The sequence below is a fragment of the Apium graveolens genome, chromosome 11 (genome assembly GCF_009905375.1).
Source record: "Apium graveolens cultivar Ventura chromosome 11, ASM990537v1, whole genome shotgun sequence".
Classification (NCBI taxonomy): domain Eukaryota; kingdom Viridiplantae; phylum Streptophyta; class Magnoliopsida; order Apiales; family Apiaceae; genus Apium; species Apium graveolens.
Window position 1 is genome coordinate 205,522,985 of NC_133657.1, and position 140,234 is coordinate 205,663,218.

General features: G+C 34.0%; 22 protein-coding genes across 37 annotated transcripts in view; 14 read left to right on the forward strand and 8 right to left on the reverse strand.

Annotated features, from left to right (window-relative positions):
* The first annotated feature begins 2,040 nt into the window (after window positions 1-2,040).
* On the forward strand, window positions 2,041-11,735 carry LOC141698137 (oxysterol-binding protein-related protein 2A). Of its 10 annotated transcripts, none has more exons than XM_074502759.1 (11): window positions 2,047-2,616; window positions 3,997-4,359; window positions 7,702-7,795; window positions 7,910-8,343; window positions 8,693-8,848; window positions 9,251-9,418; window positions 9,534-9,674; window positions 9,828-10,049; window positions 10,163-10,276; window positions 10,657-10,847; window positions 11,160-11,735. In XM_074502759.1, the coding sequence occupies exons 1-10, from the start codon at window positions 2,263-2,265 to the stop codon at window positions 10,822-10,824; spliced, it is 2,214 nt and encodes a 737-aa protein (XP_074358860.1). In that variant the 5' UTR covers window positions 2,047-2,262; the 3' UTR covers window positions 10,825-10,847; window positions 11,160-11,735. The 10 variants fall into 10 exon arrangements, 7 of the variants coding, with proteins under 7 accessions (XP_074358864.1, XP_074358863.1, XP_074358862.1 ...); XM_074502760.1 differs by having other exon boundaries at window positions 4,000-4,359; XM_074502765.1 differs by having other exon boundaries at window positions 2,397-2,616; window positions 4,089-4,359; window positions 11,160-11,734.
* Window positions 11,736-14,411: 2,676 nt separating this feature from the next.
* On the forward strand, window positions 14,412-15,163 carry LOC141697848 (14 kDa proline-rich protein DC2.15-like). Its single transcript, XM_074502402.1, has one exon. It carries the CDS (start codon window positions 14,484-14,486, stop codon window positions 14,940-14,942), a length of 459 nt encoding a protein of 152 aa, XP_074358503.1. The 5' UTR covers window positions 14,412-14,483; the 3' UTR covers window positions 14,943-15,163.
* Window positions 15,164-16,263: 1,100 nt separating this feature from the next.
* Window positions 16,264-16,950, forward strand: LOC141696726 (14 kDa proline-rich protein DC2.15-like). The gene has a single exon (XM_074500849.1). It carries the CDS (start codon window positions 16,407-16,409, stop codon window positions 16,815-16,817), a length of 411 nt encoding a protein of 136 aa, XP_074356950.1. The 5' UTR covers window positions 16,264-16,406; the 3' UTR covers window positions 16,818-16,950.
* Window positions 16,951-19,999: 3,049 nt separating this feature from the next.
* LOC141696590 (uncharacterized) lies at window positions 20,000-21,250 on the forward strand. Its single transcript, XM_074500715.1, has one exon. The coding sequence runs from the start codon at window positions 20,000-20,002 to the stop codon at window positions 21,248-21,250; it is 1,251 nt and encodes a 416-aa protein (XP_074356816.1).
* A 2,637-nt stretch (window positions 21,251-23,887) lies between these two features.
* Window positions 23,888-26,680, forward strand: LOC141696591 (uncharacterized). Its single transcript, XM_074500716.1, has 5 exons — window positions 23,888-23,945; window positions 24,250-24,306; window positions 24,586-25,266; window positions 25,600-25,819; window positions 26,473-26,680. The coding sequence occupies exons 1-5, from the start codon at window positions 23,888-23,890 to the stop codon at window positions 26,678-26,680; spliced, it is 1,224 nt and encodes a 407-aa protein (XP_074356817.1).
* Window positions 26,681-32,146: 5,466 nt separating this feature from the next.
* Window positions 32,147-32,935, forward strand: LOC141697647 (14 kDa proline-rich protein DC2.15). The gene has a single exon (XM_074502138.1). It carries the CDS (start codon window positions 32,253-32,255, stop codon window positions 32,661-32,663), a length of 411 nt encoding a protein of 136 aa, XP_074358239.1. The 5' UTR covers window positions 32,147-32,252; the 3' UTR covers window positions 32,664-32,935.
* Window positions 32,936-34,721: 1,786 nt separating this feature from the next.
* LOC141697665 (14 kDa proline-rich protein DC2.15-like) lies at window positions 34,722-35,435 on the forward strand. The gene has a single exon (XM_074502155.1). The coding sequence runs from the start codon at window positions 34,802-34,804 to the stop codon at window positions 35,228-35,230; it is 429 nt and encodes a 142-aa protein (XP_074358256.1). The 5' UTR covers window positions 34,722-34,801; the 3' UTR covers window positions 35,231-35,435.
* Window positions 35,436-40,794: 5,359 nt separating this feature from the next.
* On the forward strand, window positions 40,795-41,452 carry LOC141698475 (14 kDa proline-rich protein DC2.15-like). Its single transcript, XM_074503179.1, has one exon. It carries the CDS (start codon window positions 40,877-40,879, stop codon window positions 41,291-41,293), a length of 417 nt encoding a protein of 138 aa, XP_074359280.1. The 5' UTR covers window positions 40,795-40,876; the 3' UTR covers window positions 41,294-41,452.
* Window positions 41,453-44,485: 3,033 nt separating this feature from the next.
* LOC141698534 (uncharacterized) lies at window positions 44,486-45,773 on the reverse strand. Its single transcript, XM_074503240.1, has one exon. The coding sequence runs from the start codon at window positions 45,707-45,709 to the stop codon at window positions 44,750-44,752; it is 960 nt and encodes a 319-aa protein (XP_074359341.1). The 5' UTR covers window positions 45,710-45,773; the 3' UTR covers window positions 44,486-44,749.
* A 2,615-nt stretch (window positions 45,774-48,388) lies between these two features.
* Window positions 48,389-52,397, forward strand: LOC141698441 (cation/H(+) antiporter 15-like). The gene is made up of 3 exons (XM_074503137.1): window positions 48,389-48,648; window positions 49,314-50,312; window positions 51,030-52,397. The coding sequence occupies exons 1-3, from the start codon at window positions 48,439-48,441 to the stop codon at window positions 52,332-52,334; spliced, it is 2,514 nt and encodes an 837-aa protein (XP_074359238.1). The 5' UTR covers window positions 48,389-48,438; the 3' UTR covers window positions 52,335-52,397.
* Window positions 52,398-53,109: 712 nt separating this feature from the next.
* On the reverse strand, window positions 53,110-53,844 carry LOC141698028 (14 kDa proline-rich protein DC2.15-like). The gene has a single exon (XM_074502624.1). The coding sequence runs from the start codon at window positions 53,804-53,806 to the stop codon at window positions 53,297-53,299; it is 510 nt and encodes a 169-aa protein (XP_074358725.1). The 5' UTR covers window positions 53,807-53,844; the 3' UTR covers window positions 53,110-53,296.
* A 5,207-nt stretch (window positions 53,845-59,051) lies between these two features.
* On the reverse strand, window positions 59,052-62,176 carry LOC141697906 (uncharacterized). The gene is made up of 2 exons (XM_074502460.1): window positions 61,885-62,176; window positions 59,052-60,755 (listed from the first exon to the last, which is right to left on the reverse strand). The coding sequence occupies exon 2, from the start codon at window positions 60,158-60,160 to the stop codon at window positions 59,126-59,128; it is 1,035 nt and encodes a 344-aa protein (XP_074358561.1). The 5' UTR covers window positions 60,161-60,755; window positions 61,885-62,176; the 3' UTR covers window positions 59,052-59,125.
* A 3,308-nt stretch (window positions 62,177-65,484) lies between these two features.
* On the forward strand, window positions 65,485-71,213 carry LOC141696630 (uncharacterized). Of its 2 annotated transcripts, XM_074500746.1 has the most exons (5): window positions 65,494-65,864; window positions 68,222-68,299; window positions 68,384-68,468; window positions 69,210-69,298; window positions 70,807-71,213. In XM_074500746.1, exons 1-5 carry the CDS (start codon window positions 65,580-65,582, stop codon window positions 70,948-70,950), a joined length of 681 nt encoding a protein of 226 aa, XP_074356847.1. In that variant the 5' UTR covers window positions 65,494-65,579; the 3' UTR covers window positions 70,951-71,213. The 2 variants fall into 2 exon arrangements, with proteins under 2 accessions (XP_074356848.1, XP_074356847.1); XM_074500747.1 differs by lacking the exon at window positions 68,222-68,299 and having other exon boundaries at window positions 65,485-65,864.
* Window positions 71,214-71,619: 406 nt separating this feature from the next.
* Window positions 71,620-73,097, reverse strand: LOC141696631 (uncharacterized). Its single transcript, XM_074500748.1, has 3 exons — window positions 72,868-73,097; window positions 72,607-72,775; window positions 71,620-72,218 (listed from the first exon to the last, which is right to left on the reverse strand). Exons 1-3 carry the CDS (start codon window positions 72,982-72,984, stop codon window positions 72,040-72,042), a joined length of 465 nt encoding a protein of 154 aa, XP_074356849.1. The 5' UTR covers window positions 72,985-73,097; the 3' UTR covers window positions 71,620-72,039.
* A 7,050-nt stretch (window positions 73,098-80,147) lies between these two features.
* On the forward strand, window positions 80,148-82,473 carry LOC141697662 (14.7 kDa heat shock protein-like). Its single transcript, XM_074502153.1, has 2 exons — window positions 80,148-80,407; window positions 81,978-82,473. Exons 1-2 carry the CDS (start codon window positions 80,242-80,244, stop codon window positions 82,322-82,324), a joined length of 513 nt encoding a protein of 170 aa, XP_074358254.1. The 5' UTR covers window positions 80,148-80,241; the 3' UTR covers window positions 82,325-82,473.
* Window positions 82,474-91,704: 9,231 nt separating this feature from the next.
* On the reverse strand, window positions 91,705-94,883 carry LOC141698235 (vesicle-associated protein 1-2-like). The gene is made up of 8 exons (XM_074502906.1): window positions 94,800-94,883; window positions 94,619-94,689; window positions 94,290-94,371; window positions 93,608-93,723; window positions 93,308-93,463; window positions 93,190-93,234; window positions 92,540-92,617; window positions 91,705-92,113 (listed from the first exon to the last, which is right to left on the reverse strand). The coding sequence occupies exons 1-8, from the start codon at window positions 94,849-94,851 to the stop codon at window positions 92,000-92,002; spliced, it is 714 nt and encodes a 237-aa protein (XP_074359007.1). The 5' UTR covers window positions 94,852-94,883; the 3' UTR covers window positions 91,705-91,999.
* A 595-nt stretch (window positions 94,884-95,478) lies between these two features.
* Window positions 95,479-99,164, reverse strand: LOC141697347 (phosphatidylinositol/phosphatidylcholine transfer protein SFH11). 4 transcript variants are annotated; one of them, XM_074501655.1, is made up of 12 exons: window positions 99,026-99,164; window positions 98,753-98,916; window positions 98,570-98,669; window positions 98,231-98,497; window positions 98,016-98,093; window positions 97,413-97,514; window positions 97,257-97,306; window positions 96,985-97,093; window positions 96,778-96,858; window positions 96,079-96,213; window positions 95,957-95,998; window positions 95,479-95,883 (listed from the first exon to the last, which is right to left on the reverse strand). In XM_074501655.1, the coding sequence occupies exons 2-12, from the start codon at window positions 98,905-98,907 to the stop codon at window positions 95,830-95,832; spliced, it is 1,173 nt and encodes a 390-aa protein (XP_074357756.1). In that variant the 5' UTR covers window positions 98,908-98,916; window positions 99,026-99,164; the 3' UTR covers window positions 95,479-95,829. The 4 variants fall into 4 exon arrangements, with proteins under 4 accessions (XP_074357756.1, XP_074357755.1, XP_074357754.1 ...); XM_074501654.1 differs by having other exon boundaries at window positions 96,079-96,153; window positions 98,753-99,084; XM_074501653.1 differs by having other exon boundaries at window positions 98,753-99,084.
* Window positions 99,105-106,842, reverse strand: LOC141697346 (chaperone protein dnaJ 13-like). Of its 3 annotated transcripts, XR_012564667.1 has the most exons (14): window positions 106,640-106,842; window positions 105,830-106,027; window positions 105,634-105,748; window positions 105,300-105,386; window positions 105,092-105,180; window positions 104,129-104,213; window positions 103,293-103,346; window positions 102,771-102,851; window positions 101,821-101,898; window positions 101,008-101,247; window positions 100,163-100,270; window positions 100,004-100,082; window positions 99,343-99,428; window positions 99,193-99,237 (listed from the first exon to the last, which is right to left on the reverse strand). XR_012564667.1 is itself a non-coding variant. In XM_074501652.1 (13 exons), the coding sequence occupies exons 1-12, from the start codon at window positions 106,825-106,827 to the stop codon at window positions 100,026-100,028; spliced, it is 1,380 nt and encodes a 459-aa protein (XP_074357753.1). In that variant the 5' UTR covers window positions 106,828-106,842; the 3' UTR covers window positions 99,105-99,237; window positions 100,004-100,025. The 3 variants fall into 3 exon arrangements, 2 of the variants coding, with proteins under 2 accessions (XP_074357753.1, XP_074357751.1); XM_074501652.1 differs by lacking the exon at window positions 99,343-99,428 and having other exon boundaries at window positions 99,105-99,237; XM_074501650.1 differs by lacking the exons at window positions 99,193-99,237; window positions 99,343-99,428 and having other exon boundaries at window positions 99,662-100,082.
* Window positions 106,843-114,246: 7,404 nt separating this feature from the next.
* Window positions 114,247-119,961, forward strand: LOC141698159 (putative disease resistance protein At1g50180). The gene is made up of 2 exons (XM_074502787.1): window positions 114,247-117,849; window positions 117,957-119,961. The coding sequence occupies exons 1-2, from the start codon at window positions 116,799-116,801 to the stop codon at window positions 119,867-119,869; spliced, it is 2,964 nt and encodes a 987-aa protein (XP_074358888.1). The 5' UTR covers window positions 114,247-116,798; the 3' UTR covers window positions 119,870-119,961.
* Window positions 119,962-120,452: 491 nt separating this feature from the next.
* On the forward strand, window positions 120,453-123,788 carry LOC141698689 (putative disease resistance protein At1g50180). Its single transcript, XM_074503461.1, has 2 exons — window positions 120,453-121,578; window positions 121,689-123,788. Exons 1-2 carry the CDS (start codon window positions 120,531-120,533, stop codon window positions 123,596-123,598), a joined length of 2,958 nt encoding a protein of 985 aa, XP_074359562.1. The 5' UTR covers window positions 120,453-120,530; the 3' UTR covers window positions 123,599-123,788.
* A 1,239-nt stretch (window positions 123,789-125,027) lies between these two features.
* Window positions 125,028-136,234, reverse strand: LOC141697655 (protein transport protein SEC16B homolog). Its single transcript, XM_074502147.1, has 14 exons — window positions 136,021-136,234; window positions 133,791-135,905; window positions 133,346-133,666; window positions 130,089-130,217; window positions 129,894-130,016; window positions 129,617-129,763; window positions 129,267-129,392; window positions 129,042-129,176; window positions 128,058-128,185; window positions 127,868-127,976; window positions 127,478-127,792; window positions 127,218-127,361; window positions 126,768-127,066; window positions 125,028-126,041 (listed from the first exon to the last, which is right to left on the reverse strand). The coding sequence occupies exons 2-14, from the start codon at window positions 135,648-135,650 to the stop codon at window positions 125,531-125,533; spliced, it is 4,347 nt and encodes a 1,448-aa protein (XP_074358248.1). The 5' UTR covers window positions 135,651-135,905; window positions 136,021-136,234; the 3' UTR covers window positions 125,028-125,530.
* Window positions 136,235-139,314: 3,080 nt separating this feature from the next.
* The window catches only part of LOC141698405 (delta(12) fatty acid desaturase FAD2-like), a 1,398-nt gene continuing 478 nt past the window's right edge, over window positions 139,315-140,234 (forward strand). The window contains exon 1 of the mRNA XM_074503089.1: window positions 139,315-140,234. This exon is cut by the window's right edge and continues 478 nt beyond it. Coding sequence (XP_074359190.1) covers window positions 139,423-140,234 — 812 coding nt within the window. The 5' untranslated portion in view covers window positions 139,315-139,422.

Genomic DNA, 140,234 nt, shown 5'->3' on the forward strand with positions numbered 1-140,234 from the left:
AGCACCTATCATTGTTGTGCCCTGCCATTTCATATTGAGTGCAGAAATAAGAGTTTCCATTTTTATGATTAGCTTTCTTAGAAGCATTAAATCCTTATTTCTAGAAATTGATATAGGAGCCATAATATTGAGGTTGAAATCTTTGAGATGAAGCAATATTTTCATAAAATCTTCTCCTGTCGGCAACGAAATCCAAATTATAAGATTGACTGATTGTTTGATAACAATCATTATGAGATCTCTTTTGAGCCACCATCCGAAATACTTGAGTTAAGTCAAGAAGGGGAACCATCATGAGAATGTTTGCCCTTACCATGACAAATTGATCATTCAATTTCATCAATAATTGTAACACTCTATGAGTCTGTTGCACTTGCTTCATTCTCCCAGATAATAGACATGTACACTTCTCACAAGTGCAAAGAGTCAAAGGACTTGCATAATCCATTTAATACCAAATAGTTTTAATTTGAGTATAAAACTCTAAAACACTTTGTTGACCTTATTTCATTTTAGATAGCTTTTTCTCCAAAGAGCATGTGTTACAGATGTATATCCAAAATAATTTTCGAGATTTAACAAGATAGACCTTGTAGTCTTCAGAAATAAGACACTGCGGGCAATATTCTCATCTAAATTGAACAACCAAGAGATTACTAAATCGTTACATCTCTCCCATAACTTGTAATCCAGAGAAGTCAAATAAGGTGTGTCAACTGTTCCATTAACAAATCCTATCTTATTTTTGGTTGACGAAGCGGGCAATATACTACGTTTTCAATCACTGAAACCTTCTCCATTGAACTTGACTGAAACTAACTGAGTTGTATTTGAATCAGAAGGATGTATGAAAAAGACGCTTGAAGGATCTTGTGTAACTCGAGTACTCATATTAACAATTAAATTTTAAAACTAATCAACAAATTCTATAAGAATGAGAACTACGCCTAAAACACTTAGAAATATGCAGATCCATACAATACTGACATATTTTGACAACATCACAAACTAATAAGCAAACACGAAGAAGGATTGAGGCAATAACACCTGAAATATGTGAATTGATGTTGTTCTGAAAGTTTCTGATCTCGATTTTGCGGAATTTCTGATTGAAGTTGCTCTGATACCATGTTAATTGACAGGCTAGACTTTACTCTAATATGAGCAATATCAATTGTAAAAGAAGAGATTCAAGAATGCCATTGAACTGGTAACTATAAGCTTTAATATTTACATGTTGTTGTTGAGAGATATAGAGAGAAAAGAGAGAGGGGGAGAGAGAGTGATGGAATTAACTAACTCCAATCCCAACTGATTCTGAAATTCATATACAATGTGTGCTAGATGTGCCTGTTGGAATAAAAATGATAGAATCAAAAGTGATTCTAATGGCTTGGCTGGCGTGGATGTGGTTCCGGATCAATATTGGCCGGATCAATATTGCCAATAGACTTTAATTTATTTAGGACTCGAATCGGGACTTGACATGATTTTTAAAAAAATATTCGAAATTTGACCCGAATTGTCACTTATCAGTATATAAGTTTTCGTAAATTTTTCGACATAACTATTTTAACGTATCAATATATGTCTTAAAATAACTCTTTTCATTTATACAAATTTCACTTATATGCACTTTATCTGGGATGTTAAATAAAATTTTTAGGTTATGTGACCTTCCCACGAAAGTTAGAATATAATTTCGTGCGAATATTTTCAAACCCAAAATTTCAGATAGGTATTTATACTGTACGTCATGAATACATTTTAACTTATCAAGTTTTGACACCTAACCTATGAACACACTAAAAAAACTGCCGTATGAAATTAAACAAGATACAACTAATGGAAATGAAAAATGAAAAATGAAAAATGAAAAATGAAAACTACCTTTTAATTTTCAATTTTTCGAACTATCACAAAATGTGAATATTCCTCGCACAAAACAACAAAGGGTCGTTGTAATATACTTGACCCCAACAACTTGCCAAAATCTATCTTCCCCACTATATATACATCTCTCTCCCAATCTCTCTCTCTCTCTCTCTCTCCCTCTCTCTCTCTCTCTCTCATTTTATCTTCTTTTTCCTCTCTTCTTAAGCAACTTCACAATGCCTGTTCTACTTCACATTCATACAAACAAACATACACACTTCTCTCTCCACATTTTCCTCATTTTCTCTCTCTAGGTTTTTCTATATACTCCCTTCAATTTAACTTATATATACATACTCATTTTACTTGATTTTAGGTCACACAACAATGCGTCCAAAGCAAATGCACCCTTTATGTTGCATAACACTCGAAACCTCCACGATCGGAGACCAATCACCGGACTTAAAACTCTCCGCCGCACCGGAACCCAACTCCGACGGATCTGACTCAGCTACTTGCTTCGCCGGAGTTTTATACAAATGGACTAATTATAGTAAAGGCTGGAGATCTCGCTGGTTCATTCTCCGTAACGGCATTATTTCTTACTCCAAACTTCATCGTCTCGATAATCGAGCTCAATTACCTACTAATAACGATGTACGCATCATCGGAGACGCTTCCTCCGGCCGCTTCTCCCGTCTTAACAGCTCCGAGAAAGTCCCCGGCATTGTCCATCTCAAGGTAACATATTCATAATTACGCGTTTATATATGTCTTCCGGTAAGTATGCTGCAACAGTCGTCCGTCCAAAAAAAATATAATGTGCATAAAAATGACTTAACCCTAATTAAAAATACATAACTAAACTACCACTTGAATCATGTATGTGCATAGAAGGGACTAATAGATATCAGAAATGTTCCCTAATAAAATATATGTAAACTATCACTTGAATGATGTAAAAGGCTACATTATATAATTGTGTAAACATAATTTCTAGATATCTGAGCTTGTGGACTTTATTATAACTATTAACCACTAGATTATGTTAACATCAATTGGGTAATGTATGTAAAAAGCATGTACTAATATAATGTTTAGTAGTATTATTGTGGTGAAATTGATGTTTATCTACAGTGGGTCACATCACCAGGTGAAAATGCAACCAAGAAAATATAATGCCCTAGCTATGTATATTGTATTAGGTTTTTGGTTTTGTTTTTTTTTTAAATTTTAGGTTTTGGTGGTGACATCATGATTTCTATTTTTTGTTAGTTAATTAACTATTGAAAAGCACTGTTTTTTCTACTTTGTTGAGACAATTTGTTTTTTTGTTTGCCTGTAAACTCCATTTTTCAATCTTGTTTCTAGCTGGTTCTATCTGTCACTGCAATGAACTGAGTGCTTCAGCATCTTTTTGTATATAATATTGTTTAGGCTATGTACAAGTTTAAAAATGTTGAAGGATAATATAAAGAATTGTGTACAGTGTTCATGATCAAATGGTAGATCTGCCTTTCTTATTTTGACTTATTTGTGTCTTGGGACTATGCATCTTGGGAAAACTGGAAATATTTATGTTTTTTGGCCTGATATTTTCTAGCATATTATTGAATTATTGAGGGTTTCTGTCAAAACACCAGATTATTAAACTCGAATTCTGGGTAATTGGAGATGGGAGAGTGGTTTGAGTGTGTACAGTTTTTCTTCTGTATTTTAGATTTTTTCTAGTTGAATGTTTGGATCAATTTGGGTAATTTGAAATAACTATATTTTGACATGAACAGTAAACTGTTTAAACTAGTTCTTTGTATATTGGATATTAATTTAGCTATTTAGTTAATGGTGTAATTTTGTTTTTTTTACCAAATCAGTAAACTATCTTATTTTCTGTTGAATTTATATATGGAGCTTTATGTTTATTATATTATTTTTAAATTACCGGTCACAATTTTTTTAATAGAGGGGTAATTTACTTGTTGGCTGTTGCTTGATTGTTTACTACACATTGATTTTGTTCTATTCTCTTGTTATTGTATGTAGTTGATTATGTTGGAATTTTGAGAATTATGTATGATATGCTGGCTTTTTTTTTGAGATATTTTTCTTCGATTTTCTTAGCAGATTTCTTCGTTTAGAGAGAGTAAGTCGGACAGTAGACGGTTTTACATATTTACGGCGACTAAGACCCTTCACCTGAGAACACATTCCAGGAAAGAAAGAGTGGATTGGATAAAAGCTTTGATTTCAACCAGAAGTCTCTTTTCACTCAGACCGTTAAATGATAATTTTTCTCTTATACGAGATAATATATCTATATCCACGGCAAGGCTTAAGAAACGCTTGCTTGAAGATGGGATCAGTGAGACAATCGTCAAGGACTGTGAGCAGATTATGCTCTCAGAATTTTCAGAGATAGAAGGACAAGTTAAAGTTCTTTGTGAAGAGCGTTCCAATTTGCTGGACACATTAAGGCAATTTGAGGTAAGTTCTATTTTTGAGCTACAAGTAATAGATAGGATTCTTGAAAGTTGCGGCAATGGGGTCTAGTTGTTAATGATTATAAGCTTAGCTTAATTGTCACTGATTCAGGTACCTGAATTCCCATATTTTCTGAAGCTCTAAATAATAAACAACCATTTCAGTTTAATTGAATTCCCATTTCAGTTTGATGAAATCCCTTTAAATTTGTTATTGGATGGAACTTCCACTTCAAAGTGGCATGTTACTCAAGTTAGGTATTGAATAAGTAGGTGTTTATATACAGCAAATTAATATGGTTTTTTCCATCCTCTATACTATTTCTTACCTTGTGATCAACATGCCCAACATTTGAGAACCTAACGAAATAGCATTGGACTTCATCATATATATCCCTATTGCGAAGTAGCAGAAAGTGTTAATTTGGGTGGGCCTGCACGTGCATGCTTTCTGTTGATCAGTGTTAGTGCCTATAGAAGCTTCCTGCAACTGGAACTGTAAATTTAACATAGTCCAACTACAAATTTAACAATTATAGTCGGATGTTCAAGGTTGAAGCTTGAGCTTAAAGTTTTGATGTGAACTCCTGGATATACTTCCCATGGTGGTAGTGTTGTGTTTAACATATTCTGGGTAACAAGTTACTTAAAAGACTAAACAAACAGGCTGTATGATGTGAGGAATTGAGGGAAACATATATAAGGACTAGTCTTTAGCAACTGATGAGTTTTATATGCATGTCAATTCCTAGTGATAAGAAAATTTGATCCAACAAGTTTATTCACCTCGATCTCTACATTACCTTTCAAACTTCTTCCGTCTTCATCATCACTTCTGTACTTATCATCATCAGTTACAGTTTTTGGCTTTGCATTTGCTTACCAGTTGACAACCTCATAGTTTTTCCTCCATTTTAGTCTCTGAGTGGTGTTTGCATCTACTGTCTCGTTACCAATGATTTATTCTGTGCTCAATTCCATAATCTGTGTTGATCTCATTTTCAACTTTTTTCTCAGGACCACTTTCAGTTTTACTGTCTTTTTCAATGCCTACATTATCTCATATTTACCCTTCATAAGCTGCTATACTTTATTCTGACATCCATTGATTCTTAATTTCTGTCTGAGATGTTATTAAGAGTAGGTACCATGCTGTATCGTCCATCGCTATCAGAATTTATGTTATTCTCCTAAGTTTACTACAAATCTTTAATGTCTTCTCTCTACATCTAGATAGGAGTATAGGACCATCTTCAGTACATCTGCATGATTCTGTATTCTTACACAATCAACAACTAGAGCCAGGGCCTAAAGTACAGCCCTATTTTATATTACTTCATTATCTGAATTTATCTTCTTCAACCTACTCCAACAAGTTATAATAACCAAGTTGATCAACATCCTAATCTCTACATACTTCTACTTAGGGGTGAGCATCGGCCGGTTTGGGCAGTTTGGAGGGTCCAAACCGAACCAAACCGAAATTAGCGGTTTCTCTAAAATCCAATCCGAAACCAAACCGTTATGTGAAAAAACCAAACCAAACCAATCCGTTTAAAACGGTTCGGTTCGGTTTGGTTTTGGTTTAAACCGTTTTTTCTATAAAACAAAGTTAGAAATTAAATTAAACTTGAAATTGTAAATAAGAATCAAAATTTTGTATCATATTATACAATTATATTTTCTATTATAATCATATTCAAAAAATATATATATAAAAATAATGACTTTGAAAAATAAAAAAAGGCAATAAGACGTACGAAAAAGATGCGACCAATTCTTATGCTTTTTTAGAATAAAAATAAAAATAGTGAAAATATAACACATACATGAATATTTATATCTTAGAATAAAATATATTATGATTAGTTCTTTTATATGTTTTAGTTTACACATATGTTGAACATAATAATTTTATTATTAATTGCACTTTACTAATACATTAAAATATTCGGTTCGGTTCGGTTATATCGGTCGGTTTGGAGGTAAAAACTGAAACCAAACCGAAAAAATTCGGTTTTTAAAATGTCAATCCGTAACCGAACCAAACCGTTAGTAAACCGTAAAATTCGGTTTGGTCGGTTTGGATTGGGCGGTTTCGGTCGGTTTGGGTAATTTATGCTCAGCCCTACAGTTCTACTTTACCTCCAACATATAAGGGATGAAGGATATTGCACATATTTATTATCAAAATGTATCTCTAAATATATTTTATTAGACCTTGTACACATTATTTTATAAGTACATATAATGATTAGCCGCATTGAGAAAATCTAACACAAATTTGGCACCACATAAGAATAAATTAATACTATCATATAAATATATCTTTTTAAAAATCTATATATATCATATTGCACAAAAACCATAAAATCCATAAATATTGCCTAAATTACCTAGAAATAGAAAGCGCAATCAGTCGATAAAACGAAAAATCAAATGTACATACCTTCTGAAACCTAATATTTTAGAGGATAAATATGATGTGTAGGGATGAATTTTGTTTTTCATTAGTGTATTCTACCGCACACTGTTGAGTTTCTTTTTGTTTAACCCTCTGATAACTCACCTTTAGCTTTGTCGGGTTGTGTGTGGGGTCGATCAGTTTTAGTAAAATGGAGTGGAAGAGAGTAATGAAATAAAGTAAATCAGATTACACGTGTGTTGTCTAAACTATAATATGATTTTTATGTGCTGATTATAGGTTACAAATAGCGATATATGTCTACTAGCTTCAGGTTCATTCAATGAGTAGACGAGTCTGCACTATTTAGTTAACTGTGTTAATTCTTTTGCAATTTTCCTCATTATACTAAATTTGTTGGAACCCTGTGGAAAATAAGAAGGTACCTGGTTAAACTGAAAAAGCAAAAAGTTCAATGTTTTTTGGGCCAATAGTTATTTGTGTATGGTTAAAGCGACTGAAACTAATTTAGCAAAAAAAAAGGAATTGAAACTCATTCAACAAAAAAAAGCGATTGAAGCTAGAATACAGTTATGACTTTTGGTGATATCTAGGTTAACTACAAGAAGTGACTCTGGATTTTAGTTGGCATGTAATCGTAAATAGCTTAGTGGTCATAAATAAAGCTACAAACAAGATTAGCTATTTATTTAGTACTCAGGTCTCTCTGGAAAATTTATTAGCTATATTTACTTAATATGCTGCAAACATTAGCTAAATTCACCTTGTTCTGTTCTGAAGTGCATATACCGCAGATGAATTTTCTGTACTTGTATTCACTTTGCATATACTGTTAAATGACTTTCTTGAATTGTTTTGAATGCTCGAAGATGGAATAACATCTTTTTAACATTGCTAAGCATCTGTCTTTTGCATGTCTAGGCGGCCAATTTTGAAGCTGAAACTTCTGGTGTTCAGGATGGTGAATATCACTTGTCAAAGCATGAATATGCTGTAGGGCGTGGGAAGTATAGTGGTATGTAATATATATCTAACTCCCTCTCTTAACATAGGCACACACACACACAAAAGAAGAAAATCTGTATAAGTTCTTACTTTTATGTTATAAGAATATGATTTCGGCATGCAGAATACAGCACCACTGAATCATCTGATGATGTCGAGAAACAAGAACTTGATGAAGATTCAGATGATGAGGAAACATACTTTTTTGACACTCGGGATAATTTTCTAGAATCAACCACTAGTTCTGGGTCTACTGATCAGACAGTGAACTGCGATAAACAAGTAAGTAAAATCAGTGGTGCAAAAAACATGAATGCCAAAACTGATACTAGCAACTCTGGATTTCATCACATCGAGAGGCGTAAGAAGCTACCAGAACCTGTTGAAAAGGAGAAAGGGGTCAGTCTTTGGTCTATGATCAAGGATATGGTGGGAAAAGATCTGACTCGTGTCTGTTTGCCAGTGTATTTTAATGAGCCAATATCTTCTCTCCAAAAATGCTTTGAGGAATTGGAGTATTCATACCTTTTAGATCAGGCATATGAGCATGGGAAAGAGGTACAGCCATTAATGTTGTTTCTTTCCTATACTTTTTTATTGTCCCGAAGTCAGAGAATTTGGTACTTTTAATTTCAATCACATACTACTGATATTACCCTTTCCTATCTTGTGGAAAGGTTATTGCTGCTATAAATACTTTTTTCTTAGACTTAGCGTTCATTCTCCTGATCAGTTGCTATCTTAAAAACGTTTAAACCTGATTCCACATTTGACATGTCTATTGTGAATTTTACTGTTTCAAATAGTTTTTTCCAGGTATCTTTTGCAACTAGTTCTCATAAATCTCTATTGTGAAGTCACTTTCCTCATTTTTACACACTTTAATCTGTTTGTATCATTTTTGTAGGGAAATAGCCTCCTCAGAATATTGAATGTTGCTGCTTTTGCGGTTTCTGGCTATGCATCATCTGATGGCCGGCATTGTAAACCCTTTAATCCTATGCTAGGGGAAACTTATGAAGCTGATTATCCTGAAAAGGGACTGCGATTCTTCTCTGAAAAGGTATGCACGTAGACAAGTAAAGCACCAAGACATCATCTTCGTCTCCCTTCATTTCTGTGAAGGATATAAAGTAATTCTGAAGGGTGATCAACGTATCACTGTTCTCTCACGTTGGACAACCTTATATGACATCACACTTTCTTGCTGAATAATTTGTGCTATTTATAATTTAAACTGTGTTTGGGAACTCAAAATATAATTAACTATGAAAAAAAGGCAGTCAGTATTAATTGTGTGTTTTAAGACAGGTCAGTGTATGGTAGCATGAACTTTAAAGTATAAAAAAATGTGGATGAGTTGAAGAAAAGCCATATTTGCGGCATGCAGATTCCTGATTTAGTGTTCTTTGTGCACTATTTTGTACTCTTGTTATAATGTATATGTTTTGATTTCTGGAAACAGGTGAGTCATCATCCAACCCTCATTGCCTGTCACTGTGAAGGTAAAGGGTGGAAATTTTGGGGTGACAGCAACCTTCGATCAAAATTCTGGGGAAGGTCGATTCAACTTGATCCTGTTGGAATACTTACATTAGAGTTTGATGATGGCGAGATATTTCAGTGGAGCAAGGTTTGGAGCGCGTAAATACATAAATAGTTTTAGTTCCGTGTGTGTGTGTCTAGTTTGTCTTATTCTCTTTCTGTAGTTGAAATAGTTTTGAAATTTGTATGCATGCCTTTCTCAGGTGACAACTTCCATTTATAATCTTATCCTTGGAAAATTATACTGTGACCACCATGGAACAATGCAAATTCGTGGTAATCGCCAGTATTCATGCAACCTCAAGTTCAAAGAGCAATCTATTCTTGATCGAAATCCTCGTCAGGTAAATAGGGACATGACTTGAGATGTGTAACTATTTGTGGGAAAATTTTATTTATAAGCCCACCTAAATCTGAGATTGGAACACTTGTATTTACTTACACCATTGTGTATCTTGATGCTGCTCCACTTTTACAAAATCGTAGTTAATGCACAGGTTCATGGTTTTGTTGAAGATGTCTATGGGAAAAAAGTTGCTTCACTCTGGGGGAAGTGGGATGAGAGCATGTATTATACCAAAGGAGATGGGAGTGCAAAGGCAAAAGATATTTCTGATGCATCTATGCTATGGAAGAGGAATGAAACGCCCCCTAATCTTACTCGGTACAACTTAACGTCATTCGCCATCACATTAAATGAATTAACACCAGGACTACAGGTAGAGATGACATAATGAACAATTATTTCATATGCATCTTCTCTTTCCTCTTATATAGATCTAATTGTCTTTTATAGCTTTGTCTGATCCCGGGTATTTGATCACGGATTAAGGAGATTCTCCCCCCTACGGATTCAAGACTTAGGCCAGATCAACGGCATCTAGAGAATGGTGAATATGACAAGGCAAATGCAGAGAAGCTAAGGTTGGAAACACGGCAGAGAATGGTATGTAAGTTAATATACTTGCTATATAATCCCTTCAATGTCTGTGACTCGATGTATTTTGCCTGTGTACTGTATGTGCCCTCTGAATTCCAGTAATCTGTCATTGTACACAAAGATCTGTGTACTGAAGAACCACGTCAAAATTTGCGAATAAATTTTTTAAGTGTAGCCATGTTTGGTTTATTTGCTTACCTTGTTCAGCGAGAAAAAACTACATACATTTGATGCACTATTATTATAGACAGAACTTATACGCAAGAAGAAGTTTACATTCTCTATATCACATGTGTATGTACGTGCGCACACATACATTTTCACTTCTTTTCCCCGAGTTTTCACTTTTCAGGGTTATTAACCATGATGATCTATTTCTGTTTCAGTCGAGGAAACTACAAGAAAATGGATGGAAGGCTAGATGGTTCAAAAAAGAAAGTGAGGATTCCTCCTTCTGCTATGCTGGTGGTTATTGGGAAGCACGAGAAACGAGAAAATGGATCGACTGCCCCAATATATTTGGCGAGTTCAGTGAAGCGGTGCTTAATTCTTAGAATTTTTTTCTTTTTTCAATGAGGTATGTAACTTTTTAGTTTCCTTAAACTAAATACAGTAGCTCCATTATTAAAAATTTCTCTTGCTATATACCCCGCCAACTAACATAAGGCAGCCTCCAATACTAGTCTGATTAATATTAGAGCTTATGAACTTATAAGAACTTGTTTGTGATCGCAATGATTTAACTTGAGATTGATTGAAAAATTATATTAAAACCAGAAAAGGACCTGCGTATTTTTTGCTATATATAGGAGTTTTATTAATTTTTTTTTGGTTCACTAGCATGTTTTAAGGATGTTCACTTACCCGCTTAATCTGCACATCGTGTCAGCTGATGCAGTAGAATAAGACCTCCAAGTAGAAATTCATTGTAGCCGGAACTCTGCACATAATCTAGTCCAATCATCTTGTTGTGTCGTGGGAGTAGTATGGCCTGAGATGGACCCTGAAGATATTTTACATCAGGATCAAGATTTTCGTGACAGTTATCTGCTGTGGTATCTTTATCTCTCTTCGTCTCATTATTTGTTATAGTTCATTAGACTTCTTTTAGCCTTTGGCTAATCATTTATCTAGATAATCTCTTGTATCTACTTCCGATAAATAATTGAGATATAATGCTTTCCGGAAAGAGAAAAAATGAGAAAGAAAGAGAACCGAGGTAAAGCTTTCTTTTGGCTTCACTCACACAAAGCAAATCATGATGGTCACTAGTCACTTGTCCTGGATTATGTTGTCATATTTGTAGAATGGTTGTTCACAAAATGTCACTACTTCGTCTTAATTTACAGAAGCTTGATTTTTAAGGACTTAAAAATGCAGTACAAACGTTGCTTAGATAGATAAGCTTCTTATGTATGTGAATGAAGACAAGCTTCATGTGCTCGTATATATCCGAACATGAATAGGATCATATATCTGAGAAACAAGACTAGATTTAACATGTTCATTCAAATTTTAAATGAAACATACTTGAATTTTGAAGTGTTACAAATCGAATCTGAATACTTTAAAGTTAGGTTAGTTTATAGCTAACTCCTGTCGTGTAGGCTGAAACTGGAATTACCCTTATTTATGCCCAGTTTTCCATTTATCTATATCGGAAGCAAAGATATGCTAGTATGCTAGTAATGCTACAATGATTCATGACATCTGAGATGTCATCTTTCTTTCCGGGTTGGTCGGAAAATAAGATTGTTTCGTAAGAGTCCAAATTCATAATCTGGCACGTCATTCTTGTCTTGCTAAGATCATATTTAACAAGCTCGTTATACATACTTTTACGTCAAAAAATAAAGAATATTACTCCCTCCGTCCTGATTTATCTGTCTTGTTTGATTTTTTACTGTCAAACTGATTTAATTTTTAACTGAAAATTTCATATAGTATATAATTGAAAATATGTATAAAAATTATATCACTAGAAAGTACATTTAATATACTTTAATATGCAATTTTCAAGTTTTTAAAATAATGAAATAATGAGTTTTTATTTACGGTTAAAGTTGAGTCAATTTGACCATAAAAAGTCAAAAAGGGAGTAATAAAATTAAAGTTTCGGAAGATTATCATTGACTCTTTCTAATCTTAAGAGTCTCTTATCTCACCTATCTATTAAAAGCCTACCACTTCTATCCTATTAAAGTTTTGTTTGGTCAGTTGGTTACGACCTTCCTAAAAAGGAATGTTAACACCTTCTAAAATAAAGTTTAAACAATTATAATTTTATTGAAATAAATAAATCAAATATCTAATATAACTACAAACTCTATAAATTGTCATCCAACTTATTATCTAATTGCACTCAACTTCTTTTTTACCTTTTTTGTAGGAAACCAAACACTTTCAAAATTAATGTTAGTTTTCAAATTGTAATATAACAATAATATAATTAACAAATCAAGAATAAATAAAAAATATATTTTTTTTAAAAATAATATTAACCTATCTATCTATCTATCTATATTATATTATTATAAGTCGTTTGGTCGGTTGGTTAACACCTTCCTAAAACATTTATTTTCACCTTCCAAAATAAAGTTAAAAAATTATAAAATATTTACCTCTTTCACAGGAAACCAACCACTTCCAAACTTAATTTTAATAAATCATATTCTAATATTAGAAAATAGTTCATATTTTTAATTCTTATTTTAAATCCGTCAGTATCACAATACATACAAAAAGTTAACTTCTTTAATTTCAATAATACATAATTATTATCTTTTATAATTTATTTTTATATAATAAATAATTACAAATATTATAATTAGCCCGTGCATCGCACGGGTTATAGACTAGTATTATTAAGTTATAAATCGAACATCCTGACTGTATCTCGTTTAAAATAGGGTCCGATGAATGTAACATGTACGCAAATCATAGTTAAACTAATATCGATATCACTTGTCATTTATTTTATAATATAAGTAATACAAGCACCTAGTTTCTCTATCCATTATGTATTGTATTTCTATTTAATAAAAGTTTTACGCAAATCATAGTCAAACCAATATCGATATCACTTGTCATTTATTTTATAATATAAGTAATACAAGCACCTAGTTTCTCTATCCATTATGTATTGTATTTCTATTTAATAAAAGTTTTTTTAATATTAAAATATTATTTAAATAGTAAATATAAAGAGTATTGTCAGAAATGAATATACTGTACATTATGTTGGTAATTTTCAATTTTTTATATTAAAATTTAGTTTTGGCCCTCTAACTTTCAATTCTCGGCAAATACGCTCGAAATTAGGCCAGCCGGAACGCCTATTTCACAAAATACTCGTAAAAATGACAATTTTGGCGTCTTAGTTAACTTAAGTTATTGTCGTAAATTTCCGTGATTCGCTACCTAAAATCAAAGTCCATCATCATATTTAGCCATAGAATGCATGTTTACACTTACAACTTACAAGTTAGCACAGCTTATCTTTATGCTAGGATCGGTCTTCTTTCTTTCTTTTGTTTTTGTTTTCTTCACTTCATCTTCAACCATATATTATGTGGCCAATATTCCTATTTGAATCTAATTATGAATGTTGAATGTGATTCATGGAGATGCATTGCAGACCTACTTTGACACGAATGGGTAGTTAGGCACAAACACAATACGTTTTCAAATAGTTAAGGCTCTCTTTGAGAGTGTGGTTGAAAATTGCTCTATGAGAAAAAGTACTAGTAAAAAAATACTATCAGGAAGGAAGATTAGATGACAGTTTGATAATTTTTTTTTTAATTATGCATATTTTGAGGTATAATATATAAAAATAATGTTTTTGAGAAGATTTAATGGTGAAACTGATAGCTACTTCTTACAAAAACTGAAAACAACTTTTTTGAAAAGTACGGGAACATATTTTTATTTACCGCAGCTTTCAGACTAAAATTGCTTTTCCAGACATAAATTTTTAAAATTTACCAAATACCTTTATGACAGATTAGCCGTTTGCAACAATAATACCGAACGGGACCTAAGTTTGGTCATGGGTGTATATGCATCAAGTGCATGGGGGCAACTTGTAGTTCATCTTGCCTTGCCTTTTGTAATCTATAAATACCTTTCCTGAGCTACAAACTTTCCATCCAACTTACAATTAACAAAATTCATATAATTTAGCCTGCATAAACTGTAAGTAACTTATGAGATGGCTTCCCAATCCAATGCTACAACAGCACTGCTTCTGTCCATTAACATTCTGTTCTTTTCTCTGGTAAGTTCATCCGAAATGAGCCCTAGTCCCGAACCCGAAGTAAGCCCTAGTCCTCCAGACCCCGAAATGAGCCCTAGTCCTCCTGAACCCGAAAGAAAACCATCTCCACCTCCGCGTTCCCCCAACGCAGGAAAATGTCCCAGAAATGCCTTGAAGTTAGGTGTCTGTGCTGATATCCTCCAGATAATTAAAGGCGTTGTTATTGGAGCTCCGCCGACACAGCCATGCTGCAGCCTCCTTAAAGGCCTTATCAACCTTGAAGCGGCTGTTTGCCTTTGCACTGCCATAAAAGCCAACATTTTGGGAATTATCAAGCTCAATGTTCCTGTTGATCTCAGCTTGGTTCTTAACAATTGTGGCAAACAAGTTCCGAATGGCTACGAATGTCGCTAACATTATTAATTTGACCTGCCTCATTCTTGGTCCTTTTTCTGGTGATATTTCTACATAGTTTCCATTAGTACTGCTCAAACTGTGTGATTTCTCCTTGCAATGTCAGTTGGAATCACAAAAATAATTTGTACTATGGGTATATATATGTGTTTGTTTTTAAGTTGGGTGGTGAAATTGTTAAAAATAAATGTAAACTAAATAACCTCGCTGGCTTTATTGCAGTTTTTTAGAACGGTAAATAGACGAGCAATTCGTTAACAAAATTCGAGTCCGATTTTAGGTCGAATTGACTCTATTCGTTTATTATTCGAACCCGAACTTAAACATGAAATTTGATCAGTTTGGGTCCAGGTTTACACTGGTACGACTTGAACTTGGCTGGTTTAGGTCGGGATCGGCGGGAATTTGGCTCGAATTCATTAAATTCGGTTCGGTTATTTAACTTGATATGAAATAATAAGTTTTACGATTATTAATATTTTGATTTAAAATATGTTTGATAAAATTTATATTTAAATTCATTATTTTCATATGATCATGGTTATTGAAATGATAAATTAAATCCCCCATTTAATTAATATAGGGGATTATTGCAGTTGGTTATTAGAGGTAAAAATTGTCATTTGTGTGCGTGTGAGACTTCAAATTATAAATTATCTTTGGTTGAGTACAAAACATGCAAATATATGGTAACTAATCAACTCGACTCAAATTTGGTTTGCTTTCGGATCGATTCAAAATGTTTGTGATTAATCTCGTGTTCGGATCGTATATATATTAGCAAACAGATCAAGAATATCATTTTCGTTCAACTTGAAAATTTGGCTCGACCCTAATTTTTTTTTTTTGAAAAATAAAATTTTTAGGGTGTATTTGGTATTACTGTTGCAAACAGCAACAGCAGCTTTTCGCGGAAAAGCAATTAAAAAATTGTCTGCTAAAATTTAAAATTTAAAAGCTGTTTTTCGGAAAATTGCTTTTGACCTAAAAACTGCTGTTAGTAAAAGTAAGTCCCCATGCTTCTAGAAAAAGCTACTTTCAGCTGTTTCAGGAAGTATATGCTGATTTCACCATAAAACCTACCCAAAAACATCATTATTTTTAATTTTTTATATCAAATCATATACGTATCAAACAAAAGCCATAATTTTTCCATACGAAGATGTCTAAAGTTTTATAAACTAGACTTATATATATCCACCGATATACTTCACGGGACGTCAATTATTGCATGAGAAAGGAACATGTCAAGTTGTACATGTATTATTCAGCCACATATACCATCCAAAAGCTTCACTAAATTTAATGTGCTTGACAGCCCAATTCTACAAACTTGTCACAGAAAACTCCCTATAAATTCATCAGTATTCTTAATCCTTTTCATCACAACATAAACACTTCTAAGACTCTGATTAGCTCTTGCTATCCAACACTATTTTTTTACTTGGCTTTTCATTTGGAGAGATGGGTTCCAAGAACAGTGCTTCAATAGCTCTCTTTTTCACCCTTAACATTCTCTTCTTTGCCATGGTCAGTTCCACTAAGAATTGCCCTGATCCTAAGCCTACTCCTAGCCCCAAGCCCAAGCCAACTCCCACTCCTTATCCATCAGCAGGAAAATGCCCTAAAGATGCCCTAAAATTAGGTGTTTGTGCTGATGTCCTCAATCTGGTTCACAATGTTGTGATTGGTTCTCCACCAACACTCCCATGCTGCAGCCTTCTTGAAGGCCTTGTTAACCTTGAGGCTGCGGTATGTCTTTGCACTGCCATTAAAGCCAACATTTTGGGGATCAAGCTCCATGTTCCTGTTGCCCTCAGCTTAGTTCTAAACAACTGTGGCAAGCAAGTCCCCAATGGCTTCGAATGCACCTAAAATTTCAAGCATTAGCTGAATTCTTATTATATATGCTTTGTGTTTTTTATTCTTTGTGTTTATGATTGTTGTAAAGTGTGCTATTTCTGATTTCAGTATTGTTGGTGTAACAAAGTATTTATCTTGGTCCTTCTTTTAGGGTGTTTCTTGTACTTATTATCCATAACTGATGAAGCTGTGTTCATTGCCATATCAGTTAGAATTCGACTGCTGGCGGTTGTATTTAATTAAATGCGACCGGTTTTGAGAACAATCGTACATATGTGAGTGATATTTAGTAAGTCAGTTGAATTTAGCGTACAAATATAACGATCCAATTCATTGGCGGGAAAATTTCCTTCAATTTTTGGCAAGGCTAAATTCAATCGTATATATCGGTCATCATTACTAAATTCGACCGTACAAAAAAATCAGTCGAATTTATTGTTAATTCAACCGTACTATTTCAACCAAATTTAAATTCGACCGCTAGCGGTTGTATTTAGCCGTGTCCGGTCAAACATTCAAGTTGACTGTAAATTCAACTGAATCTGGTCGAATTAAGCCCGGTTAAATTTATTCGGTAGTATATAGCTTGTTTTCTTGTAGTGTATTAGGGGTCTTAATATTTATAATTGTAAATAATTCTCTACTATTTTGAATTTCTTTTTTGTTAGCTGTGCGTTACTAATTATTTTAAGAATAAAAAGAATTTGGTAAAACTAATTAAGTTCATAGAGTCTTACAATTACGCTATTTATATAGGAAATCTAGATCAAGAAATGATCGTCATATCTTCCAAATTTGTGCCAGATCTATACACGAGCATGAATATTTTGTCCCTTCGAGAGAAAAATATTATGAAGCGTAAGTTTGAACTGCTATTTTATAAAATTTACAAAATTTTCACGGGGTTTTAAGCCTTATGCATGAAGATAGAGTACTAAAATAATTGAAAGAGCAAGGAAGGAATTGTAGGTATATATAGGGTGTGTTTGGGATTGCTGTTACAAACAGCAACAACAGTTTTTTGCTGAAAAACAGCTAAAAAACTGTTTGGTAAAATTTAAAAGCTGCTTTTCTGAAAAGTATTTTTGGCGTAAAAGCTACTGTTAGACAAAGTAAGTTCCCCCATACTTTTCCAAAAATCTGATTTTCAGCTTTTGCGGGAAGCAGATCTTGATTTCAACATCAAACCTCATCAAAAACATTATTTTTTAAATTTTTTACATCAAAACATATACATATTAAAAATATTACCAAATAGTCATTTGATTTTTCCCACAACACTTTTTCATCAACACTTTTTCTAACAACACAACAGTTTTTAACAACAATCCCAAACGGAGCCATAGTTCAACATACTAGGTAGGTGTGTTTACTCCCTGTGCTTCTTTATTTTGTCTTGGCTCTAACTTTCATTCTATCATATAAGTTGTTTGGTGCTACAAACTCATAACTTTTTTTCAACAAACCATTGTAAAAATCTAACTTTTGCCCTATTCTCATGCTTCTATCTATAATATAAAACCTGTTGTGCTTTGACTATGTAAAAGACCATTTTACCCATTCGTTTATCCCCGTATTTACGTCTGAATGCCAATTGACTGTGTTGACTTATACTACTAAAGAATCACAACCATTCTTTTTCTAACTTTAACATCCACATGTCCGAAATCAGACCACCCAACTTTATGACCTTCATATCCAAACTTTACTTTACCAAAACAACTTTCAATTCAAATTTTTCAATTCACGAGCGCAACTCAAAATTGAAGGTGTAAATTCCCCCTGTTATTCTCCTTTTTTTGCTTTGTTATTCTTTCTTACATGTTTATTATACACCCTTATTTTGCATCTGTGTAATTGATTTTGGTAGGCTTTCACTTGAAGCTTTGTACTGTTGTTCAATCTTAATGTAGGGCACATCTCATTATACAATTTGAAATTGTGAGTATTCTATTATCTGCCAAGTTTCTATGTAACAAGATTTTTTATTATGTTTTGTTATAGCTTATTCAGACTATATATCTAAGACTTCATGTTACTGTTTTATAATTTCTTAGTTATAAACAATGAACTCTGAAGTTTCAAATCCAACATCAGAAAAAAATTTGGTAAATAACAAAGTAAGATCTCCGCTAAGGTGCCATAATTTTTGTGAGTTTCTTCCTGGACAGTTATTATTACTACTAACATTTGTGAGTTTGGATATATATATATATTATACTAATGTTACCTCTTACCTTGGTAGAGATAATCAGCCTATAAAGAAGAGAAACAAAAGTGAAGAACGGGTACCTGTGCTGTTTGACATTTGTGAGTTAATTTACCAATGATTTTTGATTAATTGTACATGAACTTATACGTCATACAAATTATTTCATTCACTTTTTCATAGTTAATTATGATCAAGAACTGATGTTGGAGAAATTCAACACATCAAAGAGCAAGAGCAATGCAGACTCAGTCGAAGATAATATTAAAATATTCCGCCAGGTACCTTATTGTTGACTTTTTAAAACCAGCCATTCATTTCAATTAGATGCCCATTTCAATTTTTTAATTCAATCTTCTGCATGTTAATTTCTCAAAGAAGCAAAGGCTGCTTCCAGAGGCGGAAAGAATAGGGGGCTGGGGGGTCCATTGCCCCTCCAAACTTGCATAGTATCTTGTTTATAGTATGTATAAATTGCTTGTAATTTATTTTGGCCCACCCAATAAAAAAGTGAGTATCATATATTTTTGGACTTAAAAGTAATTGGGCCTTAAGAAAAAAAACACTCATCCCACATGTACCACATGTAGACAACTATTACTCTATCATTATAAAAAATTAAGTGGGAAAATAGAACATCACAAATAGAAAGTTAGAGAAAAATCAAAAAGTACAAGAAAATCAAGCAGCTCTCGGGTTTTGCCTCTCGGGAAAAATAATTTAACCCTCTCGGTACAACACTCATCAAACCCATCTTCAGAAGATGATCTTCTAGCTCTTCTCAATTATGAGTGGGTTAGTTATCCGAAACTTTAAAGTTTACGTTTTTACTTCATTGTTAATTATTTAATGTATAATGTAATTGCTTAATTAGAATTTATATTTGATGAATAATGTAATTGCTTAATCAAGTATGTGCTTGTTTCAATCATCTTTTTACTAAATTGAGTTAGTGTCTTTGTTTGGTTCAAATATATGTAGGTTAATGGATAAATATGTAATTAAGAGACCGAGAAATTCGGTTGATTCTACTCCAAATACAACTCCTATTGTCTCTATTCCTACTACTACGCAAAGTGTTAATGTGCCAAACAACTCTAATTCGGCGAGTGATACAAATGAAATTGTAAGTGACCAAGGAAAGCGTAAACCAATTGAAGAATATGATGTTGGAAATAAAGATAGAATCCTAAGAGAGTATATTTCTAAAGGTGTTTGTCAACCATTTCAACACCACTTTCCAACAACTCAATTTGGGAAATCAACGAGGGCCTTTAGAGATGAATGGTTCAAAATCAAATCTTATGATTGGTTGGAGTATAGTGTATCAAAAGATGCTGATGTATTTACAGAAAAAGGATTTAAAAATTGGAAGAAAGCAATAGAAAAATTCAATGATCATATTGGTGGAACTGGTAGCCCACATAATTATGTTCGGTTACAATTTGAAGCTTTTAAAAATCAAAGACAAAGTGTGTCTCATTTGCTATCATCTACAAGCCGTGAGAAAGAAGTGGCTTATCACATTCGTTTAAAGGCAACTTTGGATGTAAGTTCAATTTTATTAAGGCAAGGTTTACCTTTTCGTGGGCATGATGAGTCCTCATCCTCTACAAATAGAGGAAATTTTCTTGAGTTTATTGAATGGTACAACACAAGGAATAAAGGGATATCAAAAGTTGTTACTCAAAATGCTCCAGGAAATAATCAAATGACTTCTCCTTTGATTCAAAAGCAAATGGCCAATGTTTGTGCCATGGAGACTACACTTGCAATCTTAAATAATATTGGTGATAGTTTGTTCACTATTTTAGTTGATGAATCTCGTGATATCTCCGTGAAAAAGCAAATGGCGGTGGTTCTTAGATATGTAAACAAGTACGGAGAAGTTATTGAACGCTTTTTAGCAATGGTTCATGTAGCGGATACATCGTCAAAATATTTGAAAGATGCCATTGATGCCTTATTTGCCAAACATGGTTTATCTTTGTCAAGATTGAGAGGTCAAGGATATGATGGTGCTTCAAATATGCGAGGACAATTTTATGGATTAAATTCACTCATCTTGAAAGAAAATTTTTCCGCTTGGTATGCTCATTGTTTTGCACATCAACTTCAATTAGTAATTATTTCCGTTGCCAAAACAAACCGAGTTGTTAGTGATTTCTTTAGTCTTATTAGCTTGATTGTAAACATGAGTGGATCTTCTTGTAAACGGGTTGACCATCTTCGATAAAGTGAACATGATCGGATAATTGAACGTCTTGAGACCGGAGAAATTAGTAGTGGTAAAGGAAAAAATCAAGAAACGAGATTGGTAGGGCCATGTGACACTAGATGGGGATCTCACTATATAACTTTATTACGTTTGCACTCATTATGGCCTTCGGTAATAAAAGTGCTTGAAAACATATTTGATGATGGTAGTAATAGTGACACACGAGGTATGTCCAAAACCTTGTTAATTCGGATGGAGAGCTATGACTCTGTGTTTATTTTTCACTTGATGAAAAATATATTAGGATACACAAATGATTTGTCAATTTTGCTACAATAAAGAGATCAAAATATTGTGCAAGCTATGCATTTGATTAAGAATGTGAAGGAGCAATTAAAAGACTTTCGAGAGAGAAAATGGGAATTCTTTCTGAAAGAAGTTGAGACTTTTTATGTGGAAAATAATGTTGAGGTTGTCAATATAGAAGAAATCATAAAGGCACGCACCCGAATGAAGCGAGATGGACAAAGCGTTACTAATTATCATCATTATCGAGTTGAAGTATTTTGTGAGGTAATTCATTCAATTTTTATTTCATTTAATCAAGTCAATTATATTATTTCACTCTTTTTGTGACTTGAATATTTGTTATTCTTTCTTCTTGAACTAGGTTATCGATTTAATATCTCAAGAGTTGGAAAATCATTTTCCAGAAATTAGCACGGATTTACTCCTTTCCGTATCATGTCTTGATCCAAGGGATTCTTATTCTAATTTTGATGCTGAGAAGTTAGTGCATCTTGCTGAACTTTATCCTAAGTATTTCTCATGGACTGAGATTTTGATGTTTCAGACACAACTTGAGATGTACATCTATGACGTCAAAAAAGATGAAGAATTTTCCAACATCGAAAATTTAGGGAGTCTTGCAAAGAAGTTGATTGTAACCAGGAAAGCAAACACTTTTCCACTAGTGTACCGGTTAACTGAATTGGCATTGCTTCTACCTGTGGCCACAATATCAGTTGAAAGAGTTTTTTCAGGAATGTATATAGTGAAGACGGATTTGAGAAATCGAATGGGAGATGAGTGGATGAATGATAGTTTGGTAGTATATATCGAGAAGGAAAAGGAATTTTTTTATAAAATTGATAGTGAAGTAATATTACGTCATTTTCAAAACATGGCGTCCCGTAGGATTCAGTTGCCAAAAACAACTATCCTTAGAGATTAGTCATACTCCCTCCGTCCCAATTTATCTGTCATGTTTGACTTTTTGTGGTCAAATTGAACCAATTTTGACCAAAAATTTCATATAGTATATAATCAAAAAAATTTATAGAAGTTATATCATTAGAAAGTACATGTAATCTATTTTAATATGTATTTTTCTGTTTTTTAAAATAATAAAAAATTGATATTTAATTTACTGTCAAAGTTGGGTCAATTTGACCACAAAAAGTCAAACAAGACAGATAAATTGGGACGGAGGGAGTATTAGTTATGTATTAAATTAGATTAATGTATTATGAGATAATGATATATTTATTTTAATGTAAGTGATGCCCCCTCAATTATGAAATCCTGGTTCCGCCACTGGCTGCTTCCCCCGCTACATATCCGCCGCGATGCCATAATGTTTGTGAGTATACTGTTGTATACGTTTGAAGTTGTGTCTTATTTTGAACACCTCCTTCATGTAACACAATTTTTTTAAAGATGATCAGCCTGTAAAGAGAAGAAATATCAGCACAGTAACGGAACCTCTGTTGTTTAATGTTTGTGAGTTTATTTACCAGTTAAATTGAGTTATTGAATTTGAATATTACAATTGACCCATCCTAATGGAATAGTTTACTTTATAATAGTCAATTGTGATCAAGGGATGATGTTGTCAAAAAATCGGTCAACAAACACATATGGAACTCCTATTGCTGGGAAGACACCTTCTGGACGTGCTGGCACTCCTCTATGTACCCATGATGACACATGTTAACATTGACCATTGATTCACCATTCAGAAAGTCATGGAAGTTTCATTGTTTAATTTTTACTATGATGCAGCTCCTTCTAATGTGGATACTTTCTTAGAGGAGGCTACTGGTAGTTCTGCAGCTTCTCATTTCAACAAACCCCCATTACATAATAATGGAGCAAAAAGAAGAATGTCTATCACACCAACACCAAAAGGACCCCATACTGAAAGAAGTCCTTTATCAAATTTGACAAGTGTTTGTAAGTACTATGTACTGTACAGTTGATAGATTTTCATTATTGTGTTGGTAACAAGCATTTTTTGTAATTAATTCCTCAATTATAAACAATGAACTTTGATGCAGCTCCTTCTAATGTGGATACTTTCTTAGAGGAGGTTACTGGTAGTTCTGCAGCTTCTCATTTCAACAAACCACCATTACATAATCATGGAGCAAAAAGAAGAATGTCTATCACACCAACACCAAAAGGACCTCATATTGGAAGAAGTCCTTTATCAAAATTGACCAGTGTTTGTAAGTATTATGTACTGTACAGTTGATAGATTTTCATTATTGTGTTGGTAACAAGCATTTTTTGTAGTTAATTCCTCCACCGACATACGATCTCCTTTGAAGAAGAATGAAAATATTAAAAAAAAGCACCATTACCACTGCCAATATGAAGACACATTTTACAGAGCCTCTTAAATCTTCAACTGCCAATAGCTCCAACAAAGGTAAATTTTTTATTTCCGGCATAATACAACTCTAAATCCAATTAGTTTGGCCTGTGTTTAAAAACAATTGCTTCCCAATTGTTGCTAATATTTTCTTTCTGTGCCTAACATAATAAGATCGTACGCATAAACAACACGATTTGGAAAAACAGTTGGGCTATACGAGTAAAAGATTAAATTTTGAATTGGTTAATGACCCCGCAACCTGTGAATTTAATTTTGGCAGTATATGTATGAACTGACAGAAAATGCCATTGACACTTTGAAAATGGATAATCTTTGATGAAAATGTTTTTTGTTGTAGAGTACTCTACTATACGGGACACTGAAATTCCAGATGCTGATTGTTATTCAGATGACGGTATAATTTAGTTTCTAGGATTATTCTGTAGTCCATGTAATTGCTACCTTTTTTATGATTCTCAATTTTATTTCATATTGCTTAGAGAATGATGATAATGTTCAGTGGGAATATGATGCAAACAATACCGCATGAAATAGAGGTATATAACATTTTTGAGACAATTATTATTTCATTCATATTTGTCTGTTTAAATTCTTGTCATGTAATAAATTAATTGTGATCAACATATTCCATAATATAATATTGTAAATTTGTGTTGATAACCTTATTTTGCAGTGACATTGAAGTATGCGTCTTTAGGTCCTCCAAGTGTCAAGTGTTCTAAATGTGAAGCTTGGATGTGGAAGGAAGAACATGTTAACAAATATTGCAGTAAAGGTATTCCAGAATTTTCCATATATTATGGTAAGGGTGAAATTCAACTACCAAAGGAAAAACCTACTTTAAGCTACATGTGGCAGCTGTTCAATGATAAAAGAACAGAAGCACATTTTCAAGATTGCATTCGTATGTATAACAACTTATTTGCCTTTGCTTCATGTGGAGGTAGGATTGATCATTCTGTCAACTGTGGTGGGGCACCATATATTTACCGTCTAAACGGTCAAAATCACCACCTTTTTGGTTCACTTATCCCAGATGAAGGTCAACCTCCCAAATTTTGTCAACTCTACATTTATGGTACTGCCAATGAGACAAATAATCGTCTAAGATGGATCAATGTGCATGATGGGAAAACAATTAAAGCTGAAATTATTAAAGGATTAACGAAGATGTTGGATGACACTAATGAACTGATGCATGAATTTATGACTCAAAGAGATCGTTTTGAGCAAGACAAAGTCATTGAACTTGAAATTACTCTTAAGATATCACGTTCTGACAGCGGTCGAGAGAATCACATTGTACCAGCTGATGATCTTGCTGGAATAATGGTTGGTGACCTTGATGAAAATTGTAGTACTAGGGATATTGTTATTCATTCTCATCAACATGGCTTGCAACGAATATCCGACATTCATCCAAAATTAATAGCATTACAGTCCATTTTTGTTCCACCATGGTGATGATGGATTTCATGTCCAACTAAAGTACGGTCATTCTATCAAGAAAAAATCACGAAAGAGACAACTCATATCAATGAAATAATACTATTCATATAAGTCACAAGTTCGACTAAATGAAGGTATAATTTTTTAATTAATTATTTTATAGTATTTGTGTGGTTTAATTATTTTCATTTGAATATTTGGAAATTTAGTCGGGTAACCTAATTTTAATAATAAACAGGTAAGACTCCCCGTCTAGGTGGACGTCTTTACCAGCAATATGTTGTAGATGCTTTTTTAACAATTGAACAGGCGCGACTTTGGTGGTTTCGGGAACATCAAACCACTCTACGTAACGAGTTATATAGGAAAATAAGTGATTCTGTGAGGAGTGGAGAGGTAGATTCATGCAATGTTGGAAAAGGCATTAAACTTCCGGCTGGCTTTGTTGGGTCCAGACGGTACATGCAACAAAACTTTTAGGATGCACTTGCTGTTTGTCGATATATTGGTCATCCAGACATTTTTCTGACAATGACAACAAATCCTCTATGGGATGAAATAATTCAGATGATTAAGCTTACACCATTATGTGCCTGCGAATTCTCCTGATATCATTGCAATAATATTCAAATTAAAACTTGATCAATTATTGGATGATATTAGGAAAAATAATGTATTCAGAAAGTGCATTGGAGGTATTATCGTCATCCAAATTATACATTCTGCTAAATATCTTTCAAAGATAAAATGATTTAACTTCTTATTCTTGCTTCCAGTGATGTATGTGGTGGAATTTCATAAACGTGGCCTTCCACATGTCCACATGTTTATTTGGTTAGATGCTGATTCAAAGAGGAATCTAATAAAGAATGAAGACAGTTTTGTTTCAGCTGAAACTCCCGATCCGAACGAAGATAAAGCCGGACATGAAGCTGTTAAATCTTTCATGATTCATGGATCATGTGGACCTCAATTTCCCAAATCTCCATGTATGAAAGATTACCAATGTATACGTCATTTCCCTAAAAAGTGAGTTCTCCCAAAACACTTATGTAGAATTTTCTATTTTCATTTATATAAACGTACTTATAGTTTCTTATTTCCTACGTAGATATTCACCCAACACCACATTTGATGATTCTGGATTTCCTATTTATAGACGTCGTAAGACTGATGTCACAGTTAATGTTCGAAAAGAAGATCTGGATAATAAGTGGGTTGTTCCCTATAACCGCAATCTATTGGTTAAATACCAATGCCACATGAACGTGGAGATTTGTTGTCATGCGAGTAGCATTAAATACCTGTTTAAGTATTGATTGAAAGGACATGATAGAGTCACAGTGGAGATCAAAAGCCAGAAAAAGAGGGATGAACAATTGGACAGAAGTCTTCCGGTAGACGAAATAAATGGATATTTTGATGGTAGATATATATGTAATATATGTAATAAATCATTCATAATTTAATTAAAATATTATAATTAACACCCGCGCATCGGGCACACATACTAGTATATATATAGTTAGAACATGTAAATGCATCTATTACAAAATTGATGTGTTGAATAGAATTTACATACAAGAAAGAAATAGGGTTTTATCAATTGCAAAGTTGATATCGATATTAATATATTGTCAGTATTAGTCAATAATGACTACTAAAATTCGGTCAGATTATTACTATAAGTTATTCACTTTTTTCTGTCGTACTTGTCATTAATTGGATGAAGACATTTTTTTATGTGTACATGACACGTGGAATAGGGGCCTTAAAGGAGGAGACCCATCTCACAACATCGTGACCCATGTATTAAGCTGGACTGTCACATACGTTTAATTGATTTTATCAACACATCAATATTGATATGTCAATAACAACAACTAATTGTGATGGACAACCGTTATAATAGTCGAATTTTAATATCAAAATTCACAGAGAACGACTTTGTTTATCAAACAAAAGCTAGAAAATTTTCATATACGAAGAGATCTTAATATCGGTCACTAATGATTACTAAAAATTGGGGCTGTTGGCCCATAATATCACAATTTCAAGCAAAATGGCCCAAAATCTCACATTTCAGAAAAATGACCTTTTTATCACACGAAAACGCATTTTAAGTTCCGTTCAAGGAAACGCATTTTTAATTTGCGTTTATATTAATTATAAAATTTAAAACTGAAAATTAAAATAAAAAATAAAAAATATTGAAAACGCATTTACAGAAGACATTACTATACAACACGCATGTTTTCCATGCGTTTTGTTTTTGCAAACACATTATTTTTATGCGTTTTTGTGCATGTTTTCCATGCGTTTTGTTTTTGCAAACACATTATTTTTATGCGTTTTTGTGCCAAGAAAATATATTTTTGCTGCAGGGTGGATTCGAACATGCAACCTCCCGTGCGCAGAGCTCTTATTTGCAAGGCAAAACCAATTCAACAACATGAGCATATGTGTATAATTATAAACTCATATTTTATGAACGTTTTTGTGTGAGAGAAAGGGCCATCTTTTTATCTAGTGATATTAAGGGCATTTTACTCCAAAATTATGAGAATTAGGGCCATTTTTCAAAAATTGGTCGAATTATTCACTTTTTTATCGTACTTATCATTAATTGGATGAAGCCGTTTTCCACGTGTACCTGACACGTGGAGTTATGAAATCATCTGACAATGTCGTGACCCATCACTACAAAAAAAACGGCTAAATACAACCGGTTTAAAATCGGTTGTATTTAGCTAAATTCGACCGTTTTCGATTGTATTTAGCTAAATACGACCGGTTTTTGGGCCGGTTGTATTCGCTCGAGTAATATTTAGTAAACCGGTTGTATTTAGTACTAAATACAACCGACTAAATACAACCGCCTAAATACAACCGCTTAAATACGACCGGCTAAATACAACCGATTCCGGTTAAATTTAATTTTTCAGATAAAATTTGAATCACCCGCCCAAATAATTAAATTTTTCGAAAATTTTTAAATTGCCGCCCAAAAATTTAAATTTTTTGAAAATTTTTAAATAGCCGCCCAAAAATTAAATTCGACCGAAAATGATCAAAAATAGGATTCTTAATTTCAACCGCATTCGGTTGTAATAACGAAAACCGGATTTTAAAAAAAACTCCCCGGAAACGAGAAAATTTCCCGAATCAAGTAAGTTTGCCCAGATCCATCTTATTTCGGAAACTCCGACGATCCAAAAATACAATTTTCAGTCCGATTTTCATATTTAAAACACTCAAAACTGACCAGGCAATCTCGTGTTTTTACGAAGTTAACCGATTCCGGCGATCTCAAAAAACTAACCATAATTCACAAAATATTTTTGTACCACTCTTTGTTCAACGATCTAATGATACATCACTTCAAAATACATGAATCAACAACCTAAAGTAAAAATCCAAATGCGAATTAAACTTAAAAAATGAAAAAATTTGGTAACAAATCGTTACCTCGGGGGGAGGGGGTGAGTGAGAGAGAGAGAGGGGCAGGAAAAAAAGATAAGAGGGGGAGGGTGGGATCTTGTGCGGCGGCGAGGGAAAATCTCCGACGGCGGCAGCGGCGTAGAGAGAGAGGGGGGGGGGAGAAAGAGAGAGAGAGGACGAAAAAAGAGACAGGAGGGAAGGAGGGGGTGAAATCTTGTGCGTCGGCGGGGAGGGGATCAGAAGAAGAAGAAGATGTGAGGAGATTTGGGTGGAAGAATGAGGAAGGAGTGATTGTGCGGGTGAAAGAAACAGAGGTGGGGGGTTGGTGGGTGGGGGAGGGGGGTTACAAAACTTTGTTTTATATTTTTTTTTTTTACTTGTAATCTAAAGATGATCGTTGGATTATACATTATAGTTAAATTTGGTACGTTGATCTTATTCACGCGGATCGCTGACATGGCGGTAAATTTTACTGTATTTGGTTGAATTTAGGAGTGTCAGTTTAATTAATTTATTATAATTAATTAATGTATCGTATGATAAATAAATTTCTCGTAATTTCAATGACATAAATAATATAATTATTTAACCTTTTTTTTAAAAAATATTATAATACTATAAGATTATTATTTATTTAAAAACTTACTATTTTAGCTAAATTTTGAATATTTATCTTTTTTAACCATTTTAAATTTTAACATCCCGTAGATCGTACATTATTTGTTTATATTTTTTTTAAAAAGTATAATGCATGCAGCATGCGGGCATGCAACTTTGAATTTTTTGTTATGTTTTTTAAATTAATTACATAATTATTCAGTTTTTTTAAATATAACAAATAAAAATTTTAATCCCATATTGATGATTCGATATTTTTAAAAATATTAATGAGTGATCCAACCGTACGGATGTCAAGATTTGTAAATTTTAGTGATATGACAAAAAATTTAGAAAAAAATAAATATATTTGGTTTGTTTTTTAACAGTCAACTAGTAATTTGACTCGTACTTCTAACTAGTGTTTAATCCCATATTGATGATTCGATAGTTTTAAAAATATTAATGAATGATCCAACCGTACGGATGTCAAGATCTGTATATTTTAGTGATATGACAAAAATTTTAGAAAAAAATAAATATATTTGGTTTGCCTTTTTAACAGTCAACTAGTAATTTGACCCGTACTTCTAACTAGTGTTTAATCCCATATTGATGATTCGATATTTTTAAAAATATTAATGAATGATCCAACCGTACGGATATCAAGATCTGTATATTTTAGTGATATGACAAAAATTTTAGAAAAAAATAAATATATTTGGTTTGCTTTTTTAACAGTCAACTAGTAATTTGACCCGTACTTTTAACTAGTGTTTAATCCCATATTATTGATTTGATATTTTTAAAAATATTAATGAATGATCCAACCGTACGGATGTCAAAATCTGTATATTTTAGTGATATGACAAAAAAATTAGAAAAAAATAAATATATTTGGTTTGCTTTTTTAACAGTCAACTAGTAATTTGACCCGTACTTCTAACTAGTGTTTAATCCCATATTGATGATTCGATATTTTTAAAAATATTAATGAATTATCCAACCGTACGGATATCAAGATCTGTATATTTTAGTGATATGACAAAAATTTTAGAAAAAAATAAATATATTTGGTTTGCTTTTTTAACAGTCAACTAGTAATTTGACCCGTACTTTTAACTAGTGTTTAATCCCATATTATTGATTTGATATTTTTAAAAATATTAATGAATGATCCAACCGTACGGATGTCAAGATCTGTATATTTTAGTGATATGACAAAAAAATTAGAAAAAAATAAATATATTTGGTTTGCTTTTTTAACAGTCAACTAGTAATTTGACCCGTACTTCTAACTAGTGTTTAATCTTATATTGATGATTCGATATTTTTAAAAATATTAATGAATGATCCAACCGTACGGATGTCAAGATCTGTATATTTTAGTGATATGACAACAATTTTAGAAAAAAATAAATATATTCGGTTTGCTTTTTTAACAGTCAACTAGTAATTTGACCCGTACTTTTAACTAGTGTTTAATCCCATATTATTGATTTGATATTTTTAAAAATATTAATGAATGATCCAACCGTACGGATGTCAAGATCCTTATATTTTAGTGATATGACAAAAAATTTAGAAAAAAATAAATATATGTGGTTTGCCTTAATAAATTTTTAAAAAAATAATTATTAATTGAACGATAAATATCCAACTACCATAATAATCTTTTTTGGAAGAACTAAAATATAAATTTCGTGTAAATTTTATTCTATATTTTTTTTCAAAAATTTTCCGCCATTTTTAAAAATAATTCGACCGAAATCTGTTGAATTTAGTACAAAATTCGTTGGCGGGAAAATTCCCTCCATTTTTTGGCAAGGCTAAATTCGACCGAATGCAGTTGAATTTAGGAGCACGCCTAAACTCAACGGTATACGGTTGTATATAAATATGGTTGTATTTATTCGGTTGTAATTAGTAAGACTAAATTCAACCGAATGCGGTTGAATTTAGGAGCACGCCTAAACTCAACCGTATACGGTTGTATATATATACAGTTGTATTTATTCGGTTGTAATTAGTACTAAATTCGACCGCGTAAATACGACCGCATTTAAATACGCCCGCATGCGGTTGTATTTAGCCGCACCCTTAATTTCAACCGAAAACGGTTGAATTTAATGTCGGTTGTATTTGTGCGGTTGTATTTAGCCTTGTTTTCTTGTAGTGCATGTACTAACGTGACTGTCACGTACGTGTAATTGATCTCACAAGTATAAGTATTGACATGTCACAACCACGCTAATTGTGACCGACGACCGTTTTATAACAGTCGAAATTGATCATTAATGACTGTTGTACGGTAGGAAAGTCATTATTAATTTTTCGACCTACTTGATCGTTATCGCTCTAGATGCCTTTTCGGGTTAAGGTAAAAAATGATCCATCACAACTAACCGATTTTAATGCATTTTGGTACGTAAGTAAAAAAAATTATAGTGATTTTTTCTTTCGTTGCAATTTATTGTAATTAGAATTTTAATATCAAAATTCACAGAGAATAACTTTGTTTATCAAACAAAAGCTAGAAAATTTTCGTATACGAAGAGATCTTAATATTTATAAACTAGATTTATATGTCTAATTTACTTCACGGGACATCAATCATTTTTTGAAAGGAACATGTCTAGTTGTACATGTATTATTCAGTCACATATCCCATCCAAAAGTTTCACTAAATGTAATGTGCTCGACAGCTCAATTCTACAAACTTGTTACAAGAAACTCCCTATAAATTCATCACTAATTTCATTCCTTTTCATCACAACAAACACATTCTAGCTAAGGCTCTCTGATCAGCACTTGCTATCCCACAATATTTTCATTAGCCTTTCATTTGAATAGATGGGTTCCAAGAACAGTGCTTCAATAGCTCTCTTTTTCACCCTTAACATTCTCTTCTTTGCCTTGGTTAGTTCCACTAAGAATTGTCCTGATCCTAAGCCTACTCCTGACCCCAAGCCCAAGCCTACTCCCACTCCTTATCCATCAGCAGGAAAATGCCCTAAAGATGCCCTAAAATTAGGTGTCTGTGCTGATGTCCTCAATCTGGTTCACAATGTTGTGATCGGTTCTCCACCAACACTCCCATGCTGCAGCCTTCTTGAAGGCCTCGTTAACCTCGAGGCTGCGGTATGTCTTTGCACTGCCATTAAAGCCAACATTTTGGGGATCAAGCTCAATGTTCCTGTTGCCCTCAGCTTAGTTTTAAACAACTGTGGCAAGCAAGTTCCCAATGGCTTCGAATGTACCTAAAATTTCAAGCATCTTCTTTGTGGGTTTTATTCTTTGTGTTTATAATTGTTGTACAAGTGTGCTTTTTAAGCCAACAAAGGGTTGGTATACATTGCTTGAGTCTGGAGGAGGTTACGGGTTCTGTGAAGGTCAATGTTCGATTCCTGTATGAGTTTACTTAGCAAAAAGAAAAGTGTGATTTTTTTTTTCAATATTTGTGGGATAACAATGTATTCATCTGTTTTATAATACGCAATTTAATGAAATTTGTTATTTATTTTGTATTAAGCAATTCCCTGATCCTTACGGGCAAGAGGAGAAAATATTTGTTTGGCTAGCAACTGGCTAATAGATTCATTTAAAATATTGTAAATTTATAGAAATAAAATGTATATATGTAACAATTTAAAATCAAAGACAATTCATAAAATTTATACATTTTGATTATTAATTGTAAATCAATAAAACACTTTGAGTAATTTAAGATATTCCCTTTTCTTTTAGTGGACTTGAGGAGTACTATTTATCCTTATAAAAAAAATTAGTTACCATCGGCACATTAAGTTGCTTCTACTTACACTGTGTTACTTTATAACGTCTTCCACGTGGCTGACTCCATCATTTTTTTTATTTAATTGATGATACTTTTAATAATAAAATAATTAAATTATGACATACATAATTTTTCGTCGTAAATAATTACGATGAAAAAGTAATTCCGTCATAGGCACGCATTTTTTTCCGTCTTAATTTGGCTGTGATAAATGACCATATTTGTTGTAGTGTTAAGTTTACACAGATAGCTCCAAATTCTCCTCTTTATTTTTGACCAATCCCTGGCTCAAAACCTAACTTTTGCCCCATCCAATTCTCTCCCAAATCTTTAAGTACAAAATTTGCATTTTTAGTGTTAAAAAAATTGATCAAAGTGTTAGTTATAACTCACAAGAACAATACTATTTCATTTACTTCTTTTCAATTACTTCCCATTTTTTTAAATTACATACGCAAGTACTAGTAGTCAAATTTATGATTCCACCAGGGAGTACAAGAACTCAACTACTGCGACAACACTTTGTTGACTTAAAAGGTCGGTTAAAATAGTATTAGGTTTTGATAAATAAATTTTAATTCTTTATTCTATTATAGTTAAATGTTTTATTATATTTTGATGTTCTCTTTTGAAAATATTATTATTCCAGTTATCTTATCGGATTCTTTTTAGGGCAGGTTTGTCCCTATCCTGACCTTGCAGTATATATAATCAAATTTATATGTGTGTATATTTTCAAAGGTGTGCCCCTAGTATTGGTTGGTGTAAATGATACCCGTGACAGTATTAGTCTAGATTCAACACAAGTTCCAATACATGAAAATTTGAAAAGTATCAGTATGTCATATATATAAAGGTTAGAAAGCTCAAAAATAACCTATCATTGCTTCTGTAGAAAACCTTATGAGGTATAAGAATAGGTCACTTGTACACACAGTCACACACTCATTGATTGTTGAAAAATCATAGGTTTGCAGAATATTTCGGTTGATAGAAAGAATCTGGGAACCAAAAAATTAAGCACTAGAGAGAAACGCGATTCATTTACATCACTTTTTCATGTTAAACCTGTCAGCAGAGATTTTTCGCGGATAGTGTTGGGGATCGAGACTCGTTAAGAATATATAAATAAAATGTTGAAATGATTATAATTTAACCAAGTCTTTGATCCTATATATAGGTTAATCTAAACCTATTTGAGTAACATTTATAAACAAGGATGATGTATATAAGCTTAGCCTGATATAAAAAATTGACTTGAGAAAACGATTATAAATTATTTCAAGTTCGGTTACTAATATCGTAAATTTTACATCAGATTATCACTTAACATCTTATGCGGTGCATGAGCTGGTCCAATCTTGTTAGCAGAGACATTAGATTTAGATTTATGTGAAATAGAACATGACTATTTGTATATTATACCCCCACCATGTATTTCACTCAAAAGATCCAGATAATTTTAATGTGTTAGCCAGCTCAGTTTCTGAAATCATGTCGAAAAATTTACCCTATAAATTCATCTCTTTCACAACAAACTTCTCCATCAGAACAAGAACACAGACTTCTAAAGCTCTGATCAATACTTGCAATCCATTTGGAAAAGATGGGTTCTACAAACACTGCTTCAGTAGCTCTATTTTTCGCACTTAACATTCTCTTCTTTTCGCTAGTGAGTTCATGTGACACTTGCCCTGGTCCTTATAAGCCTAAGCCCAAGCCTACTCCATATCCAGCAAATCCGACACCACTTCCATATCCTACACCATCAGCAGGAAAATGCCCTAGAGATGCCCTAAAATTAGGTGTCTGTGCTGACGTTCTCAATTTGGTTCACAATGTTGTGATTGGATCTCCACCAACACTCCCATGCTGCAGCCTTCTTGAAGGCCTTGTCAACCTTGAGGCCGCGTTATGCCTTTGCACTGCCATTAAAGCCAACATTTTGGGGATCAAGCTCAATCTCCCTATTGCTCTCAGCTTAGTTTTGAACAACTGCGGCAAACAAGTCCCAAATGGCTTTGAATGTACCTAAAGTTACTCTTGGCCTGGCTCTGGATCCTAAAATAATGCTTCATTGTTGAAGCATTGTTAAAGTGTGCTATTGTTATTTGCATTGTTAAATTACTTTAACTGCTATTGTTAAAGTGTGCTGTTTCTACTTGCAATGTTGGCAAACAATTCATTTGCAAATTTTATGAAAATTAGAGCGGAAATTAATACCATTATTGTTTTTATTCTGTCTTTTGGATTCTAACTTTATAGTTGGTTGCATGAGTATCATTTAATGCTGGTTCACTGAAAAGTGGACTCCAGTTTGAGCCTGTTTGGATGCTCTGAAGGTAGGGGTGAGCATCGGTCGGTTTGGACGGTTTGGAGGGTCCAAACCGAACCAAACCGAAATTAGCGGTTTTCCTAAAATCCAATCCGAAACCAAACCGTTATATGAAAAAACCAAACCAAACCAATCCGTTTAAAACGGTTCGGTTCGGTTCGGTTCGGTTTGGTTTCGGTTTAAACCGTTTTTCCTATAAAACAAAGTTAGAAATTAAATTAAACTTGAAATTATAAATAAGAATCGAAATTTTGTACCATATTATAGAATTATATTTTCTATTATAATCATATTCAAAAAGAATATATATAAAAATAATGACTTTGAAAAATAAAAAACGACAAGAAGACGTACGAAAAAAATGCGACCAATTCTTATGCTTTTATTGAATAAAAACAAAAATAGTGAAATTATAACACATACATGAATATTTATATCTTAGAATAAAATATATTATGTTTAGTTCTTTTGTATGTTTTAGTTTACAGATATGTTGTACATAATAATTTTATTATTAATTGCACTTTACTAATATATTTAAATATTCGGTTCGGTTCGGTTATATCGGTCGGTTTGGAGGTAAAAACCGAAACCAAACCGAAAAAATTCGGTTTTTAAAATGACAATCCGTAACCGAACCAAACCGTTAGTAAACCGTAAAATTCGGTTTGGTCGGTTTGGATTGGGCGGTTTCGGTCGGTTTGGGTAATTTATGCTCAGCCCTATCTGAAGGTGTTTATATCTATTAAGTTAAAAAAGTTGGGGTTTGTAAGAAAGTTAAAATCTTTCTTAAAGATAGTTGAGTCGAGTCGAGTTTATTTTTTTTCTTAATAAACTGAGAACAACCGAACTTTTGTTATTGCACAAAAATGTGCTCGAACTTGTTAAGAAACCGAGCCGCACTCGAGTTTTAATCGACCAATAATAAGATGAGCCGCACTTGAACCCTTAACGAACAACTCATGAACAGTAATACTTAACATTAAAAAAGGTTAAAATCCACTTGGATCAAGTTATTATCGTTTTCGACAATAGAAGCTCAAACAGTAATCTATTATACCCTCAAGGGATTAAAGGATTCGTGAATTTAATATATTGGGTTAATTTTAAATCACTACAGCAAATCAAGAATCTTATGATATGTAATTAGATTTTTTTCGAGTTTTAAGGAACTAAGTTTGAGCCAGATGATTTTTAGCCGATATCGGGCTGAGTATTTGCTAAAACTGGTTAGCTTAATACACATATTTTTGTGTTTAAGCTCAAGTTCTTAATAATGACAAACAGTTCTTTTCATTTACAACTGTACATAGTGTTACAAAATTTAAGATCATCTAAAGTAATAAGTTCACAAAGAAAATTTAAAATTTGATAACTTATTTTGATTTACCCTTTATCATGGTAGAGAATTTAGAGAGTAAATTAAAGGGTTTCTTAATTGACACTTGTCAATTAACCCATAATGTCAATTTAGAGAGTAAATTAAAGGGTTTAAAAATACATCATTCATGAAATACGTTTTAGTATCAGAACATTAAGAGAATTTATTTATTAATTTTAAAAAATATTTCTACAAAAAATAATACCCCGAAACTGATTTACATATACGATCAATACCTCTAAAAACATAATTTAAAGAATAACTCAGATTGCTAAAATTCGAGGGAGATCCATAATCTGAACTCGTTAGAACTCTTTCTTATATATGGTCTCAGTACTGTTGCTTATTTAATTAGTCCCAATTTTCATGTCCTTAATAATTATATATTGGTCACCCGTGAAGCAAGTTATAAGGGACTGTAGACCTGTTTGTTTTACAGAAGTTTTAAATTCTTTTCTGTGATATTTTTTGTTCAAATTGACAATTAATTTGAACTGTTATGTACTACTCACTACTCACTAAGTCCCTTTCAATTGTTTATATTTCTGAGAAAGTGTTCGGCACGCATTTTAAGGTGCATAAAAAATATAGTTATGTAACTTATTTTTACAATTTTCTTTTTTTTAAATAAAAGTTGAATGTTTTAATTTTTATTTAGAAAAACAAAATTGTAAAATTTTTTACAGAAGTGTACTTTATATGCACCTTAAAATGTGTATCGGACACTCTCTAAAAAATCTAAATAATTGAAAGGGACGGAGGGAGTAATTGTTAGTGTCTACCCATCTGTTACAAAACTGTTCCCCTAATCTCGCGCATCAAATTGCAACATCTGAATGTATAAATTGGTGAAGCGTACACACCTTCTAATTGGAGACTGTTCTCGAATACTAATTTGTCATCGTGTTATTAACTACTTTCTCGGCCTCAGGCCTCGTGAATTAATCTGAATAAAAAAATGACACATGTTATATTCGGAAAAAAATTGGGATTCTTTCCGGTTAGTTAACATTGCTCAATTTTTTATCCTCAAACGAAATTATCAAATTAGCCAAGTAAAAACCCCCGCAATTTACCGAACATATATAACTAAGTTTTATGTAATTTTAAATTCAGTACAATCGACAACTGATAATGCACTCCAAGAGAAAAGGTCAATTGTGATTGTGAATATATTAGCTTAAATATTAGCTAACTTTTGCAACTTGATGACAACTTATGCCTATTTTTAGATAGTAATTGACTAATTAAATTAGGCTGAATTATGTTTTGTTTTGCAAATATAACCGTGCGATGCATGTTTGTCAAATTTGTTATTGCATGATGTATTGTAATATTTTGTATGGGCTATTAGTTTGTATATATGTTACAGAACCTAAAAATAAATCATAGGTTTAATTATACAATTTATGGAGGGCGGTACTAATAACAAAATTATATTATGTACTTGTCACGAAATCTATCATAATTATGTACTTAGAAGGACAAATTATGTCGTACTTAGCTTGTGTGAGCATTTTAGAACGGAATTCTTCACCACCCTAGGTATTTTGTCATATTTTTTGGGTATTTTTATGACAAATTCTGTCGCAATGGAAATTATGCGACGGATTATATCATAGTTCTGGGATTAGTTATGACGAATTATATCACAAATTAGAAACTATTTAGTATTTACAATTGATTTTTCGTCGTATTTTGTGTTTTTTTAATGATCCTTGTCATATAGTACGCGACTCACAAATAATTTGTGACATAATAATACATTGCAACGCAATAAAAATTTACGATACAAGAATTTGTGACTTTTTTTCCTTCACGAGGTTAGTCAATTACGACATATTTTTATATATTTATTATCATAACAACCCTTTTTCCTCATGTACTGATGCATCTTTTAAGTAAGATCAGATACACAAGTTGAAGTACTTGATTGACATATCTAATAATACATGTCTTCCTTCTTTTTTACTTGTGCGAAAGTGTTTTATTTCTAGTTGGAACTGCCCCTTTGGCAACATTGTTATTTCAGTAAGCTATATTATTCTTTCTAGGTCAGGCTTTGTCCATATCCTGAATAACTCACAGAATTATATCATATTTTTATATAATATTGTTTGTGTTTGGTGTTATAGATGCCCGTGACTGGAGTGGAGAACTCAATTATAACTTACGAGATAACTACATAATCTTTGGAAAATCCCATAATTTATGGTCTCTTTTATTTAAAAAGATTTGTCATCCCCTAATTCACACACATATAATGATATATTAGTTATATAATTTATGACTGAAGTAGGGTAGTGATTATAAAAATCACAACATGAATAAATCTCTAGCACCATAAACATAACTACAAAAATTTTGGCTAAATTATATTCGATAAAAAAAGTCAGCAAATTTTACTTAATTCAAATATTTTCGATCGAATTTAGGTGCGATCGAAATATTTTAATGGTATTAATAGGAAATTTCAAGTAGGGCATGGATGAACAACAACATATATCGCACAGAGACCACAATCAAATCAACAAATTAATAAGCTAATTTATTAATAAGTGAGACTTTTTTTCAAGTGCTAACTCGGTTTTACCACTTTTTGGTTTCACCGTATTTTGATTTCACTCTTTTTCATTTCTGTTATAACTTTAAGTATATATTTTTTATCCTTTTTAATTTCTCTATTACTTATAATTCTATATATATTAATTTTAACTTTTTTTTATTCTTATAAGCCATATATTTTTATTATTTTTATAGGTTGAAATCCTATTTATAATTATGTTTTAAAATAATAGGTTCATAAATTGAACCAACTAAATAGGTTCCGAAAAATATAAATCACGGCTAAGTAAATATGTCATGTGTTTTTTTTTTTTTTTAATTCAGAATTTTTAAGTTAGTTGGTGGAAATCCATTTTAATATAATATTATGAATATTATAAACATTATATTTTGATTTCACCCCTATATGATAATAAATTTGTTCAAACCGTATTATTATTACAATTCTATTTTTCCGTAAATTATTCTTGGAATGGGTACTTGACTTTATCTTAGTATGGTGACGCCGTATATTACTTTTACTAGAATCATATTTCATGTAGAGTTCTCTCTTACTTTTTTAATGAAATATAAAATTGTTGGAATTATTTTATATAATTACGATATTTCTATTTTCTGTAATATTCTTTATCATTTTTTAGTAATATATAATAAAATTGTTCGGATCATATTATGATTACAATACTTCTATTTTATGTAGAGCTCTTTGTTATTTTTTAACGATACAGTACCTGGTTTCACCGTATTTTCGTTTCAATCTAACCCTTTAATGATACTTGATTTTAATGTGTTTTGATTTACCTTTTTTTGGTTCCATCCCTAAATTTTTATTTTACGAAAAGTAATAAATTTGTTGAATTATAATATAATTACAATACTTCTACTTCCTATATAATTCAATATTATTTTTGTTAAAATAATAAATTTGTTCAGATCGTGTTATATTTACAATATTTTGTTTTTAGAACCATATATGTATTACTTTTTTAACGACACATTACTTGATTTACCATATTTTGGTTGTACGATAACCTCTCTCTCTATATATAAATAAATTAAATAAAAATTTTTTGATGCCGTACTTCGCACGAGTTATCTTGTAGTTACGAGGCAAAACGCAAATTTACCAAGAGAAAAGACAATCTTCTACCATGCAAGATATTATCTTCAAGAACGGAAGGTGTAAACATGACAATTCAGATGTCATATCCTGCGGCCCACCACATGTATTTCACCCCTCACTGTAATGTGCTTGCCAGCTAAAATTCCAAAGGCATGTCGTACTCTTCCCCTATATATTCATCCTCACTACAACAAACTTTTCCATCACAACAAAAACAAACTTCTTAACTCTTAAGGCCTGATCAGCACCTGCAATATCAATTTAATACTTCTGAGAAATGGCATACAAAAACAGTGCTTCAGTAGCCCTATTTCTAGCGCTAAACATTCTCTTCTTTTCGCTAGTTAGTTCATGTGGAACTTGCCCCGGCCCTAAGCCTAAGCCTAAGCCGAAGCCAACTCCAACTCCGTATCCATATCCGAATCCGTCAGCAGGAAAATGCCCTAGAGATGCCCTAAAATTAGGTGTTTGTGCTGATGTTCTTAATTTGGTTAACAATGTTGTGATCGGATCTCCGCCGACACTACCATGCTGCAGTCTTCTTGAAGGCCTTGTCAACCTTGAAGCTGCCCTCTGCCTTTGCACCGCCATTAAAGCCAATATTCTCGGGATCAACCTCAATCTTCCTATTTCCCTCAGTTTGGTTCTTAACAACTGCGGCAAGCAAGTCCCGAATGGCTTTGAATGCCCATAAAGACCAGTATCTTTCGTATAGTTCTTGATTTAATGTTCTATTTGTTGCATGTGTGGTGTTATTGCTGTTCAAAGTTGTATTTTCTAGTATGATATCGAATAAATCTGTTTATGTCTTTAGTGATTAATGTAATAGCAAATTTTAGTCTTAAATTTTCGATGATCTGCAGTCCAATTCTTATGTTCTTTCAACATTCAATGTTAAGACTTGACCTTCCGTATTTTACAGTACTGATTATGCAATACTGTTCTGCTGCACTGCTTAATAACTTGGGAGGCGTTTGGATACACCATGGGAAAGTCAATCGGGAATGAGAAAGGAGTGTATGAGAATGGGGGTTAATGGGAATGAGAATGAAATGGAAACCCACGAGGTACGGTGTGTTTGATTTATCCACCAAGTGGGAATGAAGTTCCCATTTCCACCACTAAATTAGTAATCAACATTGTCATTTGGGTTTAAGGTTCCGATTCCCGTTAACCGGGCACATTAACCATCAACCAAACACGCCTAGCTTGATTATCTACTGAACTGTCTTCCTTCTTCAGAGAAAAAAGTTAGAGAAGATAGAGAATGTTCAAGCATTGGGAAAAGACTCATTAGTCTCCATTTTATATCACACACAATTGATGATGTTGTAAAAACACAATTTTATTTTTGAATAATTAATAATATATGCAAATAACTATATGTTATGAATGGACAATATATTCAAAAGAATATTGGTGAGCACTTTCCCAATATGAAAATGCATGTGTATGATATCTTAAATATTGCTATCCCCAAACGGAATTGCAAATAATTAAATTTTCAACTCACAATATCTACTTTGTAATATTTCTACAAAAATCACCTCACAACTTGCAAAGAATGTAATCTGATCTGATCACTGATCCGTTAGGCTATTGTTAGCAAATAACCGCCGTGAATATAACGAAATTTCTTATATTAAATATAATTAAATCAGTTGTCATCTTTCAGCAATTTCTTTATCTATCTCTTTGGGAGTCTTTACACAAGTACATATTTTTTTTTATTAATATGACTTATATGCCTTATAATTGAGTATATGTTCTAACAAATCTCGGGGGTGAGCGAGAATCGAACCCAGAAATTGGTACGACAAAAGATAAGCCCTTAACCACTTGAGCTATCTCGTACATATGTTAATTACTAGTTTATTTAATATTTAATTTATTTATTTGGAATAATATTGTCAACCCGCCAAAAAATTAGTTAATAATAAAAAATATGATAGTTATATTAAATAGTTTCAAAAGGTTCGCATGTTGATCTGTCGGCCACTACACTAAAAATGCACATTTCTTCGTCCTAACCAATATATTGATTTTTTGCGATATATATTCCCTTAGTCCCGACATATATCCATCCTCTAGATCGTTAAACTTTTTCTTTTTGACAATTTTTAAAAATATCAAAAAAAAAATCAACTACTTTCAGTACATACAAGTTATACTATAAGAAAACAGGACAAAACCGATCACACATAACCAATCACAGGGTTGGTCGATTATATAAGCAACAAAATGATATAATTTTGATGATGTGACACAGCTAAAACCGACCACAGCTGGTGGTTTTTATTTTTTGATACCCATCCAAATACTATTAACAAGTGGCTGAACCAAAAAGGGATTCAATCACTAGCGCACCCTCGTTCATTTTTAGGTCATTTGCTGTGCGACAACCAGCACATGATTTGCCTCGGTCTATTATTATTTATTTTTAACAATATCTCTTGTAATCTCTATATAATCGATTAGCATTAACATTATCCCTTAATTAGTTGGACCTACTTAGCAGTAATATTACAAAGCCATGAATAAGTTTTCGACCTTAAAATTATTATTATTATTATTTTCAGGTTTAGGTTTAGGAGACCACACTTTTGTTTTAACATTAAACGGTTGTATAAGAATTCAGCTATTTTTCAATCTAACGGCCGATATCAAATCTCATATCAATGAAAGGCTCTCATTTCGCCACCTCAGCAATCCTTATGAATGATTTACCACCTATCACGTGCTGCCACCTCAATACGTGGTACCCATTAAAATTCCTCAGAGACAACGGTTTAATTTCGTTGTTTGATAATTTAGAGGACAACCTTTCTAACAAACCGTTGTCACAATTACACAATGTAATGTCAAAACCGTTGTCTTATATCCCTATACGTTAACATAGTAACAACGATTTGTAATCGTTGTGTTAAAGATCTATAACAACACTATATTTAAAAAACTGTTGTCTGACTCGATGAGAGGATACAACTTGTACAACAGTTTAAAAAAGATGAATATCCGTTGTTTGTTCTGGAGCTCACACAACTGTTTTTTCTATAAAATCAATTCACCGTTGTATGATTTTTTAGGACGACGGTTTTTTTTAACCGTTGTATGTCAACCGTTGTCTGATTGCAAATTTCTTGTAGTGTTTATCCATGCTACGCACATCACCCTTGTTTTCTGGCTTTGGCTTTGTATTTTTTTAAAATAATCACCAATCTCTAATTACAATATTAACCTGACTATCAAATCATACTATTTTATCAGCTTTACTCCAATTATATATAGGATATAATTTTTAACAATATCTCTTGTAATCTCTATATAATCGATTAATATTATCCCTTAGTTGGACCTACTTAGCAGTAATATTACAGTTCCCTGATTAAGTTTTCAGCCTTGATAATTACAATATAATATGTTGCACATGGTGTTCAATTTATATAAAGATATACGATAATGTACCAACATTGATATTTAGATTGACATTTGACAGCTACTACTTATACAATTTGCTTCAAATAATTCATGCATGTGAAATATAATCCGGGATGATAAGAAAATCATGTCTTTCGTATGTAATCTGTACTTGAAAACCGCTTTCAAGACTCATTGTTTCGAAATTTCGTTTTGTTTCGAAATTTCGTTTGCAACTTTTTCCTTTATATATCTTCTTGAATTACATTCAAAAATCAAAATTGCAATTTTTGTTTGAGGGAACATAATCTGGACCCCACCTGGAGTGTCGATAGATAATGATAGAACAATTCCAAATTTTTCTGGTGTGATTTAACGAAAAGACTGTTTTTTTTGTAATGTATATTTTTAAAAAAGTTAGACTTTAGCTTAATATATGAGGTATTCATAACATCGAAGATTTTGCTAGTGGTGCCTCAAAAGCTTGTTTAATATATATGAGGTATTTATTATATTAAAGACGAAACACGAACAAAAAATTCTGAATCGATACTCAACAAATGTATGGCATCAAGTAGATACCAATGAAGTTTGATGATCAGTTCTTGCATCAAGATATACTTAAACCGTAAAACACACAATTACCTACATTTGCGTTGAATCAACAAAATGAAACTTACAAGATAGATAAAATGAAGGGCAGTACACATATATATATGTACTAGCTTGTTATTTAGGAGAGCGGTGGGCATATAAAACCAGGTGGCGGAGTTTTGCCACAAGTTAATAGTAGGGAAAGTGCAAGTGGGAGATATATGTTTATGTTAAGAAGCTTAAGTCTAATTGTAGTACACAGACAAACAGCAGCTTCTAGTTCAAGTAATCCTCCGAGAATTGGACAACAGACATTTTGAACTGGATCTCCTAACCCTACATGCACTAGCCCTCCAAGTACATCCACACAAAGCCCTAGTTTTAGGGCATTAATTGGACAAGTTGGCATAGAGGGTGGTGGTGGGTTAAGACCCGGGACTCCACCGCCTCCGCCTCCGCCACCCTGTGGCGGAGGAGGGCAAGGAGGATCGGTTGGTGTGGAAGGCGGTGAGATTACAACTGGAGGGTTAATTATCGGAGGTGTAATGATAGGTGGATTGACAATAGGAGGATTGACTATAACTGGTGGAGGCGTGACAATTGGTGGGAGGACAACCGGTGGCTTATGTATTGGTGGTGGCTTATGCGAAGGCGGCTTATGTGTTGGTGGCTTATATGAAGGTGGTTTTGGTGTTGGTGGCTTATATGAAGGTGGTTTATGTGTTGGTGGCTTATATGATGGCGGATTTGGTGTGGGTGGCTTATATGTAGGCGGCTTATGTGTAGGTGGCTTATGATAAGGGGGCTTATGTGTTGGTGGCTTATACGATGGCGGATTTGGTGTGGGTGGCTTATATGTAGGCGGCTTATGTGAAGGCGGCTTATTGTGTGTTGGTGGCTTATGTGAAGGTGGCTTGTGAGAAGGTGGTGAGCCTCCTTTGCCATGGTGAGGTGGATGTGGCCGGGGAGTATTCGGAGGATTCGGGCGGTGATACGGTGGGTAAGGTGGTGGACAGTAACCACTAGCATAGATTGGTGGCAATGCAACTAACATGCAAATAATGCAAATGAAGAACATGGCTAAAAATTTGGAACCCATGATTAATTTTTAGGGTTCCGAACTGTTTTCTTTTTGTAGAATGATGAAGTAATAACATTGACAGTAAGAATTATTTATAGCTGAATTTTATGGTTTACTTGTGATAGATTAAATTCTAAGGATGATGATTGTTTTCTTTAATTACTAGGAAAATTCCAAGAGATTTATGAATGAAAGTGCGAAGTTTTGGAGGTTTGTTGCTACTTTACGAAGCTCAATGCCCAGTCCGTGATAGTTTGGCTCATCCGTGAGTTCGCACTGAGTGTGATGACTTTTTCACAGTGTTAGTTGCAAGTTGCAATGTAGCTGATAAGTAGCAAAACTAGAACTACTCTAGCTAGTACATCTATAAATCTTTCTATATTTTTTTTTAAACTTACAGACCCGTTACTGATACCTTCGATACACATCGAGTAAACCTTACGAGCTCACGCAATAGTCTGCAAAACACGTTTTAATCTTAGAAACTTGCGGCCGATATCCTTCGGTACACATCGGGTAAACCTTACGGGCTCACAAAATATCCTGCAAAACACGTGAATCAAGATAAACCGTATTTAAGCGATAGACTCTATTCGATCTTCGATCCGGCTCAAATTTTTTTTTACTACGGCGTTTTCTTTTACATATCCATTTTCATAATAATTTTTGCTCATACTTTCATAACAAATTTAGAGAATTATTTTTCAAAATAATCTCTTCAGTTCCTATTTCCAAGATTAATTATCTTTTTTTTCCAAAATTTAGTGAATTCTCCATTTCTAAGATATTAAGTAGGGATATTCAAGAGAATTTTTTTATCTAACTAACAATTACTTACTATGCGCAATTTTTAAAAAATGTAAATTAGTCTTTAAAAAAGTTCTTATTTTTTGTTTTCTTTCGGTGAATAGATTTTTCTCATCACTGATGTACAATTATTTATGCCTAAAAGTGAGCATATGGCTCTGACATGCATGAGGTTTCTTATCTGGTTTTGATGTGTTTTCTGTGGGCTGAAGTTTACAGAAAGATGGTATTCTCTTTATAATTGGTTAAGGTATGATTAAAAGCCTAACACAATTATATTATAGGTAGGGCTTCCAGTTGCAGGACTAACACTTAGACACTGTACCAATATCTTTAAGTAAAATATAATTTCCTTAGGAGATCATGTGAACTTTGACCTCCCGTGGTGGGCCCTGGCAGAACATGTTGCCTCTTTAGGGTTTGTAATTGCTTAATTGCTCGGTTACAGAAATCGGTTGATTTTTTAAATATCGCCGATAAATCGCTTAAAAATCGGTCAAAAATATTTGTGTGATTTGACCAATTTCCGATAAATCGCCGATTAATCATCCGATTTTTTAAAAATCGTCCGATAAATTGTAAATCAGTATCTCAACTGAATAGTTCCGATTTCCAAAATCTGTAACACTGCTTAATTGACATTATTTTGTTATGCAGTGTAGTTGATTAATCCAAATGTATATATATATAGACGCTTGAATCTTGATTATAATCTGAACTGAACATTACATTCAACTACTATTTTTTTTTAAAATTTTAATTAATAATTTGATTAAATTAGAGAATAATTAGCCTTGATATTAGGCCTGACACGCATTCTGGATTTACGTAATAGAAGCTGATACATATTTCGAACATGCGTATTAACACTTGATGCGCATGAACATGCGTATCATCATATTTTTTTAAAAAATGTGTTGCCTAATTTAACGTATTATATGGACATGTTGGGCCATACCCCTTGAAAAAGTGATATTTTGATATTTATTACCTTAGAAAACAAATTACAATTATTAAAAATTCTAAAATATTAAATTTACTGTAAAGGAAATAACATTATGACGACCCTCACTAAAACAGAAATGTATATCAGGTAAAAGAATTTCTTACAAATATTTAAAGCTTAAAGTACGGTAGCTAAACTTAGCAAACAAAATAGTAAGAAAAACAATTTCTCCTGGTATAAACTACTTTTGTGAAAATCACAATAACCTTTGGTAAATAGCTACTTTAAAAAAGCTTATAACACGTATATGGAAGCACTAGTTATTTACAAATATAAATACTTTTTAGAAAATTGTATATGCATGTACAAACATTTACTCCCTCCGTCCCAATTTATCTGTCTTATTTGACTTTTTGTGGTCAAATTGACCGAACTTTAACAAAAAATATCAAATAGTACCTTATCGAAAATATTTATAAAAATTATATTATTAGAAAGTATGTTTAATCTACTTTAATATGTTTTTCAGTTTATCAAAATAATAAAAAAATAAATTTTTATTTACGGTCAAAATCGAGGATCATCAAAAGTCAAACAAGACAGATAAATCGGGAAGTTTAGTTCTTTGGTGAACTAGAGACCATAGCTCTTCCTAACAAAATGGACAACCAACAAATGTAGCCTAGCTTTTCTCAGTCTATTCTCACTCCCTTTCTCTCACTGTAAACTAATTATAATGGAACTAGAAAAAAATAGGGAAAAGATTCAGTTTGATTAATCTCTCTGTGTTTTGTTTTACCTATCAGATTTTATACCTGCATTACAGTTACAGATCCTTGTATACTAAAGTTTTGTACACGAAAACAGGCCCCGGGTATTGGCACGAAGTTATAAGCATCAGTGATCTATGAATAACTGGCCAGTTGTGTTGATATCGTGGAGTAGCAGAACACGTTGATAAATTAAGCTGTTTCGGTTGATCAGGAATAAAGCAATGGGGGGCGTGTTACAAAATGACACAGGAAACTTTGTTTGTTATTCACCGACGATGATTACAACGAATGGAATCTGGCAGGGTGATAACCCATTGGATTATTCTTTACCTCTTTTTATTTTGCAAGTCACATTGGTGGTCTCCATAACTCGTCTCCTTGTGTTCATCTTGAAACCCTTTCGTCAGCCTCGTGTTATCTCTGAAATTCTCGTAAGTACATCGATTTAGCACAAAAAAATTTGAACAAAATAAATAAAATGGTGGCTATTGTTTCTTGTCTCATGATCATGATCATTGACAATATATAGTTGTAATCGTCTCTACAAATAGGTTTAACACGGTAAATTAATGCGAATAGAGGGGGTCATCTCAATTTATCCGTGGAAATATTTATTTGATGTTGTTGAGCGCCCGTATGTTTTTTGTCGTTATTGCTTGAGTATTAATGATTTGTAAAATGATGCCTAAAAGTTATCGAGTTTACAAGTGGGATCATGTAAATATTTTTCGAAAAAATTATACATGAGTTTTAAACCTAGGGTGTGTTTGGCAGCAACATCAGCTTTTCGCTGAAAAACAGTTAAAAAACTGTTTGGTAAAATTTAAAAGCTACTTTTCGGAAAAATGCTTTTAGCCTAAAAGTTGCTTAGAGAACGTAAGTCCCCCATGCTTCCTCAAAAAACTGTTTTTCAGCTGTGGCGGGAAGCAGATGTTGATTTCACAATCAAATCTTACCAAAAGCATTATTATTTTTACTTTTTTGTATCAAAACATATACGTATCAAAAAAATTAACAAACAGTCATCTGATTTTTACACAGCACTTCGTTCAGCAGCACTCCCAGAGCCTTAATTAGTCTTGTGTTCTGTCAACAGGGAGGAATTATATTAGGTCCATCGGTATTGGGAAAAAGTGCCAAATTTGCAGATGCATTGTTTCCACGAAGAAGTGTAATGGTTCTTGAAACAATGGCTAATATTGGTCTTCTTTACTTTCTTTTCATTGTTGGAGTAGAAATGGACATTACTTCGATCAAACGAACGGGTAAAAAGGCGATACTTATCGCGATTGCTGGTATGATCTTGCCTTTCTTGTTAGGTGTTTCGTTTTCATTTTTTCTACGCCAAAAAACGCAGATGGTAAAACAAGGGACTTTTATACTTTTTCTTGGAGTTGCACTCTCTGTCACTGCCTTCCCTGTGTTAGCTCGAATTCTAGCAGAACTCAAACTACTCAACAAAGAAATCGGGCAAATAGCAATGTCTTCAGCTCTGGTGAATGATATTGTGGCATGGACTGTTCTAGCCTTTGCGATTGCAATGTCTGAGAATAATAATAACTTGACATTAGCTTCCTTGTGGGTGATCATTTCAAGTGTAGTGTTTGTTATGTTCTGTATATTTGTAGTCCGTCCGACAATAACTTGGATGATCAGAAGAACCCCAGAAGGCGAAACCATTAGCGAGTTCAACTTATGTGTAATTCTCACTGGAGTGATGATTTCTGGCTTTATAACGGATGCTATTGGAACACATTCTGTATTTGGAGCTTTTGTTTTTGGATTGGTTATTCCTAATGGTCCTCTAGTAGTTACACTTATCGAAAGGCTTGAAGATTTTGTTTCAGGGCTTTTACTGCCAATCTTCTTTGCTATCAGTGGTCTAAAGACCGAGTTCTCAACAATTCAAGGAGCAGGAACTTGGGGAGCCTTGATTATTGTGATAGTTCTTGCTTGCTTAGGAAAAGTTGCAGGAACTGCTCTTGTTGCTGTTTATTATCGAATGCCAGTTTCTGAAGGCATCACTCTTGGCTTGCTCATGAACACCAAAGGCCTCGTGGAGATGATCGTTCTCAATGTTGGCAAGGACCAAAAGGTGCGTAGCAAAATGCATCCCTCTGTTTTGGCCCAAATACATTTTTTACATATAAACTGCATTTTGCATTTTTTTATTATTTCGGCGCGACAAATTGCACTTTTTTTGTTAAATTTATTAAAATTATCAGGGGTATTTTAGGAAATTGAAATATTTAATTATAATTATATTATTATTTAAGATGTTTGACCCTCTAAATGATACTTTTCGAAAGATTTAAAGAACGGAAGTTGTAGAGAACGAAAAAATCTTTTCAAAACAGTAACATTAAAAATTTATGAAAAATTTTACGAAGCCAAAATTAAATTAAATCTATACTTAATGAATTTATTAAAAATATTTTAATTTTGAACCTTTTTATTTTGAGAAGATCTTTTCATTTCCTACAACTATCGTTCTTTACATTTTTTCATGATGTATCATTTTGACGGTCAAAAACCGTAAATAATGATCTAAAAATAATTTAATATTTTAGTTTCCTAAAATACCCCTGAAACTTTTAACAAAATTCACAAAAATAGTGCAATTTATCACGCCAAAAATAGTAAAGGGATGCAAACCGCAGGTACATAAAGTACAGCTAAAAATTGGATTCAGGTCAAAGCACAGGGATACATTTTGCAAATAACTCAAAATTACTTTATCTTTTCATAGATCTATTAACATGCTAAACTGAGGATCAAGAATGTATAATTTGTTGGTAGATACAATATGCAGGTACTAGATGAGAAGTCATTTGCAATCATGGTGATCGTAGCTGTGGTAATGACCGGAAGTGTTACCCCAATTGTGACGACAATTTACAGGCCAGCGAGAAAGTTTTCCCCTTACAAAATAAGGACAATACAGAGAACCAAACAAGATGGTGAGTTCAGAATTTTAGCGTGCATTCACACTCCAAGAAATGCACCAACAATCATCAATCTAATAGAAGCGTCTCATCCCTGCAAAAAATCTCCGATATGCATCTATGTACTCCATCTAGTCGAATTAACAGGCCGAGCCTCTGCAATGTTAATCGTCCACAACGCGAAGAAGTCAGGCCCTGCTGCTAATCGGACCCAAGCTCAGTCAGATAATATCATTAGTGCATTTAAAAGTTATGAACATCATGCAACTGGTATTACAGTACAGCCTCTGACAGCCGTTTCACCCTACTCCACTATGCACGAAGATATATGTAATGTTGCAGAAGATAAGCGTGTGGCCTTGATCATCGTTCCGTTTCACAAGCAACAAACGGTTGATGGAGGAATGGAAAACCTGAACCCATCATTTCGAACAATAAACCAAAATGTATTGATAAATGCACCATGCTCCGTTGGGATCCTAGTCGATAGAGGCCTTTCGGGATCAACTAGAATATCGACAAATCAAATAACTCATCACATTGCTTTATTATTCTTTGGTGGACCAGACGACAGGGAGGCCTTAGCATATGCATGGAGAATGTCAACACATCCTGGAATAAACCTAACCGTGATGCGTTTCATTTCTGCAAATGAAGCTGTAGACGACACATCTAGAGCTTCATTCGAAGAAAATGACCCTAGAGTCTTAACAATTTTAACCGATAACGACAAAGAAAAACAACTGAACGAGGAATGCCTAAACTCATTCAAGTCAAGAATGCCAAACGATGGTTCAATTATTTATATAGAAAAAACAGTTAATAATGGTCAAGAAACCGTGGCAGCAATTAGGTCAATCGACAACATTCACGATCTGTTTATCGTCGGAAGAGGACGAGGATCAGTTTCGCCACTAACCGCAGGTTTAACAGATTGGAGCGAATGCCCTGAACTAGGGGTAATAGGGGACTTATTGGCTTCTTCGGATTTTGCAGCTACTGTATCTGTGCTGGTTATTCAACAATATGTCGGCATGGCCTCAGCTAACACTGCAGCCGATACGCTTACACCAGATACTCCACAACAAGTAACTGAATTTAGCAACTCTACTGTAACTCAACGAACACCGCCAACGGCAGCTAGTGCTCTAGTTTCGCATCCGGAGATCTAGCTGATATATTTTTGTACATTTATATGAAATATTTTTTAAAGAGTCGGTTGCTTATTGAAAATCTTAGAAATATAGTTATATTTTATTTTAGATAACTGTTTTTAAGTACTGCTATTACTGTAACGACTTACGAACTTACGATAAATCTTATTCTAAATCCATAGACAAAATAAGCCAACTTTTTTGATGTGAAGTTTTAGTTCTCTAAGAATGTGTGCAAATAATTATCATCTCATTCATCAATCAAATTCGGTTAATTTTGGTAATATTTACAACTGATTCATTGATTGATTTTTGTTGGTTGAAAAAGAAAAGAAAAACTCACTAACCAAGTATTGGTATGATTATGTATATAATTACGATCAATTATATTGGTTGATTATATTTGGTTGTAATGTAAATTAAAATTAAACAATATGTTACGGTCACATGAAAGTTACATATGATTTTGTAACTGAAATCGTATCGATATAAATCGAGTCGAGCTTTTCAAAATCAAAAATGATAGTTCCATTGCAATTTTCGATTTTAATAAAAATCGCGTCGAACCGGCCAATATTTTGCCCCCAGTGAATATCATAGTTGTTTTCGTATTTTAAAAGTGGAACCCATCAACTCTATAACTGTTCGCCGCAAACTACCGGTTTTATAAAAATAGTAGTATATAATCGTGACTGTATTTTATATTTATTAATTATTATCAAAAAAATGACCGGCTTTTTCGAGAATGTGTAAATAGAATAGTTGTGAACTTTTGAAACCGGTAAAAAAACAGTAGAGCAAAATCAGGGGAGCTTGATTATTACAAGAAAACATAAAAGAAGGCTAGGTACCTTCTTTAACAAAAATATTTATTACAGTATTATAACACAAGTGAAATACAAGAAAATGAAGTAGCAAAGAGTACCTTAACAACAAAGGTAAATTCATGGAAAATTTTCGAGAAAAAATAAAACAGTAGTTTACACGCACTTGAATCCCTTGGGGACTTTCTTGCCACAGTAGTTAAGCAACAAGCTCAAATCAACAGGAACATTCAGGTTAATACCCAGAATATTAGCTTTTATGGCGGTGCAGAGACAGATAGCAGCTTCAATGTCAACAAGCCCTTCAAGGAGACTACAACATGGCTGTTTAGGCGGAGCTCCAATGACAGCCCCGATCAAACCACCGAGAACCTTAGCGCAGACTCCTAGCTTTAGGGCATCTCTAGGGCAAGTTGCAGGTGGAGTGACAGGGTGGTGGTGATGTGGTGGTGGTGGGCACAGAGGCTTCTTCGGGGTTGGTGGTGGTGGTGGCGGGCTTTTCGGTTTAGGTGGTGGGGGGCATTTAGGTTTAGGCATTGGTGGAGGTGGGCATTTAGGTTTAGGGGGTGGTGGGCATGGAGTGTGATGAGTTGAAGTGACTAGGGTGAGGAAAAGAAGGTTAAGGACTAGGAAAAATGAGGTGGATGCTAAAGCCTTTGATGCCATGTTGGGAGAAGTTGATTTGTGATGAAATTAGTGAAGTAGATTATGCAATTTATAGATGTAGAGATTGAAGTTTTAGTTATTATTTTAGCTTTTAAGATAAGAGATATTTAAGAAAGTTTTGAAAACCATGTGAAGTTATGAATTGGATGTGCAACTTGAAGGTTATTGCCTAAACATGTATAAACATATGTTATCCTTTTAGGTCCCCTTAATTGGCTGTCACTCCGCACACTGTATTTTATAAAAAAAAATGGTCAAATTTTCGATGCGAATGTTATAGGGTTTGTCTTGTGTAAATAGACACATCCTAAGCACTAAAACTTATAAAATTTGGAGTGTTTTGATTGTTGTATTTGTTGTAAATGCGGGGATCTACCATCATTAAGAAGTATTGGTCAATCAAAACAAGGTAAAATTATAAAAGTTTGTGTTTAATGTGTGCTCATGGGCACACAGCAGAAAAACCGTATGTTATATAATATTAATAAATAGTTACAAAACTCTTAAATCGGTTCTACGTTTTATCTTCAAAATTCGAGTAATTAGATGATTTTCCAAGAACTCGTATTCGCTCAGTTGAATTAGCTGAAATCTAATCTTCGATATCTAAGTAATCGTCCGAGGACACGTGTCCTTAAATTTAAATTTTATATTTTTTTATCAATATTTTTTTTAAAATATACGAGAGTATCCTCTCAAAATTTAAAAAATTTACGAAGATATTCTCAAAATTTATACGGTGTCGCCCTAACCTAAAATTCATGGATCCGTCCTTGACGATATATATAACTTTTTTTCTCGAATCAGTTTTTATATTCTTTTCATTTTTCTGTAAGAAACATTTATATATATTTACTTTTATATGGACTCTAAAAATCAGAAAATAGTTGACCACTTCATGTCCACAAATTCGTACTTGTGAATCAAGTTGTAAATCAGAATTCGTACAGTCAGAATTCAAAACTATGGCCAGTGTTTAAGTTGGAGGCTAGCAAGCTAGCTATTCTAGTTACTTGCTTATATATTGCTTCAATGCATCCACGAAGACAAAGAAACAAGATAAATAGAAGACATTCTTCCACACGAATCATATCAAGTTCAATGTTTGTATAAAACTAAAGTTAAATCACAAGTTGATGTACTGTGAGTACCAGATGTGACCCTTTCCAAAAACCAGTACTCGCCCAGGAAGATAATTTAAATATATTGAAACATCGTTGTACTCAGGGTCCCACGGGTGACAATTTCGGGTTTCAGGTCGTATTTGTATTTGTAAACGTGTTAATTTCGGGTCAGGTTAAAATTACCAGAAATTAAATGAATATAAACTTTAAAGTGGAAAGGGATAAAATTCTTAATAACGGGTCATTTCGGGACGTACGTACGTGCCGTATTCAGTTCACTTTCGGGTTTTTTTTTGATAAATCGGGTTCTGACTCGAGTCGGGTTCGGGTCGTGTCCGATATTACCGCTCCCAGTTGTACTGCAGTGATGGAACCAAGACAAGACTATACAAATGCTTAAACTTTTTCACCGAAAATCATTCACAAGTATCAAATTAATAATGAAGCTATTGAATTTTTTAAAATATGTCTTAGTCTGTGATCTGGTTCCAGAAATTCACATGATCACCGGAACACTGATTGAGAACATTACAAAAATTTTAAAAGTATTTTAAAAACCGATTAGTTTCAGGCTAAACAACAAATGCCAACCAGCAAAATATCACTAGCAAAATCACATTTGAAGACTTCTTGGTAGATGAGGAATAAAAAATATTTGTGGTAATGACTGATAGAATTTAAACACTATTTGAACTTTGACTCCTCAGATATATTATTTGTACACAAAATTAAAAAATAATCCAAATATGACATGAATGACTAAAATTCAATTTCTTTAAAGGGGAGTTTCAAAATAACATGAACCCTAACCTCAAAATTACACTACAAGAAACAAAGTAATAATCGACCGAAAAAATCCAGCCTACGTAAATCGACCGCTTCTATGTTTCGGTCGATAATAATTGACCGAAATTACAATTAACAAACATATATAAAAGCAACGTAACGAGAAATACCCCTGTATTTAGGTGAGTTATATGAGTACGTAGTCTATTTCAGTAATATAATTAATAAATTTTTAATCAAATCATTTAATTACTCGTATATTTACTAGAGATGCACAAAAACCCCGGACCCGAAAATTTGGTCCGGCCCGATCCGGTCAAAGCCCGGTCAAGCCCGGCCCGGGCTTCGGGCCTCGACGGGCCCTATATTTTTAGGCAAAGCCCGGCCCGGCCCGGCCCGGTTAAAAGGCCGGGCTTCGGCCCGACCCGGCCCGATTAAAAGCTTGAAAAAGTCCGGTTATAATCTGATTATTCTAATATATTTTATTATGTATTTATAAATTCACATTTACTATAAATATAAATAATACTCTAAACACATATATATTTACATATTTGTGATTAATAATATTATTTATATACTTCGTTGCATAAATAATAAAAAAAGATATAATAAGTACACTATATATATTTGGATATCATTGTTATGAATATTTGGATATCATTGTTATCATAACAATGATAAAATATATTATATAAACATGTTTTTTTTTGCCGAACTTAAATGTTTTCAACGAAATAATGTTTTCATAATATATTCCATGTAAACTAATACATTTTTACGATGATTTAGTTGCTAACACATGTATTATTCAGAATCTCTAATAATACTCGATCCGATTTAAATTAGAAAAAAACCCGGCCCGATCCGATCCCGCCCGGAAAAAAAAAGCCCGGTTAGGCCCGCCTCGAGGGCCCAAACGGGCTTTGACATTTCCGGAAAGTCCGGCCCGACCCGGCCCGGTCAAAGTCAAAGCCCGAAAATCCCGGCCCGGTTAAAACCCGAGTTTTTTAAGGCCGGACTTTGGGCCTTTTGTGCATCTTTAGTATTTACATTTAAAAAATTTTGTGCTCACTTAACTCAGGTTGGTACGTACTTGCTATTTCTTTTTCATTTAAAAACAGCTAAGTTTTGGATGTCGGTAAACACATTCATTCATGTAACATTAACTAAAAATGGGAAATATGTAAATATATGCGAGGATCATGAAGAAACAAAAGAACGCTTCCAAGAACGTCTTAATCATTCTGTTCTGGAAAGAAGACTCGATTCACTAGTCTTGACATTTATGCTAATACAAACACCACAAGATACAAAAGGATGCCCAAAAGTCCTACTCTGGTAATGTCTGCAAACATGTTGCAGATACAGAGAAACCTGTGTTTCCTGTGTTCTCTCGTTCCATTTTATAAAAACCACTTTTCTTATTTGAACTTATAACAATCGGTATTTTAAAAAATCTCAATTTAATCGATTAATCTCCGATTAATCCCTTATAAAGTACCTGATTGATCTGGTTTTTGAAATCCGATTAATATTTACAAGTTTTTCTTCATCGTAGTATATATAATTATTTATTAAATTTAAAATACTATATTTATTGAAATATAAAGAATTATAGAAATTATGATAATAAATATATATTTGTTAATAAATTACTAATATAATCATAATATTCTATTAAATATAATTTAATATTATAATATATCCAATTTTTACTCTGATCGTCCTTCCGATTAATCCCCGATTTTTTATTAATATAAATCGGCAGCTGAACCGATCTTCAGCGATTCCCGATTTTTACAATAATGCTCAAAACATGAAACTTTTATTTAAGATGTTCGAGTACTGTACTTATTTATCCTCCACAACCTCATTTTATCTAATCGAAAAGCATCAAATATTATTTTAGTGTAATATTTGACGACTCATATATAAAATGGGAGAGTAGTCGGATGCAGTATGTTTTTCAGTTGATCTTTAATAAATGGCATTTCCCATCTCAATAAATTGTTAACACTTTACTTTCTGTATTATACATAATATTACGTTCGTATAATTATTAATATAGAAATAAAAGGGTTGGCAATTTCATAATCAAGCTTTACCCTACCAAGCAGAAAATTTCAGTAGTGAAAATATAAACAAATAATAATAACTGTTTATAAACAAGGTGAAGGAACACCGGCAGTAGAAGATGATTTTACTTTATAACAAGGTTTTACTTTATAACAAGTGGTGACGGTAAAAATCAAAATAGTTCATTTATTGAATTTTCATTCTGGGAATTCTATAAATAAATAAATGGGACACCTCTCAAACAATGAGAGAAATAAAAACAATTAAAGCCGTGTTTTTCGGCACCCGATTGTGCAGAATTCAGAGCCGGGATATACTGAGTATGTTTAGTTTGGTTTATGCGAGATTCTGGTTCAGGCAAGCTACTAGTTCTTTGGTTTGTAGCTCAGCTACTAGTTCTTTGGTTTGTAGTCTTTAGATGATTTTATTTCCAACAAGTTGTGTTTACGTGACACCAGCCTGTAATTCGGAATTATTCCAAACTCTCGGGACTCGGGCTATAATTCATACCCCAACACCTCCGGTTTTAAGTTGGGTCGACAAACACTTATTCTGTTTTTAACTGGACTGAAACTTCATGTTACTCACCAGCTCTCAACAAGGACAGGCTACCAAAAGAATATATTCAAGATGTTATTATCAGTCCTATGGCCATTGGTATAACAAATTCTTGGTACAGTAAACCCGTGACTACTTGTATATACTAGTTGGTGACTTGGTGTCCACTACTGTAATGGTTTCAACCAAAGAACTCTGTTCTGGTGATCCTCAGCTTTCGGTTTCAATACTCACCACTAAAGATAAAATGTAGAAGTTTATTTTTTAGGTTTCTTTGTTTATACGTGGTTGTGGTTCATTGGTCTACCTCTAGAGGAAAGTATGCAGGTTTGTGGTCATAAAAACCCCTTAATAGGTGTAGCTAATGGTGCGAGAATTGTTAGAATATAATATATGATCCAGTCGGTGTCTTCTTCTATCAGTTTAACGTTTTAGATGAGTTAGTTACTTAACAGGAATGGCCCTTATAGTAGTGTGGTTCGTGGTTCGTCGTTAGTGGGATGGCTAGATATCATTCTGAACACAATGGGGGGTTTTATGATACTTTGCTTAAGAGAAGGATGGGTATTTTGATAGTCTGTCTATGACTATAAGAGCCTATGCAGGTCTATAGTTAACATAATACGATTGGTCTTAGATTAGGTGAAACTCTGTTAGCCTGGTAGACGCACTATACTTCTGGGTACAATCACTAAGAATTCACATAAAGTCGCGTAAGATTAAGAACACAAGTGGAGAATAAATATGTGATACACTGAAATGAAATTTACATTTAGTTACGGAACTTCCTCTGAAACAAAGCAATGGAAACTGCTAGCTTGTTGAAAACAAGTTCAAGATTGTGAAAGTAAAAATACCTCCAAGACTTGATAAAATGCAAAGAACCGCAGAATCCTAAAAAGCCAACCAAGAGACCAGGTCCTATCCCAGCGTACAACCACATGTGCTCATCATCTGAAAAAATATCAGCTTTACTATTGTCTCGAAAACCATTTGAATCCGTGCCTTTAGGGAAGGGCTCCAGGATAGGTCCACCATAGAGATGCTTGTTGCCAACATAAACGGAGGGATCGTTGAGGGTTTGGAGTTGGTTTCCGTCTGGAATTCTCCCTGTTAAATCATTGAAGGAGAGATTTAAATGACTTAAAAAGTTCAAATATGAAAGACTCTGTGGAATAGCACCATAAAGCTCGTTTCTTGAGAGATCAAGAAATTCTAGTTTCTCTAGTTTACCAATCTTGCCCGGGATCCTTCCAGATAGATGATTACCAGCTAAGTTTAAACTCAACAACCAATGGAGGTCCATTAGTTCTTCTGGAATCTCTCCGCTAATGTTGTTATTGGATAAATTAATGGAAAACAGAAGCTCGGATGTAGTGGTATATGCTAGCTCAGACCCTTTCGCATCAACTAATATTACATTATTATCCACATTCACATGTGGGTTATGCTCACTGGGGTTAATACTTGTAACTATAAAGGTAAAATTGCTGAAACAACGAGGAATGTTTCCTGTGATGTGATTCATTGCCAAGTCCAAAACTTGGCCACAGTGGCAAAGTTCTGTGGGAATTTTACCATAGAAATGGTTGGACCGTAGTATTAAATACCTGAGTGCAAATAATTCCCAAGAGGGTAGAACATCACTCAAATTATTCTTCCCTACATCAAGTCCAACTAAGTTAAACAAATTTCCGAAAGATAAAGGGAGCTGGCCATGAAACTTGTTATTGCGCAAGTTTAAATATCTGAGAAAACCCAGAGAACCCAAAGAAGTAGGAATATTACCAGAGAAGTCGTTATTCATCACATCAAAAATCTCCAAAATTAGACTTTGAAGAAATTAGCAAGGAATTAAGGCTAGTGAGGTTAACAAAGTGATGTTCTGATACAATACCGTCCCATGAATTAGAAGCAAGATCCAATGATCCTAGATTTGATAGTTCCCCAATGCATTCAGGAATGCTTCCGCTCAGTTGATTATTACTGACATCAAAATCTGTTAACTTTGTTAATTGGCAAAATGATTCTGGTAGCCAGCCATAAAAACTGATTCCTATTAAGATTGAGGTCTAAGAGTTCTGTGAGATTGCCAATCTCAGCCGGAACTGAACCATCAAATTTGTTGCCTGCGAGACTAAGCTGAGAGAGTGATGTCAAGTTGGCAATAAATTCAGGGATCAAACCTCCAATTTCATTTGCGGTTAGATCAAGATAAGTCAAAGATTTCAAGTTTCCAAAAGATTGAGGAATGAAACCTTGGAGATTATTGGAAAAAAGATCAATTTCAGTGAGAGCAGTCAGATTCCCGATGGATTCAGGTATAACACCTTCGAGCATATTACCTATTAGATTAATTACAGTAAGAGCAGTCAAATTCCCGATGGATTCAGAAATCGAACCTGGAAATAATCGAATAAAATAGTTAAGCCCAATATTTAAAACTTAACTAAAATCATTGCCTTTGCAAATTCATTACTTCAGCTCATCCAGTGAGTAAAATAGTAAGACTGCATTTTGAACAAATACTTGATCCAAAAATAAACCGCTAATCCAAAACAGCTAGTAACTTTTTTATAACTTGAAATTTACTCTTTTTCTTATCTCGACTTTAAATCCCGTTTGACATCGTTGTTGTAAACAGCAAGAGCACCTCAGGTGAAAAAAACTATTTGGTAAAATTTAAAATCAGTTTTTCCTCTTGTCCCTAAAAGCTGTTTTTAGAAGAAAAAAGAAACAGGTCCCCGTGCTTTTGAAATAAGTTGTTTTACAGTTTTTGCGGAAGCAATTGCCAACGGACGACTACGTGACATTCAATCACAGAATCCATTGACAGCTGCATTTTAATATCAAATCTCACCAAAAATATTATAATTTTATATCTGACAAAAAATAAACGCAAATCGAAAACATTGCCTAAGAGCATCAGCAATGCAGAGGCCCGTCTTCTTATTTATCTGACCCCACTAACATGCCAACTCAGAAAAAAATGGGTTCGGGTTGAAATGCTCCAGCGTTCAAGTGTTATAAATGATTAATGTGGTCCCACCATTACTTATATTTCTTCTTCTTTTTGATGAACACAGTGAATGACAAACGTAAGAAAATAATAAACTATATGAAACAGTAAAACAGGTCTGAGCCCGGGAAAGAGGGTCTGGACAATTTTTCTCATCTGCTCCAATGCAAAATTTCGAGGACAAGTCTTTTTCGCGTGTCCCAACGCAGCACTTGGGCTTGCGTTGGGCATGCTCTAATACTTCTTACAGCACAACAAACATAATCAATTTAATCAATGTGGAGTACTTACAAATATTGTGTTTCGTTGGGGAGAATGATATGAGTAAAATTAATGGACAACAATGAAGTTTGGTGAGAAGATTTGAAAAAAATGAGTGAGTGCAATTTTATTATGATAGAAATTCTGAATAAACTAGAAACCAGTTCAAATTTCATTTTTTGCCTTCCATTTTCATTCATCCCAACCAAAAACAACAAAAGCGAGACACTTAAAACCGAAAGAATGATCACCTTGGAGCATACAGTAGGAAACCTTGGTTCCAAACAAGACTTTCTCTAAAGAGCATCAAAGCTTGCTTCTCATTTCCTATGCAGCTTATGTCCCCCCTACCAAACTTCAAATATGTCAGAACACATAAGCCATACACAAAAAGTAGTAAACTACTATGTTTTTGTATCTCCATAGCTAAAAATAATTAGTAATCAGAGAATGTATCTTGTATGATATGTTGATATCTGATTAACTATACGTTTTTGAAAATAAATATATAAGGATCTTGCTAGTCCTTTGTCCGCTCTGGTCTGACTTAAACTAAGGTTTGATTCCCAGCCACCCCCAATATTCTCACAATTTAATGTGGATACTAAAGGCAATTAATACCCCAAAGATGGGTGCCGGTGTTCCACTCTTCGACCCATAAATGGGCTTTCGAGTGAGGGGGAGTGTTAAATATATGATCCTATTGGGGCCTTCCTCTAACACCTTAAGGTTTTAGATGAGCTGGTTACTCAACATGGTATCAGAGCTTAGGCTGGCGGGAGAAATAAGGTTCGATTCCCAGTCACCCCTAATATTCTCACAATTTAATGTGGACACTAAAGGCAATTAATACCCCAAAGATGGGTGCCGGTGTTCCACTCTTCGACCCATAAATGGGCTTTCGAGTGAGGGGGAGTGTTAAATATATGATCCTATTGGAGTCTTCCTCTAACACCTTAAGGTTTTAGATGAGCTGGTTACTCAACAGATTCAGCTCTATTTACAATCATAAATAAAATATATCAATGGGTGTGGATACATGAATTGAAGTTAGTCATGAACAACTAACAAATATTTCATCGACGACGATGAAGTTGGTCTCCCACCCAATTGTTGCCGGCACTCCCGGCTATCTCTTTCACCATCCAGTCTCCCACTCAACGAAGACTTGCTTAATCGATGAAGTTGGTCTCCCACCCAATTGTTGCCGGCACTCCCGGCTATCTCTTTCACCATCCAGTCTCCCACTCAATGAAGACTTGCTTAATTGCTCTCTTTATGACTAAATAAATTCACCTCCATCCCACCAGGATTATTACTCTCTATTTTTCATTATCACAGGACACTTTAACTTTTTCATACATTTTATGTGCTCTGACCAGGTAATTAAAAATATTATTTTAAATTTTCTTTTTTGTGAAACAGAAAGTTGGGCAAGTCATTTTTCAGTCAAATGTTCATCTCATATGTAAGGCTTGCATGACGAATATAATTTTATAAGGAATTAAGGATCTAATCATAAACTCTGCAATTGCAGTATTAAAAAGTATGAGATATTACACCTTTGCAGAAAGGCGCAGCAAGGGACAAAGCACTTCTGATCCAGCTAATTCAACAAATATCGCTCAGAATAAGGCATATATATATGCATTAATTCCTAAATATTCAAACAGAAAACGAACAAGAGCACATACATCCAAGAACAATTACTGCACTCGGTTGTAAAACGATGTCTTATGGTTCTCCACCAAGCTCCACTCTTAGATTATCATATGGGTAAATCTTGGGTGTCTGGTTAAAACAGAAAGGAAAACAATAATCAATTCTTTGCTCTTGATAGTGAAAACAATAAAGAATAATGCCAGTAACCTACGGTTGTATTGATGCACTAATGTAAATTTGGGAATAAATCTATGTTACTCGGACTCGGCTTGAAGTGTCCGACATGGATACGTGTCTAAGTATCTGACTCGGTAACATTTTCAAAAATAAACATGTTTTTGCCTTAAAATAAGTGTCCCAGTCCGAGTGTTCATGTCCGGGTGTCAAGTGTCCGACACGGGTACTCGATGATAAAATGAAGAGTCTGAGTAACATAGGAATAAATTAATAAGTATGAATGATCACGCGCTAGCATGAACATCCTTTTGCTCTTCCTTAACCCAAAGTAGCATTCAGATGCTTACCTTATCAATATTACAAGTCCAGGTACTTCTACTGTATATGCATATCTAAGGTGAGAACATTTTCTTGTAAATTAGGATAAGATCCTATATTTGTTATAAGCACAAGTTAATTCTGCATTGACTAAATTAAATAAAGGCATTGACACCAAAAAAAGACCAGGTTTACATCCCCAAACAAATGTATGGGCCTATGGGGAATTGTATTGCCTGAACTGACTTAGAACTCCATGGTAGTAGGGATCGTTCAGTAAATTTACTAATGAGTGCCACTCGATGTATCAAAATAATATATAGGATAGAACTGAAAAAGATATCACTGAACAAATAACTTAGTTTCTTCTGGCTATGCTCGATCTGAGGCTCTATTGCCCACTAAGTATACGATAACTATCAGATGATCTACTGTGCTACAGATAGCAGTAACACCGTAACACACATCAAAACCCTGCCGTACCCGTGTCCACAGGACGCGACACTGACACCGACACCGGAACCAAGTGACATTTGGAAATTGGACACTTCATCTCAGACATTTGATAGCCTATCTCTAATATTTTGTTATATTTAACCCTTTAACTTTTGATATTGTACTATTATAAAATTACATTTATAATAAATATTATTTTACCCTTGTTTTCCAAAAATTTATATATTATTTTATATAAAATGATAGGTATTTGTGTATAAAAATTATCATAATATACCAAATATACTAAATACCGTGTCAAAATCCAAGTGTCGGATGGTCTTCGATTTCAGAGTTCAAAGAATCGGATATTCTGATTCGTGTCTGTGTCCGATCCTTCGATCCTTCTAAAAGAGTCTGAGTATCATAGCATGCAGAGGATGCATCACTGGTGTATACAAGTACCTTTAGAAGAATTGGATGAGCGACAATACTTGATGACTCAAACATGATAACAATGCTTTATATCAGGATGATCAAGCTAAAAACTATACATTCCATCCATCTTTATCCTGATGCAAGGACAAGGTCAAAAAAGTGAGGAAATAAGAAACAAAATCTATAAAAACAAAATATATCCGCAAATTGGTTCTGCAACTCGTGAATTCTTATTATTTAAGCATCATGGCAAAAAAACACACCCGAACTGAAACGGATATCTGATAAATGAGTTCAAGTTCATCTATTGTTAGTCGAGTCGCTTATTTAACATAAACAACATTTGACTGAACACGACTCGCTTGATTGTGGTGGATCGAGTTGAATTTGCTCGCGAGCTAATTGAGCGATACGAGATCATCAATTTAATAACGATTGAATGTAATTATAAAACGAGTTCGAACTTGAGTCGAGGGATAATTTTTGAGTTACTAGCAGAATTTAGCCTACTTCCACATTTATCTGACTCGACTTATTTAATTAAACGAGTTTGAATTTATATTGAAATACTCCCTCCGCCCCCCACAATTCTTTATATTAGGGGACGGAGACTCATCACGTACTTTAATGCTATTATTAAATGTAGTTGCATACCTTTTTTCTAATTTTTTCTTCTTTAATTAATAATATAATGTTCAAATTTTTAAAATGAAAAAACCCGTAAAGAAACGAGGGGAACGGAGATAATACATGATAGAGCCGAGTCCAAGTAAACGAGTTCGAATCTCTAAATTGATGCGTTTTTACCTTTCTCTCCCTAAACCTTCGACTAAACCCCAATAAAGTAATCCAAAACTAAACCCCCAAAACAACTTTTTTTTTACCGCACCAGAGAACTCAAACCCCCAAACACACAATGACGGAAGAGGAGACGGCGTTAACGGAGCTGGAGCAGCTCCAAACCCGGATCCTCCAACGCATAACCCACCTCGAACTCCGCGCTGGTCTCCCCTTACCCTACACTCAAAACGACGACGTTTCGGCCACGGAGCACCGTCTGTCTAGTATTTTATTAAGTAACGGCGTTAAATACTTCGCGTTTAAAAAAGCTGGTTTCGAATTTTACGATTTGAGCTTGGAGTTGAGACGCGATGCTCTTTGTGCTGCCTCGGTTCATCATCTTTGTAAGAGCATTGTTATGGTACGTGCTTTTTTTGTTATTTGTAGGCTCGAGTTTCGGTGAGAACGTGAGAATAATTGCTCCGCACATTTTAAATATTTAAGTACAGGTTCGGTTTTTAGAAAATTAGTCATACTTGTACATAGGGCTGCCAAAAAAATTCGAAATATCCGATATTCGTCCGAAAAATCGGCATCCGTATCCGAAATAAAGCGGATATTATACGTATATGACACAAAGCGGATATTATCCGTATTCGAATCCGACGATTGCGGATATGGATATGGATATGGGCATATTCGTATTCGATAATATCTGAATCCGAATAAATATATTTAAATAATTTAAAAATATATTATATTAAATTTATAGTGTGTTTATGTGTATACGCATATATATATATTAAATATTATGTTTATACAAATTTTATAGACATATAGGAAAAAATCATTTGAGTTCAACAATTTAAAGATAACGATTATATTGAAAAGAAAAATAAAATTAATTTTTGAAAAATTAAAATATAATTAAATCACTTTATCACTTATTTTAATTTTTAAAAATGAATTTTTATTTTTAACTATATTTTTTTCAATTTTTTTCAATTTTTTTTAATTTTTAATATAAAATAAAAAAATCTAATTGAAAATCGGATTCGGATCCGGATATTATCCGTATCCGGATAGTATCCGTCGGATCCGGATTCGGATATTATTCTTTAAATATTTCCGGATTCGGATACGAATACGAATACGGATTTTCGGATTCGGATCCGGATCCGGATATAGACATATACGTATCTGAATTATCCGTTTGACAGCTCTAATTGTACAAATTATTGTAGGGTAATGTGACATAAATTTTTAGTCATCGTTATACAAATTATTCTAAAGTGCAAACTCTCGAAACGTTACATTAATTTTTAGTCGTCGTTTTACAAATTACGTGCGGTAATAATTGAAATTAGGAATGATACCGTGTGGTAAGGGAATAATTGATATTACGAGTGGTAGTGGTTTAAATGACCTTGTAATACTTGTGATTTCGATTATTATTATACGGTAATAGTAATTCATCCGTGGCTAATTATTTATATTACGACGAATCACTTTTGTCATTGGATAATATATGGTAGATAGTGGTGATCGGGAACGGATTCAGGAATTTTATTTAATGTTATGGGGCTACCAAATTATTTTTGATGAAAGAACTTCGCAAGTTTTGATTTTTACAGGACACTTCTCTTTTTTACATTAATTTTAAAGGTAAAAAATTGTCATGTTTGTAGTGATGAGTTTGTAGTTATTATTTGGGAGAAGTTGTAGATATAAAAGATATTAGTACTTGAAGTTGCAGCAAGTAGTAATGTCTTGCAATGGGCATGTTTGAATTTCGGATATGGATACGGATATATAGTAGAATTATATGGAGGAAACTACATGTTAGTAGATTTTTCTTAGAATTACGGTCAATAGGTTGTATTTGTGTTGGAGAAAATTAAATCCATAGTATTTGATAAAGTTTATCAAATTCGGATGGTTTGAGAATAGGTGTTGGATTTTTCGCCGGGTTAATGCTTATATGCTGCCCTGAAAATCTTCCAGTGATATATATCCGATTGGAGAAAATACATTAAAAGATTTGTGTAATTGATCTTTAACACAACTGGAATTGCAGCTGACTGTAGATCGATTTTTAAGATATTAATATACCATCCATTTATTATTGGTCTTATATTTAGTTATCGGATGAGTTTTGGACCAGATTGGATATATGTTATGTCAATGTCTTTCCACATGAAAAGTATGAATGGGAGTGGATCAAATCTGAGCTCCTAGGCAGCTTAATTACATGTAAATGAGCTCTTTCTGCTATTTTTTAGACTTTATAAAGTTTTGAGAGATGATTTTTCAGCTTGAACTGCTAATACTATTTCCCCCCTCTGATTCTCTTATATAATTAGAAAATTGCAATACCAGTAACTAATTGCAATACCAGTAACTGCTAAAATATATGCCCTTTTAGTAAGGCTGTTCACACTTTGTGTGGTCTCAGTCCTGCTAACTGTTATAGTATATGTTACACAAAGGCCAAAGCCATCGACACATTTTGTTTACTTCCTAAAGCTATACCAGTTCTGGTCTTTTAATTTTTCGTCCTCACACTATCGGGATACAAGGTTTTGTAAAACAAAAGTGGTTTGATACTAAAGTTGATAATTACACATTATGCAAATAAATGCCTTCAATAAATGAGAAGTAATCTAGTATTAAGATAATAAGTTTCTTAATAGTGATTTACTTGTCGAAGCTGCACAGATCATCTTTCTCCAACTCCCACATACTATAGAATTTTTCATTGATACTGTTTTCATGCAGGTAAATACTCGAGCCCCATCAACTGTCACTGATTGTAGTAATCGTAACTTGTCAAAGTATTATATTATTATTGTTCAGGTCTGACATGTCTTCCGTATCATTTCTGTTGTCAGTCATTATTTGGTTATTTATTTTAGCACTAAATATAGTGTTTTCTTGCAGTATACTGCTCGATGTAATATGAAAAATGTGAAGAATTTTTTGTATTCTCTCAACAATGGCAAGATACCCAGAATGAAATTTAATTGTAAGTTGGAACTTTGAATCTACTGTAACAGAGAAATAAAGACTTGCCAAATTTATTGTAGGCAAGTAAAAGTTTCTATATTTGGTATACTATTTGGCTGGATTAGTTTCTGTAAGGCGCTTCTACAAGTTTTAGAACCTGCATGACTTTTCAACTTTAAGTGCGTGTAACATTCAGAAACACATATATCTAAATAATCGTAAATTATTTTTGTTAGACTTGGCAATTTCGAAATAGACTGCACTAAGATAGTTTGGCAATCCAAATTAGCAGATCAGACTTATACTTTTCTCAAGAAACTTATGCGAGCTATAACTGGCCATGAAGTTAAATTAAAAAATTTACTATAGAATATACGGATATTGAGGGTGAGTTGACAGTTCAAAATGATATACTATTATGAATTAGCCATATGTATGCTTTCAATTTTTTTACTCTTTATGAATTATCTGATATCTCATAAGGAAAATCAAGATTATGGCCGTCCATGCATCCATTTTAAACAACCCCAACATTGCTGATATGATATTTCTTGGGGGTTGAGCTCAAATGGTTTATGTGGTGTGAAATACTACATCCATCTGATATATTGTGCTAAATTTGCTTGTATAACTTTTTTTTTTCTCATATATCTAAGGATCTATTTGTGAAAATGCTAGAATATACAATTTACATGTAAGCTCTGGTTCATATATATTTCTTTCTAATAAACATGGGTTTCTAATAAACATGTTTCTGCAGTATTGCTTGCTCCGGAGGAGGTATCAGAGATGTTGACCGGGTATGTACGCAATGGAGTGACATGTATCGGCATGAAAACTGACATTCCGGTAAAATTTATTGATTTTTTAATCTCTGTAATCCATTCCTAGCACTCAACAAGTATGTAATTTATGTTAAGTAAAAAAAACAAGTATGTAATTTATACATGCCCGTTTCTTATGACACTTTACTGGATAAAAAAGTTTGGTTACTGAATATCTTAATTATAACTTAGTATTTAGAAGTACTATACATATTTTAGTCCCATCGTTGACGATAGTTTAATTTTTCAACTCCTGGGGCTTCCTCTCTGTTTTTCCCTATGCATTGTTTCTTACATACACCCATATTTATCTTAGTCTTTGTTAATAATGATGGAGAGATTAATTCTACATGACCTGTATTGAGTTGAACTTCTTCTCTTTTTCATATCCCTTTCATTATCGATGCTTACAGAAAGTCTTCTAGCAACTAACATGTTATGGTTGGACACAACTATGAATTTGCTGACAAGCTCCCTTATAATTCTAGTATCTTGTTTGAAAAAACATTGGCAGCACATATGGACCTTGAGCTTTATATTCTGTCATTATAGTTTTCTCTTTCATAAACTCTGTTTCTCTCTGATACACAAAAAGATGTAAAAAATGTCATTATCTTCCCTCGCGTTCATATATGTATATGTTTCAACTGCTGATGTTTAGTGTATAATAAATGAAGATAGTCATAATGTGTATACACTTGTAATTCTTATCTATCACTTAGCATGGATTTCTTCAGAGATTTGTAGGTTATAGGAACTGTTGGATTTGACACTGAATTTAATTATTGATAAGAAGTGTTTAGCCTTTTGTTTACAGTTAAATGGTAGCATATATTTTGTACATAAATTCCTGAAACTTTATACTGAACAGGCCAGCCCTCCCTGGCCTAAAGGGCGGTCCACTGACATTTATGTTAGATACCCAAAATAGGTCGAAGGTTTGAGGGTTGGTGATGTATTCTATAGTAACTCTTCTATTTCAAAAAAAAGTTAATGCAGAACATTAAGGAATTTTTGTCAAAAAGTGATGAAATCAGCATGTGTCATGGATTGGTTAATAGTGCATCTAATGATGACCAGTCAGAATCAGCCAAAACCTGGTTTCCTTGTGCCTGGAAGTGCACAGACACGTTACTGATTTAATATATTTGTTTCAAGTTTAAGATTTTTTAACCAGTGGATTTTATTATTTACAACTTCTTTGCCTATGTCAAAGACTAAACTGGTAGTGGCAATTGAACTGTTGGATGCATGTTTAAGTCGTAGTTGAACAGATACACCTCATTTCATGACCAGATTGTTTGTATGTAATGACCTCTTATATTAACATATGTTGAATAGAAATACGAACTTTGAATCCATCTTAGTAACACCAGGTCAACTCTTGCATGAAAAGCTTCCTTTTCAGCATGCATGTTGTGCATGAACAAAATAATAGCAAGAGGAAGGTATCATTTTACGGTTACATTGTTCTATGCATGTTTATATATAATAGTGCAATTGTCCAACATGTCACTTGTATATTGATAACAGATTATTTTGGACGAAGCAATTCTAAAGCTTGATCCAGACTTCTTTTGGTTGGGAGGTGGAGAGATAGATTTGAAACTGGGAATCAGAACATCAGAATTCGTCAACTATCTCAACCCTTTTATTGTGGACTGCAGCAGTTCTTAACTTGCCAGTCATCATGAATGAAATTTTAGCAACAGGATGTGGTGAAAGTATAGAAGAGACTGCAATCGAATGGTAAATTGTCTTCCTGAAAATCCCAACTACCATTATTTTTGAGATCTGCAACATTGTGGCTGCAGCTTTAGTTGCTGTACATTTTTTGTATCTTCCTTTCTACATCCAGGGAAACAAGATGAACATTTTGTATACAGTTTCCTTTGTTGTCCATCCCAATACCCTAGCTTAAAAGTTGCTGACTTTCGTAAGGTAGCCCTCTCCTATGACCAAGATCATAAGTTCAGTTCCATGCTCCCCTTCCCCTTTATAATTTATATATATGTATATAAGGCAACTGCAACTGGTCCACAATAGACGTATGTTGCAGCATACTTACCACGCGTATTAATCCCGGTAAGACAAAATATATCATATCCTATCTTAATAGCAAACAAAATGATAAGTATGCTGCAGCATACACTTGTCGGGGACCGGGACCCATACGGTTTATATACTGCCCATTGTTCAAACTCATGGGAAAAGAAGAATAAAACTTGACAGTTGGGAATGCAACTGAAAGTGTAGAAAAGTTTAGTATAACCGTCTCTATTTAATAGGAATCAACCAACACCGTTGCATCATGTCTATGCATAAGAAGAAACGACAAGACATCCATTTTGTATAGGCTTTTATTCATATCGTATTAAATACAAAGAAAGCAGACATTACATGGGACCATCTCCACTATATTCCTGTCAGCTTTACATTTGTATTACTACTACATTTATCTTCCACTATAATTTCAAACGTATTCAAAGCCATAGATAGCTTTGCTGTAAAAATTAGAATAAATTCTCTACTTCAGTAACAGTTCTCCCATGTAGAAGGTATCCTTACACATATAGTGTTCTGTTACAGTGTATATTTATGTAGTCTTCTGTTACAGTATATACTTTACTTGAGATATTGTTACACAAGTAAAAAATCGAGATAGTAATTGTTTGCTATGCTTTATATCTTGTGTTTCAGATGTGAATGATTGGTGTTTGCAGTTAGGTTTATACGGCCTATAACTGCTATGTATATGAATGAGATCTATAGTTTTCTGTTGTGGATAGGTGGTTTGCGATGGGGTTTAGCATAGTCCATAGCTACCACATCGTCTATGGTATCGTTATCTTCAGAGTTTGCAGTTTCTTCGACTTCATTTGGAGTAGATTCTAAGGTTGATCTTCGGGTTGTCTCCCCTGAGTATGATATTACAACCTCTCTTCCTGCAAGTCAATACATAAATATAAATTACATGGTAAAAAACTACCAGTTCGATCGAGCCATCTTTAGAAGCTTAAAAAAGATTGGTGCTAGCTGCGAGGCTCCTTGGACCTTTAAGACCTTGTATATATACTTATTGAATAGTGAAGTCTGAGTAAAGTTTAGATGCACAATTCTTGAGCATAATATGTGTTTTACTAGGCTTGCTTATGAAGAAGTAATTATTGTTATGACAAGATGATAGACAACAAAATACAAAAAGATGCAACAGGATACGGTAGCTTAAAGTCTTAAATAGGTTGGGTAGATGTAATTAAGTTTATGGCTGCATGGCCTGCATAGCTATCTACACACACACACACAATAGATCGTCGATTCAATAAGAAATACCTGTCGTCTCATCTTTCTTAAGGACGACGGTCTCCAATTCCTTTCCCACCACTGTATCTGCGAGGTCATCAGCTCCAGTACTAGTACTGTGTTCTTGTGCTTGGAGTACTAGTGTAGGCTCAGAGTGTGACAGAATGAAGGAACTTCCGAGTTTTCTGCTATGTACATCCTGCATACAGATACATTAAGCAAGTTAGAAATTTTCTTAGTCTCGCATGTTAGACGTATCAAAACTGTTTAAGTACGTACTAGTGATCTTACCTTGTCCAATACACGAGATTTTCTTTCATTCCTTCTGTGAGTTAAGCTTAGATGGCGAGCGCTGCATGCATGCAGAGAAACCAGGAATACCAGAAGAACACAGGCAAGTTTCGACATGTTACGCGAGAGAGATGATTCTTAGCTATGGATACGAATAATATTATGTGCGACGACTGCAAGAGTTGCGTTTTTAGCTGTGTGATGAGTTATGCTGTGTGATGAGTTTATGAGTTTGATCAGGGTTTGGGGTTCCTATAAGTAGTGCAGTGGGAATGGAATGGCATTAAATGCAGGCAAGATAGGGTTGTTATAGAGAACATGCAAGTGTTTTGCGAGATGAGGCTAGAAAACGAAATCTTAGATTTTTGGTGTCGACTATATATGTCCCCTCGTTTTCTCACTTTTTAATCAATTGAATGGCCCTTCGAGTAAACCAATATTATAGAGCAAGTACGTAGATGCATGAAATGAATAATTTTTGTAGGGATGCATAAAGAGATTATATTTACGAGGCCTTACTCCTGAGTTTTTAAAAGTAAAAGAAGTGATAAAGAGGTAAAGTAGTTTATCTCATTTTTAGAGTGAAAGTATGTCATGTTTTCGTTTATTACAACTTGCTTTAGTTACTTTAAAAAACTCCCGAGCACACTTACAAGTGAAAGTGAAACTACTTTACTTAATTTTAATTTTCACTTGCTTTCCTTTCTTTTAAAACTCAGGAGTAGAGCTGTTCACGAACCAAGTTAAACCGAGTTTTGATCGAATATAGTCGAGTTTTAATTTTTTTCTGATGAACCGAGCCGAGCCGAGCTTTCTTATCGAACAAAAATCGTGTCAGGATCAAGGAGCAAGGGGTAAGGGGTGAGTTTTGACGGTATGGAAGCTGATTGAGATGAAAGTATTGATTAATATTGATTTAAGTATATCAAGGAGTTCGGATCAACTTGCACTCATCTAACTAATCTCTCGGAATGTGACTAACACATCAGTCTACCGTCGTTTCCTACAACACTTGCAAAAAATCAAACTCGTTTCGTAGCTAACCACATATTCTTAATTTCTTCCATTTTTGCCATTTTGTGGGGGAAAGTTTTAGTTTTCATTTTCGTTAGTCACCGTCATTTCTTTGATGAAACAAGAGACAAATGAATCAAGAGCACATAGATCACTATTAATCTCGCTATCTAAATATTAAACAGAATCAAATTATGTTTAATATAGATTTGATTTGGTTATCACTATAATGATGTGTATAGGGCTGTTATTCGGGCCGAGCGAGCCGAGTTTCGATCCGGGCGTAATTCGAGCCGAGATTAATCGAGCCGAGCCGGCTCGTTTAGTTAAACGAGCCTAAACCTCTATCCGAACTCGACTCATTTAATTTCACGAGTCGAGTCGGCTTGTATAATTTTACAGTTAATCGAGCCTAAATCTCTACCCGAACTCGGATCGTTTAATTTCACGAGTGGAGCCGAGCTGGCTCGAGTAATTAAATGAGCCGGAACCTCTGCCCAAACTCGGCTCGTTTAACTAAACGAGCCGAGTCGAGCCCATTTAAACGAGTTCGCGCGAGCATGAGCCGCCCGACTCGAATTACAGTGTGGCACTGGCAACTTCACTCTGTTGTTGTCTAATCTCTCTCATTTGGTCATTGAAAACGAACATCGACTCAATTAGCAGTTTAAGTGGTGCATCTTAATCATTTAAGTGCGTATTATTTAAATGATCCAGTAGTTATACAATCAATTTTTAAGCAGGGCTTTAGTCATAAAGTTTTGATAATGGTACCAAAAGATTATGTGGTTATAAAACAGTTGCAAGTACCTAACTATTAAGTTACTATTTATTTGAACGCGATGAGATAACTCAAGTGATTAAGGGCTTATCTCTTGTCGTCTCAGATTATGGGTTCGATTCTCGCTCACCCCGAGATTTGTTAGAACATATACTTAATTGTAAAGGATATAAGTCATATTAGTCAAAAAAAAGTTCCTATCTATTTCTTATTATATATTTTTAGCCTCTTTTCTCGATTAAGTTTGTAATATCGAACATCCTTTTTTAAAGAAATGCTTGATTTTCGAAAAATATTTGTAAAATTATTTTCGAATACTTAAGTAATATTTGTTCACATAATAAGTTCAGCTCTTCGTCAGAAAATCAAATTTCGTCGTAAGTTAATGAGCATGGGCTCGTTTATTTCCTTTTAGCATGAGACTCCATCTCCATGTAACCATTTTCTTGTGCAATGATTAACAAGGGAATTAATTATATATGAACCAAGTGTTGACAATGAAGCAATTGTCCAAAATACGTTTCATGATACGTGAGCTGGTGTTTTGCAATTGTGGTGTAAAGGTACATGCGACTGACTATTCCTCGTTGTGTCCTGTTAATTTTTTAATATCATTCAAATTTTCTCTCGTATAATATGAACAATGTTAACAATTTAATGAATGGAACCAGTATAATTGTAAAGATATCAACCTATTAACGTTTCAAAGTTTAAATTTCCGATCCATAAACTAGATACACATATTTTCCGGGCTTAATTATAATATCACCCTTAAAGTATAATACGTTGTACACATGAATCCATAAACAAAAAAATTGTCTATTTTAATTTCTTAACTATAAATTTTGTACATTTTAACTCTTTTCCTAAAATATTTTTCAATATTACTCTAGAAGTTGTATATTTTTACTCCTTAACTACGAATTTTGTATATTTTTACCCCTTTAACTATGAGTTTTACAAATTTTAACCCTTTAATAATTTTTATATACTTGTATTAATTTTCAAATAAATGGTTTGAATTTACTTAATATATTAAAATATTATAATTATTTATCATATTAATTAGTTTACATAATAAAACTAATTTAAATAATCTATCATATTCTAATTTTAAAATTAGTATTATAAGTAGTAATTTAAATAAAAAATGACAAGAATATAATTTACGAACAATATTACCCTTAAAATATACGATTGCGAACATTATAACCCTCTAGGGTGATTTCGGTAAAAAAATTAATAAAAGGATTAAAATGAACAAATTTAATAATTAAAAGATTAAAATATACAACTTTTTTGTTCAGGATTTATAACTTTCAGATTACAGTTAAACCTCGATAAATTAATACTCGATAAATTAATAACCTTGCTAAATTAATAATTTTTTGTAACCCCGAGCCGGTCCTTTATGCTAAATTAATAATTCGCTAAATTTATAAGATAATATTTTTTTTATTAATACATATAAGTCCCATATAATATATAAATTAATAATTACAGATTACATCAAAATTATAGATTTCTATGATTCACTTTTATAATAAGCCTCAATTGTAACCTGATTATTTTTAAAATTGATGTCGCTTTGTACTTAATCTTGAATCTTTCTTAATACATTATGGAGTTCTGGCGTACTATGTTCATATTACAAGAGAAAATTACGTAATGTAATTGTTTATTTAAGAACATCTTTTTCGTGAGACTGACTCCAACTCTGTACTTAGTTAAATAGGGTCCTTTTTATTGTTGTGGTATATAGGACCAAAGCTGATCTAGAAAAAATAGGATCGTGCCTTTAACCATTTTGAGAACTTCAGGATATTACGTAATTTAATTAAATAAGTGAATTATTTCAATTTACTTAAATTCATAAATATTTCTTAATATTATTTTAAATATTCAATAAATGAAAATAAATTATTATTCTGAGAATTGTATATGTTATAAAATTTTAAATAATATATCTCGATAAATTATTAATTTATCGATATATAAATATTTCGATTAATTAATAATTTTTCATGGTTCCAAAGGTTTTAATTTATCAAGGTTTTACTGTAGGCGAACTTTCTGATCTTACAAGTGTACGTAAACAACCCTAACACTATAAAAATGTGACAAAAATGCTGAATACCTTTATTACTCCATCTTCCAAACTGAGAACTTTCTACCAGACCATAAAGTATATCGTGGAAATTGCGAGTGATTCGATGGACCACAAACATTCGATGGCATCATTCTATGTGAAATCCGCGTAGAGCTCGACTCGATTATTGCCGAGTTTACGATATACTACACATATCATTAGACAAGGGGCCGGGTGTTAGGAATTGAAACATGAAGGACCTACAAGGAGTGGCATGCAAGTAGGGACTAAACTTCCTCGGGGAACATTGTTTGATGGTCAAACCGTCTTGTAAAGACATATGGGGTCTTCGTATTATAGCCCCACCGTCCCGTGTTAATTAGTGGCTCGGTATCATGTGATGGTGCTATTGCCATGTGAACTTGGCTAGTAATTCATTGCTCAATTCAACATCCTTTTATAGGATGAAAAAACAAAGAAATTTCTGGTAGAGATTTCCCGGTCAGCGATCGAGATCTTAGGTTTTTCGCAGGGATGATAGAGAAGGGGGCTCGGGAGCTTGTGCCCCCGCTCATGTAACTTGCGCGCCTATCTTTGAGGCATTAATTTGCATTTTGTGTTTATGATAAATTGTGAGAAATATTAAGGGTGAGAGAGATCGAATCCAGTCTGAGCTCTCATACCATGTCGAGTAACCGACTCATCTAAAATCTTAAAAATTTTAAGATAGGACCGAACTGGATCTGATATGTATCGTTTATGAATTTGAATATTATAAGAGAAATCGACAAAACGTTGGTCCTATAAGAAAAAGTGTTTTAAGCATTCAATATCGATAATAGTAAGAGTATTTGAGGTATTTATAGATATAAGTTAACAAGTAATGTATACAAAATTGTTACTCCCTCTGTTTTTTATTATACGACGTTTGACTTTTCTGCACACATTTCTAAGTGCCTTGATCGCATAGTTAAAATAATAATTTTTAAAATTTTATTTTTGTAAATTAAAGTTTTAGTTATATATTTTTATTCAAAAAAATAAAATTTTAAAAATTATTATTTTAACTATGCGGTCAAGACATTAGAAATGTGTGCAGAAAAGTCAAATATCATCTAATAAAAAACAGAGGGAATAGTTTTTTTGAACTAACTATGTGATGAGTTATTTGCATCAATTGTGGATTTGGACTTTGATATTGGAGATTTCTCTTAAATTCAACCCTTGAACTCTACGATCATGTAACCAACCCTTTAAATTTAAGATTAATTATTAAATTTTTAGCTCACTACTGAAATTTCAGGCTCCAGATATTTGAGAAGCACGAGATGTTTATAATTTTTTGTTATAAATAAATGATTTCTTTTTTGTTAAATTTCTGGATCCGCCGGTGATTGAACTTCGTCGTTACTTCGGCAGTCGAATCCAGTTAGAGCATTGATTGCTTTATAATCCCGTATGTCTACGGAACATTTGGCAAGAGATTTTAGTGCTGCGTTTGAACAGTCGTGTAAAATTTAAAAGGCTTATGTCTACCGAGGGCATGACCATGCCCTCGACGGCCGGTGGCCATTAACTTCTCCACGATCTTATCATTTACCCTCTTTACACGTGTCGTTCACCTAAGTATCTTGTCACTCTTTTCACCCATTCTCAGTCTTTTCACGAACTTTGAATATTGCAAATTTAGTGTCGTTTTCATATCGGTTAATACGTGCAACACGATGAAACATGTTTAAATAGACTGATGAAGAAGCAGGTAAATAGACATTAGATACTACGGTAACATGCATATCGTTGACTTTGCTCTTCTGGGCTAATAAGATTTACATGTGGTAATTAGATACTCCCTCCATCATCCCAGCGGGTTGTTTATATTGGGAGACGGTGATCGGCATGCATTTTAAAACTCTCATAAAACATGTTTCCCTAAATAATTTTAAATATATCTTTTTTAAAATAAAAATATAATATTTAAACTTTTATACAGAAAAAAAAATTCTAAAAAAAAATATAGAACTATATTTTATAGTAGCCTTAAAGTACATGCCAAGATTGAGGCAAAAGTTTATAAAGAATCCAGGGGACACTGAGACACGGAGGGAGTAATTACTTAAACCAGTACTTTCTCTGTTTTCTTTTATACGTCGTTTGATAAAATTCTTTGACCGTATAGATAAAATATTTTTTTTAATTTTCTTTTTCTAAATTAAAATTTTACTTATATATTTTTATTCATAAAAAAAGAAGAAATTAAAAATTATTACTCTAATTTTGCGGTCAAAACACTTAGAAGTGTGTGAACAAAAGTTAAACGTCATATAATAAAAAATAGAGAGAGTACTAAAACTAGTAAGAGGTATTATTACTGTATCGTACAATATAGTATTATCGATTTTACGTAATTTTTCTATTATATGCGGTTGAATTTGCAAATAGAGGTCTCCAAGGCCTAAAAAAATAGAGGGAGTACTAAAACTAGTAAGAGGTCTCCACGGCCTAAAAAAAGGTGATCTCCGTAAAACTTAACTCTTTACTTATAACATCGATATTATATAAAAATAAGTTTATTATAAATTATGTCACAACATGTAAACCTTAAATTAATGTGTGTATAAAAATTAAAGATTATAATATTACATGGATACATTTAATTATATTTTATTCAGATAAAAGTGTTGCAAACGAAGTACTAATAATTTCATATTACAATACCCTAACTATGATTTGTTCCTGGACGGATGTCCGGTTATATTATAATTATTTAAAAAAAAAATTGAAATAGCTTCATTTGAATATATATTTATATAATATTTTTAATACATAATAATGAGAGTAAAATAAAATTATAAATACATAAACTCAAAAAATAATATTACACAAATTACAAATATTGATTATTAACTTTTTATTAAATATTAAAATATAATAATGAATATTGGTGTAAATAAAATTAATTTTGAATAAGATAAAATTAGTGAAGAAAATAAAATTATTAAAAATTATTAATTTAAGAATATAAAAATGAAGAAGAAAAAGATGAGAAATAGGTAAGAGATAAATGAGAAATGGGAAGAGAGAGAGAGAGGTAATAAATGAAAGAGAGAAGTTGAAAGTAAATTAAATGAGGAGGGGATTGTTACTGGAATATGACATTGACGAAAATTGATGAAAGTTTGACACATAAATTTGATGATGTAAGTTCAGAATTTGGCATATAAGATATGATAATGTAAGGTGTAATTTGTTTCAGTATAATATATATGTGGCCGTATGAGTTATATCTAGACTAGACTTGGGCTATGTTATTGGGCTTTTCATACTAAGGCCCAAACTAATATCAGGGCCTGTCTGTTTAGTTTCCATGATCAATCTTAAAATACTATTTTACAAATTACACACAATACATACAATCTCTTCCTCTCTTTACCGACAAAACCCCAGTAAATAGGGTTTATAATTTCTTTTATCATTTTTTTATTAATTATCAATGGCTCTGTTAAGAAGAATTATTAGTTCTCCCAAGATTTTAAGCTCTAATATAAAGTATCAATTATCAACTATCAATTTTTCTCGTTCTTTTGTCTCTACGATCAAAACTAAACCCACCCTAAAGAAGAAGCCTGATAACACCGCCTCTGATGACCCACTACCAGGTATTATTATTACTATGTTTGTACTTGTTTTTACTTTTTCAGTTTCGATAAGTAGGGTCACGTTTTATGGAGAACATTTAGTATGAAAATAATGTAATTAGTAGTTGTTTGACCTTTTCAAGTAGAGTTTTGACTTGCAGTTGGAATTAAGTTTTACGTTTTAATTTGAGTTGGATTAAATTGCATATAAAAATGGTTATAAAATGACGTGGCATTGTTTACGGCAGCGTTATTAGAGCTCTCCAATAGGGTTGATAGGGTTGCTTGCCAAGCTTATGTGACATGGCACCTTTGGTTGCCTACCTATTGGAGTTGGGAGGTTGCCAAAAGGTTGCCTAACAAGGTTGTCAAAACTTTGCAACCCCTTGGCAACTTTCTAAATTAGCAAAAATTCATAAAAAAAAAAATCTAAGATGTATATTACTCAACCCACTTTTATATTGAACTAAATATAAAATTAATATAGAGGGACCACATGGGCAACCTTTAAAGTTGCTTACCTATTGGAGCAAAATTTTAATAAATGTTGCCAAGAGTGACATGGATGTGAGAAAAAATTAAAAAATAATATATTTAATGATTTGTATTGGTTTGACAACTTTGTTAACAACCTCTATTGGAGATGCTCTTATGAAATATTTTTAGGGGTAATGCTGAGATATTCTATATCAGCATTAGCATAATAGATTAGGATACATTTGTAAACAAGGGCGAAACCAAGAATATAGTTTAGGGAGAGCGGGACTGAGTAATGTTCGGGGGCGGAACCAAGAATATAGTTTAGGGAGGGACCGAACCAAATTATTTCATATTTTTCCAAAATCTTACACTAAATTTCGGTTAATTTTGATAGTTGGCGGAGACCGGGCTCACTTCTGTATTCGAATCCCTTCTAGTTCCTCCCCTATGTTCGGGGGCGGAACCAAGAATATAGTTTAGGGAGGGACCGAGTAATGTTCAAGGGACCGAACCAAATTATTTCATATTTTTCCAAAATCTTACACTAAATTTCGGTTAATTTTGATAGTTGGCGGAGACCGGGGCTCACTTCTGTATTCCAATCCCCCCTAGTTCCTCCACTATTTGTAAATAAACAAGTTAGTATTGATATAGCTGTGATAGGAGAGTTAGTTAGACAGTTAGTTATCATTGTTCTTCTCTTTCTTTGAGATCGAAATGATCATAACTCTGTAAATACATTTTAGCTTAATATGTTTAACAATGGCGTTCATAACAATTTGATGTTTTATGCTTGATTACAAGTTATAACAGGTAAATATAGGTGCATTGTCCATTAAGATATAATCAATTAAAATATTACATGTGTTATTTCGTAATTTCTTCTCATCTAATTTGGGACCTCTAGTATTTTTGTTGTACTTGACAAAATGTAAAATGGAAAAATAGTAATTCTAATTGTGGACAAAGGAAATAATAATTCTAATAATGTGATCAAAGTACGTAGAGAAAGGCAACATATAATTATTTGAAAACAGAGTTTTACGAGCCCAGAATAAATTTTTTAAGCTGAAATTTGTTTTCATTGTTGTGAATTTGGTTGTGTTTGTAGTTACCGTGACAGGTGCACCACAGAAGTTTCAAATGATGAATCCGTTTCAATCAGCTGGACCAAATAATGTGATCGAAGTTAATGAAATTAAGAATAATGGTGGCACGCTTGTGAGGGTTACTATGCCGGGTGTTGCTGAAGATGGTTTTAAAGTGTGGACGGAGAAGAGTACTGTTTTCTTTATGGGGAGCGGTGAAGTGGAGTTTGAGGAGGATGGTTGTGGTCGAAAATATGGGGGGAGTCTAGAATTTAGTCCTGAGATGTATAAGCCTGATGAGGTTAAGGCGGAGATGAAGAATGGGATATTGAGGTTGCTAGTTCCTAATGTAGAAGAACAGGGCAAATGATTTGGTGAGTGTTTTCAAGTAATAGCATCAGTGTTTGCTTTGTTTATTTACGGGGAATTGTTATGTTTATAATGTCTTAGGGTGTCTTTAAACTTTTGAATTCTAATATGATGTTTTAAATCAAATTGTAATTTCGGAAGTACTACAAAGGTGTGTTGATTTCTGCTAATCTGATAGTGTTGACAGTTAACCAATATATGTGCATAAGATTATCTGGGGGGGTTCAACCATTCTTACGTTCAAAATATATCTGAACTATTCTACCAATGTTTCAGGCCTTGGTAAAATTAATCGAAATGTTTATATATTGGTAAAGTTTAGATACCAATCTATCTTCGGATAAATCCCATATCCAATGACACATTTTTCAATGTGTAACTAGCTTACTAGCATGATTTATGAGAAAATTGTTTTTTTTTTGCGGAAAAGAGTATCTAGTCATATCGGATTTTGGGAATGATACATTGGTAACCTCATTGAGGTATATTTGTAATTCCCTGCCATCGAGGTAAAAAGCAGCCCAAACATTTCATGCAACTCCTGGAAAAATCTCTGTACACCAAGGAGCTCAGGGGGTTCAATGAGTTTGACAGAAAACAGGTACCTTCTCATGATTGAAAGACCCTCCTAATTCCAGGGCTCTTCCAGTTGTTAAAAGTTGCCTTTCCAAATATTAGTCATGAAGTAGTTATAAAGTTTTAGTGTACATTTACATAAAGGCCTGGTGTACATAAGAGTGATAGAAAACAACCTGGTGGATAGTACAAAAAAGTTAAAGAATTCAGCGAAGCAGCAGAGATTTTTTGGTCAGGTATTGATCTTCATCACAAGTGTCTATATATGTTGGTCTTGCGATGGCACCCAAAGGATCTCAAATTTTGTGGTCAGGTATTGATTTTCATCACAAGTGTTTATATATGTTGGTCTTGCGATGACACCCAAAGGATCTCAAATTTTGTGGTCAGGTATTGATCTTCATCACAAGTGTTTATATATGTTGGTCTTGCGATGGCACCCAAAGGATCTCAAATTTTGTGGTCAAGTATTGATCTTCATCACAAGTGTTTATATGTTGGTCTTGCGATGGCACCCAGAGTATCTCAAAAGACCATACTCGCGAAATCATCCATATAGTAGCAGAGGAAACGGTGAATAAATGTTTGAGGTCTGTCATGATCTCTGACCATATCAGTGCTTGTCTAACTAGCTTGTGCCATATGGCATTCTTCTACTAGGCCAAAACCAAAAAAATAGTCGCTCGTTCATTGATCCGCCGAGCAGGGGTGGGAAAATTCTCAACTATTACCATCCCCTGGTTTAACTCAATATGACAGCAACTGGCATTGCTTGAGCATGTCTACGGGTGTTTTAGATAACTTTTTTGCTAGTACAGATTCAGCGAAGCGGAGAGTACGTTGTGTGAGCCGCCTCCGAAAATATAGGGTCCTGAATTTCATTTTGATAGTTCATTTTATTTGTACAAATGTATCTATTTTTAGATTTATATTAAAATAAAAATTAAGACCCAATTTTGCGATATCCAACATGGCCCTGATTATTTTTCCCGGCCTTGCAGTTAGGGCCGAGCAAAATCGAACCGAAACCGAAAAACCGAACCAAACCATGCTAATTCGTTTCGATTCGGTCCTAATTTTTCAGAAATTCGGTCTATTCGGTACCGAAATTAAATTCGGTTCGGTCCGGTTCTTGTAAAAAATATTTCGTTCCGGACCTAATAGATCGAATAGACCAAATCATAAATACTATAATTTTATATATATTACATATATCTTAAAAATTATAATCATAATATTTAATTTGTAATTTATTTATATCACTCTTAGAACTCTGGATCACATTACTTTAATTATAATTTAGATTTTATAATTTTTGGTTTAAAATTTTAATGCATTTTTTTTTAAATTCGGTCCGTTCGGTCAAAAACCGAACTGAATTATTTTGGTTCGGTTCGGTCCGGTCCATAATATAATTTCGGTCTGGTTCGGTCAAAGGAAAAATGATAATTCGATTTTCGGCGGTCCGAATACTCAGCCCTACTTGCAATATATGTATACCGATAAGAGTGTAAATAGGCCAAGTGATAAGCGCTTAAGAGGGCTTATGACTTATCTCTGTCCCGATATATTTTAGTCATTGTATAAAAAAAGAACAGAAAAACGATAAGAAGAAGGGATTTTACCTGCAACATCAAAACAAATTTTAGAATCATCGGGGAATATGGATAAGCTGCCTGAAGATATGATCTTTGATATATTTGCACGATTACCAGTCAAATTTTTTCTTCGTTGCAAATCCGTATGCAAGTCTTGGAGATCCTATATCTTAAACTCGTGCTTCGTAGAACACCACATGGTTCGCACCTCGACTAATCCTGAAAATCGTTCTGTCATCATTCACGGTGTTGTTATCCTGAACATAAACTTCGTCTCATTAACAAAAAATTTCTCAATATTGCTAATGACTTCAAGTTCCCTCAGAAAATAAACAAACTTTATAGACGTGAGTACGACGGGTTGGATATTGTTGGATCGTGAACGGATTGCTCTGTGTTGCTAACAAGCGCACGGAAAAAAAATTGAGAGGGAGACTATATCTTTGGAACCCTGCTACCAGACAGCTGAAGGACATTAATTGCAATTATCCCCTCAATATCAACGAAGACAATTGTTATATTTACGATGTTTCTTTTGGTTTTGGTTTTGATCTTGCCAACAGTGATTACAAGGTTGTGAGAATTGTAACAAACACGGTGACCTTTGTAACTCGAGCTCAGGTGTATTCTCAGAATAAGAATAAGAATATGAACAAGAATAAGAAAAGGAAGTTTTGGAAGGATGTTTGGAGAGAAATTGAGGTGGAGTTAAAGTTTAAAGTTCATGAGTCCCTTTGTCCAACAATTGTGAAGGGATTGCCTTATTGGCTAATGAAACATAATCGTGATGACGAACAGTTTGCTATAGTTTCATTCAATATGCAAAGTGAGAAATTTAGCAAAATTTCATTGCCTGATGGTATGTGCCATAAACTTCCATCAGAGTTTAGCATATTTGAGTATGAGGAATCTCTTGCTGTTGCTGCACGGCCCCTTGATCAAGATATCAGCATCTGGACACCAGATGATTACGGTTGTTGGATTAAAAAGTTCACTATCACCAATCCGAAGCTCAGATGTATATTTGGATGTCTGAAGACTGGTGAATTTGTTGGACATATTCTTCGTGAACTAGTCTTATATGATCCCGTGAACAAAGTGGCCAAACCTACTCAACTTTCAATGCGCAGACTAAAAATTTACAATTACAGCGAGAGTCTGGTAAATTTGAATTAGCCGAGAAGGAGTTAGCTGAAGAAAGGGTAAAAACTGCAGGTATCCTTTGCATATGACCTTTTTGTCCAATCTTTTTGATACTTTTTTAACTGTTGAATTCTCTAAAAATCTGTATGTAATCTTTTGTCCTAATTTGCTTAAGGTTTTAGCCTAAAAACTAGTATCTACAGAATTATATATTTGCTTTCGAAGCCTAAATTATAGAAGTCACTATGCATTGCCTGGAATATTGTTGCATTGGTCTGTGGTGCCCTAGATTTGCTAGTTATCAGATATTCAAGCGCAAACACTGCTTTCTTGTTAAGTATTCCTTTTGTAAAAAAATCGTCAAATTGCATTTGATTAAATACGAAAGAAGTAAAATCATGTGAATGAGAAAGAATCGCCTAATTGGATAATTGAACACAATCCTGTATACCAGTAGTTCGCTATTGTTTTATTTACTGCACAAAGTGAGAAATTTAGCGCAATTTGATTGCCTGATAGTATGGGCTATGAGCTTCCATCAAATTACACTCCCTCCGTCCCTCCCATTTGTTATTGTTTCTAAGAGAGTGTCCGATACGCATTTTGAGTGCACGGATTCTGTTGCTATCACTGCATGGCCCGGTGATCAAGACATCTGAATCTGGACATTAGATGTACTGTTTTGGCTCAATTAGCTTAATCCTGTTGGCTTAAGTAGCTAGTACTGGAGTAGTATTTACTGGACCAATGTTTATGGCCATTGGATGAAATTAACTATTTTTCTTATTTATCTTGTCTTTCCTATATATTTTAAAAATCAGAGTTTTGGTTACATATGATTTGCGAGTTTTGTTTCTCAATTGTAGACTATTACGCGTGTTTATCAAAACTTACGAATTTTAGCCCAATGTTTTTAATTGTCACTCTGTTGATAGTTGATAGTTGACTGTTGACTGAATTTGTATAATTTTATTTAACCGAACTGAATTTTTTAAAATTCACGCCACCTGAATTTTATTAACAACATTCCAATGTAACATGTAATTGATATAATCAAAATAAAGAATCTCGTAAAAAGGAAACAAAATCAAGATAAGAAACAAATCACGACTCTGATTAAAAAGAAACAAAATCAATAAACAAAATCAAGACTATGATAAAAAAGAATCAAAATCAAGGCTCTGTGATACCAATTGGTATATATTCGTGCGTATTTGATTCTTTGCAACGTCCCGATATATATTTGTGCGTATTTGGTTCTCTCCAACGTCCCAATATGAAACATGTTCCTCTCTATATCTGTCACATGAGATTTTAAATATTTGTTTTATTATTTATGTTAGGAACATCAAATACAAAATAACCTGCAACTTTTTTTCCCCTAATCCAGTAGACTAACATAAACACACACTAAAATAAATTAATGAGATGCAACTAACAACATATATATTACTTATTAAGAAACGTCATACATAAACTCAGGATCTTCATGAGTCATGACAATGGAGCCCAAGAAATCACACAATTAACACAAATTATTTTTACCATAACTACATTCATCTGATATATATGCTTATTGCGGTACTTAAAAAATAAAACAAAAAACTAGCCCTTATTGTCGGACTACAGGGGCGGATCCAGGAATTATATTCCGGGGGGACACCGACCATATTTTGTGAATACATCCTTATATTTTTGAATTTTCGGGGAGCACTTTCAAATAATTTCAAAAAATTTAATGATAAAAAAGATAAAAATTTGTTTTAGGGGGTACACGTGTCCCCGTGGCCTTACCAGATGAAGAACAATGTGAAATTCTTATAGAAGTACAAGAAAATGACTAGAACAGATAACACTGTTGAGATTCTAAATGAAAAAAAATGGTTTCTAGTTGATTTATGTATGTAGAGTTTATTTGAAGGCTTCTGACGGTTGCCATTCTATTTGATAGGGGGAAATATCGTGACAAGTAGATTGATCTTGGTTCCTTTATAATTTATCTGTTAGACTGGTTGCTCAAAAACCGCATCACTTCTTTAAGCAATGATCTGGAGCCAGAAGCACAGCTCAGTTCAATTATGCATCGCCGCCTTATGTTGTGCATCTTCAAGAAGAGGAAGTATTAATACATCTGATTGTGCGGACCTGTGATGCTACCAATCATTGGTCTGAGAAGGGCGTAAAAATATAGCCAAAACATCTAATACCGCGATTTCTCCAGGAGCTCAAAGGAGTCAACGAGTTTGATATTATCAGTGCTTGTCTTATTAATTTGAAACATGTGATAGGCAAACATTGCAATTGAAGCTCAATTGAAAATCGAGAAGAAAATGTTCGATATGGTGTTCTTCTACTAAATAGAAAAAAAATGTTGAACTGATACCAGCCTCAGGTTTAACTCTAGATCAGACATCACATATCGATAAATGGTGTTCTTTGAGCAAGTGTACAAGCGGCCTAGACAACTGTTCTACGAGTACAGAGATCACCGGAGGATCTTTTAAATTCATCCGATATGCAAATATTCGTCGAGTAAAAAGGGAAAATATCATTTTCTCTGTAGTAATGATGTTTAGAATGAATTTAACATCTACTATAAATTCTTTCCTTATTACTTTTCTTTTGACAAATATATCTATTATAAGAAATTCTCGGGGTGAACAAGGATCAAACCAAGACTTTGTCTCATCAACAAAAATTTCCTCGATATTGCTAATGATTTCAAGCTCCCTCTCAAACTCAATAAACCTGTTGCTTATAAATCTGAGGGATTCAATATTGTTGGATCCTGTAACGGTTTGCTTTGCCTTTCTTACAAGCGCAAAAAACAAAAAATTAGAAGAAGACTATACCTTTGGAACCCTGGCTACCAGACAAATGAAGGACATTACTAATTATCCCCTCGTTGTCAACGAAGACAATCATCGTGAATGTTTCATTTGGTTTTGGTTTTTATTTTTCCAGCAATGACTACAAGGTTGTGAGGATTGTGACAAACACTAGCTCATTTGTAAATCGAGTGCAGCTATATTCACTGAATAAGAACAAGATTTCTTGGAAGAATGGTTGGAAAGAAATTAAGGTGGAGTTGAAGTTTAGGGTTTGCAAGTTCACCGATGATCATGAGTACCTTCTTCCCGAGATTGTGAAGGGATCAGTTTACTGGAGAATTAAACAAAATCCTGCTGACCAACAGTTTGCTATGGTTTTGTTTGATATGCAGAGTGAGAAATTTGGCACAATTTCATTGCCTGATAGTATCTGCCATTATAAATTTCCGTCAAAATTTAACATATTTTAGTTTAAGGAATCTATTGCTGTTGCTGCACGGTCCCTTGACCAAGACATCAGCATCTGGACACTGGACGATGACAATTGTTGGATTAAGATGTTCACTATCATGAATCCAAAGTTCGAAAGTATACTGGGATGTCTGAAGACTGGTGAATTTGTTGGAAATATTTTTAATAAAATAGTCGTATATGACTCTGTGAATGAAGTTGTCAAACCTACTCAACTTTTTATGGTCTGGCCAAAAATTTACAATTACAGCGAGAGTCTGGTAAATTTGAACTGGCCTTGCAGGAGTTAGCTAGCTGAAGAAAGGGTAAAAACTGCAGGTATTGCGCTATACTTTTTTAACTGTTGAATTCCCTTAAAACTTGTATGTGCTCTTCTGTCCTAATTTTCTTAAGCTGTTGGCATAAAAACTAGTATTTACAGGATAATATATTGGCTTTCGAATCCTAAATTAGAAGAGTCATCATGCATTGCAGAGTATATATTGTTGCATCAGTCTTCGGTGCCCTATGATTTGCTGCTAGGTATCAGATATTCAAGCACAAAACTGCTCTTGTTATAATCTGTCAGTAAAAAGAAACTGAAATTGCACTTGATTCAATATGAATGAATTAAAATCCTGCGATGGTAAAGGGATCACTGTATTGGATCATAAAACACAATCCTGTAGACCAACAGTTCCCTATTGTTTCGTTTAATGCAGAAAGTAAAGAAATTTAGCACCATTTCATCGCCTGACGGTATGTGCCATGAACTTCCATCAAATTTTAATGTATTTGAGTGTAAGAAAACTGTTGCTGTCACTACATGGCCCTGTGATCAAGACTTCTGCATCTGGACACTAGATGATGACAGTTGTTGGATTATAGAAGTAAAAAACACGGCAAGAACAGATAACACTGTTGAGATTCTAGGAAAAAAATGGTTTCTAGTTGATTAATCTATGTAGAGTTAATCGAAAGGCTTCTGACTGTTGCCATTCTATTTGAGAGGGGGAAATATCTTAACAAGTACATTTGATCTTGGTTCCTCATTAATTCTAATTTGTTTATTTAAAAATTTTATCGATTAGTTCATAGTCCAACGAGTATGTGTGTTACAGAGGAACTACAGAGAACATCGACTCTGTATAAAGTACCACTCAAGATAAAATGCATGAAGTAAATTGTGATTCAGTTAGCTAGTTAGTTAGTAAACTTGGAGATGGTACAAAGGCAAGATTTTCTTGATCTGATACATAAGGTCTCCGGCCTTTAAAGATGTAGTTCAAAACTATGTTATTCGGACTCGGCCGGAAGTGTCCGACATGTATACTGTAATGAGAGAAAAAGAAGGTATACTGTAATGAGAGAAAAAGAAGGTGAAGGGATTAAAATGACTCCAAAGGCAAAGGGATTAGAAACACTTTGGAACATTTAACTGATTACGTGTTTATATCAGTGGAAAATATGTTTAATTTAATTTAATGCAATCAGTTTTTCAAATAATAAAAGAATGAGTTTTTATTTATAATCAAAGTTAGATAATTTGATCATTAAAAATCAAACAACAGACGTAAATTGGGACGGAAGGAGTATTTTAAAATGTTACTCCCTCTGTCCCGTTAAATTCTCTACATCACTTTTTTGGCACGTTTTTCAATTCTCCTTTAAAGTGTAACTCCATTATATTTTTTTAAATTTTTTTTATGTATAAAAGGTTTATATATGTTTAAACTTTCATTCAAAAAAAAAACTAAAAAAAAACATTACGAAACTATATTTTATACAAGTCTCGAAATGTATGCAAATAGTAAACGTATCGAAATTAACGGGACAGAGGGAGTAACATTTTAATATGATAAATAGCTCATCAATATGATTAGTTTAATTCTTATCATGTGATTTTTTGCAGCTTATTAACTTGTATGACTGACCAAAGATAATAGTAGTTTCATGATGTTTAAAGATGTGTGAGTTGCCGAATTTGTTTATAAAATGTAGCCTTATTCGCGCAGTTTGTTCTATCTTTTTAAATTTTTAGGTTTATGTCAATTTTATTTGCGAATTTTGCACTAATGTGTCATTGTTACTTATTACTTTTTTTTAACAGGAAGATTGAAAAATTGGAAGAAACTAATAAATCACAAGTACAATGTTGTAGTGGGAGAAAAAGGACGCATTAGTTAGGATAATATCATCACAGTAAATTTTGAATTTTTTTATAAAAAAGTTTAGTTTACGTATTACTTCTTGTTGAGAAAAAAAAAACACCTTAGTTAGGATAATATCGTCATAGTAAATTTAATTTTTTTATAAAAGAATCTAAGGGGTGTATTGAACTCTGATTTTAATGTATTATATATATTTGATTTTAATTTTACGCGGATTTTAGATAAAATCAGATTTATCATATATATCTGATTTTGTTTTTAATGTATTATATATATCTGATTTTGGCAACTGTAATCAACTGCATGCAACCTTTGACGAGTTTTTACAATTACATGCAAACTCAAATCAACCAAAAAAACTTTATTCAACTAGTTGCGTATCTAGTTGATTTTGGTTTATTCCGTATTTTTGCAAAAAAAATCAGAAAATAGTAAAATCGCAAAAATACTTAAAAAAGTTAGTTTTTTGGTAAATTCTCTTTAAAGGATTCTACTTTTATTCAGATTTTTTTTTAAAAAAAAATATACATAAACTATGACAATTGGTTGAGACTGAGAGAGTACATTTTACCGGTAATGAAACAATTCTGCAGATGTATAGTAATTTAGACATCCACGGCAAACGAAATGCTCCTAATATTCGAAGTGATTCCCTTATTAAGTTTTACAGAATGCCATCAGAATTCACTGATGTTAACAATACAACAATACTTGAGGTGCCACCAGGCACCAGCTACAAGTCACTGAACCTGCAGGCTCAAACCTAAACATATTTTTCCAAATCTGGTTGCGAGATTTAAAATATATCTATCACCGACTCTTTTCGGTTCTACATCAAAAGTTTATGGTTTGTAAAACAATCAGACTCCAAAATTTGAAATGTACTTGATGAATGTTGCATACATGGTTATGTTCTCTTCATCAGATAGCCAACTAGTACACTGATCAAACCAACAATGGCCACAAACTTGACAGAGACGCCGCCTTGGCTTCTGTTTCCAGAACCGCGAATCAGTAACTCCTGCACCAATGCAATTGCAGAGGGTTACATTTGATAGATCAATGCAACACATCAGTTTATGTCAATTCAGTATACACTCCTCAATGATAAGGGCAGTTCAATAGGTGACGTGTTGTTGTTTGTTACTTAAGTTCATCTTTACACTCTGGACTAACATTAATCAAAGTTTTCGGCATAGATCTACACAGTAAGGCTCTATCCAGCAATTAATATGTCTTGTGCATTGTTAAGTATTAAATGGTGGGAGAAACTTCAGGGAGGACAGAGTTTATGCTGTGGAGCGTTCAAAAGTAAAGCACATGTTAAGTAACCAGTCGCGCTAAAACCTTAAGGTGGTAGAGAAAGACCCGAACATGATCTTATACTCTTCAACAATATGAACAGGAGATATAGATCATACAACAATTAGAGAATCATTACTCTTACCAGCTCCTGACGAAGCTTGTTACCCTGTTGAATTGCAGCCGTTTTTTCCTCATTCAGTTTTGACATAAGAGCTTGTACCTAAAATTCATATTAAAGGTAACTAAGTTCAGTTTATGTTACTCGTGGATCACAGTCATAACATTTAGCAGCACAAGACATTGCAACATATAGATAACTGATTTGCTGGAAAATTAGCCACAACTCAGGATTTTTCAGCTAACGAAAATGCAGGACATCTAAAATCTTAAGATGTTAAAGGAAGGCCCAACCGGATCTATATTCTAACACATCTAAACACACTAAACGGATTTTTTTTTCTTTTTCAGTCTATCTAAAGATTAGCCCACCCTACAAATTCATTTTAAAGGTTGAAGGCACTGCTAAACATTACTAATATTCAAGAATAAACTGTAACAAAAGGTCTGAAACCAAGCAAGATAACTCAACAGTCTATTTACCCAAAAAGAGTTTTCATGTTAAATGAAATCTTCACTTTCTCCAGAAAATTGTGTTCAACAAAGATTATGCGAAACTTGCAGAAGTAAAAAGGGGAAGTGATCAACTAGACACCTTAACAGAGTTCTGGTTGCTTAGATCAACCGAGGAAGTCCTAGCTGAGCGAAAGTAATTGGGAGAAGAACTTATTTTACCTCTGAAGATTTGTCATGAGAATCAGGAAAAGATCGCTGTGATCCCTACACAAGACAATTGAAAAAATCAATAGACAATGGGCAGGAAGAAAAGTGATAGGGAGAAAACAAGACCTACTTCAGAACTGTTTCTACTCCCAAAATCCAAGTGTGAAGCCCTTGGTGAAGATCCTTCTTCTGACCCCTCTGTCACATAGGACGGTGGCTGGGAAGAAGAAACATATACCACTTTCAATTTGCAGTCCTCGACAACGTGCCCAGCCTCCTTTGAGAACTATAAACACAAGACACGACCTTTACTACCAACGTAGAACCATAATGGATGATGGGCTATATGTTGCAAACAAACTTGCATTCATGGTGGAGCTAAATAGAGTAAAAGCTAACCAAAGTTATTCGGAAAATGCTATTAGCATACCATTTCAGGTGTAATGTCTTTTGCAGTTGCTTCACTGCTTGTAACAACACTTTGAAGGAGAAATTTGTCCTTGCATTGCATGTCAGGAGGAGCCTCCTTTTGTGCTTGCATTGTAACTGTAAAATGGCACTATAAATATTGTAATATACAAATTGATAACTTTTCCACAAAAATCAATTGTTGACAATTCATCTGTCCGGAAAACCCTAAAACTGAACAATTAGGCGCTTGATATAGTGACCTGGTCGGGCCCTATATTCACATCAATTTCTCGTGTTAAACCTGTCCGCGGACAGATGATTACAACAATCACTTGTCAAGGATCAGGATCCTAACTTAACATGACAATTATCTGCTGCCTGGGATTAGACCTATAAATCCTTATTAAGAAACAGCATTCGAGGTAGCTCTAATTAGCCGAAAAATGCTTGTTTAAGACCATTTTTTAGCTAATTTTGCCATTGGCATTACAGGCCTGAACACTTTCTGAAGCATTTTAGTAGTTTACACTAGATGCAGAAAGATCATCTCTACCTCCTTCAGCCTATGCAGGATTAATTTCTTCCAAATTTACGCAAATTTATGATTTTAACAACATTACCAAATCATTCTTTGTCCTTTTTTCAGAAACAAACATACAGAAAAATGAAAATGTCATCAACAAGAATTTCGCAATAAGCACCTGTAACATCACATGTTGATCCAGGCTGAACAACACCAGTATTGGGACGTACACAGTACTTTTTCGGGTTTGTAGTCTTTACCTGCGATAAAAAAAATTACCGAATATGTGAAATTTTCAACACCTAGGTAAAATCACATGCAAATACGCAAATTAGAAAAAAAATTATACCGGAGGTCCCAAAATATTTACCAATAATCACTTTTCTATCATTGAATTTCGCATAATTTATCCTTACGTCTTTTTCAATAAACGTAAATATTTTGAAACCACTAACATTACTCTTGCATCAAGAAACCTATATACATTTCGCGTGTAATGATTTTTACCTTAAACGCGACATGATTATCTGTCTTGTTTAACAACGTAAGCGAAGAAGAGATTTGTTTCCTGAGCTCGACTGAAAACAAAAAACAGAATTAAATATAAATGACATATATATTAAATTAAAAACATATATATTGTACATTATGTAATAAATGCATGTAAAATTAAATCGGAGGGACTTACATGCGAATTTGAGCTCTCGGGGTTCGATGTTAAGAAGTTCTCCGGTGCTCATTTTCCGATAACTGAATTGATCGGCCGGAAAATCAAATTATGAAGATGGTATGTCTTCTAGAAAAATAAATATGGACACACAGTTCATACACACCGTCCCGATTTTTTTGTCCACGTGGCATATTTTATTACTCAGAGATTTTATTGCTATTTTTCGTGTTAGAGGAAAATATGTCATAATTATTAATATAATATAATTAAAAAGTTTATAAATGTGGATTGGAGCCATAAAAAATGAAATGTGAATATTATATCAAACTTTCGATAAATCTTTTTTCCGGTAATATTAGTAATTTTCGTAACGTATAACAAAAATATGTTTGTGAAAAGATTGTAATAGTGTTCATGTTTTTGATGTTATGAAACAAAAAAATACTAGTATTATAATTTTACAACAATCTAATTTGCAGTGTGTTACATCCTCACTTCTATTTTGCTATTTCTTTGAAAATTTTACTTTTATTAAAAAAATTAAATGACAAATAAATGGGGAAATTTGTGTTGGATAAAGAGATCTGACAATTAATTTTGACATTTTTTTTAAAGATAACTAAGTAGGAATAACATTCTACTACTCCATATATCCAACTTATTTGTTGTATTAACTTTTTATGATCAAATTGACTCGTAAATAAAAATTTATTCTTTCATTATTTTGAAAAACTGAAAAAATACAAATTAAAGTACATTAAACATCCTTTCTGATGAAATTTTCGGTCAAAGTTAGTTCAATTTGACCGTAAAAAATCAAATAAGACAGATAAATTGGGTGAAAGAATGTGCCAATGTTGGTATAATGTATGGACAAGTCTCAAAGCATCTTCTTAGCTTCAATTGCACTTCATTTTTCTGGTAATGAATAACACCACTCCATAAGGAGCACAACCAACTAGTATTCTAATGTGTGCCATCCTTGAAGATTTTGATCAGATAAAAGGAAACAGCATTGCAGGCCAAGAGACTGGTTGATCTTAAACTTTTAGATGTTCTTGCCAAGTAGCTCTTCCATGTGCTGGCCTAGTCCTTTCAAGACCTGCAACAAAATCAGAGTTTCTATTTCTCTTTTCTTTTTTAAATCAACTACCAATTTAGCTACTTCTACTCACCATTTTGGTTCCCTCAATCGACGTTTCAAGCATCTGGATTTGCTGTCACCCCGAAAAACAAATGTTACTAAAATGAGCTTAAATGTTTTTGATATTATGCAGAGGTTTTGATATTTGCTCACCTTTTTGGCATCTTTGAGTGCAGCTTCCAGTGCTTGGAGTTTAAGATGTAATGGCTTATCAATAACATTAACGCCCTGCAAACGTGTGTATTCTGCTGGGCTTACATCGTATACATCTTTAATACAAATATTATTCTGCATTGAGTGAAACCAGCAGGCTTAAGAAGTACCATTTGTCCATGTGTGAATCATGACTAACTGTGGCATGCATATATGCTCTATGGCTGTTAGCAAAATAATATGGCATTTGCAAGGTACTTTTCTCAAGAAAGTCAGAAGCAGTGTTTTAGTTTAGAACTTTTGTTTCCAATAAAAATATATACTCTGAAAGTGCATGAAAGGTTCAAAACCTTAATCACATTCTATCAGAAAGATCACTACAACTTGTGCCTATGGTGATTGCAATTACGCTTTAAGCATGCTACTATCAATATGGTTTCATCTTAATCCTATCGTTGAAATGATATTTGTCCGATTCACAATCTTAAGATAACTAAGGGACTGTCTGTCTACTGGTCTCAGCCTAACAGTGAACATACTTGTGGTTTTTTGTAGTAGTGTAATAAATTTAAAGCCTTTGCTGCGGCTTTTGGAACTGGGGAGAAAAGCGCCTGTTATGATAATTATTGTATCACTCATCACTTTCACTGATGTCTTTCCCTACAATCTGAGAGTAATCTTATGAAGTCTGTTTCTTACCATATCAGAACGCGTATTCTCATTGGTAGTTGCAGCACTACTTTCTCCATCATGTATATGTTCCTTAGCATCGATCATTTCCTGGAACAGAAGATATCTATTATTACTGAATCATTTTAGGCAGCAAATACACTTTGTGTGAAGTTCACTAGTGCTACATATTCTTTGTCAAGTACAGAAGATTCATCAAGATTTTAAAAAGACCACCTGAAGCAATCTCATGATATCTGGATCATTCCAAGGTCCTTTGTCGCTAAAATGGCATCCCCCATATTCACTGCATGTGCAGTTTCCACCCAAAAAGGCTGGCAAATTGCTGAGGAATTGATTCATGATCAGTAGTCACACAACAAGAACTGGTAATAGTAATTATCATAATTATACAGCACATTAAAAAGTTATATATAGACCAAATAAAAAATATCAAGTCCATCATGCATATTAATCTGTTGCATAAAAGGTTATACAGTAGAAGTGACCTTGGATCAATAACTTCAAGCAGCTTATTCGTGTAGTTGCTCCCAAGTACCTGCACTTGTTATTAAAACCTCAGGATTACTAGTCAAAAATTGAGTATATGCACAATACTGTAATAGTGGTGGAAGTTATTTGTTCATAATGTAGAATATGTTTACTTGAATTTTTGCTAGTGTCCGGGCATCAAGAAAAGCTTTGAGCACTTTCCAAAGGGCTCTAAATCCAGAGCCAGCATTCACAACAAAGACTTGATGCAGAGTCTACAAATACATAAAGTGGCTAATAGATATAGTAAATTGTAAAAGAGAGATAGATAAACACCATGCTAAAGAGCACAGAAGCCATCAAAAACTCGTTGCTGCCTAGGTATGAGCACTACTGGTCCTAAAACTTCGAAAGTAGGAAGCTTAGTGAGAAAATATACTGGAGATCAGAAGCGCTCTGTTCTATATTCTACTGAATAATCAGCCTAAAGATTCAAATATCATTTATCATTAACAGAATATAATATATCGTGATATGTTCCGAGCAGCAATATGCCAATATCGAATTCCAGTTTCTATTTATCAAAACCATGATAGTCATACTAGCTATCATTATTCTGATGATATAGCAGGCAGTTCAAATATGAATTCCAACTATATATCTGAACCTCTGCATTGTTTGTTTATGAGACTTGGTCATGCTGAAAATTTTCACATCTTCAATTTACAACAAAGAAAAGCAAAAAAATAGTTAAAAAATGCCTGTATTCCACATACTCCAGGATAATAATTGCTGTCGATCTTTTGAAGTTCCATGAAGAGAGTTCTTGCAGGTTTTGTGAAGTTGGACATACCCTATACATTCGAAGTTAGATTGTATAAGAGTTCAGCGATCCTTTAATAAAAACTAGTGCATAGAAGATAAATGTTTTTAGGTCTTCACTTGACCTATATGGTTCTGCTAAAGTACTTGAAAGACAGTATATGTTTACCACGCCTTTGACATCTAAGATAGTTGTAGATGAAGCTATATGCCTCTTCGCTGCAATGGAACATGAGGGGAACCTCCAACTCAATGTTTTCTCTTGTTCACTTACGTGATACTTCAAGAATCTTTCAATTGTAGTTATTTGCAGGAGGGCGTTAAGATCTACTGATCCCGTCCGTTCTATATATATAGGCCTACCACATCTATCAACTCCATGATATCCATGAGGATAACATATCTTTAACTCCCTGTACTCTTCAAATTTAAATTCCTGAAAAGATTATGTGAGATATAAACATCGGTTAATATGTTCAAAGAAAACTAAAATATATGATATATTCACCTTGCAAATTGCATCAACATCATATTCTCTCCTCCATTTGAGATAATTTAGAAACGCTTCTTTTGCTTTTATCAGATCAAAATTCTTCATACGTAAAAATCTGAATATGTTAAAGAACACTGTCAGAATGCATTGTGCTTATAGATAAACCGTTTCATGGTTCAGAACTTATCAAAAACATACCTTAAGAGAGTGTGATAATCATTGTGCTTTTGCAGAACCAGCCCGTCAAGAGAAAGCATTTTGCGCAAAGATTCAACTAAAACTTCCTCTTTCGAATCATGGGGTGCTTCAAAACCATGTAGCACACTTTGGTTCTTTACTGTGCCCTTCATCATTCTATGAAACTTCAATGAATAAAATTTTATCACTTTAAATATCGTAACCCAGGACAACCTCCTACACTTTTCTTCAGAGTTAAATGGCCTAATAGCCTGAGGGGGAGAGCAAATAAACCTGCTTGATTCTTTACCACTCCTATCCTTCAACCTGAAAAACTGCCTGATCTTTTCCATCCAACATCTTTGGGTTTACACGTATATATGGTTAATGAAGTTACCATGCAACCAGCATTTAGCTATGTATAACAGTCGTACACACTGTACAAGACTCCAGACTACAACAACAACGGAGTCTAGAAATGTCCCGGCTGCAAAGAAGAAATGAACCTGGAATCAAAATATATATAGTATCAGCTGTGAAGTGTAACATGATTGGATTTCAGAATATAAGGAAATTATAAAAGTTAAAAATCTAAATTCTAAAGCACCAACCATAGTGTGAATAGGAAGGCTAGGCAAAGAATTTAAGCACGAGATACCATGCTTTATTTGATAAGGAATCTGGAATTTTAGTATATCTGAATGTAAAGAAAGCACCAGAAGTCAATTTACTATGACATGAAACATGTTTCTTGCTATTAACGATTAAAACTAACATAATTTCTGTATTACTATTTGAAGATTAACAGGAAGGTCCATTTCTCAAATTATTGACCCCTGTTTTAATATTATTTTTTAAATAGATGTGCTAAGTTTTTTTCTCTCCATCTCTACAATAAAACGCACACACTTCTACATTCTGAACCATCAATTTCTCACAAAAAATTAAAATTTATGGAAATGTCTTACAATGATCGAAATTAAAATGTAGCAACGCGATCTTCAAAATCTTCCAGACAGCCGTATTAGACAGAGGATCAAATATTAAGACTGTTTGACAGACGAACTGCAATGTGCTGTTAACAGCAGCCTTTTACAGTTTTACTAGGTAACTTTGACCCAGCAAAACGACTGTAATAAGATATTAGATTTTGCAATGACATCCCAGAGGCACCTGAGCATTCTAAACTTAACAAAACTGCAGAGACACCCAGAGTTCTTACTACTTCTACATCTTGACATTAATAACTGCTGTGTAAATAGAATCTTTTACGTATTTTGGAGAGGTAGACGCTTCATCTTCTGTGTGCTTCCTGAGGTATGATTAACTCCTCATAATCATCAACTTCAACCTGGTTTATTATAGAGCTTAGTTTTCGGTCATTGAGGTATTGTATTCTTTACAAATATGACAAATTGAACAATTGGGTACCTCGTATATGTTGCCATGATAAGTGTACTCTACAAGTAAATGCTTAGCCTCACCTGGACAAGGATCACAAAAGCCCATGATGCCTGACTTCTTTACATCCTCATGAAGCTGTTGTGCACACATCAGAAGCACATGTTATACAATATTTTCATTACATTATAGCCAGAATAAAAAATCCGCCATTATATACACTAAAACACTTGCAGGCAGTAGCAACCAACAGTCATGTGTTTGCCCAATATTCCTTGGATATGTTGAGCGTGTAAAAAATGAAAGAGTTTAGCAACCTAACTAACTTATTTGGAGAAGCCTCCAAAAAGAAAATGTAAACAATTTAAATCAAGGGAATATTAAACAATTATGTAAAAGCTTTGCTGGAATGGCTGATTAGGAGCCATTTTTTCCAATTACACACAAAGACCCGGAGGGAACACTAGTATTTGTTTTTGTGTTTGTTTAAACTACTTTCAAGTCCCAACTCCAATTCCTTTATGCGACAGAAAAGATTTATAGTGGTTTTGCAGAACATATCAACAGATTACATCCAGCAGTACAAACATTATTGGCATTAGAATCTTAATTAACGATTAATAGGAGATAAGATAAATGACAAAAAGGTTAATAAACTGAATTATGTGTAGTCATTAGTAACCCAAGCTCAGTTTTAATAGTCTTACATGGAAGATAAGGTACAGAATAAGCAGCATTAATAATATACAACATCAATATTGTAGACATACAAAAAAAACTACAAACAAGAGAAAGCACAACATAAAAAATTACGAGTAACCAGATTTAGGGTTAGAATTATTGAATCAACAAAAGTGGTCGGGTGATATAGATACCTTAAGTTGTAGAGAATCATTGACCAAAAAATTTAGAGGCAGCGTGACATCGAAAACTTGTGAAGCCAACTCTTCCTTCTGTTCTTCTGGATGAAATCTTTTCTTCATATATTTAGGGTTTCCATAGATTGCTTCTGTAATCACCAATCCACCTGTTTCTACTTGCTGACTCCTTTTCCTATTTGCGACGTTTTCAAGCAATCGCTGAGCTTTCTGGGCCGCTACTCTCCCCTGCTGAACCTATTTAAAAAAAAAGGATTACTGAAATGTCTGCAATGTCTTCTAAGAGGCTATGAAAAGAGTTGAAGTAGCCACTGACAACTTTCAAATTATATAAAAGAAAAAAGAAAAGAAAATATGACAACCAATGTCCTGACTCTTTGCCATTTGTATGTCGGCCAAAGTACAATCATTTAGCATTCGAATCATCCAATTTAGTTAGCAACTCAATATCCTACTCATTAGCAGTCAAACTTGTAAAACACTGTCCACTATAAAGGTCTTAATAGTATGTGAAATGCAAAAATCAGAGCTTGCATTATCTTTTGTTAGGGCAAGTACTTCGTCCAACAACCAACCCTTTGGAGGAAAGATTTAAAGTTGCTTTGCAGCAGTACAATAGTTGTATTTGTTTCAGAACAATGGAACCAGTGAATTAACCAAATTTGTTATTAGCTTTATCAGTGTGCGTATAAGGTCACTTAAATATGATTCTGCCACAACACATGACTCCGAGGCTTTTATGTTCGGAACAAGCATGACTAAGACATTTACAAACAAGAAAATAGTAACTAAAATCCAGAAATTCCATACCTCGGCCTGAGTTCTATCAACAACCTCCATTGCTTTCTGCTTTTCCCGTTTCAGATAATAAGGCTTAAAAACAAATGACTGCAAGCATAAACAAGTAGACCAATCAGACAAGGTAAAATGTAAGAAATTTAAATATATTCATCGGCTATACTAAAGCTTTTGTGTCTAACATTCAGATATTCAGTAAAGATGTAGCATGACAAAAGCACGGCTTCGACTGTGGAAGGACCAAACCATATTTTATGATTACTACAGAAAGAGAGACAAAACCGAACAGCATTTTTTTACAAGGTAAAGTGTTATTTTAATATATAGCTCAAGCCATTGCTAGTAGTGGAGTGGTAAACTTAATACATTTCTGGAACAAAGATACAAAACTAAACAGCCTCCACTTTCTTCATTCTTCTTCTGTTATCCCCATCAGAAACACTGACATAAGTTAAATGGCAGATATAGAGGCGACTCCCTTTCCCTGTTAGTGTGCCATATGGAAGTACCATATTATATCCAACTCTTTAGGCGACACAACCCTTTAGCTACATATTGTATGATATGAGCCTTATGATACATTTGCTGCTTCTAATAACCGTTTAGGCATATTTAACAAACATTTTCAACTGCAAAGAATTTATAAAAAAATTTAAGTTTCAACATAATGTGTGATTATGAAGCAGCGAAGGTTAAATTTTTTGAAATGTACAAAGATTTAAATACGATGCAAATGAGTGGAAGTTACATTAAGAAAGTAATGCTGGTAAACGGATGGAAATGCAATCGAGACATTTTGTCTTCATAAGGTCATGGACCACCCTAAGAAGTATTGGCAGGTATATATATTCTTTACCAGAAAAATAATTCAGTGGGTTTTACTGTTGGTATCATGGTTCTGCAAATATTTAAAGTGACAACAATGTTAAAAAAAAGAAGAAGAGTTTAGTATTTGCAACAACCTCGAGCAAGAAATAAAGTGTTGCTGGAATAATCAATGCTCCAGCAGCAGTTGCTACATTCAGATGGCTAGAGAGCAAAATCTGCACAGAATGGCTCAATAACAAAGCAGAAGTCAATAGTTATTAGAACAATGATTATAACACATTTACATATCTATGTTCATGAATCTTTCAGAAATACATTATTATATTAGCATCGTTTGCAGTAAAAGTTTTTTACTGCATCACGCGTATTAATTTTGACCAACTATTTTAGAAACATGATTCATCTACAAAGCAAAGAAGGAGGTCTTTGGCTGAACTACATGTCATGAACCAAATTGTTCCAATTTTTGATTCAAGTAACTTTTAGTTAATATAAGAGCATTAGAGCATCGAAGGTGGTTTAGGGTGTACAAAAGGCATGTAGGCGAAATAATGAATTCTGTTATATAAGTTGTTAAAATGGAACACTCTGTTGATGGCTCTTTTACATATATTGTTGAGTTGGGGTGGATTCTAAAACATTGGAATTGAACTTACAGGAATTATCAGCTTCTGCCCGCCTCTGTGTAACTCCAATTTCCAAAAGATACCCTTGATATAGGAGATATAAGTTCAAAATATCGAATGAAAATGAAAATTTATACCAATTATTGACCTTTAACATAGGTTTCACATAATCAGCACTATATAGAATGCACTCAAGACCCTGAAAGTTCAACAAGGACCTGGAACGCGTAAGTTTATCCTTCTCCTTCTTTTAGACCAGACACATTCGCAAACGTGATCCCAAACTCTTTGCAGCTTATAATGTAATATTTTAACCATTTCAGAATCGTGAATACAAGTAAAAGGAATCTGAGACTTCTTTCAACATTTAACGACGGACTTGCAAATTACCTACATGTTCAGTACTTTAGAAAGATTACAGTGTGCCTTTCCAAAATTTTATTGCTGACCTTCACCCCTAAGATAAGGAATATTGATTCACTACTACACTTGAGGTAATTGTATTATAGAATTTCACAATCTAATGGAAACCTAAAATATTGTCATGACTCGGGGAGATTCAACTTTTTACTCATATGTGGGTTGTCTCTTGGATTCTTATCTGATGGAAGATTTGAATTTCTTGTATGCATGATAAAACTCTTCAAATGTTTTAAATATCAAATTGAATCCTCAAATTTAGTAGAGAAATTTAGGTAGCAGGAGCTTAAGTTTCTTATATACCAGCTCCTAGCTACTGTGGAGTTCATAAGTGACTATCTTGAACTATCTTAATAATAAGATGTCCAATTAGATATAACAAACACAGAGAAACAATCACATATATGGTAAAAGCAATTTACCATCTACTTGGAAAGCGAAAGTACCCGAATTCCTATTGCATATGACATGCAGACAGTGCTGAACTTGGAAATTTTTCTTCCACCTCCTACTTGAAGTTCAAGAGCACGGCTGATAGTTTAAAAAAAGAATATTTACAAGTGAGTAATATAACATGTATCAGTAAAAAATATTAATGTAAAAATTAATTTGATTCCTTTTTAAAGACACAGTTCAAAGCATAATTTGATAGGCGACATATTTTCGTATTGGATACTGAGATATTTTTCAACCAGCTCAAATTCAACATAAGTTTTGTATACTAGATATTATTCATTATTTCATTTTCAGCACTTCATGTGAATACAAAGACTGACTATATTCTTCGTCTTTTGCAATGCTGGGAGTTTTAAGGGTAACAGTGCTTAGTCTGAAGAGCTTCATCTCATGTCCCTCTCTCCACTATCTCCACGATGAGGACACCATAATATCAATTACATACAAACTAATCACCTAATATCAAGTTTCAACATTTGCATTGAATAAGCTTAATTTCAATATGAACAAACTAACAGAGAATACAAAAGGTTCAGGTGACATCACTACGAAAATGTATTTGTGTGCTGAAGTGCTTACGGATTTTAGTCAATAACTCATTGTTTCAGTTTTGTATTCTTTTTTTTTAATTTTACCAAATTCATTGTCAGCCTACACCAGGTAGCTAGTTCGTGATAAAAGCAGCCCAAACTTGCAGTCACACACGATGCGATACTCACACTTAATAAATAATTCACTCAAACTAAAATTTGGTGTGGTTGTGACTACAATCACCCCAAACCAGTTGTAATATAAAGATAGAATCAGCACAGAGAATGGTAGGAGTACCATTGTCCACATTGATGGGGCAGGAAAAAAACAGCAGATAAAGCTAGACAAAGGGAAAACATATTACATAGAGAACTTTCAAGTGCATTAGAAATCTCAAGAAAAATCAAATTTAAAAAGAGCACCTTCCTACTTTGGCAGCAACACATCCATGAGAGTTCGAGGAAAGTTGTCGAGTATACTGTACAGATGCTTCAACAGCTCTTGGGCCAATCTGTAGTAAGTTAAGAATAAATGAATATGGTTCTGAATGCTTATCTTTCTCCATAAGAACTTTGACTGGGTGTGTCGTTGTATTTATTGTTACAGTGCAAGGAAGAACATGTAATATACCTTTATCGCTCCATCTGCAGACATTTTGTCGTCTTCCTTTCTCCATCCAACAGTGATTAGTGACTCTGAACCTAAAGAGAGCTCAATCTGGATGAAAGGAAAACATAACAAACAATCACCTTCTTAAAAGGAAATATGTAAGTTCCCTTGTACATTACACAATTCTAGGGTAGCAACTTCAGTAAACAAAAGATAATTTTTCTTAAAAAACAAATCTTCTTTTAATTCCCTAGACTTTTTAAGACACAATTTTTTCCTGATTTCTATCTAATGTAATTTTTACATCCTAACATCCTTTAAAACTAAAAAATTATGGCCGATACAGAGAGCATACATTTCCATCAGTAGACTCAGATAGGTGACGAGTCCAGGAATTGGTAAGATTGATTGAACCGTCTTTTAAAGACATGGAAAGGCCCAAGGTTGCCCCGGTGTTGGCAGTTAGTACTCTGAAGAAGATGTAGGGAATAATTGAGTAAAAGCAACATAAAAGGTAGAGCCAAGATACTTAATTATATGAATTAACCTACCGAGATGTTTGTAACCCAATGAGTGACTGTAGACCGGCAGAAGCCATGAATTCTATGCTAGAAGCAGAAGATATCTCATGCCTAAGCACAACAGTGGTTTCCCCGCCACCAGATTCTCCAGTGACTGCTAGATTACCTCCAACAGCAATGAGATTCCTTTTCGATAGTTGAGATTGAACTTCACTACTCATGGACATCCTGTAGATTTTTATACAACTAAAGTTATCTACATGAAACACTTTGTATTAACACAGTCCTATGCATGCATCATATTATGTGACTTCGTCACCTAAATAGATAAGAATTGTCGCACTTGGAAATTGGAACACTAGAATCTTAACCAAATTCTCGTGTCCTGCACAATATTTTACTCTGCACATAATTAAAAACCCTTGGAGGTTTTAGAAAGTGAGGAGATATACACAGACGTCAAGCTGATAACAATGGAGATTCTCTACAGAAAAACAAGGATCTACATTGGCTAGTCCCCTCAGATATATGATCTATCACATCAAATTCACTAGACCAACCAAGATAACAGAAGTTGTACACAGACTACAAAGAGAACATGTCTTTCATATCTGACAAAGGTTCTAGACCTATGGAATGTAATAAACTGGTTTCAAATTGGCTCAACCGAAAATTAAAATAAAAGCAGGACACGCTCGACTCGAGTATTCTGTACAGAAGCAGTCTGTTGCATAATTCACATAGGATGAAACCTTCAAGTCAGATACATAATTACAAGTAATCTAACAATGTCCTAATTGGCTGGCTAACTCATATAACTTAAGAAATATATAGGTTTACCCTTTCAGGATTCCATTGCCATGTAGCAAATCCGGAAGCGACAAATTTGCAAGAATCGTGCCAGATGGTAGGAGGGGTAAGACCTGCATATCTTGTTCTTGTTGCCTTAATTTTTCAAGTTCTTGCTTAATCTCTTCTACTTGATCCAATTCCGGACCAAGTTCTAAACCTGAATTTATCCCTTCCATACCATATATATCATATATCTGCCTCTTATTACCATCAGATAGAGGAATCTACTTTATGAAAAGCAGAAGGCATCTACTTTATGGAAAACAGAAGGCATCTATTTTATGAATTATTAGAAGACGACTAGTCTTGTAATAGAATCTCTTCCTTACTCTATAAAAGTGAGCTAAGTTTTAGGAAAGATCATCTTGTAATTTACAAGGAAGACACTTTCATAAATCCAGAGAGAACCTGTAATGTATTGTGAGTAGTAACCCTAACGGGGTTTTAAGCTAAGTATTATGTAAGGGTTTGAGAAAATTTTCAGTTGCAATATCCTTCAGCTGGAAAAAAGGGTGAAACATATTTATCAGTATGCTTCTGGCCAATTAAAAGATTTAAGAACGTAAGCAGGCAAGAGATTAACTAATAAGAAAAGAAAGCCAGAATAATTCCCAGTAAATACCAAACAATGCAGACACGAGAACCGTTCCAACATGATTGAGTGTTGCGAGACACAACTTAAGTGAGCATTTAGGCCAGGGTATTAGTAATGAATCACTACAGTTCAGGACCATTTTAGTACTTTAACTTGAAGTTCCAATTTTAAGGAGCACATCAACAACATACCTATCTCGATGTTCTAACAAGAAAGCCTGTAAGTTAATCGGCTCCTTTAAGGACGCGAACTCAAGCAGTCCCTTGAAACCGAGGTAATCAAACACAACATGATACTAAGCTAAAATAAAGCTCACAATGCCATCTCATAGCACGAAAAATACACTGTGACCATTACTAATATCTTAAAGCCACCAATGCCCTTTCTAGTTTAACTTCATTTTCTAATTAATTTGATGAAATTTTTACATAATTTTTTAGTACATTTGATCGTATTTCTTTCATCGTAGGACAACAATACCTAAAAATTTCGCGAAAGATATGCTTAAAATGCTCGTATAATCAACACTATACATAAAGATTAGATAATTAATATTCTGTCTCCACTCTCCAAACGACAAAGCCTATTAGAGGCTAATAGTAACACACATTACATCAAATCATCAGCCTAAATAACAAACTATTTCACTTATAAAAATCCAAAATATATCATGCTCAAAAATACCCGAAATATATCGTGCTAAAAAATACCAAATTATACGGTGCTCAAAAATAAATATATCTAGCCGAAATCGAAATCAAATTTCCACTACCTAACATGCATATACCTCACATATAAAAAAAGAATTACATAATTTCGGGGGTCCTAATACACATATAAGCTGCATATAAAAAAAGGATTTAATAATATGTGCGCGGGCCCTAAACGAAAGTCTTGCCCGCATATAATCAAAAGCACGGGTTACGAAATGGGGGTAATAATGTAATGTACCTGAGGAGAGTGTTTGTCAGGGTGATAAGATTGAGCCCAGTTACGATAAGCTTTTCGAATATCATCATCTGAAGCTTGGGGAAATACATTTAGTATTGCATATAATTCTGTGTTTAGAGCTTTATTTTCTTCATTATTATTGTAACTTACACAGGGGGTTTATGTTTTCAAACTGGGGTTTATGAAGAGTGACGACTTACAATATTTTATATTTGTTGCCTCTTAAAGGTTTCTTGTCAAAAAAGAAAGGATATTCGTCTCTCACAATCGTGTGTTAGAAACCGTTTAAATAACACATTATTCCAAGGAGGATCTATATTTCAACGGTCTGGATTGAAGATTTTTTTTTTACCTTCCGCTATAAATATCCGCGGAAATGACTTTTAATCATTTAATCTGAACTCTTGAAATAAAGATCTAAGGATTGTGAAGCAGTGTGTTAGATAAAGTTTATTTAACACATTATTATTAAAGATTAAAACCCAAAAAAAATGGGTTGTTCCCAAACTGAAAGCAACCATTGAACGTTAGATACCATCGAAACTCGAAATCCGATCTTAATTCTTTTAATTTGAAAATTTTAATTTAATTCTAATTTTTGGGACCGGCGAGGAATAATTAAAAAAGAATTTAATCGGCAATTTTTTTTTACAGATTAAATTTTAATATGCATTGAAATTGAGTATATGTTTTAAAACAAAATTCTTATTTGATTTGCTTGATAGAGGTTGAACTCGAATTATTAAATTTGATTTATTTTTTCGGGATTGAAAATTGTGGTATTTAACCGAGATTTGAGTTATGGGCCAAAGTTAGTATGAGAATTTGATAAAAACATGAAATAAAAGAAATGCATAAATCTGGGCTAATGGGGCCTTATGCAATAAACTACTTGAGAGAGCCCAATTTACAATTTGATTAAGCCCAATAATTAAGATGTACAGAGCGGTGGCCAGTTGGACTTGCATGTATCATGTATGTTACTACTTAGAACATCTCCAACGGTGTTAGCTATAATTGTTTGGTTAAACTGGATCTGTAAGACAATATGTAAAATTTGTTGAATTTGTAAGATATTGTACTTCGATGGTATTGGCTATATTGGTTAGTTATATTTTAAAAATAGGATGTTATTAAAATTTTATGTTGTTATAAATAGAATATATTACTTCAATATGTTAATAAATGATTAGAATTTTTTTTACAGATTTCTTACAGGTTTGTATTGCTTCAACAAATATAACCAACATCAAGAGATTGACTATATTTATAGATAAGGGGAATGTACCATTAGAGATGAATTTTTACTACTACTACTCTACTAGCCATGTATTTTATTTTATTTTATTTTACCTTAATTTACTTTTCATGTATTTTTGATTTTTTTTACCAATTAGACTTGTATATTTTATGATTGAGGGATGAGTAAGAGTCGAATATATAATTTTGAATGATAAAAAATAAATCCTTGACCACTTAAGCTATTTAATTGCGCTAATATATTTTTGAATTTAGAACGGTGGTTTGTTTAAAGAAAGAACAAAAATGGTTTCTCTAACTTTATTTACAATAGTCTATTTTACTTGTTAACGGTACCTCACCTTTAAAATCGGACCGGACCGAATTGGATTAACCTGGAGCGAATCAAAGATCGAATTTTTTCAAAATCACAGACTGAGGGCCGGACCGGTTCCTATCTGATCTTGGGACCGGACCAGACCTAAAAAATCCGGATTGGACCGGGATCGGACCGGTTTGGACTGATTTAATTAATATTTATATAAGATTTTAATTTTTATAATTTTATTTGAATTTTCCTTAAAATTTATGTACATAAAAAAGGTCTGTTACTTCTTACGAAAACAAATATTTAAAAATAAGTACATAATTATTATTTTAAAATTAATTTTTAAATATCTGAATATCAATGCACGTGAAGTTCGAAGTTTAGTAATTTATAATGTAGTCGATCTATTTTATTATTACATTAGTTTATCACCTGTTAATTTGAAACATTAAAATATTATATAATTGAATATTGAATATTTATATACCACTATTTAAGACTTGAGATTAAGATAGAATATTTGTATATATGAATCCAGGTCCACTAATGTGTGGATTGTATATTTTTTCGGGTATTGAGCCGGACCGGATCAGATCGAAAACCGGATTTTTTCAATTTTATGGATCAGGGACCGGACCGTCTATGCCGGTTTCCGGGTTACAGGTCCGGACCAGAAGTCGGTGTTGTCAAAGACATGCTTGTACTTTAACAAGACTAAAACATTTTGTCAACCCTAAGTAAGTTGTATTGTTATCTTAATTTGTATTTTGTACTTGTAACATTTAAAATCTGTAAAAATGACAAAAGAGCAGACTGGGGCCTTTTTCTATAAACAGTGTCAAGCCTAAGAATTCTATCTGGAAGAAGATTAAGAAGATCATGTTTCAGAAGAATTATGAAGAAGCTTGAAGTTGAATAATTTTGTTTTAAGAAAAATACTCTAAGTCAAGATCTTTACAAGTCACAGATTTAATGTTATAGAGAAGTCATTCGAGAACTCCAGAATGACTTATAGAGAACTCAGAAAGCTTATAAACAACTCAGAGATATCGATAAGTCAAAATTCACTAGAGAACTCAGAGATATCGATAAGTTAAAATTCACTAGATAACTATGAGATATCGACAAGTTAAATTTGACTAGAGAACTCTGAGATATCGACAAGTCAATAAGCCACTAGAGAACTAAGAGTTATCGATAAGTCAAAGTGAAGATGTGAAGACTAGAGATCTCGACAAGCCTAAATTCTCTTATAGAGAACTGAAGATCTCTACAAGCCAAACTAAATATAGAGTACTAGAGATCTCGATAAGCCAATATACTTATCGAGATGTCAAGTTTAAACATGAGATCTCGAGGTAAAATCTCAAAGTACAAAGTTGCATATCAGTTCAATATCCAAGATTAACAATCAATAAACAATCCAAACAGCTGGATTGACAAGTCTACAAAAAGCAGTTTGAAGAATGTGCAAGATCAATGGTGAAGATTAACTGACAAAGGAAGATCAAAGTGAACACGGGGTGCCAAGATATACTAAGCCAGAAATTGAAGATATACTTTTATATAAATAGAAATGACAAGTGACAGTTTAGAAAAACTAATAACATGTTTTATTGTACATTGTGAAACCAACAGTTAACTAAGTTATAAAGTTAACACTGGTCCTTTAGTCAATTATAACTCTCTCATGAATAAGCTAAGCTCTTTATCAACAAATAGCCTAGAAATTTTGTAGCAAAACATTCTTAATTTTAATATAAAATTAAGTGAGTTTTGAAGATTTGTGTTTTTTATTTTCTGCAAGCTTAATTTCTGCATGAACACACTTTACTACAAGATTTAATTTACTTTGTTCAATCAAAAACATTCAAGAAAGCTCAAAAACAGAAAAACACATTCAACCCCTCTGTGTGTTATTCATTTCCTTCATTTCCTAACAAGCCGGTTAGGTACGGGTTACAGGTTTAGACCGTAATTGTGTGTAGACCTAACAGTACGCTCCCAAATTGGATTATTACGGTGAATAAGAAAAAAGAAGAGAAGAAATGGTGAAATAAAAGAAATAAAAAAAATATTTTCTCCTCTGTTTCCGAAATTTTGTGAAAATAAGAAAACAAATTTGAAAATAAGTATATGGCGATAATTATTTGAATAATTTCATTAGAGCTTCTCCGGATCATCCTATTTTTGTGAAAAAAAGTTATGAAGAGGAAATTGTTAAAAAAAATCTGAATCATTTCTCTTTTTTTTCGGATAAAACTCGAGAGCACAATTTGAAAATGAAATTTTGAAATTTTCTATTCACTTCTTTTCTATTCTCTCGTTAATCTACTCTCCACGAATTCTATAACCGGCCTTATTTATAGATTTTCAAGTCCTATTTTTTGAATTTTAAAACTCAGTCTACATTCAAATCCAACAAATACTCTTCCCATAATTGAATCTCAAAAACTCTTGTCCTGTATTCAAATTTATCTGCATTATTATTTATTATTATTATCAACATATGTATCTCATCTCATGCAAAAAAATCAAAGAGGGAAGGGCAAAATGAAACTTCTGGGAAGCTTCATTAACCAGAATCAAACCCCACTACTAGCTCGTCTTCTTTCTCACTATGATTGTGATGCCTCGTCTGTATCCGATCAAGATTATACACACCCATAATCTATACATTTTGCACCTAAAATTCAATGTTAAAGAAAACTCGACCCACATTTTCGTACATTCGATGTGTTAAGTAACCGGTCCACTAAAATTTTAAGATGGCAGAGAAAAATCTGAATATGATCTTATATTTTTTAACACTCTTCATCAATCGTACGATACATTTCGTTATGATTGACAATGATAAATAAAACCGACACTAATACCAATATCAACAACAAATATTTAAATTAAATAACTGGGGTCGGAAGGACTCGGTTCGAGTTCTTCCCTAAACCGAACCCTGATATTATGTTAAGTAACCGATCACAATAAAAATTTTAAGATAGTAGAGGAAGGTCCGAATAAGATCTTATACTATTTACCACGATGATTCAACATCAAGTAATTATCAGATTCTTAATCTCGAAGTACAAACACATTTCATATTTATAACTCGAGCCAGCTACCTAGAATCTTAACGTATATATAATTTACGACTAGTTTTCTAATTATCGTCTCGTTGTAGTAAACATATTTGGAGTTTATAAATCGAGACGATAAATTTTAAATTTATGATGATAAATGTCCGTTATGTGTCCGAAAAGCATTAAAGGGTTATATTCTTTCGTGTTGTTTTTGAGTGCACTCGCAACCAAAATACAGAACACGCCCGTAAGGGTTGACTCAGTTGGTTAAAGAGAGGAAAACTAATCTCTTGGTCACAAGTTCGAATCCCACGGGAGGAGAATTTATGATTATGCCTCCTGAGTCAGAATCCATCACTTAAATGTGATTTATCTTGGTTCACGTTTTACGTTCCTCTTATCCCAAAGTATTACTGCTGCCATGCGGCGCTAGAGTAACAACATTAGAGTTTTCATGGTTAATTAATAGCGGTATATAACCCGTACGATGCATGGTTGTTTTTAATTATATATTAAAGAATGTTAATTTATTTTATAATTTTAATATATTACCGGCAGGATTCGAACCTTATACCTCTTAAATAATACTAATTTTTAAGAATAAATCTAATGGTCAACAACGATCGACAACCAAATTTTCAACGTTTCGTCTTTAATATAATAATATAGATAGAAATATAATATAAGTGTCATAATTTAAATATAATAAAATTGAAAGGTAATTAATTTTAGGTGTCCTGTTTTAAATATAATATGAAGTGTTATAATATAAATGTCCTATTTGAAATATAATAGAATTGATAGACGCGTAATTTTAGGTGTCTAATATAAGTGTCGTATTTTAAATATAATAGAACGACCAACAACGAACAACCATACTTTTAATATTTCGTTTTTAATATAATAGTATAGATTAATAGGGGTTTCTATACGAGACCGTACGTTCAAATTCCCATCATCTCTTTATAATTTATACCGTTATTGAGACTGATTTGCAAAATAAAAACAATTTCAATAGATTTATCAGTCCCATGTCAATCTTTTATTTTTAATGACAAATTTGTTGTTTTTATTTTTTATAAACAGCACAATTTTTGAGCGAAAAATCAGTTTAGCCTATTTTTTATAAAAAATAATAAAATAACAATTTTTTGAAATTTGATCGGCTAACCTATGAAAAATTCATTATGAGATACACAACTGTTAACTTGAGTATCTCATACGTAAAATACTCAACTACAAGTGAAGTATCTTATATAAATTGAGATATCTAACTGATAGTGCAATATTCAATCAGCTTATTATTTTTATTATTACTAGAAAAGTTATCATTTATAAAATACTTGAAAAAAAATTGTAAAAATATTTGGGGTTCTAACAGCTTCCTTATTTATGTTTATATTTATGCTTGCTGTCATTAGCATTTATCTACAATGACTCGTAACAGTTTATACCTAAATCTACCTCCTTTATCTCCATTCATAAAATCAACACAATGTTTGTTCTTTACTTCCCCAACACCTAAAGAACATCATTCTAAACCTCAATCTACTCCAATTTTTCAGTGTCTTCATGGGCTTACCATTGTTAGCTCTTCTGAAACTCAAAATCTTAGCCTCAACTTCTCAAACACTATCTTTTACTCCATTTCTCACCTGTTTAGTAGGTCCATTTGTGCTAAAAGTGTTGCTGAAGCTCAGAACTCTTCCTTCTGTTTACGATGATGCATCGCATGCCTCGAGGCTTTTCGTGTTTCAGATCAACCAGATTGTCTTCCATATAAGGCATGATGATGTCGGAGATCGAAGCAGATGGGAGAGAGCTGTTCGGGTGTTGTCTGAAATGATTATGAATAGTCGAAGATCTGCACAGTCTGATGATGCTCGTAGCCTGCATGATCTTTCCATGATTACGCTGTAATCTTCACATTGTAGCCATAATTGTGCAGTTAGCTGAAATATTTGTTGTTTTCGTGTTTATTTGTGGTGCAAGTTGGCCTTTCGATTGCGAGTTCATGATTTCATGTTCGTCTGATGATACTGCAGGTTTGGTTCGGTTCGGTTCGGTTTTCAAACTTGTTTGTTTTTCTGTTCATCTTAAGTTTGTAATGAAAAGGTATAAGTAAATCATTGAAAATTTTGTTTCGATTCCATTACTTTATATAATTCCGCATAGATTCATATTTTTCCTTTCTTGCCAATAACATAAGATACCAAGAATTTGAACATCGGTAAATTAAGTTACTCAAATCTTTTCGTACTAATCAAGGACGGATAATGTCTATTAGGCTAATTATAAGTATTTTGTAAGTAAGAACATATAATTCCGCAGAAATTTATATGTTCTTTTCTTCTTACGGAGAACATAGGATAACCAAGAATTCGAACATCCACATATTATAATTAAGTTTACTCAAATCTTTTCATACTAATCGAGGACGGAAAATATCTACTAGGCTAGCTATAGGTATTTTGTAAGCAAGAACATATAATTCCGCAAACATTTATATATTCTTTTCTTCTTACGGAAAACATAGGATAGCCAGGAATTTGAACATCCACACACATACCTCTACTCAAATTTTTTCATCGAGGACGGAAGATATCTGCTAGGCTAGCTTATCAGCATAAATTAACCAAAGATAGAGATGTTTTTGATTCCATTGAAACAGATCTATGTGAAGTGAAAGCTTACATACATTAGATTTCATAAGTTCAAGCAGTATTGTGTCTGAATTGACAAAATATATGTGCTGCATGTTGCTATATATACAAGAATAAGAATTTGATGCAAGCTCATAACATCAGCAGTTCAGCACTAGGCACAACACAAGTCTGGGATATGTGTCATTCTGAAATCTTAACACGGTTATTAGTTCAACCCCCGACTGTTTTACGATTCGTTTATAAAATACGGTCATTAGTTCACCCCAATTATTCTACGATTCGTTTATAAGATTTGTTTGATGTCGAATTGTGGAAAACAGTTTGGACTTCTCGAAATTGCTATATAGGGGATGGATAGCTAATTTTTCGATTGATTTATATATACTTCGTTGAAAAATTAAGCATCAACATATTTGTTCATGAACCACAGAGTTCTTTGAATATCACGATATTTCTCTTGCTACTTTTTAGAATGACCGGTTCTTTAACGATATATATATATCCCCTGATGATCTCCAATTCGTTTTGGACTAAAAGTATTAAAATGTATATCAATTTAAATACCAATATGGGGAGCAACAAATAGTGGAAGTATTGTGTAAAATGAAATCTTGATTTGTTGTAGTGAGTAATAACCGGAAAGGAATAGTTGAATTATCATGATGTAGGTTTGATAATCAATGGCCCATAATTTGGGTTGGGCCCGAAGCCCAAATTTATATGGGCCGGTATCATGTGGGCTTGAAATGTAGGTTATGTAGTAAAATTTCTAATTTTTTTGGGAAAAGTTGTATGAAATTTAAATAGAAATTTAAATAATACCGGTCATATCTCATCCCGAATGCGTTTCTTAACATATACTTGTAATCTAAAATTAAAACTGGTGCAGATATCTTGAGACAATTGTTGTCTAATCCCTTACAACCTGTAGATGTAACTAATAGGATTTTATACTGGTTAAATAACCAGTAACACTAAAATCTTACGTTGATAGAGCAGACCCGAACAGGATCTTATACTCTTTACCGGAAGAAGTGAGAACTAATCAAATCATCAACATGCACGCTTGAAAAAGAGGTTACATTAATCTTTATCTGTAGAATAAGGCAGCATGTTGTCAATTGTTTAATCACAAACTTTATCATGTGAAGAAAGCCACATGGGAATGTTACTTATCATGAGACAATGGCACATATATCATGGGAATCTAAACTAGTGTACTGGCTCTCCACATTTCGGATTTTAACTCTGCTGGTTTTTGTAAAACAAGAAGAAAAAAAAAGAATTTCAAATGGCTGAAGCAATTGTGTCAATGGTAGTGGGAAGGTTGACTGATTTATTGAATGAAGAAGCTCATCTTCTTCAAGGAGTGAGAGCTGAGATTGAACAGGTGGTTGACAAGCTCAAGTGGATGAAGACATTCTTGCATGGTGCTGATTCGAGGATTGATGAACAAAGAGTTAGAGTTTTGGTTGCAGAAGTACGAGATCTTGTGTATGATGCTGAAAATGTAGTTGAAAGCTTTCTGCTAAAAGCTTCATCTACTGAAAGACACAGAACAAATGGAGGACTAAGAAATGTGGTTAAGAGAGGTGTTGATGCTTTTGATGCTTATCTGTATCATCATAAGTTTAGCAGGGAGATCAAAAATTTACTGGCAGGGATGGATAACCTCTTGAATTGCTTTCGTGATTACAAAATCTTATCGACATTAGAAGGACAGGCAGCATCCTCAAGTGACACAACACCGGGTAAGTTAAAGCGATTTTACTCATATGCTGTTGTTGAACCAGATTTTTTTGTTGGATTTCAGAAGAATCTTGCAACCTTGCTGCCACTTCTGGTTGATAGAGGTGAGGACTGCTACCCGGTTATCTTCATTTGTGGAATGGGAGGACTGGGAAAGACAACTCTCGCGAACAAAATGTACAATCATTCATCCATTAAGAGCCACTTTGAGGCAGTGGCTTGGGTTACCATTTCCCAAAAATGGCAGCCTAGAGCTGTGCTGCAGCGGATTCTTGTTAGTCTTGTCCCCGAGAAAAAAGAAGAAACCCTTCAACTGGAAGTTGACAAGCTAGTCGAGAATCTTTTAGAAATTCAGCAACAGAAAAATTGTTTGATAGTTCTTGATGACATGTGGACTAATGATGCCTGGGATTCAATTAAAGCGGCCTTCCCAACTGAGAGTTCTGGAAGTAAACTACTACTTACAAGTCGTAATGTGGATCTTGCTGCCCATGTTAACTCAAAATGCTTCATTCATAAACCGCAACTTCTTGATGCAGAACAAAGTTGGGAACTACTCCGCTTGAAAGCACTTCCTAAAGCAGACCATCTAGGTAAAGGTCTTCTCTTCATTTCATTCCAATTTTAATGTTATGAACATAGAATTTTGTTATCTTACATGGACTTTTTCTTTCATTTCTGCTTGTTACTTTGATTATAGGCAGCAGAGATCTTAAAGAGATGGAGAAATTGGGAAGAGAAATGGTTAATTACTGCAAGGGCCTTCCATTAGCTATCGTTGTTTTGGGGGGAGTCCTTGTAACAAAACCAACCTTTATAGAATGGGAGAAGGTATATTACGATAGTCAATCTTCTCTAAAGCGAGGCAAAGGACTTGGAGAAGATTATCAAAGAGAAGTAATGGACATTCTAGTTTGGAGTTACAATGTTCTGCCTGCGCAACTGAAACTGTGCTTTCTATATCTGGGCAAATTTAGAGAAGATGAAGAGATAAAAGCAGAGACACTATATCAGTTATGGATAGCAGAAGGCTTGGTATTGTCAAGTGACAAAAGCGGAGAAGAAACAATGATGGAAGTTGCTGAATCGTATATGGGTGAACTGGTCCACAAGAGTATGGTTCAAGTAAAATTAGAAAATACTCCGTTCTCACAAAGAAAATTTGAATCTTGTCGGCTTCATGACCTTATGAGAGATCTATCTTTGTATATTGCTAAGCGGGAAGATTATTTTGAAGTTATTAATCTTCAAAAACTAAATGATTTTCATGCTGATCCCGTGGTGGACTTGGCTTATACAAGACAGGTTGTAATCCACAGTCAAGTAGGAGAATACGAGAGTATCAACGATAATCCCTTCCATGTCAGCAAAGCCAATAAACGACGTTTAAGATCACTTCTACTTTTTCCTTGTGAGTCAACAACAAGGTGGTCTTCATGGAACTATACAGAAACTTTGAGATGGAATGTTGCACATTTTAGGTTCCTAAGAGTTTTTGCTCTAGAAGATGTTGATATTCCTATAACAAGTGTTTCCAGTTTTCTTTTCCGTATTAATCCTGGAATAGCAGTAGGTAGCTTGGTTTACTTGCGATATCTGAGTATAAAGACTAGTTTTCTGTGGTTTCCATCCATACAAAATCTGGAATTGCTGCAAACTCTCAAATTGGAGGCTGACAGTGGGGCTCATGAATTGTATTTTCCACCATGGATGTCAACAAATATTCTGGGGAAGATGGGACGGTTGAGGCATTTATATTTACCATTGGAACTCAATGGAATGAAGGGAAAAAAGTTAAGGTTTGATGCATTGAGCAAGTTAGAGACACTTGAGGATTTCAATACTTGTTGGTGTGAGGTGAAGGATCTGGTCAAGTTAACTAATCTTCGGAAACTAACAGTACATGTGTATTCCTATAGTGCTCTGCAAGTGATGATGAAGTACTTACAAGCCATAAGCTCATCCTCAGCTTCATCTTCTGGTAGTAGTACTTTAAGTGTCCCGTACGTGTCCCTTCGTGTAAATATTTACAACCTATGTTCACGAAAAGGTCCAGATTTCTTGAGAAAACTGTTAACTAGTCCCTCTAACCTTTATGATTTACGGGTAGAAGGGTACATTCCAGAGTTATTGCCATTGTTTGAACAGAAACAGCAACAGCAAGACATTCATAATTATATTGATGCTCTCTCTTCAAGCTGTATCACCACCCTGACTCTATCTAGGTCTGGACTAGTAGATGATCCAATGCCAGTACTGGAGAAGCTTCCTGTTTTGCGTACACTTGAATTGTGTGTTAGATCCTTTTCTGGAAAGAAAATGACATGCTCGGCCACAGGCTTCCTCCAGCTCACCAATCTTCAATTGCATCAACTCGTTGAACTTAGAGAATGGAGGGTGGAGGAAGGAAGCATGCCTAATCTTTCTTGCTTGAAAATTAGTCAGGTGATGAAGTTGGAGGAGCTTCCAGAAGGATTAAAATTTCTCAAGAACCTTCAAAATGTATGCTTGCAGGATCTGTCCAGAGACTTGTGTGACAAGGTTAGAAGAGCGAATGGTGAGCAAGGACCCGACTTTTACAAAGTTGCTCATGTCGCTTCCCTTGATTTATAAATTTCATTATATTCTGTACTCCAAAAACACATTCTCAGAAATCCGCAGTGTCCATGTAATAGTTTTGAATTTCTTATTAAATGATGCATTTTACGTACATCGCAAACAATCATTTTTATCGTAATCTTGACTGATCATAGTCACTCTAAATTGTATAAAAAGTACTTAAATTTATGTAAACAGGGCAATCACATTGCAACAATCAAATTTATCATAGGATCAGTGAATGAAACAGAATCACTGATGAAACTTAATGACCTGTAGTCTTTTGGTTTCATAAGGGGTCGTTTGATTACAACATTCAACCAAACTTATGATATCAGATATGATAACTGATCCGTATACCACTCTAACCCGATTCCTGATTTCAACCGGAATGAAACGACTCCTAATAGTCTGGCAGAAATACTATGAAGTCAAATATGTTCTGTTGGAAGCCCAGATCAATCTATTAGGGCCTAGAATAAAATGTCAAATATGTTGAGCCATAAGCCCAGATCAATATGACATGGGCCTAGAATAAACCATTTAAATAAGTTAAAACTTTAACATATTTTTGATTGAGTCCAATGAAATGAGTAGGTCTAGCTTGCTAATGTGAGTTCTATAAATAAGTTAAGAAGCATGTTTGTGTTTTTCTACCTTGAAAAAACAAATCCAAATGGCTGAAGCAATTGTGTTAACTGTTGTGGGAAGACTCACTGATCTATTGGCTGAAGAAGCTCATCTTCTGAATGAAGTGCGCGATGAGATAGAACAAGTGGTGACCGAGCTGAAGCTATTGCAGACATTTTTACGAGATGCAGATTCAAGAATCAATGAGGAAAGAGTCAGAACTGGAGTTTCTCAAGTACGTGAGCTTGTGTATGATGCTGAAGATGTAGTTGAAACATTTCTCCTCAAAGCTTCATCACATGAAACAAACGGAGGACTTAAAAACAAAGTTAGACGAGGTCTTTGTGGTGTTGATGAGTTTGTGTATCATCATAGGTTTAGTAAAGAGATTAAACATGTACAGACAGGGTTACAGAATCTCTCGAGTTGGTTTCGTAGTTTGAATGTTGTATCGACACTAGATCAAGGCCGAGAATCATCATCATCAAGTGACACAGCACCGTGCAAGCTAAAGAGATTTTACTCGTACGCTGTTGTTGAGCCAGATTTATTTGTTGGATTTGAAAACGATGTTGTTAGCTTGGTTGGCCATTTGGTTAATGAACGCGATGATTGCTATCCAGTTATCTTTATTTGCGGAATGGGTGGACTAGGAAAGACAACTCTCGCTACTAAAATATACAATCATGTTTCTGTTAAGAGGCACTTTGAGGGAATGGCTTGGGTCACAATTTTGCAGAAGTGGCAACCGAAAGCTGTGTTGCAGCGGATTCTTATAAGTCTTAACCCGAAGAAAATTGAAGAAATTCTTGAAATGGAAGTTGAGAAGCTAGTAGAGAGTCTTTTACAAGTACAACAAAGGAAAAATTGTTTGATAGTTCTTGATGACATTTGGACAACTGATGTTTGGGATTCTATAAAAGCGGCCTTTCCAACTGAGAGTTGCAGAAGCAAACTATTGCTAACAAGCCGTAATGTGGATGTTGCTGCCTGTGTCAACTCGAAATGCTTTCTTCATGAACCGCGACTTCTTACTGCAGAACAAAGTTGGGAACTACTCCGCTTGAAAGCACTTCCTAAATCAGACCATCTTGGTAAATTTCAACTTTTTATCGCAGTTCAGTGTTGAGATTTACATGCTTCACTTTGGTTAAAGTTACTTGATTGCGTTTTTCTAATAATTAAGTTGTGCCTATGTTTATAGACACCAAAGACCTTAAAGAGATGGAGAAATGGGGAAGAGAAATGGTTCAGAATTGCGCGGGTCTTCCACTAGCTATAGTTGTTTTTGGGGGAGTCCTTGTGACAAAGCCGACCTTCATAGAGAAGGTGTACTATGATAGTCTATCGTCCCTAAAGAGAGGCGCGGGTCTTGAAGAAAATTATCAAAGACAAGTACTTGACATACTAGTTTGGAGTTACAATGCTCTGCCTACTCAACTGAAACTGTGCTTTCTATATCTGGGGAAGTTTAAAGAAGATGAAGATATAGAAGTGGAGACACTTTATCAGTTATGGATAGCGGAAGGCATGGTGCTATCAAGTGACAAAAGCAGAGGAGAAACAATGATGGAAGTTGCTGAATCGTATATGGGGGAACTGGTTCATAAGAGTATGGTTCAGGTGAAATTCGGAGAAGATGCAGGCTCACAAGGAAAATTCAAATCTTGTAGGCTTCATGATCTTATGAGAGACCTATCTCTGTCCATAGCTAAAGAGGAAGATTTTTTCAAAACTATTAATCTTCAAAAGTTGAATGATAATCCTTTTGATCCATCGCTGGAGCTGACATTGACAAGACAAGTTGTAGTTTACAGTGATGCAGAGATGCATAAAAGTATCAAAGACAACCCCATCCATGTCAACATAGCCAATAAACGACGTTTGAGATCACTTTCATATGTTCATGAGTCATTTACGCGCACTACTTCCAGAGAACTAGGATGGAATGTTGCAAATTTCAGGTTATTGCGAGTTTTTTCCATGGAGGGAGTTGTATTTGATATAAAAGCTGTGTCCTGTTGTCTTGTCCATATTAATCCTGGAAGTGCATTGGATAACTTGGTTCACTTGCGATATCTGAGTCTAACGACTGATTTTGAGGTGTTTCCTTGCATACAAAACTTGAAGTTACTACAAACTCTCAAATTGCAGGCTGATATATTCACTGATCATTTAAATTCTCCAGCATGGATGTCAACAAATATTCTGGCAAAGTTGAAACGCCTGCAGCATTTATATTTACCATGGGCATTTTACGCAGGACTGCCTAGAGAAAAGTTAAGATTTGAAGGATTGAGCAAGCTGGAGACACTGGAGGGCTTTAATACTAGTTGGTGTGAGGTGAAGGATCTGATCAAGTTAACCAATCTTCGGAAACTAACAGTACATGTAAGAGATAGTCATGAAGATGTGCAAGAGATATTGACATACTTAAAAGCCATAGCCACAAACTCATCTTCAACCTCTGGTAGTACTACTTCATGTCCTCCATATGTGTCACTTCACATTGACAAATGTCGTCTACAATGGCAAAGTGGTCGCGATATCTTGAGACAGTTACTGAGAAATCAGTTAAACCTATGTGCATTATCAATCAACGGGGCGATCCCAGAGTTACTGTCACTATTTGAGCAGAAGCCACAACAGCAAGACCTTCATGATCACATTGATTGTCTCTCTTCAAGCCTTATCAGCACCATGACTTTATCTAGGTCTAGGCTAAATCACGACCCAATGCCTGTACTGGAGAAGCTGCCTATGTTGCGGATACTGAAATTAAAGATTGCGTCCTTTGTGGGAAAGAAAATGAAATGCTCAGCCACAGGTTTTCCCCAGCTCACTCATCTTGAACTATGTCAACTTGATGAGCTTGAAAAATGGGAGGTGGAGGAAGGAAGCATTCCTAATCTCTCGTACTTACTCATCCATCAGAGCCGGAGGTTACAGGAGCTTCCAGAAGGATTGAAATTCCTCAAGCACCTTCAGAAAGTTCACTTGCAGTACATGTCTAAAGATTTGTCTGATAGGGTTAGGGTAGTGAATGGTGATCAAGGACTCGACTTCTACAAAGTTGCTCACGTCCCTTCCCTCGTGGTAGATGTTGATGTATAAATTCCATTCTGTATTGTACTGAAAAACAAACCATTTTCTCTGATTTGAATTGATTAGTGGCTTCATGTTTACTAGAATGTCATAGCTAATGGTTTTTAGCTGAGGCCTTGCAAGGGCTGATCCCTTTGATTTTATACTAAATTAGTTCTTTAATTTTGTATTTCTTCTGTTTTTCTCCTTTAGAATGTGATGAAAAATAGTTCATATGATTTTCACAGTATTTAATTTCATGACATAGTTTATTCCATCTATATAGTAAGTAAGTTTTTATCAGATTGGAGTCTGGAGTTGATATAGTCATTAACTACTACAGTATAAACCACTTCACTGAAAAAATTTCCTGTCATTTCTCCGTTTATTCACACGGTCCACGGTATGATCAGAAACTGTGATTGTAGATTGCAATTCAAGAACAGAGTTGCAGTAAGACTGAAGCTGTAAGGAACCGGTGATTATAGATCATTAGAGGTTTTCTAAACGAACCGAGCTGTTCTCGAGTTCGAGCTCGATAAGCTCGTCCGATAAGCTTATCGAACTCGAGTTCGAACAACATTTCTTGTCCGATAATATTAACGAACCGAACCGAACTTTTAAGGTGTTCGACTCGAGTTCGGTTCGTTCGTTAAGCTCGAGTTCGGTTCGAAAAAAATAGTATATTTATAATATTATATTATATGTATAAATAATACATGTATTATGAATAATATATATTAATTATAGTTTATAATTATTCCTAATAAATATTTTATTTGTGAAAATATATATAATTAATAGTTTGGTACAATTTTTTACTTAAAATAATATTTAAAAGTATTTTTTAAAAAAAATACAAGTGATGTTCGCGAACAGTTCGTGTTCGTTCGTGTTCGGTTCGATATGTTCGCGAACAATTCGTGTTTGGTTCGAATATTACCAAACTCGAGTTCGGACAAGAAATTTCGTCTGCTAAGTATTAATTAAGATTTTGTTCGAGTTCGTTAAAAATTCGTCCGAGTTCGGTTCATTTACAGCTCTATCCCTCACTCAAGAGGTCGATAGTTTGAGTGAGTGAGTATTTAAATTTTTTGTGACGAACTTACTCAAAAACAGAAAAAAGGACATTAAGATTGTCTATGGAGATTCATCTATCATCTTACAAGAAGACATGACCAGTAAATGAAACATATCACTGATGTAACTCAAGTTCTGCACTAGCCTTCCTTAAATGAACTGTAATTTTTTGGCTGCATAATAGTTTAAGAATATCACAAGTCAATTATGTTGGGCGGTTGGCCCAGATTAATCTAACATGGGCAAAAATAATTCTTTTTATAAGAACAGAAAATATTTAAACAGTTAATATTCTTTTTATAACAGTTAATAGCTAATGTACATTGTGTGAAAACATTGCAGATTGAAGATAATGTACATTATGTGAAAACATTGTAAATGAAGGAAACTAAAGGCAACTATTATTTTTTATATATCATTGCAGATTGAAGACATAATGTACCTGATGTGAAAACATTGTAAATGAAGAAAACTCAAGGCATCTTGTTTTTCTATTATAGTACACTTTTTTATCCCTTGTCAAGTTCTTTTCATAGTAGTGCTGCACAACTTCAAGGAATCATCCTCACCTTTAATGAATGAAATAATGTACTGTACAGCAGAGGACTAACACTCCTTTGCTTTAGTGTAAAACCATCAGGCTCTGAGAGCCCGATGATGTTCGTATTCTGACAAATAACAGAACCAGTTTTCTGAACATACAGGACGGAAGTAAGCCATCTGAAGTTGTGTATTGCACCAGGGTGAAACAAGAACGAAATATTCTTCGTCTGCTACTCTTTGCAATTTCAGGGCCTTTTAACCATCTGCATTGTGCGATATCAAAGCTGACATTTGTGGATTAGTTGCCAGGAGCAATACAAAATATATACATCCTCGTGTTTAAAGTTCAACTTCATGAAGATCATCCCCGTAGCTACCACCATTTGTTGACGAGTGTACTAAGGCAGGACTAGTAGGCATGAACAGTGATGGTGGCATTCCTAATACCTCTCCTTGAGGTTTCATTTCAGTGTCACTCGGAGGACTAAAAGACTCAGCAATGCTGCCACTCCATGATGCTGTTCGTCGGGTGTGGGGAGGAAGAAACCCATTGCCAATGCCAGGAGTTGATGTCCTCTTGTTTGAGATGTCATCCATACTTGCAAATCTTTGCATGTTCATAGATGGTGATGGTGATGGAGCGAAGGACTGAACCGGTCCGCTGAAGGATGATATATTACCAGAGGCGATTGGTTGACTTCCATCTGCAGCAAAATCTGGCATCTGTCCGGATACTGGTGCAGGAACGAAGAAATTTGGGCTGGCATTGCTTTTGGCCTTAACTGAAGGCACAGATGGCGACTGGAACGTGTTTGTCTGGTTTCCACCTTTGTTAAATGTGTCAACATACCTGATAAACTCCAAAATGTATTATGAACATCAGAAGGTAAACAGAAACTGAAAGAAAACAAAAATGCTGCTGCTTCAAGTCACTCCATAAAAAAATCTTAATGTGATACTTTCAAGAAAAGAAAAATTAGGCATTTATCTTTCTCAAAAATAAATTTCATTAAACATGAATGCAATCCAAATGTTCAACAGAAGTTCTCAACGCACTCTGCAGGCATCAGCAACTCTCAACAATCCACCATGTTTGCCAGGACTAATAGTGATTCCTTGTGCTCATTAAAGAACAATGATAGGCTGTTATAGCAGTGCTCAAGTTACAAAGAGATCATATAAAGACACCAATCCCTGACTCTAAGCTAATCTTACGGAAAAAAACCTATGATCTAATTATTATCTTAGACTCCTACGCAAAAAAAAAGTCCACAATTACTAGTACTCCAGACTTATTTGAGCCCACCTGAAGAGATAGGTATTTGATATTGTTACTTGTGATACTAATTATTAGTCAAGACTGCGAATTCATTCAGGTCAAAAGATTCAAAAGGCAGATGATAAAACTTGACTTAAACCTATTACACTGACAAAGTTAAGAATCATACTCAGGTCAAAGCTACATGAAAGATATATCTTTTATAAAACATTTAATGTCTGCCACTCAACAATAATATATTTGATAGGAAACTTATAAAGCACATAACACAAACAGTTAAACTGAATTTTAAGTTACCTTGATCTAACTCCCATCCGTCCACGAGCTGAGAATTGGTTTGAGGTGGGTGGCATTGGTGGGATTCCTGAACTATTTACCAAGGAAGTTGGGTTCCGTTGTTCTGGGCTTCCACTACTACGGGGTCCTTCATTTTTTAATGCACTACTCAGGTTGTAATCTGATGTTCCATTTGAAAAGGCTGCAGCAGTAGGTGGAGGTGGTAGTGCTGCTTCCTCTGCTGGCGGGTCAACGCCTTCCTCTACCCATCTCTTAAGTTTCTCATCATAATAGAACTTATTTGTATCACCCAATTTCGCCTATATATGAATAGTTAAAGTGAAAATAAAGAAACAATGATTAAAATCCAACAAAAAGCCCAACGAAATATAGAAAAACAAAACTTACTAACTCTAATATAAAGAAAATCACAATAACATTCCACGAATCATCAGAACTGCATGATTATACCTGTTTCTCTTGCCGGGGTTTCAGTATTTTTTGTATAAACTGGGAGCCAAAGCCAAAGCGACCAAATCGAGATGTTTCTCCAGAAACTGATGCTTTGCCTCGTGTATTAGTAGAAGATGGGTCTTTTGACGAATCAGTCCGGTCCTATATTAAGGCAAGTAACTTAGAATCTTTATCCCAGATAAAAGGAACAGAAATATATAGCTATTTGATGATTACTGTCCTTTTCTCTTTGCTTTTTACAGCTATATATCACGAACCTGTCTAGGAGTTCTACTGAAGTCTGGCTCTGAAGCGCTTCTGTTGTGAATTGTCATTCTATTGCCATCAGCAGTCCATTCATTAATAGGCTCCATAGAATCTGAAGGAATTAAGGATGACATTGCCATTGTTGATTGACTTGTCGATACCCTAGGACCCAAGGATTGATTATAATGTCCATTGCCTTGAATGCTACCAGCTGTTGTTGAGGTTGCAGATGGTAGGCTCCCAACAACACGAGAAGCCGTACTATCAAATAAATTAAGCAATTTCCCTACTAGTTTTGCAGGAGCCAGGTTTGTTGAGAAACCACCCTGCACGAAGAAAATCAGTTACTAGGATATGTAGATGTAATAAACACAGAAAAATTGACAAGATAAAAGAGTTGCCTGTTGGTGAGTTCTTATCCTCTCATCAAGAGATGATGCTAAGTATCTCCAAGTTTCTACTTCAGGTGCTCGACCAGTTTTCAGAGATTTCAGTACTGCTTGACAGTACCTGTATTGATACATCTATAAGCTTAGAAACCAAAGGACAGTTTGAAGAACAGAATAAAATTTTAAAATTTTGAGCATGTACTTCAATGAATCTGATACTCTTCCCACTTCAGCCAACATGTGTGCATATAAAAGCTTATAAGGTTGAAATGGTAGCAGTGTAAATTGGGAGTTCCCGAGCAACTTTGAGTATTCGTATATCTCTGTCCTCTGTCCATATACATAAAAAAAACAACTTTAGTAAGATGTCTTTGGAACAGTTATAACCATACAGAACTTAAAAGTTTGTTCAAACATTTCAGGTTAGAAATCATGGCAATGGGATCTGAATTTGCAAGTTAGGTTCTAGTGGTTATTTTACCTTGCAGAAAAGTTATGTGATACAATGGCTCCTTGTGGAAATTTTCTCACACTTTTCTTTTTAAGCCTCTTTATTGACTATTCTTATGATTTGAGCAGAATGCCCAAAAATACTTTAAACTTAGATTGCACAAGGAACCTACCATGATCCTTAACATTTAGTAGGAAAAGTATTCAAAAAACCAAGTAGCCCAAGTCAGACCTAAAAATGCTTTGAATATGTACTATTATTTTGATTGGTCATTTAAGCGGTTTAGCAGCCTATTGAGAGTCTTAAGTGGTCAAAGAGAACAAAATCAGTGTCGACTGCTGGTTTTTTTCTTCTTTTTATTTCACCTACGAAACGATAATAGCAATAAAATAAAAATTGAAAAAATCTTGTTTTCTTAAGAAAACTGTCTGTTCAGAAGGTTGTTACTTTATTTTCATTTAATTCTACTCTTGCATAGATAATTTTAAAAAACCAGATAAATAGATATTTACATAGATGATCAGCTTAGAAATCCGCTTAAGCACTGAAAGGTCTCTCCACGGCTAAGAGCTTTTTAGAATAGCGGGTAGGACAAGTCAAATTAGAAAGGCATGTTTAGAAACAGTTCTTGAGAAAAATATCAATTTCGACTAAGGAAAAAAAGAAGCTACATACAAAAAACTGATGAAAACTAATGACAATAAGGAGGATGTCCTGACTCAAAGAATTGATAACCTGAATAGCTTCTGGACTAGCATATGTTCGTGGGAATTTGAAATGATCTGCACCAACAAGACAAAGTCTGGCACTGTCTGAATATGGCTCAAAGTTCGCTTCTGCAACTAGGTAACATATATGGGCAGCGACTATCTAGCCCATAGTATTCAGGGAAACCAATGTCAGGACGATAAAATATTAGGAATATGAAACACCTTACAAAGATTAAAGTGCTACACATACTTCGCTTCTTTCTTTCCACAAGCAATCTCCAAGGTGAATAAGGACAAGTTCGTCGTCTTTTGTTCTATTTGCAGTTATCACTGCCAGATTCTCTTCCCAGTCATCAAGCATTCCATTAGCACCAAGCTGAAGATAATAACATGAAAAAAAACTCTGAGTAACTAGGGAAACTTCGTTAAACTAGAAGTTGCCAGTATTAAGTCTGAGCATAATTTTATGTTATTCACTTGTATGATTGGTGAAATTTGGACATGCCCTGCCATTTAATTAAGGGCACAAAAACAATCTCATATGTCATAAGTGACTGGGAAAGTAGGATTCCCACAGCATAAAGAAAATTAAGAGAGTACCTGAGCATTGGAGATATTGCCATTAGTGCCACTGTCTGCAGAAAATACCTCTGCTGGTTGACCAGCAATGAGCAGGCACAATGTTCGTAAAGGTGATCCCGGTACTAGCTGGTGGAGAGCCATTTGCTTCACTGTATCAACATAAAACTGCAGCAGATAGCAAGTATCACCATAAAGTAATTAACAAGCAATATGAAAGTCGAGTGTGTGATATGTTTTCTAACGGAAGCACCCATTGCAGTTTGCATCAATAGGTGTTGGGTATAAAACTAATAACCTGATCGCCAAGTTGGGCAGCAAGTACAAGTGCAGGCCCCCACATATGACCCTCTTGTGCAGAAATCAAAGCCTCTTTTTTTCTTCCACAAACAAGAAGAGTTTGAACCTCTGCGGCTGTTGCCTGAAAATTTTGTTAGTATTAGGAAAATAAGGATTTTAATTTTATAAAGAAAAAGTTTCTGATGATGAATACCTGCATATTTGCTTCAGAAGGCAACTTCTGCAGGCAGTGGGGGGGAACACAGTACTTACTTCTTTCAGAACCATTCCCCTTGGCGGATGCAAAAAGTCTAGCAACTGCTGATTCTGGTGTGTCGGTTTCCTATTAAAAACACAGAACAAACATAATTTATCAAATAAACATGGGACAACCATGTATCAAATAGCTAGAAATACTTTCGAATATGAATATTAGATCATCACACAACCATTCTACTGCATGTAATCCCAACAAAGGAAGTCATATGTTTTGCATAATCTGACCATGCTCTGTAAGCAAATAGATGTAAAAGTTACATACACTACTACAGATATTTAAAAGTAACTTACTTTTAAGTCAAGGACAAGAATGTATGTGGAATACTCCAAAATTATATTATATAGACCTTAGCACCTCTTTAATCGCCAGAAAAACTCCTGCTTAACTTGAACAACGCAAGGGATAAAAACGAGATTTCATCATAAGAGTGGCCATGCCAACTAGGTTAATTGATTGTTCGAAATATTCTCATTTTTTAGATATTGCACTATAAGTATGGTTATATAAAGGGTGTAGGATAAAACCATGTAAATTTTAGGTAGCAATGTTTATGACTCATCAGTATCAGTAGACTGAATATGCTTAGTTATCAAGTCCATGTAATATATTATTAATAAATAGAAATTACATCATAGGAGCCTCACATATCCGAATACGCAAACTCAATAAAGCCTAACTTAGATACACATTCGTGTCGGAAATACTATATAATGTTCACATTTTTAACCACAGCAGAAAAGAAATAATCCTAAACTTTCCCTCAAACTAAAAGTTTATTTATTTTGATACACAACATGGTACAAATACAGTTCAAAAATTAAGAAAGGTACTAAGCTAAACATTAAAAACTATATAATTTAATTTGATTGCCATAAACCTCGCCTTAAATTTACATCCATAGGCCGTAGGCCCATGGCTAATCTCCTCACTTCCTGCAAAAGTTCAATCATCCATCTTCTGGGAGTATCATTTCAAAGCAACCACTTTAAACACTCAATTCCAATAATAAACTTTAAAGGACTGATGCTTTTCTCAACAAGTATCCCGAACTTATACACCAAAAGATTTCTACTCTCTGATCAAACATCCCCTACGTGTTGCAACTTTAATTAAGCTCAATATGATTTCCTTCAGTGTCTTCCCTTTGTTTTCTTTATATAAAATGATACTTTCGTTTGTTTTAAACAATAAATCCATATTTCATATTTATCATATGTACCAGAAATAAGAAACTAAAATAAATTTAAAGTTAGTATCACTATGTGCAATAGTGCAGGTCACTGTAATAGCCCAAATATATATCCTCTCTTCTTTACCCAACCTTTGCATTACAAGTACCTGGATAAAATCACAAGCAAAAATTCTCCTCTTCCCCTTTTCTAAATAATTATATTTTAAAAGAAATAAACACAGTCAATCACGCAAGTCATACTGTTACCAACTAATTAGTCAGGCATTACATTAAGAATTAAAAAGCACAAATCAATTACAAAATAGAATGGCTGATAACATATAACTGACATAGGAACACAAGGCCACGCAACAAAAATCAGGTTCAAATAGGCAGCGAAGCTTAGCAAAGTAACGCGATTTCTTGGTGATTGAGCCAAAGCGAGTCATGTGAATGTAAATCTTAGACAATAGCCTCTGTCTAGTTTAAAATACATGTGTGTACACACACATGTACATTCTTCAATGTTAAAACACATGTATTTTAAACTAGACAGAGGCTATTGACATATTGATGGATCTGATACCCCGCAAAGTGATACTATAGTTTTACGGAAGCTATATCTACGAGGCTTACACATGCAAACACCTTGGAATAATATAAAAAACACAAGTGGAGCAGAAGTTAATAAATCTTATAGTTTCTAGGAGATATCAATCCTAATTATTAACCTCCAGGAAAAATAGCTTGGCAAGGGTAATACATTAGCTTCATTGGCCAATAAAAAGACATATCTCAGATATCGAGTCTGTCATTTCTCTTATAAACAGATTAAACATGCGTCTGTTTTTTTTATACTGCTATAGACCAAAACCACCACTACAATTGCTAATGCTAAAATCATAAGAGCTATTTCTAATTTTGGCACCAAAAGTGGTTTTTAGAGATAAAATAAAAAATTCTACTTCAATGATAATACTAAAATGCCTATAGTTATTGTTATAGTTAGTTACAAATCATGTACCAAAAAAATCTGCCTTCTCTTTTCTATTAGAAAAAGATGTGGCAGGGATAGCTATACCCATCTTTGGTTCTATATTTAGAACAAACCATCCGTTTCATTCAATTAAAGCTATACATTGGAGTGATTGTTCTGTAAATCTATTAGTTATGCATTCAATTATAGCTATGAATTGGAATTGCTCTTACAAGTTACGTAACACCTTTATATTTAGCTGATTCCTAAAGCTTGTTGACGTGGTTTCAACTTTCAATAACTAGGATGTTCAAACTACCAATAGACCAAAATAACCTCATCATAAATTAGAAATCTTATATAATGTATTATCATTTATTAACAGTCCTTCCTTGGGTATACATCCTCCCCAATTCATTGCTACCTCCTGCCAGATATCCCTCTCTAAAACCAATTCCTTATTCTTAAAATATCAACTGTATGGTCCATATTATCCTTATTGAGTAATCCAGACTTGCATTAGGTTGTAGTTTTTCTTCCAGTCACTTTCGCATATTAGATTAACCTTGTCTATTTTCTTTAATGAGATAACAATTCACTGAATTGGCATAACTCTCAAGCTGGGGTGATTCCTCTAATTAGGAAACAATTACCTGGGCTTATTTCATGTCTTTTTCTGTCATGTGTTCACTTTTCTAGTTTATAAGCTCTTTTTTCACCAAACATTTATAGATAATTATACACTTATAAGCAAATTTAACAATTAAGTAAATGCTTATTTTTCTATTTTCTTATCTATTTAATGACTTATAAGCTCCAGAAGCACATCAAAGAAGTAAGCAGGGCTCCCTCTACATATCATATCAAAATATAACTGAGTATAATGTTTGATTCCTCCAAGTACACTGCCACAAATGCTTAAATCATTGTAGAAATTACAGTAAATCATGTCACTGTTATATAACTAGAAAAGGTTCGGCAATATAGTCAAGATACAATGATCTTTATTTTAGGTGTGACCGAAATACGTGGAAGACGAGTTACCTTCAACACCTTGTCCGTGCCGAAAGGTGAGCGGAGCTTTCCATAGTGCTGAAGAGCTATTTTGAGCAATGAAAGAAGCAACCTTAAAGCTTCTCCTCTCCTATAATCAATATCAGGAGATTCACAGTTGGCAATTCTCTCATCAGTCCATCTATACAACTCTTTAGCACTCACATTTCCACTGGTCAGTGGACCAGGAATTGATCGTCTGCAAAGGTTATTAAAGTAATCACAAACGCCTTGTCTGGTGTGTATATCAGGCTTTCCACTCACAACTTCCATCAAATTGAGAACAGATATTGATCCTCCTCCTACAGGAACCTGCATACATGATGAACAAGTCCTCGATATTAGAGAAGTGTGACTATGATATTTAAGAGATAAAAAGAAATAGTAAAGACATAAGTTCAAATTAAATGCTAACTATCTGAAGCCAAAGATATACCTGTCCTCCATATGTTGAAGTTCCAAGTGGACTGTTGCTATCTTTCATCATAATAAGTTTCCCTCCAAAACCAAAAGAAACTAAAGCATGCGGGGGACGTCCATCTGATGATCTCCCTGCAGCTGAAGCATAAGAGAACTGATTTCCACTCTGAAATTGTTGCTGAGAGTAGCTTGATATATTATGATTGTCGTAGTAATTATCTGAAGTATGCGTATGTTCAGTTTTCTTGATTTGTGGCTGATTATATTGTGGAGTAAAGTTTCCACTAGAAACGAAACTTTGTTGCTCAGAAATAGTTGAAAACCCATTAAGACTCTGACTTGCTTTCTCATTGCCTGGAACTGATTCTTCATAACTATATGAATTTTGCTGACTAACCTGGTTGTTTAATGAATGTGTTTGGTCATACTGATTTTCTACTCTTTGATTTCCTTGTAAACCTGAAACTGCAGAAGTAGGTTGCCACGTGTTTGAATCCTGCTGGTTGTAATTAGTGAACGACCCAGACCTGTTATAATCTTGACTTTGATGATTATATCCCCCTGCTACATGATTACCAACTTGTCCATATACGCCCATGGTTTTATCATCTACATGGGATGTACCAATTGAAGAAAAACCATTTTGATTTAGATGGTTCTTAGACTGAACTGCTGCTTGAGTGGATGGTGTGTAGGTGTCCAAAGAACGCCATTCTTCAGCAACAGTGTCATAATACCAACCAGGATATTGAGGATCAAAATACATATGTGAAGGATACTCAGTATTACTTGACGGATCCTGGTTCCAATTTGACACACTCTCATTGGTCTCAGTTGTTTGAGATACCTGATTCCAGTTAGAGGCTATTTCAGTAGCCTCTCCTACATGAGAAGTCTGATTCCAGTTAGTAACACTCTGAGTTGTACCTCCTTGCAGCACTGTCCCTACAGCAGACTGAGAGGTTTGTTGCAAGTAAGAGACCTCCGCTGTTTCATTATGAACGGTAGTGTCAAAGCTCCCTTCTACACTGGTAGTTGCAGCATAACCATCAACTTGATACCACTGCCCTGTATTCTGGTCATACTTCCACCCCGGATATAAACTTTCCCAGTACTCGGTACTATTCATATCCTGCCCATCTGCACTATATACAGCTTCAGCACCATTAACCTGACCCTCTTGATACTGCCCGTAACTCTGAGTACCATCCAAATACGAAGATTTATGTTCATCCCTACCGTATATAACATTCGTCTCACATGCCAAGTTCTCATCAACTTTCTCCCCATCTCCAAATTCACCAAAGATATCCGAATCACTAACACCATTTTGCAGCACATTATTACTAAACGCACTCCATTGCACCTCCTTAATACCGGAATTCCCCAATCCAACACCCTTCCTTTCCGTCAAATCCGCCTCCATCACTCTCCCTTTATCACCATTATCCAATATACCAACATCATCACTAATCTTCGCTGCCATTTCTATCAACTCCTCAGACCCTATCACCCCTTTATTTAACCCAACCACATTATCCGATCCATCCCAACACGACGACACTAGTCCACTACTATCCGCCTTTTTACAGTCTTCCTCCACCGGAGACACTTCAGACGCAGTTTTCACAACTCCCTCGTCTCCTAAACTTAAATTACCAAACGCTTTCAATTTAACCTCATCTAAATCACTCTCATTCTCATCCTCGACTTTCAAACCTAATCCCGAAACCGACTTCGACGACGAAACACCTAATCCCGGAACCGACTTCGACGATGAAACGACATTAAAATCATCATCATCGTCATCAACTAACTTATCGAAAAAATCCTCATCAGTCTGATCCTCCATTCCAAATGGAGGACTCGACGCCATCTAAACAAACCGTAAACACTCAAATTCACCACCAAACCACTCCAATTCCCCTAAACTCAAAATTTCAACAATCACACCACCAAATCAAGCTAAAACTTCACTAAAACTCTCGAAAACTATCATAAACACTCAAACCCAATCAAATTCACCGCCAAACCAAAATTTCAACAATCACACCACCAAAATCAAGCTAAAACATCGCAAAAACTCTCGAAAAATCTTGAAAACTCGAGATCCGAATATAAAACCAGCTAACTACCTCGTTCAATGCACGAATCATACAAAAACACAAGCAACACAGAGATAAACACAAGATCTAGGGTTTCACACAATTCAATTACATAAAAACATAATTAAACAAAAAAATTACCTCAAAATAGCAATGTATGCATTGAATCATGGAGAAAAAATCATGAACAACGACCAAAAATGAAGATCAAAGCAACAATTTGGTGAGGAATTAGAGAATCTATAGATACAGGTTTTTGTGTGTATACATTGTATGAATATGTGAATGTAAGAGAGAGATAGAAACAGAGCTCTGAAGAAATGTATCACAAGCTTCAAGTTTTGCTAATTTTTATTAACCTTATTTAATTATTCAAAAAATCTTATTTAAAATTCATGATTTCCAATAGCCAATTTTATAAAAATCATCGATAAATGTTAGTGCAGCGTTTAAGCACGTGTTCCATTGCGCGAAGTCACGGATTCGAAATAAAAATGATTTCAAATATATATATAATTGTTAAATTATGATAAATTGTAAGTTTTTTAAAAACTACCCTATTATCTCAACTGATTAATTTCGATTATCGATTGATTTCGATTCTTGAAATGATATCAATCATTAGTTGGTTTTATTGGAAAAGAGACCAATGTGTTTTCGATTTTATTTAGATATTAACAAATGAATATTTTTGAGAAAGTGGAGTTTATTTACTAAGATTGTTTATTTGTAAAAGTTAAAAATATATTATTTTTGAGATGTAGGCCAATCTTTTAGAGACAATCTTCTCTCTTACATAGTGCGTGAACAACCCTTTATTATATTATTATATTATTGTATCTTGTCATAAATTATAAAATTTTATTTTACAAAAATATGAATTCGATATTAATATAAAATAATAATTATATTTAAATAAAATAAAAAGTTTGATAACATCCTTAAAAATTAGAGTACAAATAAAGAACAAATTAGAGTAAACATCATATTCACCAAACTTGATAACCACCTGATAGGATTCGGAGAAAAATACAACATTCAGCTCACAACGCCGGAGCTTTATCGAATTGTGTAAGCAAATTATCAAAAAAATCACAATTTTTTTATCGTAAATAACCTGCAGCCAACCTGCAGCCGCTATCCTCATGCGCGTACGGGATAAAACATACAACATACGGAATCACTTATCACATTCTTTTGTCATTGCCCTCTGAATGTCGCATACTTCGGCAAGATGCTCTATAGATATATTTTTGAAATTTTTCAGTATTTTTTCTCCTAATTTTCCTGTTAAAAAAGTTTCATTAATTTTCTTCATTTTCTTATCACGTTTATTACTTATGAATTTTTTGCACATTGATAATACAAGTGCATTCTATTTTCGTTTATTATTAATTATTTTCGAGTACTCCGAAAGTTGTGACGATTGGACTATCCGAAACGTGAACAATGTCCGAAAAAACTTGTGAAATCTGAAGACTTTGAAAAATGTTGCAAAAACTGCCGAATAGTACCATCCTCTAAAAGCTTCAGCCTCGTTTGTTAGGCACTCCTCATGCACAATCTCACCTAAATTAAAAGGTACAAATTCATGTGTAAAAATATGACAAAGTACAAGTTACATACATATTGTTAACAAAGAAATTTAGTTAACAAAAATTTGAGATTCACGGCCGGAATCAACATCTGTAACTATGACTAGTGATCTGAAAAATCGTCTAAGTATGGTGTTTTGTGCTTAATAAGTGGCCGAAATTGTTAGGGTTTACATTTGCTTTATCAAAACTTTTAAACACTTATCTCAATAATGTGCCTACGTACCCCCTTATGTACCCCCTTATATAGGGGATATGCCGATCGTAGTTGGAGAATAAGAAATCAATATAAACTTGGTTTCTCATTCTGAGTCCTAATATGATTTTTCGAACAGATTTTTTAGTTTAACTTGAAGATCTATTCGCCTAATTACGAAGGCTTCGCAGACATCTATTTTCATTGGCCGTGATCTCGCAAACGCTTAAGCGCTTCCTCGGCCCTCGGATGAGAATGATTTACCAGTATACAAGTGAAAAGTGTGATATAACTCCAAAAGTCATGACTTACCACAAACGCTAAAGTGAGTACTTCTCGGAGGCTTTTCTCCATCGCTTGTTTGATTACTTGAGTTCAATTCTCTATTCGTTAAGTCGTGGGAACAACGTTCCTTTCAATCTGCTCATCGTTATCCATTTCGCGTCACAAAACGGCCACCCCTTGTGACTAAAGCCTCGGGGCACGCCCAGAGGTCCGAAGATATGTTCACCGGAGCCCGGGCCACTTCTTATTCTCCGGCAATTGCATTTGTCCTTCTCAAGCCCTCTTTTTCCGGGGACTTTTGTCAATGTTCATCTTTTCACCATCGTAAACACTCATCGTCAACGGTCATCGTCAACGGTCGTCGTAAAAGATCATAATAAACACTCGTCGTAAAAGTTCGTCATAAACTATTATCGTAAAAAATGTTGTAAAAGGTCTCCCCGTTGCTAGCACCGATTAGGGCGCACCCAGAGTTTCAGAGACATGTTTTCCGGAGCTCGGTTTACTTCTTCCTTGTTAATTGCTTCACCATTTCATAAAAAACTCGATAAACTATTCATGCCGATTTTATGCCGTAACACATATAATTGCAGGTTATTGTGTTGACAAATAACAATTTTAAAACCATAACATTGTTTCATTAAAGTGTTAGTAGAGCAACTTTATATGCCATTCGTAAAATGTTCACGTTACGTAACTGTGAGCACGGTGTATTTAAATGTAAAACGAGATTGTTCTATCCGCAGCGTGTAAACGAGAATTTTAAAATAACTTTAAAATGTTCCTACTTTAAAATTTCCACTATCTAGTACTAGTTTTTGTACGTATTCCTACTCGTTAGCTCAAACCTTAAATGTTCACATTTTGTAAAAATAACAACTTCTCCACCCTAAAATTTTCTGTTAAAATACAAACTTTATTTACGTTATTCAGACATCGGCTATAATTTTTAATCGAAAATTAATTTCTGTTATAGATATAAGGTTATAACTTTAAATAACAAATAATTTTTATCAAGTTTGTTAATAAAATTACGCAGACATGCAAACGTAACTCGTAACTTTTAACTTATAAGTAATTTATAAGTCAGCGGATTACTCGTACAACCGCCAAGAAAGACCCTAAGAAGTGGACATTTTGGTCCTCCCTCTGAAAGCACCCTAAATTTATCAGCACACCAAGCAGATCTTTCACTTTCCTACTCTTTTATTCTAACACACAAATGATTCAAAGTAGCGCTACTTGTTTATTCAAACTCCAATGGCGTGCTGGCTGGCGGGCGTTGTAACTTTACCTTATTTGATTATTATAAACATAATAATAATTTCATTTGCAGCCTTCTATTTATAGCCAAGTTCGAATGCAAGTAACATCAGTGCAATAACATTTCTAAACACACAACAAAGGCCAAGGGAGGGTTAAAGAACAGCTAAATTTAGCGAAATTTCTTGTTTTTTGTGATAAAAAATGGGTGCAGGTGGGCGTATGTCTGCTCCCTCCAATGCCAAGAAAACTGCAGCTGAGGCGCTTCGACGTGCTCCTCACGAGAAGCCTCCGTTCACCATTGGTGACCTTAAGAAAGCCATTCCTGCACATTGTTTCGAGAAATCACTGGTTACTTCTTTTAGGTACCTCATTCAAGATCTCGTCATGGCCTATGCCTTGTACTATGTCGCTACTAATTACATAGACCGATATCTTCCCCATCCGGTTAATTACTTAGGATGGGCGTGTTATGTTGCTGTGCAAGGGTGTGTGCTAACCGGGGCTTGGGTTGTTGGTCATGAATGTGATCACGACGCGTTTAGTAATTATGGTTGGATTAATGACCTTGTTGGTCTTGTTGTCCACTCTTCTCTCTTGGTACCTTATTTTTCTTGGAAAATTAGTCACAGGCGTCATCATGCTAACACTCAATCACTTGAGAACGACGAGGTTTATGTCCCTAGATTTAAGTCCAACATCCGAAACTACTACAAAATCTTCAATAATCCACCAGGACGTGTCCTAGTGTGGCTTACTACACTCCTTATTGGTTTCCCTTTATACTTGATGTTCAATGTTTCAGGCCACAAGTATGAGAGGTGGACTTCACACTATGATCCCCATAGCCCCCTTTACTCTGAACGTGAGCGCAAGGAGATCATCGTTTCTGATGTTGCAATTCTAGCTGTCATCTATGGCCTATATCGTTTAGTATTACTCAAAGGATTTGCCTGGGTTTTCTGTGTTTACGGAGGTCCATTGCTAGTTGTTAACGGATGGTTCACATTGATCAC

Bases quoted from the DNA above. Each gene is read 5' to 3' on its own strand.
- LOC141698137 (XM_074502759.1), top strand. From the start codon at position 2,263: ATGCGTCCAAAGCAAATGCACCCTTTATGTTGCATAACACTCGAAACC. The intron at 9,675-9,827 runs GTAAATAGGGAC...GTTAATGCACAG, and splicing joins TTGATCGAAATCCTCGTCAG to GTTCATGGTTTTGTTGAAGA. The intron at 10,050-10,162 runs GTAGAGATGACA...TCACGGATTAAG, and splicing joins AATTAACACCAGGACTACAG to GAGATTCTCCCCCCTACGGA.
- LOC141697848 (XM_074502402.1), top strand. From the start codon at position 14,484: ATGGCTTCCCAATCCAATGCTACAACAGCACTGCTTCTGTCCATTAAC.
- LOC141696726 (XM_074500849.1), top strand. From the start codon at position 16,407: ATGGGTTCCAAGAACAGTGCTTCAATAGCTCTCTTTTTCACCCTTAAC.
- LOC141696590 (XM_074500715.1), top strand. From the start codon at position 20,000: ATGGATAAATATGTAATTAAGAGACCGAGAAATTCGGTTGATTCTACT.
- LOC141696591 (XM_074500716.1), top strand. From the start codon at position 23,888: ATGAAGACACATTTTACAGAGCCTCTTAAATCTTCAACTGCCAATAGC. The intron at 23,946-24,249 runs GTAAATTTTTTA...TTTTTGTTGTAG, and splicing joins TGCCAATAGCTCCAACAAAG to AGTACTCTACTATACGGGAC. The intron at 25,820-26,472 runs GTACATGCAACA...TTTCCTACGTAG, and splicing joins GGCTTTGTTGGGTCCAGACG to ATATTCACCCAACACCACAT.
- LOC141697647 (XM_074502138.1), top strand. From the start codon at position 32,253: ATGGGTTCCAAGAACAGTGCTTCAATAGCTCTCTTTTTCACCCTTAAC.
- LOC141697665 (XM_074502155.1), top strand. From the start codon at position 34,802: ATGGGTTCTACAAACACTGCTTCAGTAGCTCTATTTTTCGCACTTAAC.
- LOC141698475 (XM_074503179.1), top strand. From the start codon at position 40,877: ATGGCATACAAAAACAGTGCTTCAGTAGCCCTATTTCTAGCGCTAAAC.
- LOC141698534 (XM_074503240.1), bottom strand. From the start codon at position 45,709: ATGGGTTCCAAATTTTTAGCCATGTTCTTCATTTGCATTATTTGCATG.
- LOC141698441 (XM_074503137.1), top strand. From the start codon at position 48,439: ATGGGGGGCGTGTTACAAAATGACACAGGAAACTTTGTTTGTTATTCA. The intron at 48,649-49,313 runs GTAAGTACATCG...TTCTGTCAACAG, and splicing joins GTGTTATCTCTGAAATTCTC to GGAGGAATTATATTAGGTCC. The intron at 50,313-51,029 runs GTGCGTAGCAAA...TACAATATGCAG, and splicing joins ATGTTGGCAAGGACCAAAAG to GTACTAGATGAGAAGTCATT.
- LOC141698028 (XM_074502624.1), bottom strand. From the start codon at position 53,806: ATGGCATCAAAGGCTTTAGCATCCACCTCATTTTTCCTAGTCCTTAAC.
- LOC141697906 (XM_074502460.1), bottom strand. From the start codon at position 60,160: ATGAATAACGACTTCTCTGGTAATATTCCTACTTCTTTGGGTTCTCTG.
- LOC141696630 (XM_074500746.1), top strand. From the start codon at position 65,580: ATGACGGAAGAGGAGACGGCGTTAACGGAGCTGGAGCAGCTCCAAACC. The intron at 68,469-69,209 runs GTAAGTTGGAAC...ATGTTTCTGCAG, and splicing joins ACCCAGAATGAAATTTAATT to TATTGCTTGCTCCGGAGGAG. The intron at 69,299-70,806 runs GTAAAATTTATT...TATTGATAACAG, and splicing joins GCATGAAAACTGACATTCCG to ATTATTTTGGACGAAGCAAT.
- LOC141696631 (XM_074500748.1), bottom strand. From the start codon at position 72,984: ATGTCGAAACTTGCCTGTGTTCTTCTGGTATTCCTGGTTTCTCTGCAT. The intron at 72,776-72,867 runs GTAAGATCACTA...ATCTGTATGCAG, and splicing joins AATCTCGTGTATTGGACAAG to GATGTACATAGCAGAAAACT. The intron at 72,219-72,606 runs GTATTTCTTATT...ATTGACTTGCAG, and splicing joins TAAGAAAGATGAGACGACAG to GAAGAGAGGTTGTAATATCA.
- LOC141697662 (XM_074502153.1), top strand. From the start codon at position 80,242: ATGGCTCTGTTAAGAAGAATTATTAGTTCTCCCAAGATTTTAAGCTCT. The intron at 80,408-81,977 runs GTATTATTATTA...TTGTGTTTGTAG, and splicing joins CTCTGATGACCCACTACCAG to TTACCGTGACAGGTGCACCA.
- LOC141698235 (XM_074502906.1), bottom strand. From the start codon at position 94,851: ATGAGCACCGGAGAACTTCTTAACATCGAACCCCGAGAGCTCAAATTC. The intron at 93,724-94,289 runs GTGCTTATTGCG...GCCATTTTACAG, and splicing joins ATCAACATGTGATGTTACAG to TTACAATGCAAGCACAAAAG. The intron at 92,618-93,189 runs GTAAAATAAGTT...TATGAATTTTAG, and splicing joins CTCATGACAAATCTTCAGAG to GTACAAGCTCTTATGTCAAA.
- LOC141697347 (XM_074501653.1), bottom strand. From the start codon at position 99,084: ATGGAAAAGATCAGGCAGTTTTTCAGGTTGAAGGATAGGAGTGGTAAA. The intron at 98,498-98,569 runs GTGAATATATCA...TAATCTTTTCAG, and splicing joins ATGTTGATGCAATTTGCAAG to GAATTTAAATTTGAAGAGTA. The intron at 96,214-96,777 runs GTAAGAAACAGA...CACTCAATGCAG, and splicing joins AGAATACGCGTTCTGATATG to AATAATATTTGTATTAAAGA.
- LOC141697346 (XM_074501652.1), bottom strand. From the start codon at position 106,827: ATGGAAGGGATAAATTCAGGTTTAGAACTTGGTCCGGAATTGGATCAA. The intron at 105,749-105,829 runs GTAGGTTAATTC...CATCTTCTTCAG, and splicing joins ATTGGGTTACAAACATCTCG to AGTACTAACTGCCAACACCG. The intron at 102,852-103,292 runs GTAAGTTCAATT...CATTCTGTGCAG, and splicing joins GGCAGAAGCTGATAATTCCT to ATTTTGCTCTCTAGCCATCT.
- LOC141698159 (XM_074502787.1), top strand. From the start codon at position 116,799: ATGGCTGAAGCAATTGTGTCAATGGTAGTGGGAAGGTTGACTGATTTA. The intron at 117,850-117,956 runs GTAAAGGTCTTC...CTTTGATTATAG, and splicing joins TCCTAAAGCAGACCATCTAG to GCAGCAGAGATCTTAAAGAG.
- LOC141698689 (XM_074503461.1), top strand. From the start codon at position 120,531: ATGGCTGAAGCAATTGTGTTAACTGTTGTGGGAAGACTCACTGATCTA. The intron at 121,579-121,688 runs GTAAATTTCAAC...CTATGTTTATAG, and splicing joins TCCTAAATCAGACCATCTTG to ACACCAAAGACCTTAAAGAG.
- LOC141697655 (XM_074502147.1), bottom strand. From the start codon at position 135,650: ATGGCGTCGAGTCCTCCATTTGGAATGGAGGATCAGACTGATGAGGAT. The intron at 130,017-130,088 runs GTATTCATCATC...CAAAATTTTCAG, and splicing joins CTTCTGAAGCAAATATGCAG to GCAACAGCCGCAGAGGTTCA. The intron at 128,186-129,041 runs GTTATCAATTCT...GTATATGGACAG, and splicing joins CTAGTCCAGAAGCTATTCAG to AGGACAGAGATATACGAATA.